Source organism: Lynx rufus, unplaced genomic scaffold (assembly GCF_022079265.1).
Source record: "Lynx rufus isolate CCGP_SWC_20201006 ecotype Redwood Valley unplaced genomic scaffold, mLynRuf1.p SCAF_5, whole genome shotgun sequence".
Lineage (NCBI taxonomy): Eukaryota > Metazoa > Chordata > Mammalia > Carnivora > Felidae > Lynx > Lynx rufus.
The window spans coordinates 155,576,526-155,715,709 of NW_025814867.1; the positions used below are offsets into that span (position 1 = coordinate 155,576,526).

Sequence of the window (139,184 nt, forward strand, 5' to 3'; positions counted from 1 at the left end):
GAAGTTGGATGCTCAACCGTCTGAGCCACCCCGGCGCGCCCAAATTGTCTTTTTAAAATTTCATGTTCGGGGCGCCTGGGTGGCGCAGTCGGTTAAGCGTCCGACTTCAGCCAGGTCACGATCTCGCGGTCCGGGAGTTCGAGCCCCGCGTCGGGCTCTGGGCTGATGGCTCGGAGCCTGGAGCCTGTTTCCGATTCTGTGTCTCCCTCTCTCTCTGCCCCTCCCCCGTTCATGCTCTGTCTCTCTCTGTCCCAAAAATAAATAAAAAACGTTGAAAAAAAAAAAGGGGGCGCCTGGGTGGCGCAGTCGGTTACGCGTCCGACTTCAGCCAGGTCACGATCTCGCGGTCTGGGAGTTCGAGCCCCGCGTCGGGCTCTGGGCTGATGGCTCGGAGCCTGGAGCCTGTTTCCGATTCTGTGTCTCCCTCTCTCTCTGCCCCTCCCCCGTTCATGCTCTGTCTCTCTCTGTCCCAAAAATAAAAAAACGTTGAAAAAAAAAAAAGGGGGCGCCTGGGTGGCGCAGTCGGTTAAGCGTCCGACTTCAGCCACGTCACGATCTCGCGGTCCGTGAGTTCGAGCCCCGCGTCGGGCTCTGGGCTGACGGCTCAGAGCCTGGAGCCTGTTTCCGATTCTGTGTCTCCCTCTCTCTCTGCCCCTCCCCCGTTCATGCTCTGTCTCTCTCTGTCCCAAAAATAAATAAACGTTGAAAAAAAAAATTTAAAAAAAAATAAAAAAAATAAATAAATAAATAAACATTAAAAATTAATTAATTAATTAAATGAAAATTTAAAAAAAGAATTTACTACTGAAAAATAAAAATAAAAATAAAATGCAGTTTCAATCAATAAATTAAATACAAGCACAGTTTCATGTGTAAAATGTACCCGTTTCTCCCTCTGGAATATTCTTTTAAAACTTCATTTATTCTGGGGGCGCCTGGGTGGCGCAGTCGGTTAAGCGTCCGACTTCAGCCAGGTCACGATCTCGCGGTCCGTGAGTTCGAGCCCCGCGTCGGGCTCCGGGCTGATGGCTCGGAGCCTGGAGCCTGTTTCCGATTCTGTGTCTCCCTCTCTCTCTGCCCCTCCCCCGTTCATGCTCTGTCTCTCTCTGTCCCAAAAATAAATAAACGTTGAAAAAAAAAATTTTTTAAATTTCATGTTCATAACCAGAAGTTGTGTAGATAAGAGCAGCCATCCAAACCGACCGAGGACAGGTGTTCCTCCCTCTGGGGGACCGCTCTCCCCATCTCAGGTCCCCGAGTGAGGCCCCCTTGACTTTGTGCTCAAGAGCCACCTGCAGCCTGCGCTCCCCTGGCCCCAGCTGCTCTGGGGTCTTCCGTCCCGGAGCCCTTGCCATCCTGGTGCACAGGGAACTTGTTCTGTCCCCCGGAGACAGAAGGTCTGCAAGGGCAGGGGGCTCTGTGTGCTCCGTGCATTCCGGTGGCCCAACGCTGACCTCCGTCCTTATTCCATAAATATCTGTGGAAGAATGAATGAATTAATTAATGAATAAGCCATAGGAGAAATAGTTTTTCCTCATTGAAAGATGGGGCTCTGAGAACGGCTAGCCTTGGAGAGGTGCTCACTTTCCTTGTGCCTGGTGAGTAAGTCCTTGTGGCCCCTCTGGAGGGGAGCTCCCACCCTGAGCCCAGGCCCCTCTCAGGCCCGCCAACCAGGGTCTCCAGGAGAGGCCCCATGTGCAGGACCCGGGGTGGGGGGACCAGGGTGCAGAGTCCTCTGTGGGGTTCAGTTTGCCATGGATGGGCCTGGGGGGGGGGGCGGGCGCTGCGTCTGCAATGTTGCTCGTGATGAAGGAAAACCACTACTCACTTCTCAGGGTGATGTGGGAACTCTCAGACACAGAAATGCAAATTGCACAACAGTTTGGGAGAGAAGTGTGTGATGTTCAGTGGAGTTGACGCTACATAGGCTCACAATCCAGCAGTTCCACTGGTTCTGGGTCTACTGTGTCCCCCAGATAAACCCCCCACATTTGGGCAGAAGGAAACACGGACAAGGACCATCTTTGCAGCATTGCCTGTAATACCTTTCAAAAAAAGAAAGGAGGAAGAAAGGGAGAAGCTTTTTAAAAAAAGAAGAGAAGAAAGAAAGGAAGAAAGAAAGGGGAAGAAAGAAAGAAAGAAAGAAAGAAAGAAAGAAAGAAAAAAGAAAGAGAAAGAAAGAACAAAAGAAAGAAAAGGGAAAGGAAGAAAGAAAGAAAGAAAGAAAGAAAGAAAGGGAAAGGAAGAAAGAAAGAAAGAAAGAAAGGGAAAGGAAGAAAGAAAGAAAGGGAAAGGAAGAAAGAAAGAAAGAAAGAGGAAGAAAGAAAGAAAAGGGAAAGGAAGAAAGAAAGAAAGAAAGAGGAAGAAAGAAAGAAAGAAAGGGAAAGGAAGAAAGAAAGAAAGAAAGAAAGAGAAAGGGAAAGAAAGAAAGAAAAAGGAAGAAAGAAAGAACAGAAGAAAGAAAGAAAAAAAGAGGAAGAAAGAAAGAAAGAAGAAAGAGAAAGGAAGAAAGAATGGAAGGAGGGAAGGAAGGAGGGAAGGGAGGGAAAGAGGCAGGGAGGAGGAAATCAGGAGGAGGGAGGGAAGATAAAAGAGGAAACAATATAAATGTTCATACATGTTTATTGACAAGGGAAAGGGAGAAAGGATGTAAAATATACGCGCACCAAGTACCTTGCAGACGATGAAAATGAATGAGTAAATGGAAATGAATAAATATTGAAACAAAGCTGAACGAAACTGTAAGAATGACCTTTACAGTGCGAACCCATTGCTGATGCAGATTTCCGAGGTCAGCAAGGAGCACAGAGCGAGGGCCGCCCCAGGGAGGCCGAGGTTGCAGCCCTGCGTGGGGGGCAGGTTGCTGACCTGTGTCCGGGAAGGGGGACAGGAGGACGGGGACATGGGGGTCAGCAGGGTGCCGAGGGCCATCAGAACGCGCATCATGTTCCTTTGACAGCAGGAAATGGGGGGGCGCCGTGGTGGAAAGGTCGGCATCTATTAATTTAAGGAGATGCAGATTCACGGCTGTGCGTCCTGCTCTTCTCCCTGTGTTCCCTGCGGTGATCCCTGCTCCCTGGGAACAGCTGGGTGGGGGGTTCGCGGGTGCACTGGGGGCCCGGGCACTGTGACCGGGTGGTGGGCTGGCAGGTGGGGTGCTGTGATCTGGGGGCTGCGCTGGGGGCCGGGGTACTGCCACATGGGGGCCATGCTGGGGGCCGGAGTGCTGAGACCGGGGCAGGGGGGGCTGGGAGCCAGGGCGCTGTGACTGGGGGCCTCGCTGGGGGCCCGGGTGCAGTGACTGGGGGGCGTCCTGGGGGTCAGGGCACTGCGACTGGGAGCGGGGCCGGGGGCCGTGACCGGGGGGCACTGGGGACCGGGGCTTTATGACTGAGGAGTGCTGGGGGCCCGGGGCGCTGTGACACTTCCGGTGTAAGTCCAGGACTCCTGGCGGGAGTAACACAAGGTCGCACAATTGCCTTACGCACACCTTGTCTTTTGGGTTGCTGTTGTTGGTCTTGTTTGAATGCCCGGCGAGTGGGGCAGCAAACGCACCGAGTGCTGTCCCCGCTAACGCGCCAGGTCACGTGGCGCAAGTGCCTGGACCCCAAGACCCCTTGATCTAACGCGGTGCTCTCGCGCTCGGGCTCCACAGACACGCGCGCTCCCTTGTTGGGGGCCCTTCTCCCCAGTGTCGCGCCCCGTGTTTGGAGCGGCCCGGCCGGTCTCCTGCCCCAGAGCCGTGCTCTTCGGTGCAGGGGTGAGTGTGCCGTGCAGGGCTGGATTCCTCGTCTGCCTTTGCCACCCTCTACGTGTCCCACGAGGGCAGCCGCGTGGGCCCTGTCCGCCACACGTGCTCTCTGGCTTCTGGCCGCTGTGGGCGGCACTCGGGAGCAGGTGGGCTCGTGGACTTAACTCCTGGGTCCCTCCCTGCGGGGTCATCCTGGACGGCCACGTCCCCATGTCCCGCCCTCTGCACAGGGCCCCCAAGCGGTCCCCTCTCCTCGCTTCCCCGGGCCGGGAGGTGCACAGCCCCCAAAGAGAGGCCAACGGTCTCTCCATTTAACCCTCCCCAAGCTACCCAGATTGAGCGTGCCAGCCCCCAGCAGCAGTGACGAAAGAGTGAACCCCTGAGACACGGGGCTGGGACGTTCTGGGCAGAAGCGTGAGGCTGGGAACTTTGGGCCCCAGACGCCCCGGGCCTCGTCCAGCAGCAGAGGTGACCCCCTGGGCCCCTGTGTGAGGGGGACAGCTCTCCTACCCAGCAACCTCCGCAGAGCGTGGGCCACAGCACAGCTCACCCAGGTGTCGGCCCAGGAACAGGGCCCCAGTGTCCTCAGGGCCATTCCACGCCTGACGTGGCCTCCAGGTGCGTCGGGGTTAGACCCCTCACGACCCAAGGTCCCGGGGAAGCTGCACACCTTCCTGGACAGGAGCCTGGGGGTGCGGAGAACAGAGTCGGGTGGCGTGAGAGCCTGGGGAATGAAGGGGCCGTGCTCAGGGCACTGACGTCATCCTACCCGCTCAGGGTAAGAGGCCACCGTCTGGGTGGGCCGGAGCTGTGGGCTTGGTGGTGGCCAACGGCTCATGCAGTGGACACGCTGAGGGTCCCGACACACGTCAGCCTCGCTGCTCAAGGTGGTCCGTCCCCTCGCAGACGTCATGAAGTCAAATCTGCATTCTAGAAAGTTCCCAGGTGCTTCATGTGCACAGTAGGTGCAGGAAACCGGGTGCCGCAGTGGAGGATGGGGTCTCGGGCTCCAGGAGGCTTGGGCGCTGGAGTGCACCTATCACGGGCACCCTTAGCCACACTGGGAACGCCTGGAGTGTGCCTCTGTCACTCAGGTGCTCAGAACTGCCTTGAAGAGGGACCACCAGCATCCTTCACCGTGGGATGGAGGCCAGGTCCCTTTGAGGAAGGGCCTTGCATCGAGGCCACAAGTGCCGTGATGGGCCTTCCCCAAGCCTTCCCCAGAATGATCGGAGCCACCCACCAGTGCTATGGGTTCAACTGTGTCCCCTCAAAAGATGTGGAAGTCCTAGCCTCCAGTACCTGTGAATGGGACCTTATTTGGAAATAAGATCTTTGCAGATGACCAGGTTAAGATGAGGTCATTGGCGTGGACCCTAATCCGATATGCCCGGTGTCCTTACAAAAGGGGACATTCAGACACAGACATACCCAGAGGGCGGATGATGTAAAGACACAAGCCAAGGAATGCCTGAGGCTCCAGAAGCCGGGAGAGGGGCCCGAGATAGATTCACTCTCAGAAGGACCTAACCCTGGAGCCACCTTGATTTTGGAGCTCCAGCCTCCAGACTGTGTGACCATAAGTTTCGGTTGTAAGTTCCGTTTGTGGTACTTGATTACAGCAGTTCTGGAAGACTAATCCAAGCAGGGTGAGTGAGCACCAGAGAAAGGAAAATATTTGGAGTTTCTGATGGTCATTAAATATGAGCTCTGAACACCACTAACCCCGAGACCCAAACCCATGTGAGTCACCAAAGAGGGATCCCGTGGGTTTCAGGCCCGAGATGGACTCTTGGCCCGAGTCTGTCCCATTATGGGTCCCTTGGGGACCCCCCCAGGCCCAGCGAGACCGGCAGCCCTCTTTGCAAAAGACCCAGCAGTAAATACACCAGGCTTTCTGGGCTACTTTGCTCAGTCTTCAATCTTCTTTGCTTTATTTTTGCAACCCTTAAAAAGTACAGAAACCGTTTTTAGTTTGCAGGTTCACAGGCAACGTTTGGCCCCCAGACCGTCCTCTGTTAAGCCCTGTGCCTACAGTATCATAAATGTAATTGCAGCTGAGGCTCCAGAGGGGGTAGCTTTCCTGGAGCACCCCCCCACCCCCACCCCCCGGCCACCCGGCCCCTGATCTGCAGCGACTGACCCGGACAATGTCTGCCCTTCCCCCCTTCCCTTTAGACAAGGTAGTCCACAGGATTTTGCTATCGTATGACCCGGGGCCACAACACACCCCCACAGTGTGGCGGGTTTAGGCTCCTGCCAGCTCTCCTGCTGTGTCAGAACACTCTGGAGAGACCTTGGACACGGTGCTAAACGCCCTGCTGGCCCATTACACTGATGTCATGAGGTTACGTCAGCTGGATTTGGAACATAGGACCGAGGACGCCTTCGGAAAGCCCACGCGCGTCAGAGATCACAACCGCAGAAGTTCAGGGTCCCCGGCCTGTTAGTGGGGTGTTTGGGAGTGTGGGGCAGTGGAAGCCTTCTCTCTAAAGGGGGAGATAAACCTCTGCACCTGCACCACTCACCCCAACAAATACACGTGGGCCTGTTTGGATTTCGGAGGTGACATATGCTAGATGTGAACGTTCTGTTCTGGCTCGTCGGCCAGGCTATCAGTAAAGATTGCGGTTTCGAGAGGACGTCAGAACAGCACACGCCTCACAGGAGCGGGCGGGGCTGTGATGCGAGAGCCGCGACCCTCGGGGCCGGGAGGCCGGACGTCTTGAGAAGTAGGCACGGCCGAGGCGGACGCTGTATGGTCGGGTCTGCACGAGCCTTCCCTCTGAGCCTCCAGCTGCCGGCGGCCCACACTTGTGAATTAACAGAATGCACAGTCCACAGCGTGGGATACAGAACAGTGCAGCGTAGGGCAAGGAAATGTAACGATGGGCAAGTAATTCGCCCGTCTTTCCACGTGGCCCAGCACGCGGGAGCAGTTACCTCGACAGAATGTGGACTCATGTGCTCAGCGGGCAGCTGGTGGCCCATACGTCAGCCGATGCCTTAGACCAGAGCAGTATATGGTTCCTTCTCAACCCAAGTGCCCACGTCTGGGCACCAAGCAACAGATGATTATAGGACGGGACTCCCGGAAGAAATGTTGCTTCTGATGCCCATGACCGCGGCCCTCATGGGCTGGAGTGTTGTGGCCCACGACAGGCTGGCTTCCAATCAGAAACACACTCCTGGGTCCACTGAATTGGCCGTGAGGGCTGCTGTTTCTGCCTCCAAAACCGCAGACAGAGGAGGAGGTGTGACTGGAGGGACCGGTCCCAATCGTCAAGGGACATAGTGCTTCTGCCGCACATCGGGGTCTAGGAGAACGATGCTTGTTCTGTGCCGACAGCTCGGAGCCTGGAGCCTGTTTTGGATTCTGTGTCTCCCTCTCTCTCTCTGACCCTCCCCCGTTCATGCTCTGTCTCTCTCTGTCTCAAAAAAATAAATAAACATTAAAAAAATTTTTAAAAATGGGGCGCCTGGGTGGCGCAGTCGGTTAAGCGTCCGACTTCAGCCAGGTCATGATCTCGCGGTCCAGGAGTTCGAGCCCCGCGTCAGGCTCTGGGCTGATGGCTCAGAGCCTGGAGCCTGTTTCCGATTCTGTGTCTCCCTCTCTCTCTGCCCCTCCCCCGTTCATGCTCTGTCTCTCTCTCTGTCCCAAAAATAAATAAACGTTGGAAAAAAAATTTTTTTTTTAATTTTTAAAAAAATACGTTAAAACTATGAAGTTTATAGTACACTGGATGAACAAAGGTTTAGACACGGTGAGACATAAGCGTCTTACGCACGTCAGAATTTAAAACCCTGGAGTGCCCCTGGGTACAGAAGCAAAGAATAGGAACACAAAACCTTAGAAGACCATATGTAAATGCCTAAAAACTACGGGAGAGGTGAGAACGATAATTTGTAGTCAAAGAAATAATTTAAGATGACTGTAACAGGGGCTCCGGGCGGCTCAGTCGGTTGAGCATCCAACTCTTGGTTTCGGCTCAGGTCACTATCTCACGGTTCATGGGATCGAGCCCCACATCGGGCTCCATGCTGAGTGTGGAGGCTGCTTGGGATTCTCTCTCCCTCTCTCTCTGCCCTTCCCTGCTTACTCTTGTGCTCTCTCTCTCCAAATAAGTAAATAAACTTTAGAAATAAATGAATCAATTAAACAATAAAATAAAATGACTGTAACAGTTTAATTCCGAGGAGGCCACCGTGGGGGCTGAATCTTGGTGTTTGGAGCCTTGATCCACGGAAGGGGGTGTTGAGCCCTGACGTTTCGTCTCCCGGCGAGCAGGGTGGTGGTGGCTGGGGCGGGGCCGTGTCAGGGAGGAGAGAGCGTAGAGGCTCCCCGTGTTCACCATTTCTGTTCCCTTCACGGCCAAGTCTGCATCTCCCTGGCCTGCCCTGCATGGCCTTGGGGTTTCTGGATGAGACAAGGACTTGAGGGACAGGAAAGGGTGGCTTCCCTCGGTGAGGTTGCTGAAATCTCCAAGATAACAGACGATGCAGGCCGGCCCCAGATCTGTGTTTGACTTCAGGGAAGGTGCCAGGAAGCAGGTGTTGGGGCAAACACATCGGGGTGTGGCCCACGGGGAGGCCTGCTTGGTCCAATACCCCTCGCTTGACTGGCTCACCGACTGTGGGGTCAGGGCAACACTCCCCTTCCTTTTGGAGGAGAGTGAAATCTTTACATGCGACTCATACGAACACAGTATTTTCGAGTATAAAGTCGGTTACGCTCATTACAGAAACAGTTCGCTGACAAGGAAAAGCAGAATCCCGATGTGACTCGCCATCTTGCCCCCTGCTGTTTCTCCTTTCTTTTCCCTACTGAGTTGTTCTTCACCCTCTTTGCCATGTTATTTTTGGTGTGACCAGAACATTCTCCATGTTACTGCGAATTCCATACGGTAAGCTGCTGACGGTTCCATGGTGCTTCCTCAGACCCGCCATAGCCACACTTCATTGATGATTTTTACATCATGGGTCAATTCTGGGTTATTTGCGATTCTTCACGATTACTGGGATTTCCTTCACGATCGTCTTCATGCGAGATGATTTTTTCTGTGCTTAGGACGGTTTCCTTGGGGCAGCCCCCAAAGTACATTTACTGGGCCTGGGAGCGTGTTCTTCCTAAGGCTCCGGATACACAGCACCGCACGCCGACTTCCACCCAGGCGATGTTCATTTCCGCTCGCCCTGGACGGAGGCGTCCATTCACCCAACCGCCGTCTTCTGGTTTAAGAAGCAAAATTTGACAATTTTGCACAACTGGCACTCCCTGACGTGGCCCCGCTCCCCGTCACCACCGTGCACGCTCCGAGACGAAACGTCAGGGCTCAGCGCCCCCTTCCGTGGATCAGGTCTCCAAAAGCCAATATTGGGCCCCAACCATGCCCTCCTAGGCATTTAAAACTAGCAGCGAGCGACGAGGGAGCCGATGCCAAGTCTGTTACCAGCAAGCCAGCGCCTCCAGCATCCGGGCTGTGCCAAGCTGAACCTCCCCCGCGCGGCTCAGCACCAGCCGGGGCTGAGCAAAGCCCGGCTCCTCCCAGCAGGTGAGTCTGGAATTCATCCGCTGGTTCCTCTGCCCGGTGCCGGGGAATATGGGCGAAGTGTGGCCTCTGAACATCCCCCCATCCATCGGCAACTCCGTCCCCGTGGTGAGGAACCCGGCCCGCCCCTCATGTGGTGCTGACGGCACCCCTTCCTCCTTCCTGCAGGCTGGAATCTGCCTCTTCGGGCTCAGTGCTCCACCTCTCTGACCAGAGTGCTGGCTGGTCCCCGGGATCCACTATATTCCCCCGACCAGCCCCCAAAGGAGCCCTGTGATACGGCCCTTTGGTCAGCTTCAGCCGTGTCGACCCCAGACACAGGCGTGCGGGTCGGTTTTCTATTTCACACGTGGGGATTTTCCATCTGGCCTGCACTGTTGGTGAACAGTCCCTTCTCCCGCTGAGCAAGGAACAAGAGGCATTGCACGTGAATTACTATTATTGGGAGCTTCCCGGTGACGGCAGTTCAGGTCCCTGTTCTGTTCTGAGGCCCATAGTGCTACGCTATTTAAAAGATAGGGACGCCCGGGGGGCTCAGCCGGTTGAGCGTCCGACTTCGGTCGTGATCTCGCGGTTCGTGAGTTCGAGCCCCGCGTCGGGCTCTGTGCTGACAGCTCGGAGCCTAGAACCTGCTTCGGATTCTCCCTTCCCTGCTCATGCTCTGTCTCTCTCTCTCTCTCTCTCTCTCAAAAACAAATAAACATTTTTTTTTAAAAATTAAAAAAATAGGGGCGCCTGGGTGGCGCAGTCGGTTAAGCGTCCGACTTCAGCCAGGTCACGATCTCGCAGTCCGTGAGTTCGAGCCCCGCGTCAGGCTCTGGGCTGATGGCTCAGAGCCTGGAGCCTGTTTCCGATTCTGTGTCTCCCTCTCTCTCTGCCCCTCCCCTGTTCATGCTCTGTCTCTCTCTGTCCCAAAAATAAATAAAAACGTTGAAAAAAAAAAAATTTTTAAAAATTAAAAAAATAAATAAACATCCCAGAGATGAAGGCAAAACAAAGAAGGGGCCAGAGCGTCCTCTAGTCTCACCTGATGGACAGGGAGACTCTTTTACTGGGCAAAGGCCCTGGGGTTGGTCTGAAGATCCCCAAAAAACTTTACTTCCTGTTTATACCTTTTATTCATCTTCCCTTGGTTATTTGCTTCTTCTAAACGTGGTTACCGAGGGCTGGGTCCTACAGCTCGGGCGGGTCTGGTCACACGGTGATGCTTGGATTATGATGTATAAAGGATTGTGCCTCTTAGACCAAGTCCTAGCTCGTTGGTTGTGTCCTCGCCTGGTCCTCATGTCCCTGCGGGGCACAGCGGCCCTGATGACAGCCTGGCATCCCTCTGAGCTAGTTGTCAGGGTTCCAGCTTCTGTGCAAACCTCACACCTGCTGGAGACAAAACCAAAAACGTTTTATGACTTTTATCATTACAGTTGTTACTGGAAGTTTATGCAAAACCAAACCACAGAAACAATCTCCCCCAGCCGGGATCCTGTTTCCTCTTCCTGACAACCCTAAGATTTAGCCCAGGTGGGTGATCGGGGAGGGCTCTGGGGGGTAGGGGTGAGATGAAGAAACCGCCTGAGCTCCGTGGTTAGGCCAAGGTGGTGAAGGCTGGAGCCCGCCCTCGGGCGATGTTTGTGCTCCACAAGGCGGCCTCACTGCTCCGATGGCAGCCACTGGGACGCCCCCGGAAGCCGGCTGACGTCAGGTGCCAGTCACACTCCCAGACACAACCGCGTAAAGGGTGAGCCAGCGCGGGTTGGTCAGCAGCCCTCTCTACGGTATGACCAGCAACGTTGACAGGAGTGACTTTATTTTTAAAATATAAATGAGAGGCCATCCAAGATTCTCCCCATATTTTCCTCTCTCCCCACATCCTTGGATACTTTCTTCAATAGCAAGAAAGATGGCGGGGAGTTATCGAGCTTGGGGCCAAACTCAGCCCAGAGGTCTCGTGTGCAACTCACCCTGAACACAGGAGGCGGGGAATAGCTTCATATCCACAAGCTCCTCTGTGACATTCTATTTTTTTGTTTCTTTTTTTAGAGAGAGACAGAGACTGCAAGTGGGGGAGAGGGGCAAAGGACAGAGAGAGGGAGAGAGAATCTTAAGCAGACTCCACACTCAGCCCGGAGCGCAAAAGGGGGCTCGATCTAATGACCCCAGGATCACGACCTGAGCTGAAATCGAGAGTTGGATGCTCCGCCCACCGAGCCACCCAGGCACCCCTAGTGACATTCTATTTTTAAATCCCTGCTTCTAAAAGGGGGCATCATGGGGCATCATGGTTCCTAAGTGTGTCAGCGGAAAGATTAGACTTGCCTTGAAAGTCTGCCCTTCCTGTTTTTCGTCTTTCCACATGAGGAGGTAATGAAAACAAATTTCCAAAACATGTCAAAGGGGAAAGTCAGTTTCTGAGACCCACGGTCCTGGCCTCCCCGACCAGAGTCGGTACCCAGGATGGCGAGAAGAGGAAGGTGACGGTGGTTCAAAAAAAAAACATGTGGTATGTGCATTCTTGAAAATTTTATGACACTCATGTCGCTTTAAAACATCATTTTGCGTTTTAGGGGCGCCTGGGTGGCTCCGTCGGTTGAGCGTCCGACTTCGGCTCAGGTCACGATCTTGCGGTCCGTGGGTTCGACCCCCGCGTCCGGCTCTGTGCTGCCAGCTCGGAGCCTGGAGCCTGCTTCGGATCCTGGGTCTCCCTCTCTGTCTCTGCCCTTCCCCCATTCATGCTCTGTCTCTCTCTGCCTCAAAAATAAACATTAAAAAACCCCCATCATTTTGCATTTTAAGACCTCAAAATGTATTAGTTCTTACGATGAAACAGCACCAACAGATGAAGCAAACACTGATAGAGGAGAAAAGGGAACTAGATTACCCACAGTTATCATAGGGGACCCCCAAGATGCCCTCCCAGCCACTCACAGAACTACTGGTCAGGAAATCAGCAGAGACGAGGGGATCGGAGCCACACCCCACTCACAGGACCAGCTGGTATTTACAGGACACACAGCCCCACAATAGCAAGGTGCACACTGTTTTTGTCCACGTACGTTCACCAAGGAGGACCACATACTGGGTCGTGAGACAAATGCCAACAAATCTAAAAGAACTTTTTAAAAAAAATCACACAGGGTACGTTCTCTGACCATAACGGGATCAGATGAGAAATCGACAGCAGACAGGGAAATCTCTAAACATGTGGAAGTTAAATCACACACTACTCAATAATCCTTAGGTCAACAAGGAAGTTTCGAAAGCAATTTAGAAGTGCACAAACCGAATGAAAATGAATACGTGACATATCAAAGTGTGCGGGACTCTGGCTAAGGCAGCGCTGAGAGGGAATTCTGTCGCATCAACTTACACGGGAAACGAGGAGAGTTCTCAGATCAAAGCCTGAGTTTTCATCAGCCCCTGGGGGAGTACAGACTAAAAACCGTAGTGAGATATCACCACTCACCTACCAGAATGGCTGAAATGAGAAGCTGTCGCAGCACCAGATGCCGACAAGGGCTGGGAAAACTGGAGCCCTCCCACGTTCCTGGTGGGGATGTAAAACGTCGGGGCCACGCTGGGAGAGAGCGTGCAGCTTCTTAAAAGCCCGCACTGTGCACGTACGGTCTCACCCAGCAACCTGAGAGACGCAGGCCGTTTGGTTCCACGACGCGAGAGCCGTGAGCCATTCTTCAGGAGGGAGACCAGGGCTTGCCGGGGCTTAGAACAAGGGTAAGTGTGGAGGATTCGTGAGGGGGTTCAGTGCGGTTTAAATGGGGGGAGCTTTGGGGCGCCTGGGTGGCGCAGTCGGTTAGGCGTCCGACTTCAGCCAGGTCACGATCTCGCGGTCCGTGAGTTCGAGCCCCGCGTCGGGCTCTGGGCTGATGGCTCAGAGCCTGGAGCCTGTTTCGATTCTGTGTCTCCCTCTCTCTCTGCCCCTCCCCCGTTCATGCTCTGTCTCTCTCTGTCCCAAAAATAAATAAAAAAAAGTTGAAAAAAATAAAATAAAATAAATGGGGGGAGCTTTGGGGCGCCCGGGTGGCTCAGTCCGTTGAGCGGCCGACTTCGGCTCAGGTCATGATCTCGCGGTCCGTGGGTTCGAGCCCCGCGTCGGGCTCCGTGCTGACGGCTCAGAGCCCAGAACCTGCTTCGGATTCTGTGTCTCCCTCGCTCTCTGCCCCTCCCCCACTCGTGCTCTGTCTCTCTCTGTCTCAGAAATAAATAAACATTAAAACAAAATTTAAAAAGTAAAAGTAAATAAATGGGGGGATCTTTGTGGCCATGGAGCTGCTCAGTATCGTCCCTGCGGTGGGGGACACACGAACCCCCACACGCCCTACACGGTATCCAGAGCTACGTACACACACACACCGCGTACACAAATACGTATACGTTTACACACACACACCCCATAGGCAGATGCACACTCACTGCACACATATGCACAATTACAAACAACACCATGCAGATACATACGGTAACACACACACACCACACACACATATAGACACAGATACACAGAGACACATGGAGACACACACTGAGTATCAATAAGACTGGAGAAGTCTGGGGGTGCCTGGGCGGCTCAATCCGTTGAGCGTCCAACTCTTGATTGCGGCTCGGGTCACGATCTCATGGTTCGTGGGTTCGAGACCCTGCACTGTCAGCACAGAGCCTGCTTGGGATTCTCTCTCTCTCTTCCCCTCTCTCTCTCTCTCCCCTCCTCCTCCTCCCTCCACTGTCTCTCTCCCTCTGTCTCTCAAAATAATTAAATACATTTTTAAAAAAAGAAAAGACAGAAGAAATCTGGATAAGATCAGGGGATCTTAACACTGTCGATAACCTGCTTGTGCTGCTGGACTGTAGTCTTGCAACGTTATCCTTAGGGGAAAACTGGGCAGTTCATAGGAGACCCCTCTCTGCACTCTTCCTATGACGGCATGTGATTCTATCATTATCTCAATAAAATAAAATAAAATAAATAAAAATAAAATAAAATATAAAATAAAAAATAAAAAATAAAATAAAATAAAAACTTCAATTAAAGCAGACCGATAAGAATGATTCTGAAATCATAGCGTTTCTGACCACGTAAACCAAAGAAAACTTTATTTATGTGTTTCTTTTAATGTTTATTGATTACTTTAAGAGAGACAGAGCGTGAGCAGGGGAGAAGCAGAGAGAGAGGGGGACCCAGAATCCGAAGCAGGCTCCAGGCTCCGAGCTGTCAGCACAGAGCCCCATGCAGGGCTCGACCCCACGAAATGTGAGATCCTGACCTGAGGCCAAAGTCGGGCACTTAACCGACTGAGCCACCCAGGTGCCCAAACCAAAGAGAACTTGAAAAAAGTGGTTTTGAATGAAATACAGAGAACAAACTGTGGGTGGCTGGAGGGGAGGTGGGTGGGGGACGGGCTAGATGGGTGACAGGCACGAAGGAGGCGCTTGTCGGGATGAGCACTGGGTGGGGGTGGGGGGTGTCCTATGTAAGAGATGAATCACTGGGCTCTACTCTGAAACCAAGGCTACACTGCATGTGAACTAACTTGAATATAAACAAATTTGTTTTAAAGTCATTCTGAAGGTTATTTTCCTCAACCACCCTCTGGGTGATTGGCGACGGCTCTTGGCAACGGCTCCCGTCTTGGGGGTGTGAGAGCGTGTGGGAGTGGACAACCGAGTCCCCCTGCCAGGAAGATAAGGGGCCTCCCAGCCCCCCCTACAGGGGCCCACGGAGGGCCTCTGCCTGAGGCCGGGGAGCCCTGGGACTGAGTGCAGCCGCAGGCCCGACTCCCTTGGGGGATGGGAAGGACTCGGGCGCTGGGATCTCGCCTACGGGCTCTGAGTCATGGTGGGGGCTGGCAGGTGTGGCCGTGGTGCACAGCTCTGAAGCTGGTCTGGCAGCCAGCAGCCCGGTGACGAAGCCGGGAGGAAGGTGAGATGCGTCACTCGGGTCAGGCCAGGAGGCAGCTGCCGGGGGCTGGAAAAGATTCTGGAATTTTCCAGTGACCAGGAGGCATGAGTGGGCTGCCTTCCCCAGAGCCCCACCTGGCGGCCAGGCCTGGGAAGTTTCTAGGTCTCCTTTGAAGAAGGCTCTCTGGGAGCGCCTGGGGGGCTCCGTCGGTGAAGCGTCTGACTTCGGCTCAGGTCACGATCTCGCGGTTCGTGAGTTCGAGCCCCGCGGCGGGCTCTGGGCTGACCGCTCAGAGCCTGGTTCAGCTTCTGGGTCTCCCTCTCTCTCTGTCCCTCCCCCACTCAAGCTCTCTCTCTCTCTCTCTCTCTCAAAAATAAATAAATCTTAAAAAGATTAAAAGAAAAAAAAAAAAAGAAGGCCCTCTGGGTGTGAGCTCTCTGGACCCTCGGGCAGCGATGGCTTCTGTCCCTTCCCCTTTCTTGCCTTTTCCTCCGGTGCCTCCAGGACTGTGTTGGCAACCACTATCGGCCGCCGTGGGCACCACGGGGAGACCGGGGAGCTCGGCTCGTCTGCAGCCCCCCTCGCTGCCCCCACCCGACCAAGGAAAGCAGGAGGGTGGGAGCTTCCAGGGTGCAAGTAAGAAATTTGGGGGAAACTTCAGAGCACGTAGGCACCCCAGAAGGGACAGGTGACCTGGGACGCTTCTGGAAGTGACACAGGAGCAGTCCAGCCGGCCGCGGCTCTCCGCGCCCTCAGCTCAGCCGGCCACCCGTGCGGATGCAGGGAACGTCGTGCCAGAAACCATCACCATGGCGGCAAGCTTTCCCTCTGGTGGGGAGAAGGGGGTCCAACGGGTAGGTTGTCGAAAGTAATCTATCTGAAGCCCGTGTCTCAGATTAGGCAGCAGACGCCCTGTGCTTGTCGGCCATGGCTCTGTCTCTGTGCCACTGGTGAGACCCCGTGCCTCCCGGCTGCTGGGGACCTGACCAGGAATCCGCATCTGCCCGCCTGGAGGGCGTGGTCCTCACACACACACACGCACCAACCCCCGGTTGCCCTTCGGGGCATCTCGCAGCCAGTCAGACCTTGGGGGCGGAGGCCGGTACCTGGAACTTCCTCCAGGGCCGGTGACGGGGTGAAGGTTTGCACACCCGTCCCTGGCTCGTACTCCCTGTGCCGCCGCGGGCAGATTCTCCAGGTGCGAGGTGGAGAAGTCAGACTTCTGCGAGCATCTGAACCCCACCCCCACCCCCGCAGTTAGAAGAGGGACCCAAGCGTTCACGGTTTTCGTGGCCAACTTGGCATTTAAGTCATCAACTGGTTCATGACACTCCTTGTTCCAAATGTCCCGTAATGTTGGTACATCTTCTATGATACGTTTTAAAATGTTAAAATCCAGCCGCATCAAACACAAAAGAACCTACAAGAGAAGGAGCTGTCCCCGTGGCGCTGTCCGGGACACGTGGGCGCAGGCGCGGGCCCCCTCCTTCACTAGCCCCCGACACGCACACCCCGCACTTGCTTCTTCGGGCCCAAGCCGCCAGGAGGAGCGGCCCGCCTCAGCCGTGGCACGTTCTCCTGCCTGTTTCTGTGGCTGTGGGTCAGCAGGGCTCCGGCCGGAACTTTCTCTGCTGGCTCCCACTCCGGCCTGGCTGTCAGGCATGACGTAGACGCTAAGGCGTATCCCCCGAAAAAAGGGAAAAAACTGGAAAGAGCTCCACCCACGGAGCTCTGGCTGCAGCCAACAGGGGCCTCCACTGAGACCAGACGTTTCTAGAGGAGGAAGCAGTTGACCGTGACGTTGAATGGCTGATACGTCCCGGATGGGTTGAAGCCGGTGGAGCAAAGTCTCTTTAGACCCAGATGCCACCGAGCGTGGCTTTGCGGTGAGTTCGTTGCTTTAATTCGTGCTGGTACCACGTGCCTAGTGGAAACCCCCAAGGCCCCCCTGGCCCCACACGTGGGCTTGGGAAACTCACTCCTCTCGCACCTCAGTTTCCTTATCTACGGAACGGGACCAACGATAATTCCTGTCTCGTAGGGTCGTTGCGACGATAAAAGAGAGCACACAGGAAATGCGGTAGGTAGAGCAGTGCCAGGCACATGGGCCACCCTGATTAATTGCCTGCCGTTGGCATTACTCAAGACCTTCTGAAAGATTGTGAGACAGCAAATATTTCCCAACACAATTCAATAGTAATTAAGGAGGGATGGAGTCACAGTGTCTGGCCATTCAAATGCGCTGGCCCCACGGTCAAGGGCTCCCAGCTGAGGTCACGTACAGCATCCCTCCTGCCTTCACAACGCGGACGCCCCACGCAGGAGCTACTGTACCTCCACCTTCAGAGAGGCCTGGGCAACACCCCTTAAAATAAAAACGCTCTTGTCCCTTTCTGACACGTGGAGATCTGTGTAGTGAGGCAGGGCTGGTGGGGCACAGATGGGATTGCTACGCGGCCAGTCTGCCGGGGCTCTCCCTCTCTCCCTGAGCAGCCCCCCCACCCCCGGGGTCTCGGACGTGCCGGGAGGCTCCCCGCGGCCTCTGCCTCCCCAGGCACCTGCCTGCTCTCTGAAACTCACCATCTTTCCTACCGATGCCTCACGGCAAAGCAATAGATTCACGTCTGACGCCTTCATCGGTGATGAAATACCTCCAGACAGAAATGGCCTACAAGTACCCCTTCCTGTGATGCGTGCGCCTGGGGCTGACAGAAGGTGCGTGGGTAACCAGGCAGAGACGCAGGGAAGCCTTCGGCCTCTTGATGACACCTGACTGCCCGCTGTGCCTTCGGCACCCCCCACGCGGGGTTAGGCGGTCCTGTCTTATTCCAGTGACCTCTCATCACCCTCTGCTTCCGAGTCTCTGGATAGAATTCTCATCTGCCGGGAAACCTGTTCCGCCAGAAGAATGCAAAACCCACGACGTATCTAGAGGAGATCAAAGTGATCAAGGCTCCCCAGTTAAAATTATGATTCAGATTTACACGAGTGGTCGGTATTCATTCAGACGAGCTCTGATTGACGGGTGCGTTAAGAGAGCACACGTCCCTTGGAAGTAAAGGACAAATACTACACCAAGCACCAAATACTACAAAGAGAGACTAGAAAGAAACCTAACAAGGAATCACTTGTGGGTTAAGTTCTCACAGGCAAAAAGGGATCTTGGAAGTAGAAAGACCTGATTTGGTTCCGGCGCCTAGGGATAAAAAACGTGCAGACAGGGACATTTATCACGACACCCCCTTGTGGCTCCCGGCTGGCGTGTCCCCACTGGGCACCGGTGTGGCCTGTGGTGAGATCTGCCTGTCTCGTCAGTCATGGTGAATGCCCCAGGGCAGAGAAAACCAAATGGACGAGGGGGGCAAGGTAGCACCACGAAGGCGTTCCTGCTTCTGAGCTCAGTGAGGGGCACGCCACAAAGGAGCTTCAGGGCCATTTTAGCCCGACACCCCAGTGGCTCGAAGAGGGGCTAGGAGCTGTTCTGGGGGTGCCGGGGCAGAAAGATGCTCCTTCTCGGGGCTCCGCGGCAGCTCCAGAAGGAAGAGTGCCCGAGGCGCTGGCTCAGGCCGCGAGTTTCCACCCGGGGACCCGCGGAAGGACGGGGTGTCTCCATCGAGGCGGGAACTCAAGGTGGCGGCCCGTTGCCCTCTCTTCAGGTTTTCAGGTCCCTCTAGGAATGAAAACATAGCTGTTACCTTCTTTAGCCCGTCAGGCCGGCCTCCAGCGCCGAGATGAAGTGTGGGTGGGTCCCCAGCATCAATGGGGACAAGGTTGGCCCCTGCTAGGCGGTCCCAGGCGCGCATGGGACAGCTCTCCTACCCGCACGCGCCCCCGCGTCGTCCGTCCCTGACTGAGTCCTCTCCTCAGTTTCCCGTGACTCCCCCGGCCCTGGCCGTCCTGCTTTGAGCCAGAACAGTTACGTTTTACGCCCCCAGCACAGAACATAGTGGATAAAAGAGAAGATGAGCCAATGGGCAGTCCTGGGTGGGCTCTCGGAAGGCCTGGGCGCCATGTTCAAAGAAACAGCCAAAGATGCAGACCCTCTGGAAAACTTCCCTTACGTGGCCCGCACCAGCGTTTCCCAAAGTGTCTTCCCCTAAGACCCCATGCATCAAAATTGCCAGATCAGATCCTCTGAAGAAGGGGCCTGGGGATCGTCAACGTGCACAAACAGCTGGGGGGAGTCCCACGTACCCCCACGGTGGAGATCCCAGCAGCATGCACGGGGACTGGAGTCCCACTCTGCTGTCACTAGCTCCGGGGGCCTTACCCAGGTCCCCTCACTGTAATATGGGGATGGTCCTAGGACCTGCCACCCAAAATGGCACTGAGGGAACCGGGGCGAGACATCACCTGGCACCCCGGTGAGAAGGCTCCCAGACTCGGGAATCTTGTTCTCCCAGGAGCCAGCCCTCCTCCCCGGCTTGAAGACGGGGAGTGGACTTCCTGGACCTGCCCCCGTTTCGACCTTGACCTTCCATGATTACTAGCTCCGTCACATGGACCGTCTGTCCCCGAGTGCAGCTGCGTGGTGGGAGCACCTCCGTGGCTCTGTGGGCGACTGCCCCTTCCCCGCCCTCCACCCCTCCACACCCACACGGCCCTCTGCACCCTGGGGTCCCGTCACCGGCCATCGAGGCCACTGCGGCCAGGGGACCGCTCTTGCAAACAGAAATCCGTTTCTCTTGCTTCCAAAGAGGTTGATGGTTGGGGGCTGGATTCTGCACTTAAGAGTGTGACATGTCCCAGCAGTGGGCACCGGGCCGGTCTGCTGGCTGATGGGGGCTCCATCGGGTGAGCATCCGACGCTTGGTTTCGGCTCAGGTCATGATCTCACGATGGATGGAGCCCGGCGCGGGGCTCTGTGCTGACAGCTCGGAGCCTGGAGCTGCTTGGGATTCTGTGTCTCCCTCTCTCTCTGCCCCTCCCCAGCTCACATTCCACCCCCTCCCCGTCAAAAATAAATAAACTTAAAACAAAAATTAAAAGCTCTTTGATCTAGGGAAGGAAGCAGATTAGTGCTTGCTAGAGACTGGGGAAGGGGAGGGGAGGGGAGGGGAGGGGAGGGGAGGGGAGGGGAGGGATGGTGACCACGCATGAGGTTCAGTTCAGGGAGCGAAGGCATTCCCGACCCTGCAATCAAGGTGCAGGCTTTACAACACTGAAGAGCCCAGATACCACTGGACTGTCCACTTGAAAACGGTTAATTTTATGTCATGTAAATTTGGCCTCCGTTTTAAAAGCAAAAGGAAGATCTCAAGTTCTTTGAAGCTATTCTAAGGCGTGAGTGGTGCGGCTCGGAGTTGGAGGTCAAGTCTGCAAATACATGCTGAGCGCTCACAAGGCAGAAGGCTGTGCGGACGCCCCCGTGTGGCCGGGCCCGACGCCTCCCTCCTGCTCCTCCCTCCTGTCCGCCTGCGGTGCTCCCTTCTCCTGCCGAGCCGGCCTCACCGACCTGTTCCCCTCCTCCTCCAGGGAGGCTGCCCCAAAGCGCAAAGCTGTCCGGGGACGCCCCCACCTCCGCCCCGAGGTCAGAGACTCTCCAGCCCACCCACCCCTGGCTCTCCGCAAGGTCCAAACTCTTCAGTGGGGCCCTGGGGCGCTGCAGATTCACACCCTCGCCTCCTGTCTGCACCTGGTCCACACTCCACTCCACGCACACGTGCCCACGGGATTCATCCCCATCCCCAGGGGCTCATCCTCGGCCACCCGTCCCCCTTTCCCCACTTGGTGGAGCAAGTTGTCCGTCTCGTTTCTGCCTCGGCCGCCCTGTGTGTCCCCACCCCTCACGGAGCCTTGCCTATGGGACTAGCCATGCTCCTGTCCACCAGCCAGGGGCCACGGAACACCGCTTGCTGAACAGACCACCCAGTGATCGCTCCCTGGCTCGCACAGCAGCGCTGGGGCCGCAGAAGAGGAGATGCCAGAGGCCAGTGATGGGGCCAGCGTGAGCTGCACCCACCTCCAACTGCTCGTGGATCCAGTCCAGGAAGGAGGTGACGCGCGTGTAGACGCCGGGCTTGTTCACGTCGGCACAGCCGATGCCAAAGCTTGTCGCTCCCACCAACTTCCACACCCTCCTCTCCTGACACACCAGCGGTCCCCCGCTGTCTCCCTACGTGGCGAGGAGAGAGGTACTGCCGTGCGTGTCCCTTGTCTCAGCACCACGATCCCCCCCTTTGTAGCTCAAACTCGGTTCCACGATGGCTCCACGTTACTCCCCCAGCCTCCAAGAGGGGATGGTGGCACTCCCAGCACTGGGGTCCCGGGTCCCCCGAGGACGGTCTCCTCCCGCTGTCTCCCCGCCAGATTCTGGACGTGCCGAACCGTGAAGGTCAAGGCAGCTCAGAGGGAGGGTCTGCCTGGCGGGGGCTGGGCTCAGGCAGTGATGGAGTCTCACCTCACGGGTGAGGCTCAGATCCAGGGTTCCCACCTGCCACCCCCGCCCCCCACCCCCCCAGACCCTGAGAGCCAGGGCTGGGGCGAGGAGCGCCCTGGAGACCCCTCCCACTGCCAGCACCCAGCCAGAGTGGGAGCGGTGGGTACACTGGGCCGGCAGCCAGGAAAGGGAGGGATATCTTGAGCAAACTTCTTCCCCACGCCCTGTATATTTGCTTTTCAGTCACGGGGAAGTGCTGGCGGTGGCCTGTCCCACAGGCCGGGTCACCGTTCCAGAGCCTCACCCGCGGCTGTGGCCCCCGGAGGTGACCAAGGGCCCCCACCTGGCAGCTGTCCACACCGCCCTTCAGGTAGCCGGCGCAGAGCATGGAGGGGGAGATGATGCCTCCGTACACATCTCTGTGGTTGCAGATCTTGTTGGAGAGTAAAGGCACGGCTGCGTGGTTGAGGACCGGGGACGCATCGCCTGTGGCAGAGCAAGAATTCAGAGGGCACGCACCGGGACGGGTGAGGGGCAGGCCACCACGCTCCGGGGGCAGAGGAGGCGGCTCCTGGAGGTGGACGGATGGCTCACGGCTGTGGCAAGCTCCCTGATGCGTGGGCCCTGCGGCCCCGTCGACGCGCATCAGGAGGAGGGGGGACGGCAGTAGCCGGCATGGACCTCCCCAGGGCCCCCTCGGGCCGAGCGCTCGACCCACACCAGCCCGTTCAGTCCTCAGAGCTGTCTGGGCTGCAGAAGGGAAACTGAGGCCCATGAAGGTCACACACACAGTTTGTGGGCAGAACCCGGGTGCGGTCAGCAGAAAAGTGTCCTCCCAAAGACGCCGGCGTCCCCACCCCGGGGGCCTGTGTTCGTGTCACCCTCCATGGCAAAAGGGCCTTGAGGTGGGGGCGTGATCCTGGGTGGCCTGGGGGGACCTCTAAGTGTCACCATGAGCGTCCGTAAAAGGGTCAGAGAGGAAGACACGATGGTGTGGAGCAGAGGTCAGACAGGAGGGACACTGGACGGGGCTCTGCCAGCGGCTGGGAGGGTGGAGGAGGGGCCACGAGCCAGAAAGTGCAGGCGGTCCCGGATCCTGGAAAAGGCCAGAAAACGCACTCTCCTTCAGAGCCTCCAGGAGGGACCAGCCCTTCCGACGCACTGATTCCGGCCCACGGAGACGGATCTGGGACTCCCGACCTCTCGACCTGTCAGATAACACGGGGTCTAAAGCCACTAAGTTTGGGCTTGCTGCTGCAGCAAAGGGAAATGGTGCATCTGGATTAGCCCCACCACGGACCCTGTAACTCAACCCGTTTGTAAAGCAGTTATCCTTACGCTTTACAGGCTTAAAACAAGGGACACACCTCTATTCCCACGTCTCTGGCACGCATCAGCGGGTGGTGTGGGGCGCGTGCTCCTCCAACCCACACGCTGAGTTTCTCTGAGTGTGAATTATACCCTGTTTTCTGCACGGGCTTCCCCGATCCACCCACACAGCCACTCGTGTGGGGACCACTGGCCGCAGGTTGGACTGAGAACGGTTCCTCTCCCCACTCGCCCCATAGGATCCAGCAAAGTCAGAATATAATCTGCCACGTCAAGTCACGAAGGACGACATGAACAGAGCTGCGGGGGGAGCGTGAACGCGGCAGGCCTCCCGCCACCTGGCCGTGGGAGCCCAGGCAAGGTGCTCGGCGCCCCCTCAGCCCCAGTCTCCTGGCCCTCAAGACGACCACAGAAAGAATTCCCCGCCGAGGGGCCGCTGTGAGAAGCAGACGGTGTCTCACGGAGACATCCGGCTCGGCACCTGGTACGTGGTGAAACGGAGCTCAGCGTGCGTGCGGAAGAAGCTTCTAGTATGGGCGAGAGGAAGCAGCCAGCCACACGGGTGGGACCCTGCACGCGGAAGATCTGGGTACGCCCCGGGGTGCCTTGGACATTCGGGAGGGAGCGGACTCAACTAAAAAGCCTCGAGAGGGAAATCCTGACCTTTCTGTGTTGGGGTGAGCTGCACCCACCCCCCAAAAAACACGCTCACCCGCAACCCTAGAAGGTGCCCTTATTTGGAGTAGGGTCTTTGCAGATGTAGTTAAGGTAAGAATCTCAAAATGAGATCGCCCTGGATTTAGGGGGGCGCTTTAAGCCAAAGACTTACAGAGAAAGGGGAGAGATCTGCGACATGGGGTAAGGGAGCACGTGAGGCTGGGACAGAGACTGGAGGGATGTGTCTACAAGTCATGGGAAGCCAAGGATGGCTGGAGTCATCAGAAGCCGGAGGAGGGGCTGGGGACAGGTTCTTCGCCCCCAGAGCCTCCGGAAGGAACCGGCCCCGGGACACTTTGATCTCAGACTTCCAGAGCCGAGAGACAATGAGCCTCTGCTGTTAAAGATCCCCTGTTTATGGACCTTTGCTGCAACAGCCCCAAGAAACCCACGCTCTTCCTACCAGGGAGAAAGCAATTGGCGGAAAAACTCCACGGGTGGCGAGCACACGTGTGCCCCCCGAGGACGGATGGGGCGGGTTCCAACTGCGTGCACGGTTCTTATTAAGATGACTACTTCTGTTAGGATTAGAGTGGTAGGGTTCCGTTTGTCTGCTTTCTCTGCTTGAGAGAAATAACACATCTTCCAAAGTCCTCACCAGTTACGAACGTCTGTCTTCTGAACAGACCTCGGGAGGGGTTCTCTAGGGGGTCCTTGTGTGCTCAGTTAGCAGGATGGGGAGGAGGAGGAAGGAGACCCTCCCTGGTCATTTGGTAAACGTCTCCCTGACAAGGGGCGGCCACGGTTCCCCTTTCCGATTTGTTCCTCTCCTGACAAAGTCTGCAATTTCACATCCCGAGACAAACGGAACCATGACTCTGACCCACAAGCGCTCTGCGGAGATCGTGTGTCCAGTGGTCGACCCGCACCCCTTGCCTGGGATTTGTGAGCCTCTGGGGGGGCTGCGCTGGGGGGGGTACACGGCGGGGGGGACACCGCGCTGGGACACGGGAGGAGCATGTGGCCGTGGGCGTCCACCCCGGCCTCGCGGCTCTGGGCTCCCTGGACTTAGAATCTCGACTTCAGATGACTGACCTCCATCCTCCGTGGCCCCCCATCCTGACGTCCAGCACATTTTGCCATCAGGGAACTGTTCCTCGGAGTTGGGCAGACAGACTGGCTGGATCATCTCTGTTCCAAGGGGAAACAACAACCTTGAACTCGACTGAAGCAGAAACAACAGCCTTGAACTTGACTGAAACACTAGTCCAGGGAAACAGTTCATCTCTCCGGCGTCTGCCTCTCCGAGGGGCTCAAACCGGCTCCCAAAGGAAGGTCAAGCCCTGGGTCGTGTTGAAAGCTACCGGCTCAGAGCAGGGACTTCCCCCGGCCAGAGCCGTAAACCTTTAAACACCCCTAAACCGTGGCACCGTGAGTGAGTCTGGACCAGGGGCTGGCATACTTTCTGTGAAGGGCCACATAGTAAATACCTGAGGCTTTGTGGCCCCGTGGTCTCTGTCATAACTGCTCCTATCTGCCACAGGGGCGTGAAAGCAGCCACAAATGCACCTGGTCGTGTTCCACGGAAACTCCGTTTGCAAAAACAGGCAGAGGGTCAGATTCGGTCCCGGGGCCCCGGCTTGCCCGCTCCTGGTCTGGACCATGGGTACGTCGCCTTAGGAAACATCCCTCCATTAGTATTCCCGCCCTCCCGACACATCTGGAGGCAAAAAGCTTGCCTGTCCCTGCCGGCCGTGTCACATAAGCCCTCCGCCAGAGGCAGGGCCATGGCTGCGTGAGGCTGTCAGGTGAATACATTCTGACACGCTCCAAGTTTTTCTGCACGGGACGGTGATGGGAAGGCAGAGAAATCATAAGGGCGCTCGTTAACTTTTATCAAGGTACAGGTGCGGGGGTGCCGGGGGTGGGGGGGCTCCGTCAGTTGGACGATTCGGGCTCAGGTCGTGATCCCACAGTTCATGAGTTCGAGCCCCGAGTTGGGCTTGTGAACACGCTGCTGATTCTTCCAGGTCAAACCTGCCACTGACCTTGTGCCGGGATCCCGCTGCATAAGGGGCCCCATTGACTGTACCTCCGCCCGCGCCCCAAGCTGCCGGGGAGGGAGAAGGGGGCTTTGATTGACTTAGCAGTGGGCTCCTAATCCTTCCTTTGCCTCTGCAAAGTGTTTGAGAGTTCTATCCTGGGTGGCTTTTCTGGTATTCTGGAAACTGCCGGAGGTCAGGACTTGCTGTCCCCCATGGAGAAACGTGGCCTGCTGAGCTCAGCCTCTGGGTGGGAGAGAATGTTTCTGAGTCCCTCTGGGAGCTGCAGGTGCCAGTATCTTCCGGCTAGTTAAGAAATGGCGGCAGGGACGATCACGCTACAACCGCGGGCTGACCTGGGAGGTTCACGACTGAGACACCGGGCAGAGGAGTGGCCCCGGCAGGGGACCTCACCACAAGCAGCTCCAGGACAGGGAACAGCGCTTTGTCCCCACGGGCCAGAGACCCCCTTCCGCCACCTGGAGGCACCAGGTGGCCTGGCCTGGGGAAGTCCCTTTCATCTCCAGGTACCACCAGCAGGAAGAAAAGTGGCACCAGCGGGAGCCCCAGTGGAACCAGACAAACCGAGCTGACCAAAGTAGAGCCGTATAGTCTCTAAAATCCAACACCATCAGAAGCACAGCCCACAAATAGGAACGTCACGCACAGTGAGCCTGAACAGGGTCACCACCTGCTAAAACCGAAGATGGCTAGGGACCCAGCGTCTCCTAACGCAACAGCCCAGCGTCCGGGATGCTACTGAAGGTGACTCATTGTACCAAGAACCGGGAAAGTCACAACTCCAGTGAGAAAAGATAATAAACTGAGGCCAGCAGCAAAACGAATCAACCAACCAGCGGGATTATCCCGCAAGATTTCAAAGCGGCTGCCATACAAATGCTTCAACGGACGATCACAGACAATCTTGGGACGCACAAGAGGAACCGAAAAACAGACAGACCCGGACGTACCGTTGAAGGTGAGCGGCCCGGCCAGCTTCATGAGGGCAATGTCATTGCCCAGCCTCTTGGGCTTGTACTTGCTATGGTAGATGATCTTTTCCACCAGGTGGGAAGGGGCCGGACTGTCGAGCAGGGAAACCAGGCCCACTTGGATGGTCCACGACTTGGGGATGTACAGGCTGCAATGAGAAGTCAGAGAGGGGGAGCGAGAAACCCCCAAATACTCTAACCCACAGACCTCAAACGTCCGGAGACCCTGTGCCAGGCGGGCGGCAGGGACAGAGGCTCCCCCTGCACCTCCCGAGCTCGCGCTTGGCCTCTGACCACGCCCCCGTGCCCCGCACAAGTGCAAGTGTGCCCCAGGAGTTTCCCAGGCAGGCCTCGGTGCCCGCACCTCTGGGACTTCTGGACCTTTGAGGCTGTGAGGGGTGTGTCAGGGCCCATTCTCTGTCAGAGAGAAACAGAGCGAGGCAGAAAACAAAACAAAACAGGCCATCGGAGAATTAGCCAGTGTTTGGGGACTCTCTGTGTGGCTTTTCCCCCGAGCTAATCCCCCTGCCAGCCCGCCCTGCCTCCCACCCTCTTGGCCGCCACATGTCACTGTAAGTGCCACAGGGAGGCTGGCGGGTTTCTCCCTGCACCAGAGCTTCCTTCTGACGCCTTCTACCTTCTCTGTACGAGCTGCAGGCCTGAAATCCTCAGAATGAGCTCAGAGTCCCCAGTCACAGCCAGCGGCGACAGTGGTGGTGGGTCCACGGTTTTGGGGGGGGGTCCCTCGGCTGGACGTTACTTTGTGACTATCTGGTCTGTTTGCCTGCTTTTTCCGGACCTGCTGCTGAGCCCTGAAATCTACCCAGTCTGGACGGAGATCTGCGGGCAATGAGGCCAGGGGCACGCTCACTCGTGGACGCGCGCGCCCGGGAGGCCAGGGGCACACTCACTCGTGGACACAGTGGGCAGCGGTGACCACCCACACGGGCGTGATGACAGAGCCCCCACACAAGTGGTAGCCCTGGAACTGGAGGCTGGCCTGCCACGGCCACTGCGCGAGCGAGGACACGTTTCCACCCACGATGCGTGAGCTGTAGCCCATTCTCAGACCGCAGGCTGCAGAGACAGAACAGGGTTCGGGGTGGATCCCACAGAACTTTCTGGGGAGACTGTGTCACAGCCACAGAACCCCCCCCTCTCCCCGGCATCCTGTGCCCTCCCAGAGCTCACAGCTGAGAAAGAGAGCCGGGAGGGGAGAGGAGGGAGCAGATCCCGGAGATGTGGGGGTGCAGTGGGAAGAACCCCTCCACGTGGCGCCCGTGACCCCGGTATGACCACGGCTCACCGGGGGGGCACGGGAGCCCGGCTTCTGCAGCGCTCCCCTCAGTAATGCGGGGCAGCGTGCACGGGCTGACTTCTCCAGACCCCACCCCGCAGGGCAAACCCTCCCCGGGGCCAGAAGCAAGGAGCCTGGGGCACTGAATGGCCAGTGCAGGCTTTTCCTCGAGGCGGGAAGGGGGTGGGGAGGAGAAAGCGGCAGTTAGTCAGTCAGGCTCCCGGAGCCACCACGGAGAGACAGGGCTTCGTGGACCACGGTCCGTCGGCTGCTGAGAAGATGCTCTGGGCTGTCTACCACCCCGCTCCCATCGGGTGACAGGGGCCAGCACTGGCCTCCTCCTCCTGTCAGGTGGGGCCCAAGTGTTCCCACCTGGCACCCAGGAGAGGGGACCCCGGGCAGCCGGAGCAGGGCAGGGGTGACAGGAGTCTGTGAGCGACCTCTGTGGTTGGAGAACTCTTACCCATGCACTTCAAGGCAACCACGTGGCCCGAGGCACATTCCTCCCTGAGGAGGAAAAGAGTAGGTTTACGGTGAATACCCAGAGGCCTGTGAAACGGGCGCTTCTGTAGACTTAATCTTGGGGTAAAAGAAAAAGGAATTCTATTCCCCTGCTCTGGAATACAGACTGCGATGTTAGTCTACGACACGAGTGTGAGGTCACACATTCACCCCAAAACACTCGGCTACCGTGAAGGATTGTGCAAGCGACAGGGCACGGGGCATTTCTAAGCTTCGTGTAGCTGGTGACAGGAGATACCGAGGACCCGTATTATACAAACGCGCACTGGGGTCACGTGCAGGTGGATTTTACCCCAGTGTTCTTCGCCGGCCCCGGGAGGACACCAAGGGCCCTTTGGACCGCGTGGCAGCCTCTCCTGGCACAGAGTCCTTGCAGCCCGGATCCCCCCCTCCCCAGAACACAGCCGTGATTGCTGCAGGAATGACACGTGCTCGCCCTGGCATGGGTGGGAGCCGGGACACCTCCAGCCGCGTCCCTTCGTGACCTTCCCTGCCTTTCGAGCCCCAGTTCGCTCATGCAACCATGCAAGAAAAAGGGAGAGTCACCAGACTGAGGTTTTAGGACACAAGGGATGCGCTGTCCCCACGAATCGCACGTGGGCCCCGGGGGGAGGGGACTGTGAATTATGAAATGACAGGCTGACCAGCTGGTGTTTCCCAGAGCACAGAACACGCTCCTGGGATTGGGTCCTACGTGCCCGGAAGAGCGTATAGAGATGCCTGACCGTGGGGGCAGGGGACTAGGCGGGGACTGGGCCGTGGGTACCTGTCATTTAAGGGCATCTCATTTTACCTTCCCCCACAAAGTGCTTGGGGAAACACAGAAGAGAAACGGGGAGCGTTAAGTACTTTACAGACAGATGACACGCGTCTGGGTCTTACTCTCTTTCTTTCTAGTTTCCTTGTCCCTCCGTCCTGTCCCGCACGCACACCCGGCGCCTATGAAGAGAGGGCCCCGTAGCCCTCACCACCCCCTCCCCCTGCCGGGCCATCTTCGCCCGGTTCCGGGTGGGTATTCCAACCCAGCCGGTGCGTCCACCCAGTCTAGCCGCGGTGGCCAAGCCCCCACCTCGCATCCAGAGAAACGCTCGCCCGTCCCTTGGGTCCTCGTGGGGCCGCGCAGCTGGACGAAGCCAGCAGGCGACTCGGCCCCGTGCAGACAGCAGCGCCTCCTGGCCGCCTACCTCATGTACACCGAGTGGTGGAGAGCCGTCACTTTGTCATCCGGCAGCAGGTGATTGATGGAAGCGAAGTCCCCCTGCAGCCGCTCTTCCACTAAGTCGACCCTGAGGGCGTCTGAACTCACGTAGCTGCAAGCACATCGGGAACGCAGACCCCACGCGTGAATTCTCTCGGCTTCAAAGCCAGCGCTCCGGTCAGAATGCCACACGTCTCACGCTGGGCCGTGTCATTTCCCCACCACACTGGGAGCCAGGCTCGCTCCTACGCGCTCCGAGGCCGCTGGAGTCTCACACGACCCTTGAGAGCGGCCACTACTGTTCTCCAGATTTTCGAGGCCCGAGTCAGGGAACTGGGCGGAGGACACGGGGGTTCGAACCCAGGTGATCCGGCTCAACAGCCCCCCCTACTTCTGTCATCACAGACAGTTGACACGGGACACAGCCGAGCAGAGAAGGGCAAAGAAGGGCTTTCGGAGGGAAGTAGGGAGAGAAAACAGAAAGGGAACAGAGGTACATCTTGGAATTGAAGCACCAGATAGGGAGGGAAGGACAGGTTCGTAGTGAAGGGAACGGGCCACGTTGAGGGGTAGCCAGGGAACGTGGCCTTGGCCGCACGTCCCCTGAGGGGCGCATGCTGGGGTGGGCAGGACTCTCTCGCCCTGGCCGGGCGGACAGGGGTTCAAGAGAAGGGGTCTCTGGGTCCTTCTTCACAGCAGAGGGAGGCTGTACGGTTCAGGGCAAGGGGTGGTGCTCCAGGAGGGGGAAGCAGGGGAGCTGGGAAGGGATGCGCACCCGCCCCGCCGTGAGTCCGAGAAAGGGCCTCTGTAGGGAACAGAAATGCCGGTGGAGGCTTTCAGCCCTTTGCGCTGATGGTGGGGGCAGCGGTGTGAGTGTGTGTGTGCGTGTGCGTGTGTGAGTGTATATGTGTGTGTGCATGAGGCTGCGTGTTGTCTGAGTGTATACATGTGTGTGGTGTAGTGTGCTGTGTGAGTATATGTGAGCGTATGTGACTTCGTGTGTGTGTGATGTGCCTGATGTGGTGTATGTGTGATATGATGCGTGTGCATGTTGGTGTGTGGTGTGTGGAATGTGTGGTGTATGTGCATGTGCTGTGAGCGTGCATGTGTGTATGTATGTGTATGTGGGGTGTGTGCTGAGTGTACGTGTATGCTGTGTGTGGTGTGTGTGCATGTGTGTGGGGAGGGGTGTGTGCCTGTGTGAGGTGTGTGTGTATGTGTGTGATGTGTGTGCACATGTGTGTGGAGTGTGCAGTGTATGTATGTGTGTATGTGTGTGCATATGGGTGTGTAGTGTGCGTATGTGTGTGCATGTGTGTGGGGAGGGGTGTGTGCCTGTGTGAGGTATGTGTATGTATGCGTATGTGTGTGTGCGCATGTATGTATGTGTGCGTGTGTGTGCATGTGAATTGTGTGCGTGTGTGTGCCTGTGTGCATGTGTATGTATGTGTATATGTGTGTAGTGTGTGTGCACATGTGTGGTATGTATGTGCATGTGTGTGATGTGTGTGCACGTGGTGTGGAGTGTGTATGCCTGTGTGCAGTGTATGTATGTGTGTATGTGTGTGCATGTGTGTGGTGTGTATGTGTGTGGGGAGGCGTGTGTGCCTGTGTGAGGTGTGTGTGTGTGCGCACATGCATGTGTGTGTGCATGTGTGTGCATGTGTATGTGTGTGATGTGTGTGCACATGTGGGTGGAGTGTGTATGTCTGTGTGCAGTGTATGTATGTGTGCATGTGTGTGCATGTGTGTGGTGTGTGTGCATGTGTGTGGGGAGGGGTGTGTGCGCCTGTGTGAGGTGTGTGTATGTATGCGTGTGTGTGTGCACATGTATGTATGTGCGTGGCATGTGTGTGCATGTGAATGGTGTGCGTGTGTGTGCCTGTGTGCATGTGAATGTGTGTATGTGTGAGCGCATGCGTGTGCATGTACGTGGGTGTGCGTGCATGTGCGCTTGTGTGCGTGCCTGTGTGCGGTGCACGGTGATCACGGCACGGAGTGTGAGGGGCCTCGGTGCGCGCACCTGTGACGTGAGGACGCCGTCCAGCACCGACGGCTGCCGTGGGGACGCAGCCCGACGAGCCACCCGCCCAAAGGGAGCTTCCTCCCTCCCCCGTCCCCGCCATCCAACGCTTTACCCGGCAGCTGGCGATGCTCTTCACGTTACCTTGGAAACCCCAGCTGGGCACAGGCGACGTTAGCGTGGTGACCCCTCCAGTCGTCAGAGCACACGGTCCTCCAGGCGGCAGCCGTGAAGACCTGCAGCACCGCGTTCCGGCCGCTCACGCGGACTGGACGGCGCGGGCAGAGCGGTCCCTTAGCGGCCCGGAGGCCTGAGCCCGCGGGCGGAGGCTCCTCTGCCGCCCACCCAGGTCCCTCCTACGCTGCCTTTGGCCGGCCCCTCCCCGCCGGGGGCACGTCCCCCCTGGTGGGCGGGCCCGGACCCCCAGCTCTCTTCTGACTTCTGTGGCCTCCCCAGGCGAATCTCGGCCCCGGATGACAGCCCCTGCCTTGTCCCAACCCGGCCACCCCTGGGGATGAGTGCCAGCCGGATCCCAGCTAAGGCTGAGACCTGACAGCGGTGTGGACCTGGACCCACTTCAGGGATGGGGAAGGTCAAGGCTGGGTGGTGCTTCCGCGGGGAAGAGCGCGGCCTTACCGCAGCGGTACTCGTCCTCCCCATCCCTGCAGTCCGAGACCCCGTCACATCGAGCTGTCAGTTCAATACACTTGAAAGACGAGCGACACCTGTACTTTCCGGAACAATCGAAGTGGACTGAGGAAAGGAGAAGACAGGTGTGGCAAGGAAGGGCTTCTTGGGTGCTCAACACTAACAACCATCCACTGGCCACGTGGCCTTGAGCCATCAATAATGAAACCATCAATAATGAAACCTGCACTGAAATTGCAGCCTGTTTCCCTCAGCCCGGTTTCTGTGCCAAATTCCAGAGGGTGGGGCCGCTGTCTCACTATGTGGCCTGGAGCCACAATGCGGGGGTTCAAGGTCAAGAGAGAAAGGGCCTGGCTGTGGGCCGACTGGCTGAGCCTGCTGAGCAAGGAGCTCCGAGTGAGGGCCACGCAGCCCCCAATCTGCCACCTGTTGTCTCCGACTCCGGGCAAGAAGAGAAGGGACCATGGACCACCCAGCCGAGCAGGTGGGCCGGTCATTTGAAAGAGGAAATGAGATACTGTTCCCTATCAGAGCCCATCCAAATGACTCACTTTCTCAAAAGCCACATGAACCTTCTTTTAAAAATAGCAGGTATGCCCGGCCCGGCATGAATGGCCTCCTTGTCTTCTCCTCCCGGCCACGCACCCCCTCCTGCCCGCAGGATTCTATTTCATCAGCTGCTTTGGGACACTTCCAACTGGGCAGCTTCCTTGGTGACAAAGCCCCGAGTGTGGCCAGCAGCCCCTCCTGGGCCCCAGGCTGGCTTTACACTCGTGCAGGCAAATAAAACTCAAAGTCAGCAAACCCCAAAGACGTTTGCCTCCAGTAATTAAGGCTGAGTGGCATGAGCTGGGGGCAGGGGGAATGGGGGGGCTCATGAAAGTTTAAATGCCTGAATAGGCATCTGAGAGCCTACTAAATAATGAATCGTACTCACTGCCCAGACCAATGGCCAGTGCTAATATCAGTGCAATGATCCCGATGACGATGATTGGAAAGAACTTCAACGGCAAGAGGGACAGTATCTGTGCCGCGACAGCGTCCGCATCTGAAAATCGAAAGGCGGGGCAAGAACAGGAAGCCACAGAGCGGCGGATATCCATAAAACAAAACTTAAAATTTAGCTATCTATTCCCCCTTCCCCCGGAGCAGAGAATGTTCCGGCCCAAAGCAAGTGGCCACCTACCTGGGGACGCTTTGTCCCGGGGCTCAGCCCCACACTCTCCGCCCTTGGCCCTGTTGTGTCCATCCTGGGTTGGGGGGGCGGTGTTACAGCTGAATTGTGTAACCCCCCCATCCCCGATTATGTTGAAGTTGAACCCCAAATATCGTCTTATTTGGAGATGGAGTTTTTACAGACCATCAAATTAAAAAGAACTTGGGGCACCTGGGTGGCTCAGTCAGTTTAGCATCCAGCTCTCAGTTTCGGCTCAGGTCATGATCCCATGGTTTGATGGGTTCAAGCCCTGCATCGGGCTCTGTGCTGACAGTGCGGAGCCTGCTGGGGTTCTCTCTCTCTCTCTCTCTCTCTCTCTCTCTCTCCCCCCCCTCCCCTGCTCACGCTGTCTCTGTCTCTCTCAAAATAAATAAATAAACTTAAAAAAGTGTTTACAAATTAAAATAAAGTCATTGTGTGGGTCTAATCTAATCTGACTGGTGTCCTTTACAAGGGGGACATGGTGCATGGTGTGAAGACGCACAGGCACGACCCCATGTGAAGACCCAGGCAGAGATTGGGGTGGTGAATCTACAAGCCAAGGAACCCCGAAGGTTACCAGACAAAAATGGGGAGGAAGAGGTGGGAAAGAAAGGAGGAGAGGGAGAGGAGAGTAAGAGAAGGAACGGGAAGAAGAAAGGCCACACACTTCATGGCCCAAAGGATACAGAGCAAGGGGGTGGGGGCAGAGGGCAAGGTCTTTGTTTTGGCCGCAATGAGCAGTCAGGCAGCTGCACTCTCAGAGCCTAGACCGACACTTGGCGGGCAGCGGTCCTTGGTCAATACGGCTGTCCATACAGCTGACCCTTGAACAACGTGGGTTTGAACTGCGCGTGGAGTTTTTATAGGACGGTCCGGTCAATGTATTTTCTCTTCCTTATGATTTTCCTAATCACGCCTTCTCTTCTCGAGCTTACTTTATTGTAAGAACAGTATATAATACGCACAGCAATCAAAACACTTGTTAAGTGAGTGTTGATGTGATTGGCAAGGCTTCTGGTCAACCGTAGGCTATCGGTAGTTAAGTCTTGGGGGAGTCAAAAGTTATATGTGGATTTTTGACTGTGAAGGGGAGTCAGCAACCTAACCCGCCCCTGTGCTGTTCAAGGGTCAACTGTGTCAGGAAACTGAATGGATGAATGACATCATGATAATGGAGGTTGTCTTATCTCCGCAGAGGAGATCAATTCCTTTCAGGGCGACCAATCTGCGGTCTTGAGTTAGTAGAGCAGACTCTTCCCCCCAATCCCTTCGCGCCTTCGGAAGCCTACACCACATCACTGAGTCCCCCTTACTGAGAGCCCACTCTCCATTTACACTTTAAAAACCAGGAGGAACCCCAAGAATGACCTCTTATCATTCCAGTCTCTCTGTGTCTAAGAGTTGGATTTAGGAAACCAGTCCAAATGGTAGATTCAAAGATCGCTGTTCATTTAGAACGTTTGGTATCCATTCACATTTGCCCCTTGGTAGTGCCTCGGCCATGGTGCCCTGTGGGCAGTACTGTGGCCCTGCTCCCTCTCCTCGTTCTGTCTTTGAGGGCATGCTTGGAATAAAAAACAAAAGTGCATAGCACCTCTCCAAAGAAGAAATGCAGATGATCAAAAAGCACGAAAAAAACCTTCCACCTTCTCTGGGAATCTGGGAAACTGCAAATTAAATGTAACGACATATCAACCTCACAACATTTATCATTATTATTATTATTATTATTATTATCATCATGATTACATCCCCACTGTCATCCAAAGTGAAAAGAAATGGACCCCCACTTACAATCGATAGGAGTATACGCTGTGGAAACTAACTTCTGAGAGTTCGAATTGGAAATATGAACCGAAAGGCTTAAGAAATGGATGGAGGTTTTGACATAGTAAAACCACTTCCGGGACTTTATCTTAAGAGGTCATCATTGATGCACACAAATTTCTACTGACTCGGACCCTTAAAGAGGTAGCATGTATAATACCGATGCACGGGAAACAGCCTGAATGTCCGTCAGAAAGAACTGGTGACAGAACAGATGTGTAGAGTTAGTTACATGATAGGGAAAGGGGGTTGGCAAACCTCTTCTGTAAAGGGCCAGACAGTAAATATTTTAAACTTTGGGTGGCATATAGTGTCTGTTGCAACTACTCAACTCTACTATGGTATGAAGGCAGCCATAGACAATAGTGAATAAATGTATGTGTCTGTGTTCTGATAAAACTTTATTTATAAAAACAAGTAGTGGGCCAGATTTGGTCCATGGGCCATAGCTTGCCGACACCTAAAAAAAATTTTTAATTATTTAATGCCATGGAAAGAATAACATAATATTGTTTGGTTTGGGGGGGGGGACCTTCAAAATCGTATATGTCACTTCCAAAGGAAAATGCTGATATGCTGGACAGAAAAAGGCAAGAAATACAATACTAAAGCACAAATAAGGTTATCTCTGAATAATGGTAAAATTGTGGGCAATTAAAAAAATCTTTTTGGGGGCGCCTGTGTGGCTCAGTCCGTTGAGCGTCCGACTTCGGCTCAGGTCATGATCTCACGGTTTGTGGGTTCAAGCCCTGTGTTGGTCCCTGTGCTGACAGCTCGGAGCCTGGAGCCTGCTTCGAATTCTGGGTCTCCCTCTCTCTCTGCCCCTCCCCAACTCATGCTCTCTCTCTCTCTCTCTCTCTCTGTCAAAAATAAATAAACATTAAAAAAATTTTAATAAAAAGTAAAAAAGTATTTTTGATTAACTGTGTTTTCTAAATTTCTATAAAGAACAATACATTGCTCATTTTTTTTAAAAAAAGCACTACTAAATTCCTACCACTAGGAATTAATCATGAAGAAGTCATCAAAAGTTAGCAGAGGTGACTGTGTATGGTGTTATTCCTGCTCATATTATTCGTTCTATAAAAATATTAGAAACAATTGTATGTCAAATTATGATTTTTAAAAACCATGTAAATTACGCATTACTTGATGGGATGTTGTGATGTTATGAACGCAAAGCATTTATAAAAACCAAGGCACACATGGAAAAACACCCATCTGGACCCACACTGTGTGTGAATGTGTACTTATCAGCAAGGACAGGAAGAGAATGAAGACAAACATAATATATCCTGGGGGTCAGGTGATAGGGTATTTTTTAAACGTATATTTTTGCCAACTTTTTGAGCTGTATTTTAAAACCTGTCCTACCTCAAGTCTTCTCCACCACCCCCCACCAACCACAACTGTCCAGAGCGTTTAAAAAGAATCATTAGGGCAGCCCCCACCCCGTGTTTTCTGGAACCTCAGCCAGAGCCCCCAGGTGACCCCCTTTCCGGTCCCAGAGGTCAGCACTCCTGAGAGCACCCAGGACCAGAGAGCTACGGCTCACCGTGACAAGTCCTGTGTTTGTGACCTCTTTACAAAACCAGCTTTCCTTCCTTGTTGCTCAGAGCGGCTCCTGTCTCCTACAGTTGGATTTTAATCTGGGCATCGAATACCTTCAGCAATGCCCAGCTTATTTTAAATTTCTTGGAAGAGCTGGTGAGTCCTAGTTCTTAGGACTTTCGGGGGGGGAGGGGCTCAGAGATTTCCCGGCAGGACTTGACTCCTAACTCCCAGGGGCAACTGGAGTCTCAATTTCTGAAAACCTCCATCCAGAGAATGCAAACTTCTCTCTCTGGGAGTTGGTAAGGGGCTGGACGAGGTGATGCCCTCTCTAATGCCCCCCTCTCCAGGGTTCGGTAAACCCAAGGAAATGCAAGCATCCAGGTTGTGGGTGTGAGAAATCCTGGTGGGGTGTGTGCCCAGAGGGACATTCTGGGGACGCTTCCCCAGAAATCACACCTGGTTCCACCTACCTGGTGCTACAGGACTTATTTTCAAATCGTCAAGTCCAAAAAGCGATCTGAAGGAGAAGGGGGCCTCAGCCGCGGGTGGGTCATTTTCCCCCATGGTGACTATTTCAGGACCTCTGAGACTTGGCTCCACATCGACCTCCACCTCCTTCACCGGGAAGAACAAAAAGCATTTGTTTCCCTGTTTATAGTTTTAGCATCAACGCATCTTTGACAAGTTAAATCTCTGAAATCTAACAATCCACATAAAGCACATTCAATACCGATTAATCAAACCATTTGTCCAGTGAGAATGCATTTTTTTCCAAGCCACAGCAGGTAACAGAGAAACTTCCAGGGTTAGTGAAAAACTATGAACTTACTTCCGCTAAAATAATGACTTTCCCCTTGTGTAGTCTACCAATCTTAAAACCAATTCACTAGCCATCTTTAGAGATATGCCTTTTCACGATTTAGAAATTACTGCACCATTATTTTTCAGAAGATAAATCACTTTCAAAGCACTTTCCTTCTCTTGTCTGCATTCTTTGTCCCATGTAAACTCATCCCTTTGCCAGCACCTGTGGGACACCTATCGTAAACATGACAAGTTTTTTATACTCACATAATGTCCGTGCCCCAAAAATGTAGATGGCACCAGGGAGGGGATGCTCACCCACCGTATTTGTAGTTTCCTGTAAACACAGCCCTTCCCGGGCTCACGCGGACATGACCTAGTTAAGGATGAAAATATCCATGCCTTCTGGATGCCCCGTCTCCCACACAGCAAAGGGAGGAGTGGCTGGGGACCGCTGGCTTGCACCAGAGCCACACTGGGGCTCTGTTTCCTCCAAGAGAATTGCACCTATCACAAAGCCAGAGAGGTCAAAAGCCTCTGGAAGTCATTCCTGCAACTCTAAGAGGGGCGGAGTGAGCAAGAAAATGGCGGAATGTTCCCAAGGAAATCCCAACTCGCCCTCCCAGGCATCAGTCAGGCATGAGTTCTCTGGGAACCTGCTTCCTCCAAAGAGGTTCCTACGGGCATATAAGCATAGACACTTACATCTTTCTGTTCGGTTGGTGGCAATGTTTGAGATTTGAAAAGAAGCTACGAAGCCATTGAACGCACACTTTGTCTTTGTGGTCTTAGGAAAATCTAAGCAGGAGTTATGTGCTAAAAGGATTGGTTTCATTTCCATCTCAAGAGTGGCTTTGAAGGGTACCTTAGAAAACTAATAAATTCACATCCAGCATTTTTGCCTTTGATTCTTGCTGTTACTTGCTTCCTACTATCAGCATGTGGCAAATTACACAGCTTAATTTTATGACCAGAATAAGAACAAATGGTAAAATGGTTTCTGAAACCTTGAACCTGGGCACAGAAGTCCCTTCCCAGACAGGCCATTGGCGGTCGGTTTCAGAACACTGAAAAATGTTGAGAAATCCCCTTTCAGAAGAGACTCACTTCCCCAGCCCCCCCCCACCCACTTTACTCACCATTTCTGGAGCCGCCATCATTCAAAGCAGAAATATTTTCCTTTTTCATTATAAAAGCAAGCGTGATGGTAAGCAGGCTGCCAACAGGGTAGTCCAATCGGGAAATACTTCCTTCCACCAAGTCACCCAGCCTTGTCGACTCAATCGTCACAGCGAATGGCATTATCGCGGGCATCTGTGTAACCCAATATGGCTGTGGCTATCAAATAGCCATTGGTGGTATGACTGCGGAGACCAGGGAGGGGAAAAATGTGACTTGCCTTTAATTAGTAAGTAAGGTAAGCAAACCTTTTCAGAAACTTCACATAAGAGAGTCTTCTGAACACAGACACTCCTTTTATAAAATAACAGATAGGTCCTGCCCCGTGCTAAGCAAGTGCGCCAAGAGGGGCAGGCAAAACGCTTTGGTGGGGGTTTCTATTCCTCCCTGTGACTGAGTCTGAGTTTAGACTCACAGCCGCTCCACAGACAAAAGAGAGGGAACCTGGGGGTGTTCTCACACAGTCAGCACTCTATAGAGACACTTGGCACTCTCTTCTGTGGGGGCCTCTAAGTCCCAAGGGGTTTCTGAACACAATGCAGCTTTAAGATGTTTTATCAGGAGAGAACATAGCCCTGCCGCCGTGGGCAGAAGACTGAGCCCCATTGGAAGTCTAGTGGAGTGGAGCTGGGTGTGAATCGAGCATTCATTTATTCACCTAATATTTAGGGGCCATCTGCCATGAGCCTGGCATCTAAACTCAGAGCAGATGGCAGAGGGGACAAAGCACTCACCTGTGGTCTCAGGTGATGACAAATGCTAGAACAAGATGAGGCTGGGAGAGGCTTAGGGAGTGATCAGGCAGGGTGGTGGAGGAAGGCTTCTAGGAAGAAGTGGTATTTTAGTCAAGACCTCTGTGGTGGGACAAGGTCAGTCTTGTGAGCTAAGATGGTTCCAAGCACGGGACCGTCAACTCCAAAGGCCAGGAGAGATGAGCTGGGGATGTTTGAAGAACCCCAAGAAAACTATGTGCTTGGAGATTGGCAGATCGTGGAAGGCCTGGGACACTGGAAGGACTCTTTGAGATGGAAAACCACCAAAGAGCTGAGCAGGGCAAAGTCGGGTTCTACGCATGTGCAAGAGGTATAGAGTCAGAGGTGGATTCACAGAAAGCCAGGAGGATGCTACTGGAAACCTGGGTCACCATGGCGGTGACTTGGACCAGGATGCTGGTGGTGCAAAGGCTGGATTTGGGATTGGTTTTAAAGGTATCGGTGGCAGGATTTGCCACTGGCAATGAAGCCAAAGAAATATATTCAGCCAATTGTGGTTTCATTCAGTCTCGTTTTCCTGCCCACACCTCTCAATGTTTTTTGATTTAAGGCCAGGAATCCTTCAAGCTCACCCATACGTCCTTTACATCTTTGTAACTACTGTCTCTAGCCCTTAAACCAACATTTGCCCTCAAAGACAGGGACGGAAGACTTAGAACTTAATTCTTTCTTTGTTTTCACCTGGGTTGCTGTAGATGGTGCCTCCATGGAACAAAGCTCTTGGAGGACAGAGTCTAGAATGTACTCTCGTGATGCCCGGCACAACGATGGGTGGGTGATGGGGCTCCACAAACACAGATGAGCTGATCACAAACTAGGTCGTGGAATAATACTGAGTAGACACGTGGAAAACCAAAAGCAATCATGAGCAATCATTCATATATTAACATGTTGACATCTTGGCATGTGTTTCAGATGAAGTCTGTTTGCCGAGGTATAACAGGGAGATGACCCATGATGGTTGCTGAACTTCTATGACCACATAGCAGCCTCTCAGAAAGTTCACCTGTAAATCAATCCCATCAAATTCAAAATCAAATTTAGAGGAAATAGAAATCAGCATCTCCAGGGCTGGCATCTGACATTCACCGAGGCTGTGTTTTGCTGGGTTTGGTGTGGAGGTATGAGAAGGGACACCCTACCCTGAGGGTCCTCTACGAGCTGTGTAGCTTTTGTAACCATCTGCACCCAGCTTGGGGTCCCGGCATGGTCTCACTCTCCACCTTGATGCTGTTAGTGAGAGAAGGGTGGCTTTGAGGGTAAGGCACAGGAAAAATTGTCAATCAAGAAGCTTTTGTCGCTTCACTGTTGGTCTTGGAAGGTAAATTTTCAAGGTAAGAAAAGGGGATTGGGCTTGAGAGGGCATTTCTTGGCTTACACAAATAAGATTTTTTCCAGAGAAATTTATATTTTAATATGTTGTAAGCACAGTTGCTCAAAAAGTGGTTTACTATTAAGAAAAGAAAAATATGTCTGAGTAGAGGCTATATTCCAGACCCAAAATCTGCTTTTTTTTTCTTCTGGATACCAAGTTTTGTCTACTTTGAGACTTTTAAATTTAAGATATTAAATTCATTTAATTGTGAAATTGTTTTATCTTTTGGATTCCTCAAAGCAAAAAGATATTTTAAAACATAATTAAAAACTTACAAGTGCAGTATTGAAAACTTTTCCTCCGAAATGGGGGAATGCAGGGAGATGCACAGTATTGATATATACTGTATCTATTCAACATTTGGAGTTCATTCCAGTTCAATAAAAGAAGAAAAAGAAAAGGAAAAGAAAGAGGAAGAAGAAGAAAGAGAATGAGGAGGAGGAGGAGGAGAAAAGGAGGTAAATGAGGAGAAAAAAAGAAGAAAAGAAAAAAGAGAAGAAAATTTAAAAGTGAAGAATATGTACTGGTAAGAAAGAAATAAAAATATAATTATTCATAGACAACTATTTTTGTACATATAATATTTTTAAAATTCGAAAGAATATGAGAATAAGGAAGTCAAGCCAGACATAAAATTACATATAAGTTCAATGTAAAATAATGTGAAAACAATAATATTTTGATTTACCAGCAAGAAAGAGTATGAACATGAAATTTTGAAAAGATAATTTAGGGGCACCTGGGTGGCTCAGTCGGTTGAGCGTCCAACTTTGGCCCAGGTCATGATCTCACAGCTCGTGGGTTCGAGTCCCGTGTCGGGCTCTGTGCTGACGGCTTGGAGCCTGGAGCCTGCTTCAGATTCTGTGTCTCCCTCTCTCCCCTCCCCCACTCATGCTCTGTCTTTCTCAAAAATAAATAAAAACCATTTAAAAATAAATAAAAAGATAATTTACAGTGGCATCAAAAATGATCCAATACATAAGAATAATCTAATAAATACTGCAAGACCTCTACACAGAAAATTATGCGACAAAATTGAAAGAAATTTTTAAAAACCTGGCCTGCTATGCCAGGAAATTTGACCACTTAGATAACATTTTATCTAAGGAATTAATCTATCAAATTCCTTGAAAAACAACTTAATGAAACCAACACTAGAAGAATACTCCTGTATCCGTTAAATAAATTAAATCCATAATTTAAAACTTTCCAAGGAAATTCTAGGCCGAGATGACTTGGCCAATAAATCTTTTCAAACATTTAAGAAAGAAGTTATCCCCATCTTTAAAAAAAAAAAAACAACTCAGAGAATTGGAAAAGAGGAAATATTTCCCAACTCATTTATGAGGCCAGAATAACACTGACACCTCGAGTGACCAAGTGTCCTTGACTGCCTGGGACTGAGGGGGTTCCTTCAGTATTGTGACCAGGAAGTCTCAAGAGCATCAGAATGAGCTGATCACTCTACTGACACCAACATGGGAGAAGGAAATTATAAGAAAGGAGAACAACAGGCAAAGCTAATTCACAAACACTGATGCAAAAAAATTCTGAACAAAGTATTAACTAATGGAATCCAGCAATATACACAAAGGATAACATATTACGATCAAGGTTATATCTTAGAAACACAAGGTTGACTTAACATTCAGGAGTCAACTGTCGCAAGCTACCTCATTCACTGAATAAAGAAGGAAAACAATATAATCATTTCAATAGAAAAAGCCTTTGATAAAATTCAATATCTGTTAATAAATTTTTAAAAATACCTCAGTGAACTAGGAGTGAAAAATTCATTTAATCTGATATAAGGTACCTATCCTAAAAGCCCCTTTTATTCAACATGGCACTGGAGGTCTTTGTCAGAATGATATATATAGCAAGGAGAGGAAATAAAGTTTACAAATATTGAAATTTTTTAATATATCATAATTTTGAAGTATACCATCATTTGAATATACCATAATTGATTGAATATACCATAATTTATGTATGCATTCACCAGATGATGGACATTTGGGTTCTTTCTAGTTTGAGTCTACTGTGAATACAGCCATCAAGGACATTCACATACAAGTCTTCGTACGGTCACAGATTTTCACTTCTCTTTGGTAGACAGTTAAGAGTAAATTTGTCATATAGCAAGTGTATGTTGAACTGTATAAGAAACTGTCAGAATATTTTTCAAAATGGTTGAACAATAAAGAAAAGTTCCAATTATCCCACAGCATTGTCAAAATTTAGCATTGTCGATCTTGTCAATTTTTGCTCTTCCGGTGAATGTGTTGTGGTATCACAATGTGGTTTTAATTTATATTTCCCTGATGAATAATCAAGTTAAATATCTTTTCACGTCCTTATTAGCCATTTATGTACCTTCTTTTGTTAAGTGTCCCATTTAGATCTTTTTCCCATTTTAAGTTGGATTTTTTGTTTTCTTAGTATTAATTAAAAGAATATGCATATGCACAATTATGTTACGTTCTATAAATTCTGGATACAAGCCCTTTTCAGATATATACAGTGATATTTTCTCCCAAGCTTACATTTTAATTTTCTTTATAGTGTCTTTCAAAGAGCAGATGTTTTCCATTTTTTTAAAGTTCACTTATTTATTTTGAGAGAGAGAGAGAGAGCACGAGCAGGGGAGGGGCAGGGAGAGACGGAGAGAGAATTCCAAGCTGCCTCTACTCTGTCAGTGCAGAGCCCGATGCGGGGCTGGAACCCACAAAATCATGAGATCATGACCTGGGCCAAACCAAGAGTCAGTCGCTCAAACAACTGAGCCACCCAAGCACCCCAGAAGTCTTGAATTTTGATGAAACCCAACTTACCGATTTTCTTCTTTTATGACTCTTTTATGAAGCTTCACAAACCCCAGCATAGCAAAGAGTTCTCTCCTAAGTGTTCTTTTAGAATTTTTGTAGTTTTAGCTTCTACATTTAGGTCCATCATACATTTTGAGCTAAGTTGTGTGCATCATGTGAAGTAGGCATTGACATTCATATTTTTCCCATATCAATAGGCAGCTGTCCAGCCTCATTTGTTCAGAATATTATCCTTTCCTTTATTGAATTACTTTGGTCCTTTTGTTGAAAATTAAATGACCACATATGTGGGTCTTTCTGCAGTCTCCAAAGGCACACTATGCTGATCTAATTTTTAAGTTATTATGAAACAACAACGGGCCTAGAGGAATTAAGGCAATCTTGAAGAAAACAAAATCAGAGGAGTTAACACCATAGTAATTAAAACCAGTATAGTGTAAACACAAAAATGAACAAACCAAACAAGAGAAAGGAATAGAGTAAGAAACAGATTAATATATATTCAGTCACCTGATTTACAAAAAACATCCAGTGATTCACTGGACAATGGATGGTCCCTCAATGAAAACAGGTGTAGGGAAATAAATGAACATTTACCCCTACCTCACACCATACACAGAATGAATTCAAATGGATCAAACAGCTAAATATAAACAGGGAAAATAGTAAACTTCAAGAAAAAAACACAGGGGGAATATCTTCATCAATGTTGGGTTAACAATGATGTCTTCAATAGGATGCAGAAAGTTCTAACTATTAAAAAAAACGCTAAATTACTTTTCATTCAAATTAGGAGATTCTGTTTCACCCAAAGACATTAAGAGATTAGAAAGGCAAACCACAGCCTGGAAGAAGTCGTTACCATTAAGCACATCCAACAAAAGACTTATTATCTCCAGAGTTCCCACAAATTGATAAAAAGAACCCAAGAATCCAATTTTTCAAAGGCAGAAGATTTAAGTAGGCCCTTCCCCAAAGAGGTTATTCAAATGGCCAAGAGCCTGTCTCATGGGGCTCAATGTCATTGCCATTTGGGGAAATGCAAATTAGAACCACAGCGGGACACCACTCCACACCCCCAGATTGGCTACAACTAAGAAGACTGACAGTAGAAAGATGTTGGTGAACCGGCCCCTTAACCCACTGCTAAGAGAGCAAATTGGAACCACCATTTGGTAAAACCTCTTCGTAGTTGCTAATGAAGTACGCACGTATCCTATGACCTAAAAACCCCAATCCTAGATGTGTATCCAGCATGAATAACATAAATCAGGCACTAAAAGGCATATACACAAGAATGTCCACTGCAGCAAAACACCTGACAGCCACCCAAATGATACACCAACAGAGAAGTAGAGAAATAGGTTATGTTTCATTTATCGGACCGAAAAATACACAGCAATGCAGCGAACGAAGTATAGTTACAAGCAATCATGTGGGTACGTTTCACACGCATAGTTTTGGGGCAAAAGAGATCACACACAAAAGGGTATACGCTCTACGGCTCTATTTATGCAAGATTCAAAAGTGGCCAAAGTTAATGTACACGTGAGCACAGTAGTTACCTTCTGGGAGGGAGGGAGGAAATAACTAGGAGTCGGGGGGAGGGGTGCTAGGGGGGAGGGGTGCCTCTGAGGTTCTGGGTGTGTTCCAGAGCAGATGTTGTCAACCTTGATGCTCTTGATATTTTGGGCTGGGTCCCTCTTTGCCGTGGGGTGCGCCCGCTCCGTTGCTGTCCTCGACGTGATAGATGCCAGTAGCAAACGTCCCTGCCTCCAACTGGGACCCTCAGAAGTGCCTGCAGACATTGCCAATGGTCCCCGGGGGTGGAGCCCAAATCCCCCAGGCTGAGGAGCCCCGTTTTATTGCTGGTCCTGGAGGGAGCTAGGTATGTGTGCTCACTTGCCAGGTCACTGACTTCTACATAAGATTTGTCAACTTCTCTGCACCCATATTAAACTTCAGAAGATTCTAAAATCAAAAACAGAGTCAGTGAATAATTAAAAGAACCAAAAATGTCAGAGCCCGCAGGGACAGTAGATGGCGTGTTGTTTAACGTCTCGTTTGCAGGCAAGGGGGCTCGGGGTCGCCCCGGGCCCATGGCTGGTGGCCCCAGTGGGGAACTGAGTCAGGAGCTGATCCCGCGCGGGGGCTTGGCTGGACCTCCGGAACGCGAACCCCATGTGGAAACAGGGCCGGTGGACATGGCGCCCCAGCACCCCACAGAGAGCATTCTGAAAACCAACATCTCATGCAAACAGGATATTAGCTTTTGTCAGAGAGATCAAAACGGGCTTGAGGTTTTTCTTCACACCCTCAGCCTTGCCTGCGTGTGTCTCTCTCTCTGGCTTTATCTATTCATTTCTGTCCACAGGCAGGAAGAGATGGCAGCCGGGGAGACTCAGCTGTACGCCAAGGTCTCCAACAAGCTCAAGGTCCGCGGCCCGTCCTTGCTGCTGGAGCCCCTTCTGGGAATGGGCTTCCCAGTACACACCGCGTGAGTACTGTCCTGCTGGCCGCTGGACGTGTGTTCCCAGCCCACTGACGCTTCTGCCCCCAGCACAGAACTGCAGGCAGCTCAGAGCACTTACTTCCTGCCCGAGGGGTGCGCTTTGCCGAGCGAGATACGCTCTCAAAATACAGCCCTTCTCGGCTTTTTATAAATGACATACTCTTTGCCCTTTGGTCAAACTGTGCTGGCTGGCTGGTGGAGGGACCCTAAAAGTCGTGAAAGTCGGAAGCCGCGTGTTACGGGGACACCCCCATTTCTCAGGGTTTGGAGGGGCTTGGGCAGCCTCTTTGTGGTTCAGGGACCGAGACGACCCTGGGAGGCATTTCAGACTCCAGGCCGAAGGGAGCGGTGGAGGGCACCACCACCTAGGAAATATTTCTAAGTGGTGCGGGGGAACCAGTCACCCGTAGGCAAGATCTCTTCAATGTCTGCTGGTGAAAAGAGGTGGTTAAGAAACTACCGGAACAGTGTTGATCGATCCTGCTTACCCAAGGAGGAGGTCCCCGTACAGAAAATGTTCATCATAGGACCCACCCTGTCAGAGAGAGACAGAGTCCCCAGAAGCCATGAGCTATGGTTGGCACATGGGATACTGATTTTTCAGACTTATTCACTCCTTGGACTGGGGACCAAGGTTTCCTGAAACGTTATAACAAAGCCCTGAGCAAACTAGCTGCCATCACTTTGAAGTTTCACCCTTTTCTTTTTCTTCTTTAAATTTTTTTTTTAAATGTTTACTTATTTTTGAGAGACAGAGCATGAGCGGGGGAGGGGCAGAGAGAGAGAGAGAGAGAGAGAGAGTGAGAGAGACAGAATATGAAGCAGGCTCCAGGCCCCGAGCTGCCAGCATGGAGCCCGACGCAGGGCTTGAACCCACAGACTGCAAGATCATGACCTGAGCCGAAATCGGACGCTTAACCAACGGAGCCAGCCAGGCGCCCCAAACTTCACCCTTTTCGTTTCTAATCCAAACCAGAACTTGGTCGCTTTATGTTGATAATAAACCGGGGGCCTTTGAAATGGGCAGCAGAACCATGTGCCAGGCCCCGTGCCGGGCACCTTCCCCCGGGTGCAGCCAGGGATACCGAAGCCAGAGAACACAGGCGGTGGAGGGGTGGGGCCCTATTCTTGGCACCTCTAAAGCCCACCCTTTACGATGTTCTCGAAGCTGGACTCATGCTCAGAACGCCTTGTGATTTAAACCAATATCATCCTTGTCGGTATTCACCAAAGAGCAGCTGGATTCCTGAGTGAGTTACCTTAGCCTCCTTCCATCCTGTCCAAGTTGGCCCCGTTCAGTTACCCCAGTGTCTGTACGTCCTGGGTTATAATGATGAGTGGGACAGGGCTGGGCCTCAGGGACCCTGCAGGCCGGTAGAGGAGGCAAACAGACACAAGCTCATAGGCGAGGCAGGGTGGCCCTATGTGGGCAGGCTGGGGGTGGGGGGGGGGCTCGGGGAAGGTTTCCTGGAGGTGGGAGCCCCCGAAGGAAAACAAGCAGGGGGGTGTGAGCAGGTCCGCGTTTTCAGAAATCACGGTGAGGCCGCTCGGAGGCCTGGTCAGGGCATCCGGCTTCAAAGTCTAAGCAGTGCAGGCCCTCGTGGGGCCCCCAGCCCGGGCCCCGTGTGCCGCAGTGCTAGCCCTGCCTCTCCCGTGCCCCCCCACCCCAAAGAAGGGAAGGCAAAGTCTGAATGCTCCTCCCGGTCTGCTCTCCTGTAGGCTGAAGGCTCTGGCAGCCACTGGAAGGAAGACAGCGGAAGAGGCGTCAGACTGGTGAGTGCGGCTGCCTCCACGGGTGTGCAGGGTGTTTGGCTTGAGCTGCTCGGGCCTCGAGAGCTCCCCGGGGTGGGCGTGGGAGGGCCCCATACACCCTGGGCGGGCACCCTGCCCACCCAGCACCCGGGGAAAGGAATAAAGAGCCTGCATTTCAAACGGAAAACAGGGGCACCTGCGTGGCTCAGTAGATGAAGCGTCCAACTGCGGCTCAGGTCGTGATCTCACGGTTCGTGAGTCCGAAGCCCTTGTCGAGTTCTGCTCTCAGTGTGGAGCCCGCTTTGGATCCTCTGGCCCCCTCTCTCTGCCCCCCTCTGCCCACTCCCTCGCTCACGTGTGTACTCTCTCTGTCTCTCTCTCAAAAATACACATTAAAAGAAAGAAAAACAAAGTAGAGAGATTGAACTTTGAACAAGCCTTTCTTCACTTAAAAATCTGAGTTTATCCACATGTGACTGTCAAAGAAGGAAGAAACCCACGCGATTTGTTGAGTAAATAGGGAAGAGCTATTTCTTCCGACACAAAATACAGGCCACCACTCTCTCAGGCTCCCTCTGATGGGGAGAGAATTTACTGGTGGCCCCGAATGGCGCCTAAGGCATCGGGCACGTTGCACCTCAAGGGGGCCGGGTGGTGGGGGGCGGGGTGTGGAGCTCAAGGTGCCAGGAGGTTCTGCCACAAACCGGCTACGCGACTGTGCAGGCCGCCCACTGTCGCGGGCCTCCGCTTTCTGCTCTGGGATCACAGGTCCTCTTAACCCCCAGTCCCGCCTGAATGTGCCATGATGCCATCATTCTGTCCTGAGGCGGGAAGTCCCCTCACGCGCTGCTCTGGAAAACCACAGCGAAAATCAAACACTAAAAACCGGGTCTCGCCCAGCTGCGGTGCCCGCCCCGGAGCAGGATGGCAAATACGGACAGTGGGCCTCTGAGGGGCCAGTGTGTCCTCAGCGGGGACCTCCTTCTTCCCCCAGAACCTCTAGGCCAAGGACAAAACATGCAACCCGTCTCCCAGGCAAAGGGAAACACCCAGAAGCCTCTGGGTGAGGCTGCCTCTAAAGTCAGTCGCCAAATTTGAATTTCAGATGAAACCCACGGTTTCAAGGGCCACGGTTCCTTCCCCGTGGTTACAACAGGTCAGCCAGACCACGAGTCCCACCGAGGCCCGGGGAGGCAGTGGGGTCCCCTAGGCTCAACCAGGAGTGGGCCGACCTTACCGAATCGGGGGAGCGCAAATTCAGACGCCGTTAAAAACAGAGAGCAGCTTCAAGCGGTCTCTCACGGTCCCGGTGGCAATCGCAGTTCCACGTCCAAGTACGTGCCGTGGAAACACACAAAGGGCCTAAAAACACACGGGCCAAGATCTTGATTACAGCGCCATGACATTTTTCAAAGAGAAACCAGTTTAAGTGTCCAGCAGCGGAACGGATGAGTGAAATATCACCCGCGAGTGTGACGGGCACCCACAGCCCTTCGAAGGGTCACTCGGACCCACTTAACCAGATGCCTCCGTGCCAGTGTGGATAAAGCACAAAAACGGGGTCGACGGAGAAAATGTAAACTGCAGAATATTTTAAGCAGCAGCTTGTGATTTACGCAAAACACACACGAGTGTTATCTATGGATTTGTTACTTGGGTTTCTAGGAGGAAAAAGCAAAGTGACAATAGAGGACACGTGTGTGCCGGGGGAAGGGGCTCAGGATAAAGGGTCAGAGCGCCCCCTGTTGGTATTTGTTTTTACTCTTAAGGAGACTATATCTGTGCGAAACTAGTGTCTCCTGGAGGGGCGGCACACTGCCCGCTAAACTTACTTTCACATCCCGGGCACGTCTCTGAGTCATTAGAAAGTCGTCAAAACTGTGGATCCTGATGAATACCTGGTAAATACACTCCTCGTCCTTTATCTCATGTTTCCTAACCGGGACCCGTGACCGTACAATAAAATATGCGTGCAGTTTTAGGTATACCGTCTGCTTCCTGCTTTGGAGAAATTTCTGGAAGTAGAAATGTTAATGGAATTGTAGAATCGTCGGATGAAATGGGTATTTTAAGGCTCTTGGTGCGTCCTGGCAATTTGCTCATGTACACTCAAATTTGTGCAAATTCGCTGCCCCTTTGACACCACTGGGCGTAACTTTTATCCTTTCAAAGGCATTCTGTTAGTTTGACAGATGAGCAAAATAGCACCTTGGGGTTGTCCCCATTCTTGTTTTTGTTGTTAGTGAGAATGAACTTGAATTTGGGGTTGTAGGTCATGTCTCCTTGTCCTTAAAGTAAGCTTCTGAATGCAAAGAAAATATGTAATAGCCACCTAAATTTCGTCTATTTTTTTCTATAGTTTTAACTTTTACACTCAATTTGAAGTCTGCTACAATTAAAATGTGAAGTTTTTCTGCAAATTGTTCTCAACACTAAGGGGGTGGCTGGATCCCAAAGATCGCTTGAACAGGTGCTGAGGTCTCCCGTCACCTTCTCTCATTTTCTCGGTCTCTGGCCTGGGAGTCAGACTAACGCGGGTCCGAGACTCGGGCAGCCCCTGAGCTGCTCCGCGGCCTGGGCCCGCTGAGTCCCGCCCGAGAGGGGCTGGGGGTGCAGCGTGGGTGCTGGACGCGCTCGGCACGGCCTGTTCCTCCGAGTTGCTGCCCTCCGTGGGGAAGGGTCCTTTCGTCCTGGCTTCAGGTGACAGCGCTGTTCTCTGTTACAGGCTACGTTGTCATCGCAACGACCCTTCTCTGGACGATCCCATCCCCCAGGAGTATGCCCTGTTCCTCTGCCCCACGGGGTCCCTGTTGGAACAACTTCAAGAGTTCTGGAGAGAGAGCAGGCGTCAGTGCACGAAGAACCGAGCTCATGAGATCTTCCCGCACATAACGCTCTGTGACTTCTTCACGGTGAGTCGGCCCCAACATGACTTTAATGCTCATTACCGGGCCGCTGAAGCCATTTCCCTGAGATAACTAAGCGATGCTGGATACAACTGAGGGCAGCCACGTGATCTACTTCCCACGACTGTAGTATCAGCCGTCCTCTTCGTGTGGGACACCCTTTACTTCCCTCCTCAGCCTCATCCGGTCAACTCCTACGCATTCCGCAAAACCCCACTCACTTATCCCCTCCCTCTGTTAAGTCTTGCCCAGCTCCCCGGGCAGAAGGGGCTGCTGCCCTTTGTGCTCCCGTCATCTCTTGGCGTGAATCTCTCGTGGCACTGTCCATGTGGCGTGACCATGTGTCCGGTGCAGCCCTGCAGCCCCCACGAGGTTGAATCGCCACAAGGTGGACGCCTCACTCACCTTTGTGGCCCGAGACCAGCACGGTGCCTCAGAGCGGGTGTTGCGGAAATGTGTGACGGATGAACTAAAGAACGGTCGCTGCTGGCCCTTGCAAGTGCGGAACCGTTCCCTGCTTCTGTGGCGACCGGCCCTGATTTAGAATATGGCCCAACACGCAGCTTCACAGGGGTCCTGGAAAGGGGAGAAGGACCTGGGCCACTCAGCAGAGAAGCAGGCGGGCATGAGAGAGAGGGAGGGGCCGACAGCCACTTCCTGTGTGGCTCCACACCAGACAAACCTGGAGAGGACACGCCCTGGCCGGCCGCCTCTGCCATCGGCAAGCTCTAAGGGGCCCACTCATTTCAGGGGCCCCGCCAGGGCCCGAGGAGCGCTCCGTGCCAGGCTCCACGGCGTGCACGGGAAGGGGGCTGCGAGCCTCCTCCGGGAATGTTTCCAGCAGATTCCCCGGGAGCCTTTGACGGCCACCCCGATTTACCAGGGGCTGAGGGGAGGGGCTCCCAAGGCACAGAACCTTCAGTGCTAAAACCAGGAAAGCCCCGGGCACACTGGGGCGCGTGGGTCACCCGACTTTGCCGGCAACGGCGTTTGTGACGGTCGAGCTGTTTTCCAGCTTGTCCTTAGGAGCTCGTCAGGGAAAGGAAGTAGCCAGAGCCTATGATGAAAATCACCCTCGAATGGGCCATGCTTCATCACCCCAGCGAGGGGGCCACCTGGGCCTTTAGGTCCTCTTCCCACGTCCGCGTCCAGACACACACACACACACACACACACACACACACGCACACACACCCCTCCCTTCTCCTGCATTAGCCGCCCCACCAACCCCAGCCCCGTCCCACCCTGTCTGGCTGGCTGAGCAGCTGTTCCGGCAAAAGCGACAGGCAAATGCAGCCTCTGCCTTTGACGCTGTGGAAGGAAAACGTCCAGCCTCCACGGGTGGGTGTCCATTGCGGCTCTGTTCATACACGACCCGGTGCCCCCAGACTACTGACCTGGGACCGAGAGACACGCTGTGGACAGACGGTCATTTATTCAGGGTCATACCATCCGTGCGTCAGGCGCTTTCCCAGGACCCGCGAGGGCCACAAAGACGCAACACACAGGGACGGGTTTAGCCAGCCGCTGGTCAGGGGGGACGTGAAAATGCATCTTAAAACTAAAATGCAGCTGATTCGTACAAGAATGAAAGGTGCGGTGGGAAATTCGGGGGGAGCCAGTGCCGGGAAGCACGGGGCTGGGCTGACTTCCTGCTTGGGGGGTGGGGGAGGGTCTGCGTCTCACCGTGGTCTCACTGTGGTCTCACCGCGGTCCCACGTGGCCACGCGAGTCTTCCACATGGAGGAAGGTCTTCAAGCCCAGGAGGTGCTTGGGCAGCGCTGAGCCCAGGAACCAGCAGTGGGGAAGGGCGGTGAGGGTCCGGCCGGTGCCCGCAGCCTGGCACTCGGGCTGAGCAGGGGGCCCGGAGCCATGCATGCACCGTGGCTGCCTCCGAGTCTAGGAGAAGCCTCCAGAAGTCTGAACAGCTGAGCACAGCTGTGGGTTGAGTCAACATGACACAGAGGGACGAGAGGTAAGTCAGGGTGACAGGCGTTTCCAACCTGGACCCTTAGAGGACATTCCATTCCGAAAGGAATCTTACCTGGAATCTCTAAGAAACCGAGGCGGGGTGCAGAACAAATCCATAGTCCCAGACGCAGGGGCGAGAGAATCACGTTCCAGCACTGTGGCCACAAATAGGCTCGCGGGGCTGCCTGATCCGAATCGACTAAGCTACTAGCTGCCCTTCTGAAAAGCACATCCTTGTCTCTTCTCCCCTAGTGCGAGGACCACAAAGTGGAGTGTCTGTACGAGGCTCTAAAGAGAGCTGGGGACAGGATCCGGGGTTCCTTCCCCTTGGTCGTCCCTCTGGCCCTCCATTCTTCCATCAGCTACCTGGGCTTCTTCGTGAGCGACAGCCCTGCGGACGTCATCCGGGAATTCGCCACGACGTTCGCCATGGAAGTGGCCGTCTTGGCAGGTAGGCAGCCCTGGCCAGTTGCACACGAAGGGCGCGGTTGACGGGGACTGACTGCTCTGTGTCCGGGGCCGTGCTCTGCTCCTCAGGCGCCGTGGGCCAGCCGCGGGGGGAGCGGACTGTGGGCTGCGGGCTGCTCCTTGCTGCCGCCGGCTGGGCTGGGCTCAGGGGACGCAGACGCCCCGGCCCAGGACTTTTCCATGGCCACCTCTCCCTTTTCAGCCAGCTCCTCCAACGTGGCCTTGCTCTGGGGCTGAACAGCTCAGCCGGAGCTAAATCTAATGAGCCAGGATGTCCTTCAGAAGGAAAGCAGACTCTGAAAGCAGAGGCCACCTTTTCTCCAAGTGGGAATACCTTTGTCTGCATCGATACGGGTTTTCAGAACACTGGGTGCGCTCCAGCTGCCTGGAAACCTGTCCCAGGAGGAGACCTCGAGTGGTCACGTGATGACGGTGGATTACAGGCTGGTTCCCACACGGGGACGTCCGAGGCTCCCCAGCCCCATGCCCGCCTTGGGCAGATGCCCTCCCGGGGTCAGTGCTGTGTGTAAAACACAAGTCCTAGTTGGTTTTTGTTGTTGTTTTAGGGAAGACCATAGTCTTTTCTCCGTGGCCTCTCGGGGAAGGATCGTCGAGATTCACTTTGAGAATCTTTGAACCTCCCTTTTTCCCCAACCCCTGCGCTGGTCTGGAGACAGGATCCGGCTGGGGTTCACGGGAGGGACTCTGGACTTGACCTCAGAAGACGAGAATCTCTCCCTCGTCTCTGGTTAGCGCTGGGCCTTCATCAAGTCACATCAGCCCCAGAAGTCGCTCTTTCTCTGCAAATCGGTGAGGACTCTGGCCCTTCAAACAACGCAGCCTGTTTCTGTGGAGTTTCCCCCTCGGTCCTGGCACACAGAAGAAGTACAGTGTTGTGGTGACTCCCGGCACCCTGGAGGAGAGACGCCGCCCTACCCCTTCGCAGGTGTCGAGACCCCTTCTGATCTGGCCACGCCAGGAGGTCACTGAATCCCGGATTTCCACTTGGAGGCTGGCCTCTGGACTCCGGGGTCCTATTTGCTGGACGATTAGCAGCTTACCCCGTGGCTTTGTGGATTGGCGTCCTTTATAGAAACAAGAGTCAGGTGACGGCTCTTTAGTCTCCTTGCGGCCAAAAGGACAAGGTGGTCTCGTCCTGCCCTGCCCCGTCAGCCCCTCGCCTCAAGGCACACAGGGCACCTCCCTTACGCACTGCATCCCCCAGTTGGGTCTCACTGGCCCCATTCTAAAAATGAAGAGACCAAAGCCGGCTAAGGGGAACATTCCTGTTCAAGGTCATTGGCGCGGGGGAATCGTGTCCCCTGAAATTCCTGTCCACCCTGAACCTTAGAAACAGGCTTTATTTGGAAACAGGGGCTCTGCAGACACAATTAGTTAAAATGAAGCCAGACTGGAGGGTGGGGTCTAAATTCAGCGACTGGTGGTCCTATGAGAGAGGAGAGAACACAGAGACACAGGGGTGGAGGCCATGGGGAGGACACAGGGACGCAAGGATGCGGCCACACGCCAGGGACCACCCGGAGCCCCAGGAGCTGGGCGCAGCAAGGAGGGGCCTCCCCAGAGCCTTCAGAGGGGGCGCAGCCCTGCGGACGCCTGCAGACTTCTGGCCTCCAGACTGCGAGAGAGCACCTTTGTGTGGTTTTAAGCTCCCCAGTTTGTGGCCATTTGTGACCACAGCCCCCGGAAAGCAACAGGGTCCCCTAAGCGGGGGTCGGAGCAAGAACCTTAGTCCAGCTCGGTCTTGCTCGGCCCCACCCGGGTTCAGGCTGACCGGCCCTGGGCTCTGCCAGGGAGGCTCCGACCCCATGGCTCTCGCCCTGCCCTCCACGCCTGTGCCCTGGCCTGACCCCAAAGGGCTGGGAGGGGCCGGCCAGCTTCAGTGTGTCCCCATCAGGGCACCTGTGTCTGTCCCCAGAGACACGCCCCCAGAGGCAGGGGCTGGGGAGAGCGGACAAGACAAGGGCCCACGCAGAAGCCACATGTGGTTCACGGATGACAACCGGCGTGGATCTTTCCCGGGCCACACTGACTCACGTGGCCAGGTGGTCCTCCGCCCACGGCCGAAACACCCAAGAAAAGAATTTCCCCGCCACCCACACGTGCTCTCAATTTATGCTTCTCGCCTCGGCGGTTTCTTGTTTGCCGCTGAAGTCTCATGTAGCGGATGGGAGACATCACTGGGCCACCAGGTCTGGGCCCAGGAAGCAAGTGCAATATCCGGGCCACGTTCCAGGGGAGAATGGGGCCTGTCTGTTGGTATGTGTTGCCCGGGGGAGAGGTGGCCAGTAACCAGTAGTTATGAAAAGACTCCCGGAGATGTGAATCAAGAGACGGGTTTCAGCGCCGCCCCAGCAGGTGGCCCTCACCGTCCTCAAGCCGCTGCTGTGCAAACGCAAGCTCTTCCCAAGGTCGCCCCACCAGGAGAGGAGGGTGGCTCTAAAGCCAGGCCTACGTGACGCCAAAGTCCGCATTCCCGTCGGTCACCGCCTCCCCCAAACACAAACTACTTTGTGGCCCAGAGGCCGTCGGATCCTGGCTGACCTCAGGGCCCTGGAATGAGGACCAGGAGGGCAGGATCCACCAGGGCAGAGGCCTCCCAAAGACACCAGGGACCGACCACTCCGAGGGCTCCCTGCTTCGCCAAAGTGAGCGAAATGTGAGAGATGCCGTCATGTTTGACACAGTTGGGTTCCCTGTAACATTTTCTTCCCGAGACTCTGCAGCAGAACCAAAACCATTGGTCCAGAGTTCAAGGCTACGAGTCCAGGCAGCTGGGTAGTGTGTGCGCCCCGGAAAATGAACGGAGAAGCTGTGACTACATCCACTTTAATCAGAGTTTCGGCCACTGGCTTGCAAACTGATAGGCTCCAAACACCCGGACCCGTATCTCCACCCCTCCTCCTTCCTCCTCCTTATAGGATTTGCAGTACCCAGCTATGTCCTCTATAAGCTGAACTCTGGGGGGTGCCTGGGGGGCTCAGTCGGTTGAACATCTGACTTTAGCTCAGGTCATGATCTCACGGTTCATGGGTTCAAGCCCCGCGTCGGTCTCTGTGCTCACAGCTCGGAGCCTGGAGCCTGCTTCGGATTCTGTGTCTGCCTCTCTCTCTGCCCCTCCCCCGCTCATGCTCGCTTGCTCTCTCTCTCTCTCTCTCTCTCAAAAATGAATAGACGTTACAAAATTTTTTAAGCTGAACTCTGTGAAATGGCACAATCTGGGGGGAAGGAGGGGGCAGAGGCAGGAGGCACCAGGCAGACAGGCTTCGCATACCAGCCCTGGGCACGTAGCCGTCGTGGATGCATAGCCACCCCACACACGCAGCGCCCACGGTGGGGGTAAAAGCGCCCACCATCCTCGTGTTGACCTGGTTTCGCAGACTGCACCGTGAAGCCCTGCGCCAAGCAGCTGCACCTGACCCTGGCCCACAAGTTCTACCCCCACCACCAGAGGACGCTGGAGCAGCTGGCCAGAGCCATCCACCCAGGCCACAGCTGCCAGTGGACCGCCGTGCTGTACTCCCGAGACATGCGCTTCGTGCACTACCAGGTGAGCGAACCCAGGCCGGGAGCCTCGGCCGGAGTGGCCCTGGCCAGGCGGTTGAACTGGACACTCCCCAGGGGAGCCAATGGCGGCCCACCAGTAGATAGAGCACTTACCCCCAGGAGCCCTCCTCCTCTGGAGGTATTTCAGGGAAAGGAAGTCCTTCTACTATTTTTTTTAATCATTTCTATTTTTGTGCAAATTTAGAACTAGTATTCTTTTATGTATGACTGGCAGACACAAAAAAGTTTGAAAAAAAAACACCAGTACCATTTCTGGCAATAAAAAGTGGACTATTGGAAAAATTTATGAGTACATGGTGTTGCTTATTAATTTGCTTAAATGACGATTTCAGTGAAACCTCATGCAAGACTTCCTCCCCCGAGATGGATGGTTTAAATGGAAAGCATGCAGTGCTCCTTTCAGACCCGTGGAAGTAGCATGGATGAATCCACCGTGTTCCGTGTTGTATGAAAGGCTATAAATAACCTTACACCAAGGGAGGTGGATGTGAATGTCTAATTCTGCTCTAAGATCTTTCATATTAGAAATAAGTAGTAATAAGAGATGATAGATACAGGTAGATAGATAGATGAATAGATAATTGATAGATGTGGATAGATAGATGGTAGGTTAGACAGGTAGATAAGATAAATGATAGATAGATAGATAGATAGATAGATAGATAGATAGACAATAGATACGAATAAATAAGTAGATTAGAGATATAGGTAGATATGGATACATACGTAGAAAGATTAGATAGGTAAGATAAATGGATGGATGGATGGATGGATAGATACATAGATACATAGATAGATACATAGACAGATGATAGATAGATGATAGGTAAATACCAGAATTCATTTCCAAACCTATCCAAAGAATTCTGTGCCATAGTCTGTCATCGGCTACTATCTGTCACCCGACACAAGCCTGGACAGGCCCTGGAGTCGTAGAGCACAACCAGGGAGCCTGGGGGCAAAGGGCAGATGTCATCTCTCTCATGCTGCCATCTCCCAGCCCAAATTTGAGACATGAAAATGCTCGCGTCTTTTCCAGACCCTCAGGGCCCTATTTCAGTACAAACCCCAGAACGAAGACGAGCTGACACTAAGTCCGGGCGACTACATCTTCGTGGACCCCACCCAGCAGGAGGAAACCAGCGAGGGCTGGGTGATTGGGACCTCCCAGCGGACCGGCTGCCGGGGCTTCCTGCCCGAGAACTACACGGAGCAAGCCAATGAGTCTGACACTTGGGTCAAGCACAGGTGAGTACTGCCTCTAGCAGCAGCCCAAACGTCTTCTCTCTGATTAGTATCCAAGAACGTCCCTCGGAAAACAGTGGTTGCCGCGTGCTTGTAGACCATTCCATCACTGGAACGAAAATTGCCTTCTCCATGCTGGTGACATTATCCCTGCAGGTATACGGTAAATATCTTGGCCGATCCATGCTTTTCTGCAAATAATGCTCAGAAAGCATGAATTGCTCTATGTGGCTTTTGAGATCGTAATCCCGAAACGACTGTAAAAACTTCCGTGTTATGGACCTGACAGATTATATCAGAGAGCCTGAGCTTGGCTTTACCTAGCCTTCGGCTCAGCATGTCAATTGTCAAGTCCGAAGGTCCATTACTAGTTTTCTACTGCTCTGTAGCAGATGACCGTGAACTCCCCAGCTAAAGCAACACACATTTATTACCTCATACTTTTCCTGCAGCAGGCATCCGGGCACGGCTTAGCTCGGGGTCTCTCGAGGCCACATTCAGGTTTCGGCCGGAGCTGGGGATTTACCTGAAGCCCAGGGTCCTCCCCCAAGCTCACGTGGTGTTGGCAGAACGCATCTCCCAGAAGCCGTGGGGCTCCTGGTGGCTTCTTCGAGTTCAGCTGGAGAATCTCTTCATTTTAGCACTTTTAGCCTCGTCTGGAGAGGCTGGGGTTGCTCGGAGTCATTAGGTACCTGTTCCTTTTGTCCCATTTACTTCCCTCCATTAATCTCTTTCCTCACATGTGTTACTGTGAGCAACAAAAGGAAACCGGTGCTTAGAAATATTCTTAGCGACGCAACCAACTTCACTCAACGTGCTGCCACTACATGGTAGGGATCCCCCTTCCTCCAGTTTCCTGGAACGTGTGACTCTCACCAGCATCCATAAGACCACGAAGAGTCTGTCCAAAGTAACTTTTTTAGCGTGTGTCTCAAAATTCTCCCCACCTCCATCCACAGCTCAGTCCCAGAGCTGCTCCCGTATTTTAGGTATTTGTCACAGCATCACCCCACGCTTAATACCAAGTTGAGGAGCAGTTAAGTTTTAGCCAGAGAAGCAGTAATTTATATACATATCCACACATATAACAGAAATGCACTTATAAAATACAGAACATTTTGTATTTAACATACAAAAAATTATTTATTAATAATGTAATAATTTCTATTTACATCATATTATTTATGTTATAACGTATGGCCATGTTACACACCACACACATACACACACATTTAAGGAATTGCCACGTGTGACTGTTGGGGCTAGCTAAGCAAGGACAGGCAGGCAAGAAGGGAGGGAGGGGACCACAAACATTGGAAGCCATGACTTATGGAAGCGCTTGTCTGCCTCTGACAATCGGGGAGGAAGCCCCGATTCCATCGGGAATGGTTGCAGGCACAGCTGCTATTTGGAATCACTGAGCTCAAGGAAGCCCTGAGCCTTTTTTAAAGACCTTCCAATGAAAGAAGTCAGGCTCCCCTCCCCCCCACCCAGGATAATCTCCCTTTTCATTAACTTAAAGTCTGCCGACCGGAGACTTTAATAGCATCTGAGAAATCTCTGCATAGCAGCACCCAGCTTAGTGTTTGGTTGGATAGCCAGGAAAAGGTGTGTGTATACTTCCCACCACGACCTAAACTTCCCCTAAAAGAGACCGTTAAATCATGAAACAATGTATTAGTGAAATAAATTAGGATATATCCGTATAACACAATACTTGCAGTCTTTAAAAAGGGTCACAAGAAAGTATTTTATGTGCTGATATGAAAAAATCCAAGATAGGTTGCAGAACGCAGTGTATATTACACAGCCATTTGTGGGGAAGGGTAAAGTAAAAAACCATTGTCTTTACATATATGTGCTTAATATGGATTTATATGCATGCCTGTGCCTAAACACTGCCCGGAAAAGAGAATCTCTAGAAACTTCCCACAGTGGTCCCCTGGGAGTTGGGAAAGGGGCTGGGGAAGAGAAAAGGACTTGGGGAAGGGACTTCACTCTCTACCATCCATGATTTGTAAGTATTTGAACCATATATATATATATATATATATATATGCATTACTTATTCAAAATATAAATTCATCCATTTTAAATTTGAAGAAAAGAATATAAGGACATGGGGTCAAAGAGACAATAAAGGGGGAGAAGCCAGACAAATCCAGGGCTAGGTTGCAGCCAGCATGCATGCTGTGAGATCCCTTCCCACACCTGATGCAAAGGGGTCACAGCTTCCACAGAATGGTCACTGCCAACCAAGATGCGGTAGACCAGTTGTCTGCGAGAAAAACCACCGTGCGAGGGCAGACACGGCCATGGGTCCTGTGGGCTACCACAAAGTCATGGGCCATTGGTGCCACAAGGGACTGCAGAGATAATCCAATAGGGCCTCCTGTCCTGGAGAGTCGAGGACACTCTGGCCCAGGGAGGTGGGGAGGCTGGATGATGTCACACAATTAAGGAAGCAATTGTTTCCCTTGAGAACCAACTCCATCCACCATCCAGTCCAATGAACTGTTTAAGAAATCAGGAGATACTGGTTATACCCTAACTGACCGTTGCAGTTCCAGGAAGGGTGAGGCAGGTCCTTCACTCCCTGCTCAGGATGTGAGAGCTTCACTGCCACCAGGAAGTTGGCAAACCGAGATATTTCTAGAACTACATGGCGAAGACTCTGTAGAAGATGAGTTTTAGGCTCCTACATTTTTTGCTTCACAATTAATCCTCCAGCCACCTGTGGCCAACGTAACCATTCTGGACTTTACCCCTGACACTTCTGGGACTATTCTTCCTAAAGACACGTTTCCCTTATGAATTAATAAATACTAAGAACAATCGAAACAAAAAGAAAAATAAGTCGTAGTAGGCTCGGCGATGGGGTGTCTGACTGGCCATGTTTTGGAAGCACCCCCATCCCCTCTGGGAGCTTTCAGGACTCCCACTTGGCATGTGCAACCACTGGCCTTACAGTGCCCGAGGACAGATGTGCACGTGCACCGGGAGCAGCCCCTACCTGCTAGAGGAGACACCCTTCTCGGTATGAGGTTGCAAAGGTATGTTCTACCTATGCACATCTAGGTGTGTTCATTGCTTGGCGATTGAAACATCAGTCACCCATCATCAATACAATGCCAGCCTTTTCAAAATGGTCCCAGGCATCTTTGGATTCACTGGGCAACAAAATCGCCCCCCAAAAATCTGTCCATGGCCTTGAAGAAGGAGATCAGAGGGGACCAGCATGATACGATGAGGGAATGTCTTCCTGGTTCAGAGTGGTTTTCAATGCTCTACGTAGAAGAATGGATATAGCATAATCTAGAACAAACAGCAGAGAGGTTTTGAAGGTTAGAGCTCAGAGAACAGTTTGTCCTCTGGGCAGGGTGAGATTTTCAAAACTAAAGCCACACCTGTCCAGTAATTTCCAAAGCCACAGAGCGAGTCGGTGGCAAATATCTCAGATGTAATAAAGGCACTGTCATGGGCTGAATCATCTGCCCCAAATTTCTGTGTTGAAGTCCTGGCCCCCAGCACCCCAAAACGTGACTATAGAGACGGAACCTTCACAGAGGTGATTAGGGTAGAATGAGGTCCTTAAGGTTGTCCTGACCCAATCTGACCAGTGTTCCTGTGAGAAGAGGGGATGAAGACACAGACACATGCAGAGGAACGACTGTATGAGGACACGGTGAGGACAGCATCCACACCTCCAAGACAAAGGCCTCAGGAAGAGCCAGCCCTGCCCACACCTGGATCTTGGACCTTGAACTCCAGCCCTGAGACGGTAAATGTCTGTGGTTTCAGCCACCTGGTCTGTGGTGCCTTGTTATAGCTGCCCCAGGAATCTACTAGGAGGATGTGGTCCACACAACCCCACAGACTGCAGTTACGCCCTTTTTAAAAGCCACGGCGAATTTAAACCCATCTATTTTCATGGTGTAAGTTGGCCATTAAGTAGTTCTCTTAAGTTCAAGAGAAAATCCAAACTATTTAAATGTTCAGTTATTTCCTTTCTCCTCTCGTTGTAATCTTGATTATATTTCCTTTGTTGGGGGGCCCGGGTGGCTCAGTCGGTTAAGCGTCTGACTCTTGACCTCAGCTCAAGTCTTGAACTCAGGGTCGTGAGTTCAAGTCCCACGTTGGGCTCTGCCCTGGGTGTGAAGGCTACTCTGAAAAAAAACTTGCATTTGACAGACAGGCAAAAAACAATTTGGTTTTCTCTCCGACTGTAGACTTCACAGATGTTATTTATAGATAAGGAGGCTCCGCTGTCTGTGAGGTAGAACACTAGCAGGATGTGCCATTCCCTCCCCCCTACCCCCGCCCCGGAAGAGGAAACCCACGGCGTTTCCTTTGTCAGTGGGACACTGCGAATGGGGCCTCTGCTACGGGAGGAGGGGAGAATGTCAGCGGTCTGAACGTGGATTCCAGTGTTCTTGGTCCACTTATGGCCAACGAAAGCCCGCACCTCTCAGGAGCTGGCCACCGACACTGTGACAATACATGAGCAGAAGAAATCCATGTGACCTGGAGCCCACCAGTGGGAGTTTCCAGCACAAGGCAGGGCAACAACCCGAAAACAGAAGGTACAACTTGCAGACATTTTGAGAAGTGCACTCGCCAAATCAAAATGCCACGCAGGCACGAATGGTCCAGGGCACGAGGCGGTGTCTGTGGGAGGCCAGTGGCCAGAGCCTGGGGTGCAGGGGGCATGCTCCCGGGGAGCCCCAGAATCTGGCTCTGGTCAGGTCTCAGCATGAACTTGTGGGGGCTAGCAGTGACTGCGGGTGAATCGGGGGCATGACGTCTGTATGGGAGAAATACAGACGTTCACACACGGGCCGAGGAAGTACAAACACACCACGTTCATGACTGAGGAAGAAGAATCGTGAATGTATCGATTCCTCTCGGATTCACTTCCAGGTTTAATGAAATTGCAGGAAAAGATCCCAACGGAATCATTTGCTGGAACTCTACCGAATGGTTGAAAAGTTTATCTGGAAGAATGTACAGGAGAAGAGCTGAGAAAACTTTGAAAAATAAAAATAATGAGAAGAGATAGTTACTCTAGGATATTAAAAACCTATTATAAACTGACGATATAGTCCTGGATTGAGGGAAAGAGAAAAACAGATCAGTGGCACAAAACAGATACCAGAGCGGGGAACCTGGCCCGTCAGGAAGTTTACAACCTGCTTGACACATCAGAAGCAGAGGAAGAAACGGGCATCAAACGAACGGTATTTTATGTGGCCTCACCTCATACACAGAACTCCATTCCCGACAAAGATGAGAATTGAACGGAAGCAGAAAATCATGTCAGGTAGAATGCACTTTAAATGAATGTATTTCTGATTTCTACACTGAGGGGAGCTTTGAAAGCATACAAGTAGTGGAAGGAGTCTTTTTTGTGTGTTTATTTTTGAGAGAGCACGAGCAGGGGAGGGGCAGAGAGAGAGGGAGACCCAGAATCCGAAGCAGGCTCCAGGCTCCGAGCTGGCAGCACAGAGCCCGACGCGGGGCTCGAACTCACGAACGGTGAGATCATGACCTGAGCCGAAGTCTGACGCTTGACTGACGGAGCCACCCAGGCGCCCCCAAAAGGAGTCTTAATCAGAGACCTAGCAGATCGGTCTTTAACACTGACTGTTAAAAGCTTAGAATTTAAGGGTTTGGGGTGTTAAGAACAATGAAGTACACTACAGTCGGAAGGTCAGGAGGAGAGCAATGCTCTTTGGAGCACAGGAATGAGGACGATGAGCCCTGATCGGTCATCCCCATGAGCACATCACCTCCCCTTCTCTCCCTCCGTGACCACACCGGCTGCGACCCGGGTGTCCGCCCTCCGGATGATTCGTTTCTGACGTTTTCGTTTCACCAAGAGGTCACCTACCGTATTCTTCACTCTTGGCCACAGTGACAGGTGAACAGTCAGAAGAGAGGCCACCAGCTCTGGCCACCAGGCCACCCGCCCACCTGCAGCCTGGGCCCACGTGCCCTTCTCCCCCATCAGACCACACCGGGCTTTTGGAACTCCTGCCCAGGGGCCCACGGCGCCCCACACCCCGTGCCCCCAGGCATCCCACGCCCTCCGAGGGCTCCGCTCCAGCATCTGCCTTTCCCAAGACTCTCCCCCCCCCCCCATCATTCCCGCCAGCAAACAAACACGCCGCTATCCTTAAAAACAAACTCAAGCACAAGCCCTTTTTTCTTGTTTCCCTTCTTAGCTACTGCTCCTCTTCTCCACTCAGACTGTAGATTTTTTAAATTAAATTAATTAATTAATTTCATCATAAGTATACTCTTTGATCCCCATCATCTATTAACCCATCCCCCACCCACCTCCCCTCTAGTGACCATCAGTTTGCTCTCTGCAGTTGAGTCTGTTTCTTGATTTGTCTCTCTCTCTCTCTTTTTTCCCCCTGTGCTCATTTGTTTCGTTTCCCAAATTCCACATGAGTGAGGTCATACGATATTTGGCTTTCTCTGACTGATTGATTTCACTTAGCATAATACCCTCCAGCTCCATCCACGCTGTTGCAAATGGCAAGATTTCGTTCTTTTTGATGGCTGAGTAATATTCCATTGTATCTATATACCACATCTTCTTTATCCATTCATCAGCTGGTGGACACTTGGGCTCTCTCCGTAATTTGGCTACTGTAGATAATGCTGCTATAAACATAGAGGTGCACATATCCCTTTGAATTCGTGTTTTGTGTTTGGGGGGTAAATACCCAGTAGCACGATTACTGGATCGATGGGTAATTCTATTTTTAACTTTCCGAAGAACTTCCGTACTGTTTTCCAGAGCGGCTGCACCAGTTTGCATTCCCACCAACGGTGCACGAGGGCTCCCCTTTCTCCACATCCTCGCCAACACCTGCTGTTTCTTGGGTTGTTAATTTTAGCCAGTCTGACAGGTGTGAGGTGATAGCCCACTGTGGTTTTGATTTGCATTTGCCTGATGATGAGTGATGATGAGCATCTTTTCATGTGTCTGTTGGCCGCCTGAACGTCTTCTTTGGAGACATGTCTGTTCGTGTCTTCTGCCCATTTTTAGTTGGATTATTTGGTTGTTGACTATAGATTATTTTTATATTTATTTTTTTAAGTTTGTTACTTTTATTTTGAGAGAGAGAGAGCATGCACACAGGAGGGGCAAAGAGAGAGAGAGAGAGAGAGAGAGAGAGAGAATCCCATGCAGACTCCACACTGTCAGCACAGAGCCCGACACAGGGCTTGAGCTCACAAAACATGAGATCGTGACCCGAGCCGAAATCAAGTCAGAGGCTCAACTGACTAAGCCACCCAGGTGCCCCGACTGTAGATTATTTCAACATAGAATTTATAAACATGATTTCTCCTTTGATAAAATGAATTTCCCGTAGGGAACTTGGCCAGTTTCTTGCTCGTGGAGCAGGTAGATGCCCTTCTCTGTCCTCCTCTGGCCGCTCTCCCTGTTCCTTCCAGACACACTCACTTGGGGCACCTGCATGGCCCCTCTCATGTTGAGGAGCTCACACCACTCTATTTAGCTGTGACTTTTCCCCTCCGTCCTGCCCAGGCCACCTGGAGGCGTGCCCACCTCACAGCATCTCTCTTGGTTGGTCGGACAGGTAGCGATTTCTTCCCTGCGTCCCACCCCTTTCCTCCGTGTTTCCCTAGATCTTAATGTGTCTCTTCACTGCTTATTCATTCTTATATCCCAGCCACACCTATCTTCCCACCGTTGGCTATTTCAGAAGGTGAATCTACGAGGACGTGGTACTGGGTTTCCTGGACCACCCTACCGCACAGCAGACCCGGGGGCGGAAACCACCGCATCTATTCTGTCAGGGTCACATGCTGCAAGTCCAGGATCAGGGTGTCGGCAGGCCTGGTTCCTCCAGAGGCCCCTCTCTTTGGCGTGTAGATGGCCACCTTCCCGGTGCTTCTTCATGGTCTCTCCTCTGTGCCAGCATCCGTGTGTTTCTCTGTACCTCCTGGTCTCTTCTTATAATATAGAATCGGGCCATACTGCTGACCACATGTTACCGTAATTACCTCTTTAAAGACCCCGTTTCCAATAAAGTCACGCTCTGAGGCACTGGGGGTCAGGACTCCAAATGTCAAGGAGACACGGCTCAGCCCATAACCGGTGGCGACAGTGATGACGGACAACCAGGATTTACTCGGGATTTGTTATGCGCTGAGCACTGAGCTCCTTGAACACACCATTGTGTTGTGTCCTCGACAGTGACCTTACCTGCCCATCTTGTCGTGAGCATTCCCACACACACGCGTGACCAGATGCGGGCAGGTCGCTTCCCAATGCCTTCATGACAAGAGCACCCTCGTTTCTTCCTCCACAGGACGTACACCTTCAGCCTGGCCATGGACCTGGTCTCCAGAAAGGACGGGGAAGCCAGCAGCAGGCGAAACGGAGAACCGCACCCTCCACAGACGCCGAGGGACGTTAGCAACATCCAGGCTTTACAGGTGACAGAATTCCCTGCTTTACAAGGTGAACGAAGGGAAACCACACTTCATGTCAACTCCCTGGGAGACTCAGGCCCTCGGGTATGGCTACAGACCCGGGGGGCAGAGGGATGGATGCCCCACAGCTGTGAGCCGGGCTGCGAGCCCCTCACGGCAGCCTGCTGGGCATTGCAAGAACACAAAGCATGTGTCTGTCATTCTGTCAGTAATGATGCCAGGACATAAGGCAGGGAAAACGCAGGGACACAGCCCTACCCAGAATCCCAGACTCTTATACCAATGATCTCAGCATGTTGTGTGGCCCTGAAGAAGCCACCTCCCCCAGAGCCCCAAAAGTTGGAGGTTCTGAGCTTTCAAGCCTGCACTGGGAGAGAGGTTGCTGGTGCTCGGTAATCGCGAGGGCCAGAGGCCGCAGGGCCAGGCATTGGGGCACAGCAAGGGCACGGGGGCCTTGCCACCCGCAAGGCGTACGTGCATGGGTGAAGGCTGCCCGCAGGACCTCCTCGGAGCAGGCAGCCCCTCCTCCAAAGCACACAAGTGACATGGTGTCCCCGACGCCGTCAGGGCGGTGGGCAGGCTGGCCCTCTGGTTCCTTTCCCAGGAAGCCCCAGGGGGCAGGCCAGCATGTGCAACCAGCCCTTGACCACTTCCCGCTTCAGTGGGGGTGACTCTCGGACCCGAGGAGTCTCCAAAGTGGTCCCTCCAGGCCCCGCCTCCTGTGCCCCCACACTGCGCGAGGACTTCATCCCGGCCACCTCCAGCCAGCATGGGATATGTCAGTCCTCATTTTACAGATGGGAAGACTGAGACTTATGGAGGGGAGGAAGCTTGCGGGGGCCACTCAGGCACGTAAGCGGAACTTGGTTGCTTTGGAAGATTACGGAAAACAAGGTGCCCACCGCAGGCCAGGCCCTCAGTGCTGAGAGTCTGTTCCTGTGCAGAGAGCAGGCCTGTGCTGTCTGGCTCGTCCCTGTGTCCTCGGCACCTGGCTCAGGGCCTGGTTTGTAAGTCTCATTGGATGAATCACCGAATGACCAAATGAAGACCCTCATCGGGACTCTTGATCGAATCACCCTAAATCCAAACTCGCCCTCCTTCCCCAAAAAGCCACCAGCCCCTCAGAGGCTGCCTCCAGGCTGAGGTGGGCCTGGTGCAGACGAGAGCTGAGCACAGGACGCCGGGCACTGGGGAGGCCACAGATCGTCCCTTGTAGATGGATCTCCGGTTCCAGAGCGGCCCCGAGCAGAGCGGCCGCTGGCTGGGAGCCAGAGACAGACAAAACCGGGGCTCCTTTACCCAGACTGCCCAGACTCCGGAAGGCACAGCAGAGGCGGGACTTGCCCCCCTTGGTAGGCTGCAGGGGAGAGGGCATGGACTGGGGTGGGGCTCCCTGAGGCCGTGCCCCCCTTTCCAGATGGAGGGCGGGAGAAGCTGGAACGGGAGGGTCGGCCCACAGATTGGCCTGTGTCTGAACTTGCCGCGGCTCTAAATGGGCGAAAGCCCGACAGACGTCTCCCTGCGAGCCGAATGCTCCTCACCTGGTCTGAGGTCCCCCCTCCACATGGTAAGGAGAGAATACAGTGGCATCAGCTTTGGTGAATGGACGTCAGCAGGCTGAAGAATGGCCCCAAAGATATGGGGAGCTAATCCCTGGAACCTGCAAATGGTCTCTTACAAGGAGGAAGCGTCTTTGCGTATGGGGCTGAGCTAAGGGTCTTGATGGGGAGTGTCCCAGGGGGGCCTAAATCTAATCACAGCAGCCACTAGGAGAGGGAGAAATAGGGGATCTGACCCACAGGGAAGAAAAGAGCACGCAGATACACAGAGGAGGAGGCTGTGTTGAGTATCGGGACAGAGACTGAAGTGTCTTAGCCAAATCCAGGGATTGCTGGGGCCCCGGAGCTGAGAAAGCCAGGAAGGATCACCCCCTAGAGCCTCAGAGGGAGCACGGCTCTGCTGATACGGTGACTTCGGAATTCTAGCCTCCAGACTCTGAAGGAACACATGTCTTTTGCTCTCAGCTTCCAGGCGGTGATGCGTTGTTACAGCAGCAACACTTAACCTCCACCCGGGGACCTCGTGTCTAAAGAGGCGACACGGCCCTGGTATCCCCTGGACCCTCAAAGCAAGGTCATTCCACGCCCCGTGGACCCTGCACTTTTTCTTGATACGCCTGTTGCAAAGCTCTGCATTTCAAATTTCAAATGCGCCAAATTTAAAAACCCAGGGAAGAAGATGCTCCAAACTCAAAACCCCAGCCCAAAGCGATCAACAGTACTTGGAGACTCAGTAAGCAGACTAAGGCTGGGAGCCCTGTGTGTCCTGCAATCTGCCTGCAGACAGGGGGCAGGGATGAGACATTTTAATGTTCATCCTCCTGGGGAAAGGCATCCTGGTGGAAATAGGCATCAACCATACTTCACAAGTGGAAGACAAGACCAACTTCCCTTTGGTGCTCTACCCGAGAAGGTGGGTGTTTGCCTCCAGAACCAAACGTCTGCACCCTGTATTAAGAGACCATCATAATATTGGCTTTGCTTTGACCATATGTCCACTTTGGTTTTTTTTTAATTTTTTTTTTAACGTTTATTTATTTTTGAGACAGAGAGAGACAGAGCATGAACGGGGAGGGTCAGAGAGAGGGAGACACAGAATCCGAAACAGACTCCAGGCTCTGAGCTGTCAGCACAGAGCCTGACGCGGGGCTCGAACTCACGAACTGTGAGATCGTGACCTGAGTTGAAGTCAGACGCTTAACCGACTGAGCCACCCAGGCGCCCCAACCATATGTCCACTTTAGAGCATGGGCCCCGAGGCCCTGAGAACCTGTGCATGGAGACTTGGAATGTTCCACGGGCTCACAAGCAACACATTTCATGCACACATCAGAAGGCAGACAGACTGGCCAGGAATGGCCAGCGGGGTTAAGCCGCTGGAGACTGTGCGTGGCTGTGGACTTCACGAGGGACGAGGGTCTGGCAGGAGCTGTCCGTGGTACTGGCCCCAAGAACACCATGAGGCACGTGGTGTTTGCCCACCACCTCCTTCTCAGCACGTCCCAACACATGGTGCCACTTGACCCTGCCGACAAACTCAGAGAAGTGCTGAGAAAGGAGGCAGCTGGTGCAGACTCTCCAGGCTCCACTCTGTTTGAAGAATCAAATCTGAAAGGGAACGGCCAGTAGCATTGCCTGGGGTACAGATGTGTCATTGTCTCACCAGGGTGCTGGGTGTCCAAGGCATCTGCGTTTTCCATTCTAGGATTTGGGAGAAATCAGAGCGGGCCTGGGGATTGGTGATGGGGCTCCATGCTCAGGAGGGCCATGTCTTGCCGCCTCCCTTCCTTACTCCACTCTGCAGCAAAAACACACAATATCAGCTCCTTCCTTCTCACCTCTAAGCCCAGCCTCAAACTGCTATGAGGCCAAAGATGGGAAGCAGGAGGAAAGGGTCCAACTGTGGAAAAGGAACTGGGCAAAGACAAGCTGACCACCAGCTACAGCTGCCTGCCCAGTGCCCTTCTCATTCTGACCATCCCTGGTGAGCTTGGCCAGTCCATCCTGGTGACTTTGGCCCATTCATCCCCAGTGACCTTGGCCCACCATCCCCGGTGACCTTGGCTCCAGGCATGACCAAGTTCCATGTCCTACCTGAAGTCCCCCCAGCCCTCCTGCTGTGGTAGGACTTGCCACCTCTGCCTCTCATCTTCTTCTATGACTCATCTTTCTGTGTTTTTCCCTTGGTCCCAATGAGATCCAAGGTCCCTACGTGGGGAATCTGTGAACTGAAGCTTGTGTCCTAGTCTCTGACATGCATGCTCCCAGTATGCTAGGCCCCAGGGATGCTGACAGCAGTATCTACATGCAGAGAAAATACACAGTATCTATTATATGATAATATATATGTATAGATATAGATAATGTCCTAAGAAGTCACAATGGAGTGATACTCTTGTCTGAATGTTTGCGTCCCCCCAAAATTTGTATGTTGAAATCCTAACTGCCAATGTACTAGCATTAGGAGGTAGGGCCTCTGGGACTCGATTAGGTGAGGGGAGGTAGGGCCTTCATGATGGGATTAGTGCCCTTATACCCTTGCATCCGCACGACTCCTGAAACAGAATGCTACGGGCACCAGTGACAGTCACAACAAAGTTTATTGCAGTGAGAGGCAAGGCAAACCGATCTTGACCAGAGTGCGGTCTCGAACAGCCGGGGTACAGAGTTTTTATAGCCCACCACATCATCTTATTATCACCTGGGAACAGAACAAAAGAATAGTTCCCAGGTGGAAACAGTTCAAACAGGCCCTTGTCCCCATCCAATCAAACACTAATCCTTCCCTTGATTGATAGGATAAGGCTGTTATCTTTTAACCTATAGTGTTAAAACAAAGCTTTTATTTGTTAAGGCTACAGGTTAGCCCTACACTACAATTTAACCCTTACAATACAAGAGACCCCACAGAGATCCCTTGCCCCTTCCCCCATGTGAGGACCCAGCAAGAAGTCAGCCCAGAAGATCACCAGACACCCCGATCTCAGATTTCCAGCCTTCAGAACTATAGGAAATAAGGATCTGTAGCTAATAGCCCCCAGCCTGTGGTGTTCCATGAGAGCAGTCTGGAGGGACATGGGGTAAGGACCTAGAAGAAACAGAAAGGTAGACAAGTTGATGTGCGATGTATGGCATAGGTTATTCCTGTGGGTTTTCTTTCCCTTTATAATGTCATAATGCCCAGGAAACAGAAAGTAGCCAGAAATTAAAGAGATTCCCACCTTCAATTCCCAACCTTCTTTCATTGCAATGACTTTGGTGAAATGGGCTACAGTCCCTGAGCAAGGAAGGATGAGACTCTGTTTCTAGGCTACCTGTGGGATGACGAGGGGAGGTGCCCATTGAGTAAGTCTAAGAATGGGGGTGTTAAATTGCCCATGTCTTTCCTCCACCATCTCAGGCCACAATAGCGAGGAAGAGTGTGTTGGTGGTGCGCCACGGGGAGAGAGTGGATCAAATCTTCGGGAAGTCGTGGCTGCAGCAGTGTTCCACTCCTGATGGTAGGTAACATCCTGGCAGGATCTAGCCCCAGAAAGTATATAGATCTAACAAATGACATCACTTCTCCGTTTCCTGAGCCAGGTCCCCTGTGGCACCGTTCTTCAGGGTGATAGTATATGTGGGAGGGGTACGTGCTATATCTTTCTCCAGAGATATTCTACGCGTGCACACTGTCTGTAAGTATCTTACCTCAAATGCTTTGTGGAAGATGGGGGAATGGCTATCAACAGTAAGCAATCAGCTGGTGTGACCCATGGACAGTCGTCTTTATTCTGGATGCACACACGGCAAGTTGGTTAGCGAGTACAGCATTGAGTTGACACTGTGTCACTGTGACCTGCGGTCTCTGAACCCTCAGCTGCTGGCACAACCCTATCTCAGTCTCATTGCTGTATCTCTCTGAGATAATCTTCGCTGCTGTGGTCGCTTCCCTGCAATGTTTAGCTGTGCAACTCAACCGATGGACATATTTTGAACGTGTGTCTTGCTTATCCCAAGTTCACCCCACTGGATACCAGGAACGAAGGACAGTGCTGATAAATACAGCCCACCCACGACGATATGCATCTATACCAATGCACATCCCTGAACGGAAATCCCAGCATGCCACAACATCTAAGCCACAAATAATTGTACAACTGAAGATACTGAATGAACAGAGTGATAAAATCCATTCACAGTAACTGTGAATCCATTCACAGCAGCTAAGCTCTTTTGGAATTCCTCTGGGAGCCCAGCAGGATAAGAAAAGGGGGAAATGAGTAGGGAAAACCACTGGCAGATGACCAGCATGCACCGGGAAAATTCTGAACGGATTACATCATGGCCAAACATATCTACAAGACCCTACGGAAGTGATGCTATGCTTGTCTCTATAAAACAAGATCAATCACAGATGCAAAGGCTCAGGAAAGAGACAACAGGATGACACGTGGCTGTGAGGACAAATTGACATTCAGACGTGCAATGAGAAGAAACTTCCCTGTAATACAACAATTATTGAAACCACAGATTGAAATGGCACACCACGTCAGTGTGCGTGTGGCCGTGGCGGTGTGAGAACCGACACAAAACAACCAGCGCCAAAGACATTCATTGGACATCATGGAAAGAGGAAGAATATTGACAAAAGACTGAGTCATCTACAGGGGAAAGACACCGGATAGTCCCAGCTGGAAGGAGGCTCCTGGTGGCTCTTTCCACAGGCCAAGCAGGCCTTGATACCGTGAATACTGACAGTCTAATTTGTCCAAACTTTGTGTATTACCTTGTTTAATCAATTACAATGGGGTATTCAGGGGGTGCTGCCAGACTCTCCTCGGACCCCAGATTTCCTCCTCATTTCTGCTCACTTCTGGCCCTCATATGGCCCTTCATTTCTCAGTGGTGCTAGCCAGTTGACCCCCCTCCATCTGTGAGGCTCTACACCATCAGACCCTAACTTTGCTCCAATCCTTATCCTCTTCTGAGCTCCGCTCTCTGCTTCTCACAGATAAAGTGTCAACGAGGACAAAAGACCTACGTGGAACAGGTTAACAATACCATCAAGGGACCTTCTCTGGGAAGAAAACAAATACGACTTTCCCCAGAAAACTCAAGATATGTTTTGGCATTTAATGAAAGCCTTTCTTCAAACAAAGTCTCTGCCAATGGAAATGCCAAGGAGGGAGCTTCCAGGAAAGTCATGCATGAAAGCAAGGCATTCAAAGTAGCAAGCTGCCTCTTTGTGTTTGTGAAGGGCTAGGAGGCCATGTGGAGGGCTGGGCTGGTGTGCTTGGGCAGGGTTAGTGACAGGGTCTACCCCAGGATGTGCAGCAGGTCTCAGGAAAGGAGGCTGGGCTGCTAGAAACTACCAGCAGCTGGAAGGTTTGGGGTTGCTTGGGAGGACGTGAGGGCTTGGTGTGGCATAGTGTCATCTGTAGGGGTAATCAATAATTCAATATGAGGTTGAGCTTACCACTTATCAACCACCTCCCCTGAGCCAGGCGTTGGGATCCGGGCATTACCACACTGATTCGTTGTAACAGCTCTATCATTTCTCCCTTTCACTAATGAGGGAGAGTAAGTCAGTTGACTCTAATCATACAACTAGTAACTGGTGGTCCCAGGATTTGCACGTGGGATTGTCAGATCATAGAGCTCAAGGTCAAAGTCAGGGTAAGCGTTTTGCAGCCTCTGGTTGGAGGGTTGACGGGAGACCCCACGGATCCACCTGATTTCCAGCAATCGACTGAAGGAGCATTCTGGCCATGTGCACTCTGTCCCTGGGGACAATGTAACACACTGTCAGCTGCAGGGATGGGTAGAATTTCCCTTCCGTAATTAATGCCAACTTGAGATGTCTATCAAGTTTAGCTCAGTCAGTAATGGAGACATTCCTTTCTTAATCAAGAAGATTGTATGAATGAATCTTCTTGAGGAGACCTCAGGGGACACAGAGGGTCTCAAGGTTTCTGGGGTTGACACCTGTGTCCTGTGCATTTGAAGAGATGTGTCACGGTTGACTCCACATCACAGAGCACCTTTAAGAAAAAACAGATGAGGGGTGCCTGGGTGGCTCAGTCGGTGAAGCGTCTGAATTCATCTCAGGTCATGATCTCATGGCTCATGAGTTCGAGCCCCGCATCGGGCTCTGTGCTGACAGCTCAGAGCCTGGAGCCTACTTTGGATTCTGTGTCCCTCTCTCTACCTCTCCCCCACTTGTACTCTGTCTCTGTCTCTATCTCTCAAAGATAAATAAACATTAAAAAATTAAAAAAAAAAAAGAAAAAACACAGATGACAACAATTTAAATGATAACCTTGCTTCCGATGTGGGTCGTGATCTTGGGGGTTCCAAACCTGCACTAAGTCGGTGGACCTGAACGCCTGGTGATTATTTATGCTTCAGGGAAATACTACCGGCCAGACCTGAACTTCCCTTGCAGTCTGCCCAGAAGGAGCAGTGGAATCAAAGACTTTGAAAATGATCCTCCACTATCATCGTGTGGAATTTTCCAGTCCCGCATGGCAGGTATGTTTGGGGATCATTCTGGTAGAAATAGTAACATTAATCACAGCAATGATGATCACTAATGCATGCTGAGCCCTTGCTACATGCCCGCGGAGGTCCGTGTTAGCATTAACCCCATTCTGCTGAGGAAGCGGCTCAGGCACAGAGAGGTTAAGGAAGTTGCACGAGGCCACACAGCTAGTAAGTGCAGGTGTAGGGGTTTGACCCAGGATGGACAGTTGGGGGGGTCAGAAGGAATGAAAGATACAAGAGAGGGGAGGAAAAAGCAATGAACACTAAAAATTTTTTTTAAAGAACATATCCTCTCTGATTTTACTTCAGAATCTGTCAGTCTGGGCTTATGCTTTATGTCTGGGGTTCTGGTCCCATACGGTTGACTTTTTGCAGCCAAAAAAGCCAACGGGTTCATCTGGTCTTCATTTTATGAACGAAAAGACCTGAATCAAGAAATGAGGGAGGTGTGTGGGCTTGCACACTGCTGGTTACCGGAAGGAGCTCAGGGTCTCTGAAGGGGTGTCCGTGCGGGCAGTTTTTGACCTCTGCACTCATTTCCGGGGACGCCCTGATGAGGTGCCACAGGTGGAGTGGCTCCATCAGCAGAAATGTGTTTGTTCTCTTGTGGTTCTGGAAGCCAGGCGTCTGAGTTCCTCCCGAGGCCTTGAGGGCGGCTGCTCCAGGCCCCTCCTCCGGGCTTATAGACGCCGCCTTCTCCCTGGGTCTTCACGTCACCTCCGTTGCCTCCTCGCCTCCCTCTGTGCCCATCATGGCTGTGTCCAAACTCCCCCCTTTGAGAAGGACGCCGGTCAGATTGAACCAGAGCCCCCCCCCCCCCCCAGCGACCGCATCGTAACCTGACTGCCATTATAAAGACACCGTGCCCAAAGAAGGTCACACTCTGAGGAACGGAGCGTGAGGACCCCCGCAGATGAATTTGGGGGGTACGATCCAGCCCGTGACAGCCTCCCCTACAGCCTCGCCAGCTTGGCACCGTGCATTTCCTAAGAAGGTCTCCTTCTTTCCCAGGGGCCAGGCCCTCTAATTTTGCGAGAGGAAATGTGAGCTCCGGGCTTGTCCCTCTCTGCTCAGGATCTCACAGCCTGAACTCCAACTGTCAGCGGGGCTGAGCGCCCATCCGGAGCCTCTTGGAAGCTGTTGCAGTTTCCCCCAAAAGACTGTTGGGGGAATTCGGTTCCCTGCGGTCGTAGGACTGAAGTCCTGGTTCCCTTCCTGGCCATCACCAAAGGGCTTTCTTTTCTCAGCTCCCACGCTCCTTGCCATGTGGCCCCCTCCATCTCCGAAGCCTGCAGTAGGGAATATCTTGTGTGCAGAATCCGCATACCTTGGACTCTCTGACTTTTTTTCTGTGACAGCCAGAGATAAATCTCTGCTTTTAACGGGCTCGCCCAGATGGGTCAGGCTTACCCGCAATTATCTCCCTTCTGCCGTAGGACACAACACTCCCACATTCACAGCCTCCAGCCACACTCACGGGGACCTTACGGGTGGGTGCATCAGGGGCTGGAAATCTTGGGGCCATTTAAGATCCTGCCTACCTCAGGTAGCGAGCCCGCCCTCAGAGTCCTCCCCATGGGAGGTTACAATTATGAAGAGGGGTTTTTGCACCTGCTGTTTTCCAGGAGAAGCACTGCTGGACAGCGGCATCAGAATCACCTCCGTCTTCACCTCCCCAGCCCTCCGCTGTGTGCAGACAGCCAAACACATCCTGGAAGGTCGGTAAGAGCTGCAGTGAGCATCGCAGGTGGCCCTGACCTCATGGTTATTCTCCAAAGAGGGGAGGGAAGGGAACGGGGGTAAGAATCAGATGAGTGGCAATGAATGGCCACAGAAGTCGCAAGACAGTTTTGGACCAGTCCTCCGAGAGCTGTTAGCAGACACTGAGCCCCTCAACATTTCTGGAATGCCAGGATTCTAATCGAGTGGCAGGAGCCTGTCATCACACTGTCCACCTGCATCTGCTTGTATCTAACATATGTTTAAAAAGAGAGAGAGAGAGAGCAGAGGAGGGGCAGAGAGAAAAGGAGAGAGAGAGGATCCCAAGCAGGCTCTGCACTGTCACTGCAGAGAGCCCCACATGGGGTTTGATCCCACGAACCGTGGGATCATGACCTGAGCCGAAGTTGGACGCTTAACTGACCGAGCCCCCAGGCGCCCCTGCCATGTGGCTTTCAAAACAGCATCTGAGGAGGGGTTTCAAAAGCCCACAGAGCTGGGAACAGCTGTGGTCCCTTCTGAGGGCCAAGCTCATGACTCTTGCCGGGGCGAGGGGAGAGGCTGCTGGGAGCTGTCCAGCACCACTGAAGGCTGATGTCCCTTAGGAAGCCCCCAGACCACCTTTAGCAGCTTCTGCCTGCAGGAAAAAGAGAGTTCCTGCCAGAGAAGTGCAGCCTGTTCTGGGGGCCTTGGTTCTTTGTCTGCTGCTGGAGCCCTGCCCTGCCCTCTTGGAGGGAGGGGGCGGGGGGCAGTGGACATGATGTAGTCAGCAGTGCAGGAGCACAGGCCAAAGCCCCACAGTGATGGGACAGAGGGGAGAAGACGTGGACACAGACACAGCAGGTGTGCTGATGTGGGGGAGGGGGCTTGCCTCTACTTTCTCAGAGACAGTGGGGGTCAGGCCACCAGCTGGAAGCGAGAAAGGGAAGGACTTCGGGAGGCTTGGGGTGCACGGAAGGCACGACACGTCTATCAGAGAGGTAGAGGGTGGTCACTGAGTACTGACTTTACATGGAGACCCAGCCACCACAGGGCCTGGGGCTTTCCTGCAGGGGCAGATGTGGGGGACCAGGTGGAGAGCTGGAGCTAATGACGGGTGGGCTCGACAAGTGAAGTGCAAAGTTCTCAGAAATATTCTCCGGTGATGATAACGTCAGTGTCTCTAATACGATGTCTCGTGGACTTTTGGTCTATGTGCAGAACATCTTTTTTTATTGTCACGATGCTGTTTAAAGTCCAATTGTATAAATTCTGGGTCGTTCAGGAAAAATGAGGGCGCTCAACCTTCTTCACAGGTCCTGGAACAGGACAGACCTGTTTTCAGACTGACATCTGAGAGGCTTACATGCTACCCTTAGTTTCACTGTCATGTCAGTGACTGTCCAGATGGACCATTTCCCAAAATGTGACCCACAGAACAAAGTGGCCGCAAGATGGCTCCACAGAAGGAGTGGCCAAGACCGTTTGGGAACCTCTCCAACTGTTCCCACTGGACACACGGGCCCTCCACAGGCTGGAGGGAACTCAGGAGCCTGGTTAGACCGTGTAACTCCCTTTCGCAAATGTGCTTTGGCAAAGGAACTTGTTCCGTGGACCCGGAATACATTTGGGGAACTGATTTATTTCCAGCATTGGAGCTTAATGACATTTTCTCCATTTCAAATAAAAGTATTCAGGCCCTCTTTCCCCCACTCAAAGAGATGGCCTTATGCTATAGGTGTTCTCTTGGTCGAGGTACGAAATTCTCGGGAAGGGTAGCGGGGAGAAGTCTGGGTGTTCCAAGAGACAGCTCCCTTCACCCTTCACCTTCTCCTCAATCTGGGTGTCTGTCAAGATGGCGCCTCAGTGGTGACCAGTGTGCTCCTCCATTGGCCGAGTCTTTTCCATGGATCCCTGGGTCGGTCGACATGGTGTGCTCTCACTCTTGATCGATGATGAGGCCCAGTGCTAGTCTGGCTGTAGAGATATATGGGACCATCAGGGTGAGCTCACTGATAGTGGCATCTCGCAGGCCGGGCAGACTCTGTCCCCTTCCTTATGGACAGGCGTCACCGCTCCTCAGATGCCTTTCAACCATCTGGTGGGTTCTGTCTTAGAAATAGCATAGCAGGGGCACCTGGGTGGCTCCATTGGCCAACTGTCCAACTCTTGACTTCAGCTCAGGTCATGATCTCATGGTTTATAAGTTCGAGTCCCAAGTCATGCTCTGTGCTGACAGCTCGGAGCCTGCTTGGGATTCTCTCTCTCCCGCCCTCTGCCTCTCTCTCTCTCTCCCTTTCAAACTAAATAAATAAACTTTTAAAAAAAAGAAATAGCACAGCTGTAAGTAATCACAGAACAATATTTGCCAAGGGAAAAAAAAACCCACATTTTTTTAAAAAAGTATTGTTTAAGAGACTCACATAAAACCAATCTGGACACTGAGGATTACAAACGCTTGTATTCTGTTGGATCCAGAGCTCAAACTGGAGAAAACGATTAAGATGAGAGTGGAACCCGGCATCTTTGAATGGACCAAATGGGAGTCCGGCAAAACCACCCCAACCCTCATGACCCTGGACGAGCTGCGGGAGGCAGGTTTCAACGTCAGCATGGATTACAGGTGGGTCGCTCCCTCCCTTTCTGCCGGGGAGGGGCACCTTCGTAGCTCCCGCTCAAGAAGAAACACTCACGACAGCACTAAAGACTGTATTTGGGGGACCACTGCCCTGGGGGTGTGACAAGGGACCAGGACTGGACCCGGCTCTGAACATAATGGGGACAAGTGAGGGATTTTAGTGAAGGAGCAGGGCAGAGGTGGGACGCTACTGAGGGATGGGGTGGGGGGAGCAATTCTCCGTGCACCACCACAGCAGTAGCCTTGCCGAGGCAGGCCAGAGTGAGCGTGCGCAGGCATCACCTGCGAGTGACGGGGGAGGCGGGGTTTGCTCAGGATTCGAGGAGGAGCAGACACCAAGGGTGGGGGTTCCGGCTCCCTGTGTCAGCAGGAGTCTCGCTAAAACCGACTCTACGCGGTTGGACACGGAAGCCCACGGTCGGCCTCGTGAGACTCGAGCTCCGGGAGCCCGGCCAGGGCGTGGTCCAGGAGACGCGGTTTGTCCTTCTCTGCCACGGCCCACTCTTTGCCGTCACAAACCCTCCTGGGGTTCAGTGAGCGTACTTGCTAGAGAGATCGAACGTCGGCCCCCGGCCTGCTGGGGGCCCACACTGGACTGTCACATGGACCTAGAGCCCCGCCCTCCCGGAAGGGCTTCTCCTTCTCCCGCTGACCACACGGCCAGCAGGCCGGCGTGGCAGCCACCCCCATCTCCTCCTCCAGGCCTGCGTTTCCCCTCGCCTCCCTCATGCCGGCCGAGAGCTATGACGAGTATGTGAACAGGTGTGCGGTGAGCGTCGGATGGATCACCAGCATCTGCCCACGGGACGGTAAGGACCTCCCGCGTCCCCCAGCCCCCGGCCCTGGGGATGGGCAGCCCCCCGGGGAGGTGGGGTCTCACCTCTGGGGTGGAAACTGGCCAATTTTCAGAGTTTAGGAAAGCCCCAACCTCGTCCGCCCCCTCCCCAACCAACAGTGTCACACGGAGGCCTCTGCAGTCACCGGGCACGTGGCCACATACCTGCCACCACCCTGGGGGGGGGGGTCGGGTCCCGATTCTGTCACCGAGAGCCGATGGGATCCAGGGTGGCAGGGTCAACACAAACCGCTCGTGTCCACTTCCTAGGAAACAAGAGACTAGGAATGGAACGCGAACCAGATGTCAGGTCACATTCGAACAAAACATCCGTACATGTAGACGGTTGAGACCGTAAGAGAAACCTGAATACGGAATTTGAGTGTGGAGTCTGAATGTGGACATGCCTGAGAAACCGTGTGAATTCTGTTAGGTGTGACGGTGGCAGGCTGGGCGTGGCAGGGTGGGAAGTGGTCACGTGAAGGGGCAGACTGAGGTATAGTCTGTGGAATGGTGGGACGGTGGGGGTAGCGGGGGAGGGGCGGTGTACTCACGGACGGTGCGCGATGTGCCAACGTCACGCCATTGCGGCTCCGGGATGCGTTAGACCCCCCTGTGGGCCTATTGGGGGATATTTGAAAACATCTGTGGTAAAAGTTGACACATAACCCTTTAGAATTTTAAGTTAGCACGCTGAACATCAGCGACGTGTCAGAGACCAAATAAAACGTCGTGGGGAAAATCCAAGCGAAGAAGGCACGCGCTCTGCCCTCAAAGAGTTTGGAGATTGTTGGGGAAAGGCATGACATCCAGAATATTAGGAGTTTTGAATAACACGAGGAAGAGTCTCCGAGGCAGTGAGAGACCACAAGACCCGCTTCCCCACCTGGTTATCCTTCGTCCCGCATCCCGCAGACTCAGGCAGAGATGTCTGCTGACGAGGGAAGACCGTCTCTGCTCTCAGGGAAGAGCTGAGCACCTGGCCTCCCCGGACAGTCCCAACGCGCCAGGGGGACACGCTCCCTCACATCCTGTAGGAAGAGACCCAAACCTTGCCGCGCCCAGCTCCCCCAAACACAGCCGGCCGCGAGGCTGCTTTACAAATGGCCCATTTTGACCGGTTGGCACCCTGGGGAATGTGCTTCCAGAAGCCACACCTTAGTGGCATTTGGTTGATTCCCAAACTCCTGTTACGCACAGTTACTGCGACAGAGCGCCTCAGGACAGACGGTGACGTGGGAGCCTTTCGCTGTACGACGGGGGCCCGTCCTCAGGCCACCGCTGTCCAGCTGCTCCAGTTCGAGCCTCTGTCCTGAGCTGAATTTCAGTGTCCACAGGATGCTCTGCCCTTCCGAGGACACTCCCCCCGTTACAGGGGTGAGGCCTTCCGGAACAGGGATGGGGATCTGCTCAATCAGCTCCGACCCCTCTGAACACTGTCTTGTGACGCTCACCGCAGGGAACACAGCCCATCCGTCCCCGTGTGGCTGAGGCTGTCAGGATGCAATGCTTGAGGGACAGGACAAGTCGGATTTGGAAGGTGAGCGGTGCCGGAGAGGGGACAGCATGAGGCAGGTGGGAGCGTGACAGGTGTGGCCAGCGGCAGAGGAGGAGTAAAAACTCCAGGCGGGCTGGAGGGTAAGAGCCGACCCCACCGGTCCCCGGGCAGACGTTATCTGTGAACTGGTCACCGTCCTGCACAGCCTGGAGTCACCTCCACGCACACCCCATGACCCTGCAGCCCAGAGGACTGAAGCCTACGTGCCCACGTCACCCGAGCACCGAGAGCACAGGCCCAGAGTCGAAGCCGTGCGTCCGCCTCCCAGGCGGCATCCCGGCTGCCACCGCACCGTGACTTCGGAGGCCAGAGATGTGAGAGCGGAATTAACAGGAAATAGTACATCAGGGCTTCGGTCACGCTGGAGAATTCAGTGTCAGGAAGCAGCAAGAATGAATCGTTCTGTGTCGGCCAGAACCTTCAGGGGAAGCTCTCCACCCGACTGCCTCCTCCAGGTGGACCCTGTGGGGCCGGCCACAGCACCTCGTGGACCCACCAGGACCCGCCAGCTCCCCCCAGCTGTGACTGGTCCCCGCGGCAGTCACGCCCGCCAGCAGAAGACTCGCTCCACCCGTGGACTCGGGGTGTCGTTATTGAAGCAAGAGGCATCAGCAGGCTCGTGGTGGCTGATGCCTCTCAAGCTGAGGGACCCAGCCTGGGAGGCAGCCACCACATCCCGCAAGAGGTGGTCCCTCAGGTCACAGCGCAGTGCCATCCCCGAAACTCCCGACAGGCGCGGCCACCCCCAGAAGGTGCACGAGGACGTGATACAGCAGGGACCGTGCACACGCATGGGGGACCCGCAACTCGGGGTTACCTGCCGCACCGCTTCCGACCCGGGATCTCTCAAGGCTTTGTGTACCCCGGGGGTGATTCCACCCGACGACCTTGGGGACTCTCATTCTACTAGAAGGCGCTCTCCGTGCCTGCTCTGACTCCGAGGTGTCCCTTTCTGTACAGTAGGCGTCATCCTGATCGTGGGCCACGGCTCAGCGCTGGACTCCTGCACCCGCCCACTCCTTGGGCTGCCTCCCCGCGACAGCGGAGACTTCGCCCAGCTCGTGAGAAAGGTATGTGCCCGCCCCTTCCTCCCCTTCGGGCCATGAAGTCAAGCACCCCGAGCACACGGGGTCATCACGCTCCCCTCTCAGAATGAAAGCAGGGGTCCAGACCACCCAGGGCAGCAGGGACGCCCCCCACCCCACCCACCCTGTGTCCTGAGAATGTGTGCACCTGCTCTTACACAAAGGGCGGTCCTGGGTGGGGGGCTGATGGGAGCGGTTTGTCATTTTTATCATCATTATGGCAACTTCGGCCATTTGCTGCCCAGATAATATGAAAAATAAGAAACAGGCAGTCCCTGTAGTGGACCAGATGGTCCAGTGAGTAGTAAGCCATGTGGATACAAGGACAAAGGACAACTGCGGGGCTGGCTTGCTCTGGGGACCCAGGGGCAGGGGGTGGGGGGCTCGAGGACAGAAAGGAACCCCCACCCTTCGCCTTTGGAGTCATCCCACCATGGAACACAAGCACTTGCGGTGACGGCCGGCGTGTCCGGGGCCGGGCTGGGGCTCTGCAAACACTCACAAGAAAAGCTAACAGGTGACGGATGTGTAGAGAAGGGTAGTGAGTGGTCTGCACCAACCTGTTGACCGTCACCCAGTGAAATGACTCGAGGCAGGCAAACTGGGGGCTCAGACACACCCCCTGCTCCCGCACCGAAAATCTACTCAGGGCCAGACTTGCCCACTGTCCTTGGCCTTTTTATCAAACTAATCGGCCAGTGACCTTGAGGCCGGGAGTACAGTGGCATAAACGACACTTGGGATGGGTGATGGGCCCCTGAGCTGGTTCCTTCGTGCAAAATCGTCACAGGACCACGACCAGCCCCAGCTTGTTTGCAGAGGGGCAGCCCCGTGCCCTGCCCGGCCCACACGGGCTCTGTGCCTACGCAAAGTTCCCGGCTTTCGGAGCCCCGCCCTGCCTGCCAGAGAAAGTCGGGTCCTCCCTCACGGGGGGCGAGTCAGAGAGCGATACCTGCGTGCACCCTCTCTCTTCCCATTCACTTTCCTCTGGCCCTGAGTGGAAGCCCCTCAGAGTGCCCCTGAGGTGGGCTTTCCCAACTGTGACCCAGATGTTCCCGAGCCCTTAGGGGTCCTGGGCCACCGACTACCACTCTCCGAGTACAGGGCTCGAGACCACACTGGGTGAAGATGCACTTTTCTGGGGTTTTCCTGGTCGGCCCCCGCGCACCTGCTCCCCGTCTGTTGCTCTAGCCCCTGTCCACCCCCCCTGTGCTCCCGTGCTGCCCGCTCCTGCTCCCGCGCCCCTCCCCCCTCTCCTGGGGCTCCAGGTCACCCCCACGATGGCCACCGCACATGCCAGCTGCTGACCGTTGCATGTGGAGGCTGTTCCAAAGCCCTATTAGTCTTTGCAGCCCCATTCCCACCCCCTGCCCCGACCCTTGGCCAGCCTTGAACTTCCAAATTCCTCTGACATTTTTATCCTGACACTTTGGTGCCCACCCCACCCCCTCCCCAAATAAGCTGCACTCGCCTGCACACAGCAGAAATTTACCAAGGGGCTCTGTGGAGCCACGGGCCTTCAAATCGAGGGCAGACGGAAACAGATCGTTCACGACCTTCCCCTTGCCCACCCCATCACGCTGCCTCCCCGTGTACACACACACGCACACGCACACACATACACTCACACACATACACACACAACCACACTGGTGTACGTGTGCACGCACATAGATGCATACACATGTGTGTGCACATACATACATGCGTGCACATGCATACACACATGTGTGCACTTGTACTTGCACACGTGCATACACATGCACGCACACGTACATGCATGCACACAGATGCACACACATACACATGCACACACATGTGCGCATGCACACACATACATACACACACATACACACACGCACACTGGTGTACACGTGCACACACATACACAGGCACATGCACACAGGGGTACACATGTACATGTATGCGTGCACATGCACACATATATACACATGCATGCACACACATGCACACACATACACTCACAGACACAGATGCACACAGGTGTACACACACAGGTACATGCACACAGGTACACACGTACACATGTGCACGCATATATGTGTATGCAATACATGTGCACGTGCACACATGCACACATGCATGCATGCGTGCACACGTGTGTACATTGCACACATAAATACATGCATGCATACATGTGCACGCATGCGCACACACGCACATGCACACAGGGGTACACATGTACATGTATGCATGCACACGCGCACACATATATACACATGCATGCGCACATGTGCACATGCACACACATACACTCACAGACACACATGCACACAGGTGTACACACAGGTACACGCACACGTGTGTACATACACATGCATGCACACACGTGTACACATGTGCGTGCATATGTGTGTGCACATACATGTGCACGTGCACACACATGCCCCCACACAGGTACACACATGCATATGCGCATGCACACAGGGGTACACATGTACATGTATGCATGCACACACATACACATGCATACGCACATGTGCACATGCACACACATACACTCACAGACACAAATGCACACAGGTGTACACACAGGTACACGCACCCATATGCATGCACACACGTGTACACGTGTGCGTACATGTACGTGCATGCACACACACGCACACACACATGCACAGTCTCTCTAAGTAGGAGAGAGTCATCCTGAGTCAGCGCCATCATCCACGTGGACCCCCACCGCATGTTGGAATTTCTGCAAATTTTGTCTCACCAAGAAATTTCCAGACATCAAAAGAGAGAAGAAAAACAGGAAAGCAAAACATGCAAACGACAACAGCAACAACAGAGCCTTAAAAACAAAGATGTCCACAAACACGTTCATTTTACAGATGAAGGGATTAAGGTCTAAAGTCTCACCTTGCGGTTTTTTCCTGGGCTCTGAAAACGCCTATATCTTTGCGATGCCAACTTTGAGAATGTAAGTCACTCTTCAAGCTGTGGCCTGGGCACCGTTGAGCCTCGGGCAGGGTACTTCTGGGCCGCGGGGCGTCCTGGGCACCGTGGACATCAGCAGCATCCTTGGCCTCTGCCCGTTAGATGCCAACAGCACCCCCAGTGCCACCAGCTTATTGCTGGTCCGCAGACATCGCCCTGGTCCGTGGGAGCGAGGGGCGCGGCCCCGCTGGGGACGGCTGTGTGAGGCGCCAGCATCATGTTTCAGGCAGCGGTGCCAGCGAGGGCCCATCGTGCCCACCTCCCCGGCCCGGCAGGGCCTGTCTGTTGGGTCTAGAGCGACGACAAAATCGATCGACCTCCTACAAGATATTAACAAGTGATTGAAAACTCTGTCCTAGATTCCTTCTCTGGGTATGTGCTTCTGCGAAGAAAATAAAGAGGAAGGGAAATGGGAGTTGGTGAACCCTCCCGTGAAGACGCTGACCCACGGCTCGAACTCCGCGTTCAACTGGAGGAACTGGGTCCCGGGCAGCTAAGAGACTCGCTCGTGCTCTGCGCGGCTCGTGCCGAGGAGGCCCAGCTCTCGGCGCGGCTGGGCGATGCCGGCGTTTGAGGGGGTCCGACGCCCCCTCGGTGTGATTTGTAGACGCACAAGACGCACTTTCACGTCCCAGGACGTTCAGCCACCTGCCGCCACCCTCGTAGCCGCCGCAGGTGGACCTCTGTCCTGCGAGCTCAGACCCTGTAAGGTGTGGACGTGCCGCGTGGCCCGGAGGGAAGCGGGTCACCGTGACCCACCGCAAAGGACGGAAGGACCTGCCCACTGTGGCTCGTGGGTTCCCCGTCATTCTCCCAGTTCTGTTTCAACCCCCTTTGGGCTATGTCTACACAGACCCAAAGGGGGCGTAATATGCAATGAAATCTCACCAGAAACCACCCACCGGCTGGAAATCAGGGCCCCGCAGCTCGCGATGCCCGCTCCCCTGGTACCGGTTCTATCGCCGCACAGTAAGTCACCACGGAGCGGCGGCCAGGGGCAACACGCATTTTCGAACACACACACGCAAATCAGTTCCGTTCCGGCTCTGCAGGTCAGGATTCCTCAGACAGGTCAGCGGACTCCGAGGCCCCCAGAGGCTGTGGGGGGGGGTCCGTCTCCTGGCCGTTCCCGGCTGCAGAGACCCCTGCCCTCTCCGCCTCCAGCCGCACACGGAGCGTCTTCAGGTCTGTCCCTGCCCTCCGCTTGCACCGCCTCACACCCTCACACCCCCAGCCCCCTGCGGTAAGGTCTCTTGCAGTTATGGAGGGTCCTCCCGACAGTCCGGGACGACCTTCTGCCTCAAGACCTGCAGCTTAATCCCATCTGCATGGCCCCTTTTGCCCTGTGAGGGACACAGCCGCAGGTCTGGGATTGGGATGTGGATGTCTTTGCGGACAGTCGTCACCCCCCACACCCCACGCATGGGGCTGCTTGTACGGGGGCCCCGGTAGGAGGAGGAGACGCGCTTCCCTCGTGCAGGCCTGCCCCAGCTTCTCCTTTTCTCCCTTTTGGCCAAGTTGGGGGGGGGGGGCGTGGCCTGCCCTGACTCACAGGAACACCCACCGGCACGGGGACGCCTGCCAGGATGCTGCAAATCCAGGGGTGCCTCTGACTCCGGAGCAGCTGGTCCAGGTGGCCGACGGGAGTCTCTCCCCCCACCCCCCCACTGGTCACAGCGGACCCCACCGCCAGCGCACTCAGTGCCCCAGACAAAATCCCACCACGGTGCGGTGAGCCCGACTGGACTCCCTGCTCTCCCACCGCGCTCCAGTTCTGACATTTCATTGTCGCGACGGGGGACCGTGGCTGACCCGTGCCTGGCCTTTCTCAGGGAAGTGCCCGCCCCGTCCCCAGCTCTCCCCTGCTGTCTCCCGGGCAAGGCTGGGGCCACGCAGTTCGTGGAGCTCTTGAGGAGCAGAGACGGTGAACCCAGAGTGGACCCCACAACCCTCACAGGAAGCGCCACGTCCCAAGGGACACACACAGGCTTTGGAGTCTAACTGTGGAGAGGAAGACAAAAGTGTCTGTCCCTTGTTTTACTTACTCGTGACATCATTTTTCTGTCTCCAAACATAAAGCAGTTTAAGGGTGACACAGAAGAGAGAGCAGAGGGCAGCTGGCTCACAGGCGGCTCCCGTATCTGGTCGACAGCACAGTCTCGGGGAAACCACCTTGCACACGTCCCAACAGGAACTGACCAGAAAGCCAATGGGTGCCCTGGGGCACCTCCTACGGGTCCGTCCTGCCTCGGAGCACCCGGACGGCCGCCCCTTTCTCTGCAGCAAGTATGTGACTGGGAAGAAGTATTTCCTTGTTTTCTCTCCCGGATACCCCCTGGTGCCACCCGGACACTACTAATCATGATATGATGATTAAAAACCTTACAAATCAAGCAAATGGCATTTAAATAGTGGCCCCTTCTTTGGGGCGGTCCCAAGGTGTCTGGATTTACCCTTTCAGGAGGGAGGCTTCTGGGTCACAAGCCCCTGACCCTCCTCCTTGCTGGGCTGCTGGTGGGGGTGGGCGAGGGACGGAGAGATGGGTTTGAATCTCAGATTCCAAGGCCAAAGTGCAAGAAACGTGGGGCGCCTGGGTGGCTCAGTTGGCTAAAGCATCTGACTTCAGCCCAGGTCACGATCTCACAGTTTGTGGGTTCGAGCCCCGTGTTGGGGTCTGTGCTGACAGCTCAGAGCCTGGAGCCTGCTTCAGATTCTGTGTCTCCCTCTCTCTCTCTCTCTGCCCCTCCTCTGCTCACGCATTCATTGTCTCTCTCTTTCAAAAATAAACATTAAACAAAAAACCTATAACAAAAATAGCAAGAAATGCCATTTTCTTTCTATTCTAGAATTCTGGTCCCCGCTAGCCCCTCATTCTGACACAATCACAGGAAAGCCCAGTTCTGTCACTTTTGGCTTCCAGAACGAGCCTCATCATAAGCACGGAACCCTGAGAACAGAGCCGCCCGGCGGAAGGGCGGGAATGGAAGTTTATCGTCAGTTGGTGCCAGTTTTCAGTTCTACGAGCAAGGAGCCCGCAAACCCAGAACGATCCCCTAAGCTCTCGGAGGGTCTGTCCAGCACCCCTGCGTTTGTGAGCCTAGACTGACCCCTGCTGACGTCCTCTGGAAATGCTTGCCCTATTACCGCGGCGCCCCCCACCGCCTGGGCCACCCAAGTCATCTCTGGTTTTCTCAGCTGTGAGCTGGAAAAAACACACCTGGAAAGAGCTCCCCGCGCGTCTGCTGCCTGCCCTGATGTGGCGAATAATTTGTGCACAGTCACCAAAGCCCCCCTCCGCCCCACCACGGGCTGTTTCGAAGATGAAAGCAGGGGGGAGGGGAGGGGGGGAGAAACAGCAGCAAAGGATAGGAGCCTGAGCCTGGTCTGATGGGGCACCTGGCGCCTCGGAGACACACGTGTGTGGTGACAGGCCCGGGGCCACCGTCCCCTGGCAAACACCCTCCCCCGTGTTACCCGAGAAGAAACAGCCATCGTGATTTCTCCCTGGAACGAGTCTTATCTTAGAAGCGAATGCGAGATTGCTTTTTTTAGACGTGAGTCATGTTGGCGAAGTTTGCAGGCTGAACGGTATGCCCCAAAATTCATAAGTGGACGGCCGGGCCCCAGCACCTCAGGAGGTCAAGGCCGGGTCTTTAAAGAGGCGACTGAGGTAAAGTGAGGTCGCTAGGGTGGCCCTGATGCAACCTGGCCGGTGTCCGCGGGAGGCAGACCTAGACTGTGGTACTTTGTCACCGCAGCCCCAGGACGATGCGGTGCGTGAAAGTACCAGTATAAACACCAAAAAAAGGTACAGCTCTGGACAGCTGGGCACGGGCCACATCGCACAGCTCAGCACAGGTCTCACTCCGCACCCACCCAGAGCCCCCTCCCCCCAGCCCACACACTCTTTGCAGACGCCAAGACCACGGCCCTGGAACCCCAAGAAAACCAACCGAAATCCTAGAGCCCCAGGAAGCGCGTTCAGGAAGTGCCTGAGCTCAAACATAAAGCCCAGACGTTGGTGGATGTCGTGCACGCCGACATCGCCAGGACACATGGTGACGGGAACGGCCCGTTTGCCCAGCACTGACAGCGGAACGTAAAATGCCCAGGAACATGCTTGCAGGAACACCTGAGCACATAAACGTGCCACCGAGGGGCACGGAAGAAGGCCCACTGGCTGGGCAGGTGCACCGTGTTCCTTTGCAGCAAGATTCGACACCCGGAAGGTGATGTCTCCCTGCGCCAATCCGCAAAGTGACCACGGAGCCCCTGTGATCACGACTCACCTGCAAAGCTGTGTGTCCAGGGTTTCGAAATCTCGGCACCGCTGACATCTGGGGACGACAACTCTTCGTTGTGGGGGGCTGTCCTGGGCATCGTGGGGGGTTTAGCAGCACCCCTGGACCTGACCCAGTGAGATGCCAGTGGCACCCCCCCCTTGACAGTTACAGTAACCAAAAATGCCTCCAAATCTTGCTAGCAAAACCGTCCCCCGCTGAAAACCCCTGACGTGTCCCCTTCGTACAGGTGCCGAGAGCCCTGGTCCCCGGTGGTGTGTCAAGGCCCTCGGGCACACACATGATGGCACAAGTGCGCGGGGGAGCCTGGAATAACTATTTCACACCCTGGCTGAATCTACACACTATTATGGAGACAAAAGCCAGGAAAAAAATAATAAGTCTGTATCTTTTTTTTTTTAATGTTTATTTACTTTTCAGAGAGAAAGAGAGAGAGAGAGAGACAGAGTATGAGTGGAGGAGGGGCAGAGAGAGAGGAAGACACAGAATCCAAAGAAGGTTCCGGGCTCCGAGCTGTCGGCACAGGGCCCGACGCGGGGTTTGAACTCACGAACCGTGAGGTCGTGACGTGAGCCAAAGTCAGAAGCTCGGCCGACTGAGCCACCCAGGTGCCCCTCTTTTTTTTTTTTAATGTTTATTTATTTATTTTTTTTGTTTTGTTTTTTTGTTTGTTTTTTTTTTTTCAACGTTTATTTATTTTTGGGACAGAGAGAGACAGAGCATGAACGGGGGAGGGGCAGAGAGAGAGGGAGACACAGAATCGGAAACAGGCTCCAGGCTCCGAGCCATCAGCCCAGAGCCCGACGCGGGGCTCGAACTCACGGACCGCGAGATCGTGACCTGGCTGAAGTCGGACGCTTAACCGACTGCGCCACCCAGGCGCCCCTAATGTTTATTTTTGAGAGAGCGGGTGCACGAGCAGGGGAGGGGCAGAGAGACAGGAGACAGAGGATCTGAAGCCGGCTCTGCGCTGACAGCAGGGAGCCCGATGTGGGGCTCGGACTTACGAACCGCGAGATCATGACCCGAGCCGAAGTCAGACGCTCAACCGACTGAGCCACCCAGGCGCCCCAGAATATGCCTGTATCTTGAGTCGAGCGGCTCGTGATGTTCCGAAGGGCAGGGTTCCATGAAATCAAGACGGAGGACGTCCAGGCACGAACCAGGCTTTCGGAAGCATGCGGGTGAAGACGTGAGCCCGGGTGGGGACACCTTGCCAGGGCCACCAAGAACAGCGCCGGCCAGCCTGAGGAGGGGGCCGCTCTGCCGCGGCGCCTGCATCCGGAGGACAGCAGAGCCTGATTTGACGAAGCCCCCGCCCAGACTCTAGATCTCGAAAGTGTGCCAGGGTCACCCAGAGCCTGCAGAGTCCTCGGGCGGGGGGCACGATCCCAGCACCGCAGATGCTCTGAGAGAGGAGTCTTGTCAGCCCCGTCCGGTGCAGGCATGAGGATTTGTGGAATTGCAGCAAACAGGTTCCGCTAATGAGGGAGACGGTGATCGGTCAACATAAATGAACATCAGCCACAGTCTTGGGCAAAGGAATCACACTGGGACTCAGGACACCTGGGCTTGGGCCCCCATTCCGTCTCTCGCCCATTGTGACTTTAGCTGCAGGCCAGCCGGGTCACAGCCTCCCATCCTCTGTCCCGGAAGAATCTTCCGAGTGGTGAGCCGTGGCGGCCTGATCTGGAGTGTGTGCGGTGTCGGCCGGTCCCCATGGTGTACCTGCTCCCCCCGCCCCCACCGTGGCGGATCGTGAGCCACCAGTGTTTTAACAGCTCGTTTAGAAAATGCCTGAAAATGTAGGAATCCTCTCTCATGAGCGGGTGTGAGCCGACTTCAGCCCCCCGCTGACAGTAAGCATGAACCTGGCTCTGTGGGGAGAGGTCACCTTTAGGGAGAAGGTGCCTGGACAGGCCTGCCGGGGACCTGGGACAACACAGCATGCGCCTCAGGCTCCGCCCCCTTCCCCCGCCAAGGAAGTGAACAGTCTCCCCAGTGGGGATCGGGGCGGGGGAAGAGGGGCCGCGATCTGGGCTCGGGCAGGGCCAGGAGAGGGAAACAGGGACACTGGATCTGGGAGGGTAGCAGTGCTGGGGAGGAGAGTGGGCGAAAGGCCACGTGGGATCCCTCCAAGGCTATGCCTCCTCCAAGCTCCCCCCAGCAGCCAGCGACTCTGGCGCCCGGACCAAGCCTGCAGGGAGCCCGACTCCTTGCCTCCCCACCCCCCCTGTTCAACTGGATGTCTCTGCCTCTCCTGGCGGCATTGGCTCAGCCACACCGGGAAGTCACACACTTCTGCCAAGGCGAGACGAAGCCAGCACGTCAGGTTTACCGACAGTGAATTTGCAGGCGGGCATCGGACTATTAAGTCGGACGGAATCTTTAGAGACGTGAGGGATTTTACAAATGCTCCATCACAAAGTGTAACCAGAAGCCGGCTGTGTCAAAAGGTGTTTGTAAGCTGCCGCGGAACATTTCCGGAATCGCTAACTTTTCATCCCCGTTTGGTTCCAAGCAGATGCTACTTGCAGCTGTTGAGGACCATATGCTCCTAAAACTCGAGCCCACAGAATAAGCCAAGAATCACACACACACACACACACACACACACACACACACCCCTCTTCTTGCTGAAACCTGCAAGTTCTCTGAGAAGTCATTCGGCAAATAAACGATCTGGAAACGTCAGATGTCTCCTTCTCTCTCCAAAAGCATATTTCTTTTAACTATCAACTCATCTTTCATTGTGTGCCACCCTTAGTGAGGTAAAGATTCGTCAGTGCAATAAATAAAGTATTTTCCAAAGAAGCTACAGCACAAAATGAACCTAAATCCCAAAGGAGAAGTCTGTGAACCAGCCACCCACAGGCAGACCTCCCCACCGACGCCTCCCAGAAAGGCAACACAGCTTATTTTAGTGATTGATTTGGGGAAACGCACATTTGATTTGCCCTCAGTGAGCCCTGGACCGCTTTGCTCTCCCTGGTCTGGGTGCCGCTAGAGAGGGCGAACCCTGTGCCCTGGTTCACTTTGACATGATTAAAAAAACGGGGCTCCCAGAGCACAGTATCCGGAGAAATAGAACCAGCCTTGAGGAAAGGTGAGGAAGGCCCCGTAAGTCATTGGCTACCTTGCTTCTCAAGCGTGTGGTCCCCTGGGCGTCACCTGGGAGCTTGCTGGAAATGCCGTTTCTGGGGCGCCCGGGGGGCTCAGTCGGTTAAGCCTCCAACTCTTGGTTTCCGTTCAGGTCATGAGCTCAGTTTAGTGAGTTCGAGCCCGTGTCGGGCTCTGTGCTGATGGTTCAGATCCTGCTTGGGATTCTCTCTCTCTCTCTCTCTCTCTCTCTCTCTGCCCCTCCCCCACTTGCACTGTCTCTCCCTCTCTCAAAATAAACACACTTAGAAAAAGAAACCAGAGACCCAGGCCCCCTGCCAGGCTGCTGGACCGGAAGCTGCCGTTAGCACCGTCCCCAGGGGGTCTGTGTGCCACCAACGAGGAGCTGGGCCGTTTGCCCCAAAGTGTACACAATGCGATATACTGTGAGGAGATGAGGAAGAATAAAGCAGAGAGGGACACGGTGACAGGGAGGGACACTGTCTAGTTAGAGAAGCCCGCTACTGTCCCCCAGGTCACAGCTGGTCACCTGAACATCTCCCTAAGTCTTCCTCTTGCTTTGTTTATTGCGTGAGATAAGTGAACTCATATTCTTACTGCTGGAGGGAAAGCCGTCCTCACCCTTCAAGGCCTCATAGGAAGCCACGTGGCTTGTGTGAGGCGATCACGGGGTGTCTTTGTGGGCAGCGCACCACGAGGTCCTGGCAACAGAAATGCAGGCTCGGACCCTGTCCTGCAGGAGCTCCGGGCAGGTGGGTCCCCTGGCAGGTGGGTCTCCAAGCAGGTGGGTGGGACCATGATAGGGAAGATGGAGGGGGCGTGCCCACCTTGCCCAGCACAGCCCCTGTCACTGGGTCGTGAATGTCACCCCAAGCGTGTGCTCTGATGCCACAGCCCAGCGCACAAGGCAGGAGCCTGGGCAGGACAAACCAATGAGGACTCTCGAGCAAAAACACTCACCATTTCGTATGAGCCAGAGATCCAACGAGCCTCAGACAGGCGCCCCCAGACTGAACCCCGGTGCGCTGAGTATGGCAGGTACAGCCCGGGGTTATTCACAGGGAAAACTACCCACTGTTGCCCGTTCAGACCAGACTGGGCCCCTCCTTGTAAATCCGACCTGGTCCTTGGCCCTGCTGGGTCCTAGGGACAGCAACGAAGGAAACCCCCAGAGTATAATGGCTTATCGTCCATTTCCGTAGTTGTTTTTATTGTGGTGATAAACCTACGGGAGCCCCGTTATAATCCTCTGTGATCTTAACATACCCTGCGACTTGCCAACGTTCCGAACTTCGTGGCATCATGAAACGCATTTGTATTGCATCTGCAAAAGGCAATGGAATCCAATAGTGTCGTGTAATCTGTTTTACGCACTCTTAACAATCCAGATTCCAGGCAACCGTTTTCAGGTCTGTTTCGTTCAGCAGATGTGTTCTGGGCCACTGCTGTATAAAACGAACTTGAGCGGACTGAGTCTTACGACGGCAGCGACTGCCAGGCAAAGGTTCAGTCCTTGGAGCTGCTGTGATAAGCAGGTTCCTGCGTTATCTCACCGGATCCTCAAGGCAACTCCGATCTAGGATGGAGAAATCACATCACATGCAGAGGCAGTCGTGAAGCTGGCTGGTTGTGAGGCTGGTGCCCGAATCCCGGCACCCGGACGCGTCCCCTCGTGGGTCCTGACCACCGTGACCCCGAGGCACGTCAGAAAGGCCCTAAGCAGGTGGTTCTCGAAGTGGGGTCCCGAGACCGGCAGCACCTGCATCCCCTGGGAGCCTGTTACAAACGTACCCTCTGAGGTCCCGCCAACTCAGGCTCACTGAGTCAGAAAGTCTGGGGTCGAGCCCAGTAACCTGTGTTTTAACAAGCCCGCCGGGTGATTCTGGTGCTCGCCCGCTGGAGTTTGAGTGCCACCGCTGTAGGGGGACTTGCTTTGTAAAGGAATCCTATCGCAAATCCCTTACGAAGATCAGCCCCTTGAACTTGGCCACCAGGTGTTCATGTCAGCTTTGCTCAAAGGCAAGACCCCCGTATGAGGGGAAGACGGTCCCATGACTTTATAACTATCTAGACACACACATAATTTGCCCGTCGGTAAAATCGGAACCACAGGGAAGCTGGAGGCATGGACAGTGTTTCACTTGATGGCCATTTTCTCCTCCTCCTCCAGAAGTGTTCCTGCAGCATGCATCATTGGGGGTCCACACTGTGCCAGGCTGGGTACCAGGCCAAGGGCTGGGTAGGCAGTGAGCTCGAGGACTTCCAGTTGCGTCTCTGTCTCCAGGCTGACCTGCGTGGACACATCACCCAGGCTCCTGTGTCCTCGGGGCCATGGGGAGCCTGGGGGGGGTGGTGCCCGGAAGGAGGGCGGGGTTGGGGTATCTATTTCCACAGCTCACTCCCTTACGAGGTTTCTGTCAAGCTACCCTCACCTTCGTGCATTTACTCCTGCCGCGGCCTTGACTAATAAAGTCATTGGTACCAAAGTGGCTCAAGAAAGAGCTTCTCCCATTATCAGGTTCCACACCAACCAGCTGTGGTCACCCCATCGCTGGCTGGGACAAGGAGTAGGTCACCCACGGCGAGCAGTAGCATCCCTACTGCTCACTGTAGCTGTGGCTGTCACCATAGCAACTAATAACACAGACTGCACCGTCAGTCACCTGGCGTCTCATGGCCCTGTAGGCACACGTCCAGGGAGAGAGAGACGAAAAACCGTGGGCATACAAACAAGACCAAGCACGGGGACTCAGGGGTCCTCCTCCGCTGGTCACCGGGCAGATGTGCCAAGGACATGGGTCTGATTATGGGGCTGGAGGGCGGCAAAGAGCCGAGAGCCCATCAAATGCTCAACCCTGTCAGATCGCTTCCAGGAGAAGGTGCTAGAAGGGAGTGAGAGGTGGAGACACGTCGTGGACACATTTGGCCAGAAGCGGATGAGAGGCTGAAGATTTGAAAGCGCAAATTCCCCTGTCGGTAGAGAAACATCCCCCTCTCTTCCCCTCCCCTCCTCTCCCTCCTCCCTTTCCCCTCTACGCCTCCACTCTGCTCTCCCCCAGGGAAGGAAGCCACCCTTTCTTTGCTACACAAGCCTTTCCACACCTGCTTCTGGGGAAGTTTCCTCTGATCTGCTGTCGGTTCTCAGGGCCCCCTCCTCCTCTCATCGCTCCGGCCCCAGAGAAGAGTTGAGGTCAACGGAGCCCGGGTCGGGGGACACAGACCTTTCCAGGAGGGGGCTGCCCACACAGGGGAAGACGTCGGGTACCCCCAGCACGCCAGCAGGAACCCGGGAGCAAGCGGCAGACCAAATAGGGTGGAATTAGTCGAGATTTGCTGAAATGTTCGACATAAGCGCCCTCGCCTGGGATCTGCGTACGCGTTGCCTCAAGCCCCGAAGGCGTAGTCAATGAGTCACCAGCTTGACTACCTGAAGCCTGAACAAGGGTGGTGTGGAATTAATGAGGGCAGACTATTTGAGGTCCTGGGCTGCTGTCCAGGACAGAGGTCGAAGGCTCAGGGACGCAGAAGTGGGGAAACGGATTTGTTCTCTGCAACTGACTCAGCCACTGCCTCGTCATAGCCTCCCGCCTTTGGGGGCCCCGAGGACAAGAAGATTGCATGGGAGTCCTTGCCGAGCCCCGGGCTGTCCTCTGCAGCCTGGAGGGGGTGCTGGGGGCACAGCCCCTGCACTGAACTCCGATGTCAGCAGGGATAATGGGATCCCAGAGTGGGAGTAGCATCTGGCCACCAGGGGTCAGGCGGGCCTGGACGCCTCCAGAGGGCACGGTGTCTTGATCCACTGGCCTGTGTGGCTGGCTCCTTTCCACGGGGTCCCTGGACACGAAGGAGATACCTTCAAAGTGCTGCGTGACCTGTTTGGGTACCAGAAGCCGTGGTCTGCTAAGAAGGGACCTGACTGATGGCTTTTTCCCAGCCAGTTTTCTACACCCAGTTCACACCTCTCTAGGGAGGCCCTCCCTTTACCAAGTGCTCCCTTGAATCACCCTGTTTGGAGAGGGTCATCCGTTTCCTGCTGGGATCCCCCTCTCAGAGGACAGTATCCGGGGGGGGCGGTGGTCACTACCGGGGCCGTTGTAAAAATAAGCACATCAGGAAGCTCTCCTTACCAGAAGATGAGGGCGCTGAGAAAAAGTCACCCGAGGACAGTCTAGGTGAAACAGCGAAATCCACGTTTCACTATTTGTGAAAGCTCGGGCTCGATCGGACTTCAGTTTGATAAACTAAAAATGATGAACACAGGTCACCTTTACCTCGTATTCGCCAAGAGGGAAATCGTGCAAAGTCGTAGCTGGGCGCCACCAAGGCTTAATACCGACCTGACAGGAGTTGCAGCCTTCCCCCGCGGCGGGACTGGGAACCGTGGGCCTGAGCTTTTCTGATCAGCACGAGCGGGTGGCCTGCCTGATGAGACCCCCTGCCTTCCCAGGGGAAAGTGACCTTGCCTCAGACAACGGTTTGCCTTCTGCTAATAACTTCCTGGTCCCGCCCATTTCTGCCCCCGAAAGCCTTCCGTTCCGTACAACTGCTCAGAGCTCCCGTCCATTTGGCAGGTGGGATGCTGCCCCATTCACGAACCCGCCAGTAAAGCCAATTAGATCTTTACATTTTCGGTTAAGCGTCCGACTCTTGATTTTGGCTCAGGTCATGATCTCACGGCTCATGAGATCGTTCCCCGCAGCAGGCTCTGCAGTGAGTGTGGAGTGTGCTTAAGATTCTCTCTCTCTCCCCCTCCCTCTGCCCCTCTCCCCTGCTTGCACATTCTCTCTCTTTCTAAAATAAAATAAATTTTAAATAAATAAAGTTACTTGGTTGAGTTTTTGTTCTTTAAAATCCCAAAACCCTTATAATTTCTTAGGTGATGAGAGATACTCGGTGTTTGACCCTGGGTCCTGAAACTGAGCTCCTAAGTCCCTTGGAATTTCCGGGGTGTCAGGAGCATCTCTTATTCGAACGAGGTGGCTCAGGATGGCTCCCAGGTGGGGGTTGGTCACCAGGAAGACCTTACCTGCTGCCCAAACTGAGACCAGACCAAGTCAGCAGGGAAGAACAGGGGTGCATCTGACAGGAGGGCCCTGGGAGGCTGGGTCCCCAGTGAGAGAGAAGAGGTGGCCTGGCCAGGGCCCAGGCCATCCCTCTGGACTGTCAGGGAGAAGAACGGGCAGGTGCAGGAACTTCTCTGAGATGGGGCCCCAAGAGCATCACCCAGGAGGGCAAACATGCGGGGAGCAGCCCCCAGGACGGCTCCAGCGGAGACAAAGCCGTAAGGCTGGCGGAGGCCAGGGGACAAGAACCGTTTCCATCTTGAGGTCAAGAAGAATGTCTCCATTGTTCCACTTGTGATAAAGACATGTGGTGAACAGTTCTGTGCTCGGCCCAGCGTCACACGCGGCAGGCTCCATACCTGGCGAGCCCCTTCGGGACCCAGCCTTCCCAAGGACGATAGCCACGCGCTCTGCGGAGGTTACAAAACAAGGCCCCGGTGCCAGTGGACAGTGAACGAAAAGCAGCCAGCTTCTAGGAGAGCCAACAGCGGCAGGCAAAGCTGGTAAGGGTGACTTCCGTTCGTGTGGCTTCAGCCCGTACCCGCTGCAACCACGCAGAGCGACCTCGGTCCCTGTCCAGTCTGAAGAGCCAGAGGGCTGGGCTCAGGCAGCCACAGCCTTGGAAAGTGAGCGGAGAATCCAGGAGCCGGGGGTACATCTGCCCGGTTAGACTCGCCTGGCTTCAAAGTCCTGCACATCAAGGACTCTGACAAGAAGACAAGGAGGCAGGGGCCCCTGGTGGCTCAGTCGGCTAAGCGTCTGACTCTTGATCTCGGCTCAGGTTATGATCCCACAGTTTGCGAGTTCAAGCCCTGAGCCCTGAATCGGGCTCTGTGTTGGTGACACAGAACCCGCTTGGGATTCTGTCTCCCCTTCTCTCTGCCCCCTCACCCACTTGTGCACTCTCTCTCTCTCTCAAAATTGATAAACTTTAAAACAATTACAAGTTTTGTTCATTTTGTGTCGAAAGTCCATCACCATCTGGAAGCAGATGATGTGTCATCGGAAGGTCAACAGTAGCCTAACGCTAGGTCACAACGTCTCCGACACTCACCTCACCTCATCACGCGGCATTTTATTATCTCCCATCATCACAGGTGGGGGAGTGCAGAGAGAGAGAGAGAGAGAGAGAGAGAGAGAGACCACGTTCATATAACGTTCATTAGAGAATATTATCATTGTTCTATGTTGTTATTATTGTTGCTAATCTCTTACAGTGCTGATTTATAAGTTAAACTCTATTATATGTATGCGTGTATGTATAGGGAGGACATAGTCTATGTGGAGTTAGGTACTACCCATGTTTCAGGCATGTGCGGGGGTCTGGGAACACATCGTCCTCGGATAAGCGTGACCACGGAACCACATGTATACAGTTATACACACACACACTATTCTTTCTCTTTTGCTCTCTCTAAAGCAAACGGGGCAAGATGGAAACAATTCCGGAGTCTGGGCGAAGAAAATACAAGTTCCTTTTACTATTCTTGCAAATTTTCTGTAAGTTTGGAATTATATAAAAATAAATTACAGAACATCAAAAGCACTGGGAAAATGTAATAAAATTTTCAAGGACTGATGGGGTTGTGTCAGAAGGACCAGAAGTAAGCACAAGGAGCTACCAGTGGCCAAAGCTGTCCGTTTCAGCACAGTAAAGAATGAGGATTGCACTGGGTTGAAACACACTGACTCAGTGAAAATCCATGAGGCCACAAGGATCGCTCAAAAAAAAAAAAAAAAAAAAAAAGAGAGAGAGAAAAAGAGAGAGAGAGATCCGGGGGCACCTAGGTGGCTCAGTCAGTTAAGCATCTGACTTTGGCTCAGGTCATGATCTCACAGTCTGTGAGTTTGAGCCCCACATCAGGCTCTGTGCTGACAGCTCGGAGCCTGGAGCCAGCTTCAGATTCTGTGTCTCCCTCTCTCTCTGCCCCTCCCCCGCTCATGCTCTGTCTCTCTCACTCTCCAAAATGAATAAATGCTAAAAAAAAAATTTTTTTAATAACAACAAAAAAAAGGAAAACCACTGTTTAAACCATGGTTGTAATGGTCTGAGGGGTGGCCCAAAAGATTTCAGGTCCTAATCCCTGGAATCTGTAAATGTCACTTCTTTGAAAACAGGGTCTTTGCAGGTGTGATTAAATCAAGCGACCTGAGATGGGGACGTGGTCCCGGATCATCCAATCACAAGGGTCCTTGCAAGAGAGAAGCAGAGGGACACGTGAGATGGAAGAGGGGGCATCAGGGTAGTCACTGAGCACCGGACCCACCAGGAGCTGCAAGGACAGGTCCTCCCCTAGAGCTCCTCAAGGAGCACAGCCCCGCACAGACCTCAGGTTTGGACTTCCCAGCCTCCAGCACGGTGACGGAATAGACGTCTGTTGATTGAACCACCCTGTTTGTGGTGATCTGAGACAGCAGCCACGAGAAAGTAAGGTAACAATAAAACAGATTCGGACAATGATCAGGAGCTGGTGTTGAAACTGGGCGGTGAGGATGGAGAGCAGAAGGTCGTACGATGTCAGCGTTCACAGCATACACGCCGCTTTTGGCTGCGTGGGACAAGAGGGGTCAGGCTGCTCAGTGCAGGGTGGCAGAGCTAATACAGGGGCCAGCCAGCCACACTGTGTCTTCTGATCAGATGACACAGGAAGTATACAACAGCAAAAAACGGTGCATTTAGCTAACTGTTCGTGAACGGTGAATCCACCAAGCCTTTGGCCATAACTTCTAGAAATTAGAAATACAGGGGATAGCAGAACAAGCTAAGAGAGCCCAGACACAACCAGGGGCTGCAATAGTCTGCAGACAGCAGCTCCGTCCTGAAAACCAGCGACGTGGGAGGGACTGCACCCAATAAAGGGTGTGAAGGCTCACGAGCCCGAGGTCCCTCCACACCCTGACGGTGTGCTCTCACAGGTACAGGCTCTTGTGCATTTGGCACAAGTATCTTCCCCATGACCATCTAAGTCCTCTGTCTCTTTTCCCTCTGAGGCATTCTGACACCTGTCCCCTGGTGATGGGTGGCAATACAGCCATCACAGCACTTTTAGAACATGATAAGGGATGGGGCGCCCGGGTGACCCAGTCGGCTAAGCGTCCGACTCTTGATCTCAGCTCAGGTCATGATCTCAGGATTCACAGGACTGAGCCCCCTGTCGGGCTTTGTGCTGACAGCACAGAGCCTGCTTGGGATTCTCGCTCTCTCCCTCTCTCTGCCCCTCTCCTGTTTGTGCTCTCCCTTTCTCTGTCTCAAAATAAATAAACTTAAAAAAAAAAAGAACACGCTAAGGGAGGGCCCAATCGGGGATGGATTTGGCAGGTGTGGGTTTCTGGAATACATGCGTGTTACTGGTTTGTAGTAACTCCCACGTGTGGTTCCATTCTTGCATGCTGCTCCGGAATAGCTTCCGGAAATACTCCTGCCACCCGTTTGGGTGACTTACCCTGCACTCTGACACACAGGTATGGGGTCAAAGGTCAGGTCTCCATCTGCCCTTGTCCCGCGGACCCAGCACCACGTCTGTGGGAGTGGAGGAACGAGCTTTGAGGGACACCAGGCTCTAGAGTGCGGACGTCACTTCATCTACAGGACGCTCTCCCGTCGGGAACTTGATGCCGCGCCGTGCACAATTTTCGGTGCCCAGTAGGATCTATCAGACCGCCTGTACATAGCGCACAGTCGAAGGCAGTTTTGTGAGCCAAGAGATGTGGGGTGTGAGGGGCAATGCTCTAGCCCATCAACTGCCAGGAATTACAAACCACACACAAGGGAAAACGGTGATGACCTTGCTGATCTCCCTGCAGGAAATCTTGCAAAATTATCGTCGTAGGAAGAGACAGGCTCAGGGCGTGTGGCGAATTCACACCGTATTCCGATAGTTTTCTAGATGTGCTATTTGTGGACTCGCTGGCCTCTGAGTGGGTAATTGTTTTTTGAAATTTCTTATCCTAGAACAGTATCTGCCTTGGTGTAATTTTAGATTCGTAATGCTGTGTGTGTTTCTGTGGAGAGGCTCGGAGGCCATGTTAATAATGCATTGTTCTTAAAGAGGCCCCCCGCTCTGGGGACCGGATGGCCAGATGCAGGGCACGGCGCCGGGCGCACCAGCTACGAACGCCATTCTGGGGTGATGAAGACCCCCCCTGCGAGCCACTCTGGGGGTGGAGGAAGACAGATGCTCTTCGTGGAGTTGGGGTAGACAGGGGACAGGGGCTCCTCCGGGAGCTCAGGACTTCACAGCCGTGCTGGGCAGTCAGGAGGGGCTGGGACAGAGAGCTCGTGATCTACGTTAGCCCCCGGCCCACTGGAGGACCCGAAGAGTTGGCACCACAGGCCAGAGCCACGCCTGTGGGCAGCCCTGCCCTTCAACTATCCGCAGGGACCCCCGAAACCCACACTGGGATGCTGCAGCCCTAGGATGGCCAGGAGCGCCCCCTCCGATGGCAGCCGATGGTTTCTCGCTCAAGCCCATAGCCTATTCATCACTCTGTGCTTCGTGCGCATTGCACACGGGGTTATTTTCCAGGCGTCTTCCTGGCTCTGTCGAGGAAGGCCTGAGAGAGAAGCTTTGGTAAGTAGTTACTCCACGAGCTCGGCCAGGAGGCCGCTGCCATGAACCATCTTCTGCGGAGTCTGGGTCGTGGGACCTCTTTCTTTGTCCCAAGAGAAAAGACCACTGGGCAAACACAGCAGAATAACCTGGCGACTTCTGGCTTAAAGAACTGTAAGCAGAAGCTCCTCCACAAGCAAAGGATGAGGAAGAAATTTATTCGTATTGTCACTATAGTGAACCATATAAACAACTAGTAAGATAGTTGGATGGACTCGCGTCAGCGGGCCAAGTAACAGCGCGTTTGTGACGCATTCTCCTACTCTTCCCGTTTGCTTCCCCTCACGCGGGCTGCTCTCCCTGCTTACTTTCCTCTTCTTCAAAATTAACATTTCCTGGAGGGTGGGGGGACAAAGAAACATGAGTATATCCCACGTCCCTCTTGCTATCTTGAAATTCTGTGAGCTAACAGGTCTTTTGCAGTGAATAGTATCATAAATATTAAGCATTTCTCGGGCAAAAAAAAAAAAAAGGAATGTTCAATTCTATCTCACACAGACACTGGTGGGTTTTTTCTTTGGCACCGGTTAATACATTAAGCAAAGTTGTATTCCAGGTCCAGGCTGAGAATGTTCACGTCGGCGAGTGTGAGCTCGGGAACGTCTCTGCCCACACGCCGTCCAAACACGGGCAGCTTTACAAGCGCGAGGGGTCACTATTTGGCCTTTGCATCAATCGAAAGAAAAGCGGGGACTTGCTACATTCTGGAAAGATGTTATCTTGAATGCTTCATGAAATCAAGTTACCTTGTTTTGGGAAGTGGGCTCTGTAACATGTCAGAAGTGATGAGCAGGGTGAACCTCAGACACACTGTCAGAATCACGTTAAGTCTCGAGTTCGGGTAATTGTGCACGCAGGCACACGGCAGGAAGACACGGGCACACGCAAGCACACACGGGCACACACAGGCGTGCACAGGCACACGCGGGCACATGGCACATGCTTCTCCGCTCACTTCCTGTCGGGCCCTCAGTGCCTCTCGGCTCCCCTGGGAAGCACCCAGTCATCCCATCGGGGATACTCCGTATCAGCCTCTCCGTGCTGTTTCCATGCTCTACGGACGCAGCCTACTCCCCCCTCGCAAACCCTGGGGCGTCCGGTCCACATGCAGGAGGCAGGGGGACAAGTGAGACGTCACCGGGCCGCCCCTTAGCCACGGGCCACCCGGCGCCAGCGCGGGCTTCTCGGGTGTGGCCCTGCAGCGCTTACAATCACTTGCCAACAAAAGCCTAACGCTCCATGCGCCTCAAGCATTTAGATTGAAACCTGATTTACGGGAGTTCATCTTTTCAGGTATCTCCAAAAAACCGGGAAAGACATTTGCTCTTACTCTGCAACAGAGACAAACTAAATTGCGCGGGGCCCCTGGCCCTCCAACCACCGTCTAGAGCCGGCCGTTCCCAGACCACCCGCCCCCTCAGCGCCAACACACCCGCCTTAAATCAGATAAAAGAAATCCGGTTTGAAGAGAGCCCTCCCTGGACTGCTGGTGCCCACAGCTCTCGGAAGACCTTCAAAGGCTCCAGGAACCTGCAGCCCCAAGCAGACCTACAGAGCTCACCCTGGTCGATGGCGCCGTATCGAAGCTCCTCTCGGCCCTCCTCGCGCCCCTCCTCCCTGGTGGCGTCTTCGTTGTCCTCCCCAGGCCTTGTGAGGTCAGCCTCCCCCTCGGAAAGGTCCGCCAGAGCCTGGTCGTCCTCCGCGGGCTCCCCGCCACCTGAGACGGAGCCATGAGAACCGCTGTCGTGTGGGCTGCGGCCTGTCTCAGGCGGCCTCCTGCTGATAGGGCGCCCGCCACCCCTCCGGGGACCCCCCCCCTTCCCGAAGTCACCCAGTCCAGCCTGCACCAGGAGCGCCTGTCCCGCTCCCCGGTGAGGGGCGCAGAGGGGGAACTCTACTCCCCACTGACAAGACACGCTCTGTCCCCAGGGTTCCAGCGCTGATGGGGCCACAATCTGATGAAGTCGGTGAGCACCGCTCTCCAAAGGGGACGGAGTGCACACAGCAGAGACCAGAGAGCCGAGGCCTGACCCCACCAGGCCCGGGGAGGCACCTCCACCCCCGACCCCACAGCGGTAGGGACCCCAGCGCGTTAGTATAATTTCACTTGGGCCAGTTCGGGTTTGGGTTTCAATCACTTGCGACGCAAGGACCCCCGCACAGTGTCACCTTCTTCATCGTCCTACGGCACGGTGGCTGCTTCTCGGGAAGACCCCGGGCCGGGCACAGAGGCCGCACCCTCCTCGGGAAGGACTTGCTGCCCAGCTGCTGTCGGCCCTGCCCGAGCTCTCGCCCACAGACAGTCGCTGACCGAGGCGGGAGGGGGGGGCTCTTAACCACAGGGCCTTCCCGTGGAACCAGCCAGGCTGTCCCTCCAGCCAGTCTCTGCCACTGCTCCTTCCTGCCCCGCCGGGAGGGTCCGACCCCCAAGGCTCCCGGCCCCCTGACTACATCCTGCACACGAAACAGGCTGAGTCTGACTCCCAGAGCTCAACCGGCCACCGGCCCACGGAGAGGAGGCGCCCACCCCCACACCCCGCACCCTCGGGTCCCGGAGCCTCTTCCTGGATGGTCCCGTCCGCAGGTGGCTGCTCCTCGGGGAGGGTCGGTGTCCACAGAGCCAGTTCTGTGATGCTGGTGGCCTTCCATTTGGGAACGACGGTCATCAGGGTCACCTCCTCCTCCTCTTCCTCTTCTCCTCTTTCCTATTTTAAGTTTGAAAATGTAAAATTACTGATGTCTCTGTGAACTCGCCATGGGATGCTCACAGTGAGGGGCCACTCGGGCGTTGTCACCGCACGGCTCAGGGGTCGGCCCGATTGCCAGCTGGCCCTGGTGGTGATCTGGGCTGGAGGGTGGGTCTGGGAAGCGCTAGGACGAGGTGCGGACGGGCATCGCCACGCGGCACCTGCCCGCTCCCCCATGCATGCCGTGAACGGCTCTCAGACCCGACACTCCCAAGCCTTCCCTCTGGAACAGCTGGGAACTGACCCAGGCTCAGTGCGCCTTCCCGCGCTTGGCCACACTTTCCAGCTCCCAGATTCTTTATATGTAATGAGACCAGCATCACCGTAAGGACGGGACAGAGAGGGTCCTGAGACAACCATATAATATGAAAGGGCCTAAACACTAAAAGCTCTAGAATCGAGGATTCTGCAGGGAAAATGGAATTCTGTGAAAGCAGACCGAGCGTTGATCACCTCTAAGCGTGGGGTCTTCTGTAAGAGTGTATAATCCCGACAATGGTCAGCGGCCGGCACACGCCCACCGGGCCAAGCAGACCAGCTCCTCCCCAGCTTTATAGCTATTCCGAAATTCCAAAGGTCTGAATATCAGCCCACAAGTGTGGAAAGCGTCACTGTCACATACAGGATGATACCTATGGCAAAGAGTGACAGCCACCTCCCTATTCCTCTGAGTCACTTGGAAATAGAGGAGGCAGTTTCAAAATATCTGAGCCCCGTCCCCCGTGTCGTGTGGCACCCATGCCCCAGGACGGCCATGCTGCAAAGGGAACCGTCCCAGAATCAGCAGAGGACCCGTGAAGACACGGCTCAGAGCGGCCGCGTCCGGACATCGGGGTGGGTCCCAGTCACCTGCGCTTCTAGCGGAGGCCCCGGTGATGCCCACGAAGCAGGCCCAGGACCAGGCCCGGGGGACCGCCCCTGGAGCCCCCGTCGGCTCGCGTCCTGCGTGCACCATGACACTGGGTTCCTCTGTTTCATCACAGACCAGTCGCCGTCCCAGAAGGCACAAGGGTGGCCTGGGACGCGGGCTTATTCCCGAACAGGAGCAGTCTAGGGGCTTACGGCACTATTTCTCCCCCTTAGAGCTGTTAGAATGTTCTTCCTACTTTCCCCTACTTAGAGGCCCTGACCTCTGAGAACTTCTCCCGGGACACATTTCAACCGCCCACGACGCCGCTGTTTTAGTGTTTATCACTTCACAAAGCAAAATAACTGTGCGACCACTAGTGAGACCACAAAGGCCAGATTCGGGGGGGCAGTGGAATGAGTTCAGCCCACGGGTTCCTCCGGGGGGCGGGTAAGAGGCTTCCGCCCCAGGCGGAGCCCAGCGAGCACGCGCCACGTCGCTGTCACGATCCAACAGCACAGCAATTAACTGCGTTTGCACTTGACGCGCGCGCACGGGGCTCCGCGCTGACGTAGATGCGGGGGGCCGTACCCCGTGGGGCTGACGCGTCAAACCCCTCTCCTTGCTGGTAGGCGCGTCGGCTCCTGGGAGCCCCTCGCTCAGACGACGCGTCCTCTACTGGCCATGGGGGCGGGGCCTATGTTTTAGCAACAGAATCGAGCATTTGGGCCGTTTCATATTGGGTGGTGAGCTAGGATGCTGGCCCCACCTCGGTCCGTGTCAGCTGGTCCAAAGGGGCCGTGAAGGCAAGCAGGGGCCATAAGGCCAGGGGACGGGTCACTGTGGGCTCATACGGCGTCCCGGCCACTGCAGAGAAGGTGGACGTTCACTCTGCAGACCTCTGGGAACCACAGGCTGTCTGGGGGACCCAGGGGCTCCGGGAGACTGACACACAGGAAGTGGAGCCCAGCAGGAAAAGAGGGGCTGAGCAGCGGCTGGGTGCGGGGGTGCCCAGGGGACGTGGGGGGTGCTGTAGATAAAGTGCCTGTTACCTACAGGCCCCATCAGGTGACAAGGACAGGAAATCCAGCACAGACGGCGCTCCCCCAGCACGCGCGCGCGCGCACACACACACACACACACACGGATGCCTGCTAATGACCTCATTCGGGGCTAATCTCCGCTTCGACCAGGGAGAACCGAGGTCGCATTAGCATTACTGCTGAGTACCGGAGAGGGACAAAAAGACAAAACTAGGAGAGCTACCCGCCGCACGCGGGGAGCAGTGTCGCTGGACGGACTTGGGGGGACCACAGCCCCCCGACTCGGGGCCAGAGCTACGCACAGGCTCCGGCGAGAACCGTGACGCGATACCACTCAGCCCTGGCACTTGAGGGCCAAACCAACGCCCGCACGCCCAGAAGGAGGAGGAGAGCGTGGACGATGCCGAGGGCTGGCACCACTCCCGTCCGACCTCGTCGGGGCCGTAGGGTCCACGTCACGGGGCAGCTCGGTCGCCCACGAAAAGAGAAGCAGTATGCGGTCTGCCACGTACCACATCTGTCAGACGGTACTCCCCATGCTGCTCACATCCAATGTCGAACACGTACTTTCCAGGGCCGACGGGCTGCGAGCAAAGGGAAACCGAGAAGCACCTCATTCCCAAGTTCACCGCCCAACGTCCAGTGCACCTGCTGCAGAAATCCCGCCCAAAGTCACGTCGCGGGAAGGCCGGTGCGGGTTAAAGAAAGCCTTTTTGTACTCGTGGCGCCCGGAATTGCCGAGGGCCTCTCTCTCTGCCTGTCCCTCTCTCTCTGCCCCTCCCCCCTCTCAAAAATAAATAAACATTGGGGCGCCTGGGTGGCGCAGTCGGTTAAGCGTCCGACTTCAGCCAGGTCACGATCTCGCGGTCCGGGAGTTCGAGCCCCGCGTCGGGCTCTGGGCGGATGGCTCAGAGCCTGGAGCCTGTTTCCGATTCTGTGTCTCCCTCTCTCCCTGCCCCTCCCCCGTTCATGCTCTGTCTCTCTCTGTCCCAAAAATAAATAAACGTTGAAAAAAATAAAATAAAATAAAATAAACATTAAAAAAACTATTAAAAACAAGAGTTAATATAGTCTGTTTCACCCATTTACTCCGCTAATATTTGGTATGCCGATACTAGTCTTGGACAAAGGCCACCGCAGGAAACACAAAGAGAGTCACATCTTATGTCCCCTCTTGACATTTTCCGCGGGGAAGTTTCCAGAAGTGGAATTTCTGGGCAACAGCACACGCACGCACATACACTGTGCACATATTTACACACAAAAGATATAGACATACGTATTTTTTTTAAATCTATTGACCAGAATGAGCCTCCAATAATGTCCCTTCCCACAACAGCACTCAAGAACACCTTGTCCTCAAACTCTTGTTTTTTCCTGGGCATTAACATTTTGTTCTACTTTTAGATTTTTTTTTAACATACTTTTACATTTTTTTTTAACATATAGAAAACAGGATCTCACCATGAAGTCACATTTTTAAGCTATTAGTAGGGTTGAATTTTTTTTAAACATTTTTTGGCCACTTAAATCACACTGATTGATATAAGTGCTTTATATTTATATTAATGTTAGAAATACCCTAACCCCATTGGTCGTGTATCTCTTAAATTTTTTAAAATTTTTGTAATGTTTATTTTTGAGAGAGAGAGAGAGAGAGAGAGAGCACAAGCAGGGGAGGAGCAGAGAGAAAGGGAGACACAGAATCTGAAGCAGGCTCCAGGCTCTGAGCTGTTAGCACAGAGCCCGATGCAGGGCTGGAACCCACAAACCACGAGAGCATGACCTGAGCCAAAGTCGGACACTCAACCGACTGAGCCACCCAGGCACCCCTCTTAAATTTTCTTTATAGTGCATTCTAATCTATAAGGGGTTATTTTTATCAACAAGCTCTACTGGGTTTTCCTTTTCTATTTCTGTTTAGAGAGTCCTCTCTCCTCATTTCAAAGTTAATAAACATTCACCTATTTTTTTTCTGTGACTTTGTTCACGCTTAAACCTTTCTTCCTGTCCTCGCATGTCTCCATCCAATGCTAGAGGGGGAACCCTGACATTGCTTCCCTGCCCCACCCCCAGTGGTTATCAAGGGTCCTGGGACCACTCTTTGACTTGTCCCTGTCGGGTCCTCACTGACTTAAAACGACGCCCTTTTCCGGAGCTAGATTACTGTAGGCACTTGAATCTGTCCCCGGACTCTCTAATCCATGTCACTGATCTGTATTTCTCCACTCGCGTATCTCGGTTTCATTTATCACAGCTTTAAATTTGTTTTAACAATTTGTTGGCAAGGGTTGGAACAGATGATTCTCTGAGGAAAAGTCAAGCCAGTAGCAAAAGGGTGTAAGGTTGCTGGACTTCACTAGGAATCGGGGAAAAGCGCATTAAAACAACATGAAAATATTTTTTTATCCATCGGATTTGCAAAAAAGTTAAAGACTGCCGTTGGCGGGAGTGCAAACTGGCACAGCTTTGGAGGGAGGTTGGCAGCATCGATCACAACTTAAAATGTCAATATTTGTGGACTCCACGATTGCAGGGTCTAACCTACACGGATATCCCCAAATGCGCAAATGTGTATGTTTCCATGTCCTGATGTAATGTTTTCCCACGTATGTAAGTGTGTGCATGTGGGTTGCACAGAAAGACGTGGGGGGGGTGGGGGGGGGTCACACGGCCCTGGGAGAAGAAGCAGGGGAAGAAGGGAGGGCTGGAGGCTGGAGCTCAGGTGGGCAGCAGAGGGGGCCACGTGTCTGGGTGCCCTACAACTGGAATGGGCAGCTGACCCTTGAATAATGTGGGTTTGGGCTGCACGAGTCCACTGACACGAGGATATTTTTCAATAAATACAGGAAAGCGCTGTAAATGTATCTTCTCTTCCTTGTGGTTTTCTTTTTTTTAATTTTTTTTTTAAGTTTATTTACTTACTTTGAGAGAGACGGAGACAGCACAAGTGGGGGAGGGGCAGAGAGAGAGGGAGAGAGAGACCCGAGCAGGCTCTGCGCTGTCAGCTTAGAGCCCAACGTGGGGCTCGAACCCACGAAACGCGAGACCATGAAACCGAGCTGAAACCGAGAGTCGGACGTGCCACCGACTGAGCCACCCAGGCGCCCCTCTTCCTTATGATTTTCTTAATAACGTGTCCTTTCCTCTAGCTACTTTATTGTAAGAATACAGTGTATAATACCTACGACGTACAAAGTGTGTGTTAATCGACTGTTTGTGTCACTGGTAAGGCATCCAGCCGACACCAGGCTGTTAGCAGTCACGTTTTGGGAGAGTCAAGAGCTATCTGTGGATCTTCGGCTGTGTGGGGGTCAGCGCCCCTGACCCCGCACTGTTCAAGGGTCAGCTGAACTCCTGTGTTTCTAGCACACTTTCACTACCCGGCAGAACAAAGCCCTTGTCCTCCAGGCTCATCTAGGCTCGTTGATTCTTCCCGATTAACTCCTGCCGACTTCTCTTTCCCTCCACATACCTCCCCATGCCAAAAAACGTCCCAAGAGAATTTTGCCGGGAATTCCGTATAATTGCATATATGCAGCATATAGATTTGGGGGAAATGTGCTGTTTTACAAACACTGGAAAGGAGAATCTGGAAAGTTAGGGCATGAACGACACGAAAATGAAAACTGAGTTTTAAGAGAGTCTGAGGCGGCTCACTGAAATCAGTTAAATATTCCCCATGTCAACTTCCAACACCTTGAATTTGCTCGGGAAACTCTTCAGGGAGAGTTTCTGCCCAACGCCTGCTTGAGGCCACGGGGGATGGCAGCGTGGTGGGTGCTGAATTAGCCGGAGTTTCTCCGTATCCCCACCAGGGCTCGGCAAAGCCGCGGAGCCCTCCAGACAGAAATGAGCAGTCGCGAGCACTGCAGACTGAACGCGGGCACGCCTGAGTCCAGGCCCAGGGTGGGTGGCCTAGCCTGCAGGAAGCAAGCTCACGCACGGCTCGGCCTCCCCGGGGCTCCGGCCCCGGGCCTCCCGGGGCAAAGAAAGTCCAGACACCCGCACGCACAACCGCAGGAGATGCTTCACGTCCGATCTAGCCATGACGGGGAGCACGTAGGAGAGGAAGGATGCCCCCCGTGTTACAAGGATTGGCTGGATCGCTGCTGGGGGGGCAGGGAGGATTTCGCTCTCTACTCTGCCCCCCTCCACGCTGCCCTCTGTAGGCACCAGAGACCCGGGGAGAGGCACGGCCACCTGCTCCCTGTACTTGGAGGGGGCGGGAGGACTTCCTGAGATTTTAGGGTTCTTCCTTCACATATGTACACAGACGGGGGGAGGGGGCACACGTTGCTGCCAGTGACTTACGTTTTTGTTCAAGAACTTGCCCTGGTACCTGTGGTTCAGGTGAATGAGCTCGGCCATGCCCTCCTGCTGTCCGTTCACCCAGGTGCCTACGTACTTACTGCCCGTCTCGGCGTAGAAGTAGGTGCCTTGCCCGTGCCTGGGGAAGACAGAGAACGCAGTGCGCTTTGTTCCGACATGGGGAAAACCGCCCGCGTTTCTGAGACAGACGTTAAAATTGGGCGTGGCCTCTATGTGGCTTGTCTGCGCCCCGTCCAAGCGCGCTCCTGCCCCGTGTGCCCGCTCGCGGGAGGGGCATCGCCGGCTGCACGAGGACGACCTTCCCGCAGCTCGGCCGGTCCACGCGGGGAAGAGGCAGCGCTCCCGGGAGCTGTGGCCGTGTCCCCAGGAGGGTTCTTCTGTGCCCTCCTTGTCCCCCGGGGCTCTCGGACGAAAGACCACATACGCTCCCCACAACGTGCACCTGCCCCGTGACGTGCCACCCGGCGTGCTCACCTTAAAGCCGTGAGGGGTTTGAACTGCCTGGCAAGGGCAGGCTAGTGGGCTTTTATCATGATTCTGCTTCTTAATAAGACAGCATCCTGTTCTCGTTACGTAAGTAGGTCTACCGAGCTGAGGGGAAAACGCGCACCTTTGGTGAGCAAACCACTCTCCGGTGTAGGTGTCGTTATTGACGTAGCAGTAGACGCCGTAACCGTGTCTTCGGTCATCCGCCCACTCCCCTGGAAGGGACGACACAAAAGCGGGCCCGGGTGAGAAGGGAAGGACAGCCGCCACCTGCTGCGACCCTCACCTCCCACCGTGACTCCCCGCTGTCCCCCTGCCCCTCTGGCTGGATGGCGTGGCGTCGGGCGCTGGTTAGGGGAAGCTGGGTCAGGGGCTCACCGCATGCAGGTCTGGGCACGTGGGCCGCGGTCACCCGCGTGTGCCGACAGCAGGTATCACGGCCGGTCAGTGGCGTGGCCAGGACTCAAACCAGGGTTTTGTCCGCCCGGCCGCCACCAGTCCCCACACCACCCTCCCTCTGCTTGCGTGGGTTTACCGATCCAGCAGCAACCATCTCGTGCCGTTTCCCACCTCCTTCTTCACCACACTCCCGCACACTCTCCCAGCCCGGGCGCCCAGGGCGCCCCACCTGTGCACCTGCTCCGCGTGACTGGACGCCACACCTTTGCCAACCAGCGTCCGGGCGTGGACTCTTCCCTCACTGATTGTCCCCGCCGACTTACCTCCGAGCAGGTTCCTGCTGATTTCTGAAATACTGGAACCGGCAAAGCTACCATAAAATTCGTAACACCTCTACCAGAATGACCGCAGCAAAGTAGCTAGTGATTGCTGCCCATTCGTGAAGATTGATTCCTGCCCTGGGAGACTCGCAGCATCCTCAAACAATGTCCTCAAACCTTCCAGCCCCGAGATGAAAGAAACTGAATACAGATTTCCGAAGACGACAGCTATCCTGAAGACTCACACGGCGTTGCTAATAACACGCTGTTAAGCTGAACGACTCTTCTCTAGACAGGGAACAATTTTTTTCAAAAGCTAATTTCTATCGATTTTTGATCAAAGACCAGAGACAGAGTTCTCTTATTTTCTCTCTAGAAAGTGTTATCGCAAAATTGTTGTCAGACAGACACTCCATTCTTCGCTAGAAAGGCAAGGAAAAGGCAAGCTACAGGCACATCGGACATGAATTTGAGAGACAGGAAGCCTCTTGCACTGTCGGTGGGAATGCAAACTGGGGCAGCCGCTCTGGAAAACAGTGTGGAGGTTCCTCCAGAAATTGAAAATAGATCTACCCTATGACCCAGCAATAGCACTGCTAGGAACATACCCGAGGGATACAGGAGTGCTGATGCATAGCGGACTCGTCGTACCCCAATGTTTATAGCAGCATTTTTTTTTTTAATTTTATTTTTTTCAACGTTTATTTATTTTCGGGACAGAGAGAGACAGAGCATGAACGGGGGAGGGGCAGAGAGAGAGGGAGACACAGAATCGGAAACAGGCTCCAGGCTCCGAGCCATCAGCCCAGAGCCCGACGCGGGGCTCGAACTCACGGACCGCGAGATCGTGACCTGGCTGAAGTCGGACGCTTAACCGACTGCGCCACCCAGGCGCCCCTATAGCAGCATTTTCAACAATAGCCACATGATGGAAAGAGCCTAAATGCCCATCAATGGACGAATGGATAAAGAAGATGAGGTTTACATACACAATGGAATACTATGTGGCAATGAGAAAGAATGCAATCTGGCCTTTTGTAGCAACGTGGATGGAACTGGAGAGTGTTATGCTAAGTGAAATAAGTCAGGCAGAGAAAGACAGATACCATATGTTTTCACTCCTATGTGGATCCTGAGAAACTTAACAGAAGACCATGGGGGGAGCGAAGGGGGGGAAGATAGTTACAAACAGGGAGGGAGGGAGGGAAACCATAAGAGACTCTGAAATACAGAGAACAAACTAAGGGTGGATGGGGGGTGAGGGAGAGGGAATAGTGGGCGATGGGCATTGAGGAGGGCACTTGCTGGGATGAGCACTGGGTGTTGTATGTAAGCCAATTTGACAATAAATTCTATTAAAAATAGCGATAAATAATAAATAGCAATAAAATAAAAATTTATATATTATTTCCTCAGATTTTGTAATGGTCACAGTATTTAAAATCTTTACATTTATTTTGATTTCTTGTTACAAATCAAAATTTACTTTGATGCCAATTTTATATTCTTTTTCTTTCTTTTTTTAAAAAATTTTTTTTAATGTTTATCTATTTTTGAGACAGAGAGAGACAGAGCATGAGCAGGGGAGGAGCAGAGAGAGGGAGACACAGAATCTGAAACAGGCTCCAGGCTCTGAGCTGTCAGCACAGAGCCCGACGCGGGGCTCGAACTCACAGACCGCGAGATCGTGACCTGAGCCGAAGTCGGATGCTTCACCGACCGAGCCACCCAGGCGCCCCTATATTCTTTTTCTTAAACAGAGCCCCCAAAACTTGTATAAGCTTCCGGCTTACGGGAAACCTGGACCCGCTTCCACACAAAGAAGAAGAATTCACATGCCTAGAATACGTTGATCGTCCAAGAAATACATGTTTGCGTGAATAAACTCCACGTTCACCACCACCACCAACCCATCTACAAAAGGAACTTGTACGCGTTCTCTCTGTCAGTCCCACAGGGTTCTCGGCACTCTGTGGGACAGACCAGCAGCTGGACTGGTGACAGAGCCCACGGGGAGGGCCTGCCCTCGTCTGGGCAGGAGGCAGACAGCACAAAGAAGAAAGAACTGTGCTTTCGGGAAGCAGCTCCCAGGTTTGGGACAGGGTGGGCGAACCGAGCCTGCCCGGAGAGCAGGACTCGGCAACTGGTAACAGTTAAGGAAGAGGCCTGGGTTCCGTGGTATGACGTGTGTCAGGAGCCCCATGAGCAGAAAGAACGGAGAATCCCCAAACTGAAATAATTCAGTAAACACAGTTTGCACCTAACGTAGCCACGAGGATAGGCAGAGTGTGCAGAAGTCCCCAGAGGACTTGTCTGGAGTTTTTAAAAAAATTTTTAAGTTTATTTTTTGAGAGACAGAGAGGCAGAGACAGAGAGAGAGAGAGCAGGGGAGGAGCAGGCAGAGAAGGAGAGAGAGAATCCCAGGCAGGCTCTTCTCTGCCGGACGCAGGGCTCAAACTCACAAACCGTGAGATCATGACCTGAGCAGAAATCGAAGAGTCGGGCGCTTAACCGACTGAGTCACGCGGGTACCTGGACTTGTCCGGATTTTTAAGGGGCAGTTGTGTCCTTGTAAATTACCAGTTTAAAAGAAGGAAGGGGGTGCCTGGGGAGCTCAGTCGGATGAGCATCCGACTTCGGCTCAGGTCACGATCTCGCGGCTCGTGGGTTCAAGCCCCGCATCGGGCTCTGTGCTGACGGCTCGGAACCTGGAGCCTGCTTCGGATTCTGTGTCTCCCTCTCTCTCTGTTCCTCCCCTGCTCATGCTCTGTTTCTCTCTCAAAAACAAACATAGAAAAAAAATGTTTAATAAAATAATAAAAGAAAATAAATAAAAGAAGAAGGAACAGGAGAAAGAGGAGGGGGAGGAGGGGGAAGAGGAGGGGGAGGAGAGGACAGGGAGGAGGAGGAGGAGGGGACAGGAAGGAGGGGGAGGAGGGGGAAGAGGAGGGGGAGGAGGGGAGAGGGATGAGGGGGAGGAGGGGGAAGAGGAGGGGGAGGAGGGGGAAGAGGAGGGGGAGGAGGGGAGAGGGAGGAGGGAGAGGAGGGGGAAGAGGAGGGGGAGGAGGGGTGAGGGAGGAGGGGGAGGAGGGGGAAGAGGAGGGGGAGGAGGGGTGAGGGAGGAGGGGGAGGAGGGGGAAGAGGAGGGGAGGAGGGGACAGGGAAGAGGGGGAGGAGGGGGAAGAGGAAGGGGAGGAGGGGATAGGGAGGAGGAGGAAGAGGAGGAGGAGGATGGGACAGGGAGGAGGTGGAAGAGGAGGGGGAGGAAGAGAAAGGGAGGAGGAGGAGGAGGAGGAGGAGGAGGGCAGACGTGTAGCATACACCGATTTCTGTGGTGTAAGTATTCGCACTGTGGCCAAGGTTGGGCTGCACGTGGTTCTGGGGACAAGCGGGCAGAGCTGGCTCGTGTGAACGTTCAGGAACTGACCAAGCAGGCCCCTGGGGCCAAGACCTCCCTTGGTCTCTTCCCAACAAAACACCACGACTGACGAAGCAATTCCGTCCTCTTCTCTTGGCCGAGGGAGCTGGTCTCCAGGGCAGCATGGCAAGAAAAGTGTGTGAATTATTTTACAGGAAATGTTCAAAAAAAGAATTCACTTGCAAACCAAATTTCAAGCCAGCGAGATATGGTGAGGAAGCTTTTTTTTATAAAGTCCCAGTCTAGGGGCACCTGGGTGTTCGACTCCCGATTTCGGCCCAGGTTATGATCTCACGGTTCGTGGGTTCGAGTCCCACGTTGGGCTCTGCGCTGACAGTGTGGAGCCTGCTTGGGATTCTGTCTCCCTCTCTCTCTCTCTCTCTCTCTGCCCCTCCCTGCCTCGTGCTTTCTCTGTCTCCCCAAAAATAAATAAATAAACTTAAAAAAATATTTTTTTCTTTTTAAAGTCCCAGTTTACCTGTTAGAGACCCGGCCCAGCCACCGGTACCCCGGCCGCAGTAAACGGTGCAGAGGTGGGAAAGGTGGCCTCCTGGAACAGGGGTGATAACCGAAACATGCGTTTACAGGGACGGCACCCAGAAACCAGAGACATCATGCACTTTGCCCAAGGCCACACAGCGGGGCTGAGACGAAAATCCGGGTTTCTCTGGCTCTCTTCCACAGGCACCCCAACGGCCAAGCATTTGTGTCTCCCTCCGGCTCCTGCCACCTGAGAGCTTCCAGAAGGGCCGACCCCAAGTCATCATGGCGCTTTGTTTCTCTGCAACTTTGTTGCTAAACATCATCGTCTTTATTCGCTCCTTGCGGCCGGGAGCAGGACCAGCACTGGAGACGGGGGCCCCCTCTCCTTCCCCAGCCCTCATCGGCCCTCCCTCTCCTCAGCTCACAATCTGTGCGGGTGGTCCAGAAGCCCCTCCAAAGTCTGGCACCCACTCACCCCTCCAACCCCATCCCCTGCTTCGCCAAGCACCCCCGTCTCCCTGCCTCTGCTCAAGTGGCCCCGCAAACCGGGAGTGTCCGCTCCGTCCCCGGGCTCCCCATCAGGCTCAGCTCGGTGTCTCGGAGACCAGGAATGCGCCCCATACCTCGGGCCGAGGCTGAGCGCACTCGCTAGCCTGCGGGAAACCACTCTGTGTCCCTCAGGGTGGCAGTCAGCCAACGCTCAGTCGTGACGAATTCGGCCATGGGTTCACATGGACTTTGTGGCCGGAAGGTTGTTTGCTCCCTGAGTTAAGATTGATGTGGCAGCTTCTGACCTCGGAGAAGAACTCCCCGAGTAGTGACTACACCCTGCACCCTCTAAAGACAAAGCCACAGGGAGACACAAAAACGCGCAGCTGTTTCCAAAGACGGTCACGTTAGAAACTCCTTCCATCTCTTATTCTGAGTATCTTTTCTATATTTGTGTGTGGCTCCAGCTGTATTAACGTCTACATGAAAATAGAACATGACGGCAATGAGGTCAGGCTCGTGACGGTTTGGAAAGAATTCGATCGAACTCTATAAATTAAATTGTTGAAAGTCGATTCCAAAAGCAGATGGTGCTCCTTCTGGAATAAGCCCTCCGAGAAATAGGGAACGAGCAGAAATGCCCCCTCTGACGGGGAGGCATTAACCACCTGCACCTCGGACGCGGGCAGGATGGTTGCTGTAGAATTCCTGGGCCCTGCCTTCATTCAGCAACGGGGCAGGCGGCTGTGGCTCGCACCCGGAGGACGTGGCGTCGCCCGTCGGGAGGTGATGCCACCTCCCAGGCCGCCGCACACTGAGCGCTCGCCACCTGTCAGGTGCCCTGTCCTGCTTGCGTTCATCCATTCAGTCCTGGTGCTGCAGACGAGGAGTGAGCCTCCCCGCACAAGGTCACACCTGTCACCATAGCTCCGGGGTTGGGGGTCACGGGTCTCCTTGGAAAACTAGATAAGTTCTTCCCAGAAAAAGTCCGGAACACAGGACCCTGCATGGTTCCTGAAGACTCACGTGCACGCTCCACTTGTGTCTCTCCCCCCAGGCTCGCCCCCCTCCCATTGCGATCAGATCCACACCGTAGTCACCGTGGAGGATGACGGTGCGTGAGGGCTGCAGTGGGAGTCTCAGAAATAAGGGGATTAGCATCTTCCTGAGACGTAACATTGGTGGCTAAGAAATCGCCAGACATAGGAATGCCAGCTTGATGAGGCAGAGGGTCTCCCGGACCAGAAGCCTTCATCAAAGGAACCACCAGGTCTAAAGAACCCGTGTGTTCAGCAGAAGAGGGGATGGTCAGAGAGAAAAACAGCAGAAGCAGCTTCAAGGAGAAGAAAGCTACAGGGCATCTAACATCATGGGTCCGGACCCCATGGGGGTCTGTGCGGCCCCCCGTGCCTCAGCACAGGGGCTCACAAGAGAGTGTGCTGGCCGCAGCGACGGCCACATTTCCCACCTGGCTAATTAAGCCTTTCTGGCTTCTGTGTCGACCCTGTGAACACAGGGGCACAGCTTGTGTTTGTTGAGTGACTGACTGATCTGGAGAACTCTAAGCCCTTTCCTACAGTTGAGCATCGACAGCCAAGTCCAGTCCCCAGGGGACACCACTAGAGCACAAATGTTTTTATTTATGTTTGAGAAAAAGAGAGACAGAGTGGGAGCAGGGGAGGAAAGCAGAGAGAGAAAGCGAGACACAGAATCCGAAGCAGGCTCCAGGCTCCGAGCTATCAGCACAGAGCCAGATGCGGGGCTCGAACCCCTGAACCACGAGATCCTGACCTGAGCTGAAGCCAGAGGCTTAACCAGCTGAGCCACCCAGGCGCCCCTTACCTTCATATCTTGATCCATCTGGGTATATGAAAGTGCCATGGCCATGTTTTTTGTTTTTAACGTATTCTCCTATGTATCGAGCGCCGCTTTTAAATTTGTAGATCCCCTGAAACACGTTGGTTACATAATTCATATCATTCCTGAATTCAATACTCACCCATAGAGTATTCACTAGAGAAAACGACCCACTCACGTCACCAGTTCTGACCTGGCCGTGCCTTTTACCGTGTTGGTAGCTCCCTTCATACGTGTCCCCGTTGGGCAGCCTTGCTTTCCCGTGTCCGTGCCGTTCACCTGCCTCATTCCGTTCCCCGTCGTACTCCTGGGCAGAAGAAAGCGGGATCATCACAGCTACCGTGTGTTCAGCGCTAACGATATGTTAAAGCATTTTGTAAATAGTGGTTCGTTGAAGCCCTCCCAATCCTCAGCCCCATCTTACAGGTGAGGTAGGTAACTGCACCTGGGCGACATGGGGCATTTGTCCAAGGTAACACACTTAGTACCTGTCGCTGATGGGAGCCTCACTCTCTCTCTGCCACGTCTGAGCTTGTAATTTATCATGATAACCCTTCACGCTGTAAACAAAATTCAAGGCATTCCAAATTGCGTTCTTTATAGCAACGTGTTTGAACTAACATATGTGGGTGGAATCGGTCCTCGGTCACACAAGTACCTCCCTGGTGCTTCCTTCAACAACCCAGGACTTAAAATGCAAAGACAAGTCTTCCTTCAAACGATTCCCTGGGCGCACGTGGTCTCAGGAGGCGCCAGTGGGAGAGGAAGCAGCAAGGGGGAGTTGAGGCGTAAACAGGGCTCAACTGTCACAAGAGTCCCTAAGTCCACTTAGTTGAACTTCCTTATCAAGAGACTTGAGTTTCAAACACTCATAGACTCATATGGAAATAATGACGTATCTGAAAAGTAAATCTCTCTCTCTGTCTACACACACACACACACACACGTATGTATATATAACACAAGCTTGCAATTCACCTGTTTCCTCTGAGCCTTCATAAAATAAACCTTCCTCCAGCACCTGATCACGAGTGCAGAGTGCACATAACAGACAATAAAAGGGCCAAGGCACAGAGTAACAATTTGACATAGACCCACATCTGCATGGACTTATTACAACACAAGTTCAAGTTCCTGCCGGGGCTTCAGACCCCCTTTCCCAGCACGATCCAGCTCAGAAATCCGTGCTCAGGACAGAAGGTAAAAATGGCATGATCTTACACACTTGTTGCGGGGTCAGTCTAAATCAAAATGTATAAAAGCTTTTGAGGTCTGCTCAAAAGACCTCCCAGTGCACCCCTACTGAGCCAGTGGGGTGACCGAACAGGAAGGGAACCCTTTAAAACGACCCCAGCTGTGATTGAAGCTACAAATTGCGGGCACTAAAACGTGACAAACCAGCAGGGCTATTTGAGGAGACAAGCTTGAAGTCTTCCTGGGCTGATGTTGTAGGTCGGGCTCCCCCGGAAGCAGACCCCGAGCAAGTGGTTTTTATAAGCCCTCCCCGAGGAACCGGTAAAGGGGACGGGGAAACAGATATGAAGGAGGAGGCCGCCCAGCATGGGGATGTCAGGAGGTGTCCCAGACTCGGCCTCATTGCACGAGGGACCCTGCAGCGCAAATCCTGTGGTTTGCGGTGCTGTTAGCGCTAGCCGCTGGCTGTGGGGACAGCGTGCAGATTCCAGGCACTTCTGGCTCTCCGACCTGGCCAGGCGGCTCCCCGCGATGGAGGTGCTAGTCTTGAGCAGAAAATGGGGCAGAGGCTGAGAGACGGGCGCACAGAATTGCCAAAAGGTCGGAGCAGGCACCAAGACATCCGGCCCCGGAGAGGGGCTAGGTTTTCAGTTAATTCTGAAACTATCTCGACTCTGTGCCCTGAACGCACGCACCGTGGCTGGGGTTCCCAGCCTGTCAGCCAAGAAATGATCACCCCTGGGTTAGACGGTTAATCTGTGGATATGGAGATGGATAGATAGATAGATAGATACACACACGCACGCACACCTATGCCCACCCTGCACCCAGCTCACATCGCGGGATGTGCACCCCATACCGCCTCTCTGCTGCCCAAACCAGGGCATAATGCCAGAGACTCGGGTCACCTCCCACCACACCGAAGAAAGCACACGGCATTCCGGGCCTGCAGGAAGCCTTCGCTGAGCCTGAGACCCTCTGAACGTTTCTTGAAGGTTTCCAGAAAGAACTTTCCTCCATCCTCCTTGATCCCGAGCAGCCGAGCTCCATTACAGAGCAGCATGGCAGGTCGGGGTGACGCCGCCAACCAAGGAGACTGCCTGGGCGGACTGCGGCAGCGGGGTCGAGGCCGCTTCCCAAGTCTTTGACTTGGAAATCTTTGCCTTTAATGGGAGGCGGGCTGGGGAGGGGAGGAGGCGGCGAGAAGGGATGTGGCCAGAGACGTCACAGCGTTTCACCTTTCACCGCCAACTTCCAGGCCGCGGTGGCCGGCGCGTCCCCGTCCCTGGCTGAGCCGCCCGGGGGACTGGGGTCGGCCTCCGGGGGTGCGCCTGGGAAGCACCCCCCCCCGTACACCCGGAGCTCTCACCCCAAGATCGTTCTCTCCCTCCTCCTCCAACTCCTCCGAGCCCAGGTCCGACATGGCCTCGCCCCCGTCTCGGTCCTCGCCGCCACCAGCGCGTCTCTGGTAGGTAGGTACACGCTGCTCGCACAGCCGCGTCCGCCGTCGCCATGGAGACGCGGCCCGTCCTGCCTCCCCCCCCCCCACTAGCGCGGGCGGAGGGATGGGGAAGCGTGGGGCGGAGCCACTGGCCGCGTTCGGGTGCTGTCATAGCAACGGGAAGGGGCACCTCGACCAATCGCGGCCCGGGAAGATAGGGGGCGTGGCCTGGGGCGGGAAGGGGCGGGGTGGGAAGGCGCGGGGCGGAGCCACTGGAAGCTCTCGGCGCTGTCATAGCAACGAGAGGGCCACCTCGACCAATCGCCGCCCGGGAAGAGGGAGGGGGCGGGACTTGGGATGGGCTTGGTACCCACCAGCTCTCCTACCTGGACCCCATGTGACAGGTCCCGGGACCCTTTAGTTGGAGGCTGGGTGATGCTGTAACGTGGAGCCACCTTTGGACCAGGGCCCTAAGGAGTTGGTGCACAGAAGATACACCGGGCCAGCTCTCGAGAGGGCCTCATTTCTGCCCCGCGCTGAGCACGGCCCCTTCCCACCCCTCCCCTTGGCTTCTTGAGTCCCTCCGTGGGCCCTGCCCGCTCTTCCTCACCTGTCTGGGCCCTTCTGGCCCTTCAGCGTTAGCAGTCCAGAGACATGTGTCCGCTGAGATCTTTTCTCGTGTTTATAAACGTCTCCTGAAGCGCAAGGAGTCGGCTCCTCGCAGAGGCGCTTCCACACTGATGCCCTGCAGGGTTTGACGTCCCATCTCCACCCTGAACATGGGTGCAGTCCCCTTTATACCCGAAGGAGGAAAGGACTTCGGCTCCATGTATGATCTACCCACCTGTCATCCATCCATCCATCCATCTACCTAGCTACCACCGATCCATCTAGCGATCGGCCCCCACAGCACCTAGAAAGGTGTTTTTCCCACAGCCGGTGCTCAGCCAAGCCAGTGAAATCAGTCCACCTGAGCCTTTAGATGCCTGGTGAGATGGAACTATGGTCGAGGTCTTTCTTCATCAGTTGCACTTAAAAGAATCTCTATCTTGTGGTGTGAATAGAGAAAAGCCACCCAAATGAGAACAAGCAACGACTACTTATTCAGAGCTTGCTACAGCAAGGGACTCAGCCACCATCATTTGCATTTTGGCAGAGATTCACATGCAGGCAGGGGATTTGGCAAAGTTGACAGTGGAGAACAGGGAGGCTCCAGGTGCGCCCCGTCAGAGGCTGTTGGCCCGGGAAGCTGTAGGCAGCTAACTAGAAGTGGTGATGAGCGAGCACAAGGCAAGCTGACACCTCGCAAACACCCCCCACCCCCAGGTGGGATTGTGCAACATTCCTCGGGCACTCCTGGCTGCCCAAGAACAAAGGAAAGCGGAAAACAAATGGCTAACTGGTAGAGATCATCGACCCGCACGACCTGAGTCTCCATCTATTTACAAATATCTTAGTAAATTACAAGAAAAAGGCAATCTTATCAATAGCTAATCTCCAGAAACCTAAAGACTCCGTTTCCTGGAGCCCCAACATCACCCCCTCCATTAGTGACGTAGGGAACAAAGGCAAGAATGAAATGGCAGGTAAGATTAAATTTCCTTCTAACCTGCAGCCCATTGACAACCACTTGAGGCCGGCAGAGTCCAGCGTCTCTCCAGGAACTCCCTGCTGTCTTAATGCTAATGCTTTGCTAGAGGGAAAAACAACCTTAACTTGACAATAGCTAGGCCTCCATATCCTAGGAGTCTTCTTTAGCATATGAAAATCCTTCTGGGAACTTCCCCTTGACTTTACCTCCCTCAACTCCCAAGTATATAACCGGTCTCTTCTCAGGGTCTGGGGCAGCTCATCCTTTCTTGGGTCCTGTCTTAACAAAATCACCTTTTTGCACCAAAGACGTCTTCAAGAATTCTTTCTTGGCCATCAGCTCTGGACCCCACCATCACCCCCAAACCTCATCAGTGGGACATCCCTAAATGATTGGTTATCAGTGCAAATTGGACTCCCTCTGGTTGGTCCTAAGCTGGAAGCAGGGAAAATGGTCAGGAACTGCTCAGTTATTAATCAAGTCCTGGCCAATTGTTACAGAAGTTATGGTTTGCTCCTAGACCAATTGGTAGAGACGGAGGACTGACTGCCGACAAGCCTGACTTACAGCACACTGGCTTTTTGGGCTGGTTCCTATAAATAATGGGTTGGTTTCCTGGGCTGTAGCTTGTGCATCAGAGTTCTATTTTTCTATACGACTTGGCCATCAGACATTTGTATATCTGATTTCTAATGTGTTTTTGCAAATTATACAAACAACTGTGTCATCTTAAATCTAAATACCGTTGCTTTTTGAGATTTAGTACCTTCAGCAATAACAATAGCCCAATAGTTTTATTTCTTTAAACCCATTTAAGTACTCAAAACAAATTGACCTAAATGGGGAGAGGGGGGAGACCGGTCCTAAAGTCATCATTGTCCAGTGGAAACATTACTCATCTAGAGCCAGAATGCCCAAGTTCCAATTCTGGGTCCCCATGGCTTTGGTGACCTCAGGCAGTTCAGCTGCCCTCTGAGGCTCGGATTCCTATTTTGTAAACTGAGGAGAATATGCCCTTCTAATCTCAAAGAGCCGCCACGGGGACCAAAGATAATATCTTATGAATGTATTGTCATTTATTGTGATAGCTACATCATGTTAACAACAAAAATATTACCAAGAAATCACACCTCCTTCATAGAAAGTTCCCCACACACCCACCCCAAGGTGTGTCGTTTGTTGTTGCTGTCAGAGTAGGGGAGGAGTGGCTGAGGAAACAGAGTTTGATCTTGCCCGACAGCCTTGTGGATGCCACGTCCAAGAAGGGAAACATCCACAGATCTCCCAGGTCACACACACTTTGCCGGCCTTTCCCTCAGAAACAGTGACAGAATGGAAGATGGCGATCTTAACCAAATCTCAGGCCCAAACACATCATTTACTGAACAAAGAAACAATTTACAAGCAGATTAACACACAAGACCCTACAATTAACATTATTTGTTAGTTGCAAAGAAAAAAAGGTGTAAAGAAAAGTCAGGTGTTTGGGATAAAGATGATTAAGATCTACTTTATGCTTGACAGTTTCCACACTGACTACAATTGTGTCTTTTTATAATTAAATGTCAAAAATATTTTAATGTTAGAAATCTGTGATGATAATAGTAACGGAAACAAATTTTGCTTTTATGCATGTGAAACTGTCGGAAACTCAACTTTCAGATTTGCTCTAACGATGACAGTAACTACGGTTTGCTAAGTTGCAACTTGTGCTGGCAGTGTTCTGTTGTTGTTTTTAATTTTGTTTAATGTTTATTTATTTTTGAGGGGGGGAAGGGCAGAGAGGGGGAGACACAATGCGAAGCAGGCTGCAGGTTCCGAGCTGTCGGCAGAGCCGGATGTGGGCCTCAGACTCACGAACCAGGAGATCATGACACCAGCTGAAGTCAGACACTTAACCCGCTGAGCCACCCAGGCGCCCCTGGGCTGGTGGTGTTTTAAGAGTTTTATATGAATTATCTTATTAAACCCTTGCTGCCATTCCCCCACCATACAGTTAAGGAAAGGAAGCCACAGAGAGGTAAAGTCGTTGCCTGTGATCATAGAGCCAGCGGGATTCAAAGCTCATACCCCTACTGCCTCCCAGATCTCTGATTTAAAGGAGTAACTATGGTTTTTGAGGAGTGGCCTTAACCATCTACCAAGCAGAGAACCACTGGCTCAATACGCTTTAGATTGGAAAAAATACAGCAAGTGGCATAAACAAACCCTGTTCTGGATCACATCGTTAGTAAGCAGCTGGGTATCTGGCCATAGCACTGGTGAACCCTAAAATTTACAACTTTTGTCCCACGCACAGTAGTCAGAGTTCCCCCTCCCCCCATCTTTCAATCTACAGTAATTTCACTACACGGCAGGTTTAGCAAGTGTCCAAATAAAGCAATACCGGGTGACAGCGGGGCCGCCTCCCCAGCCTCCCACAGCAACACGGGACCTGATCCAAACTCCTCCTTCCAGAAGCGTTCCCTGGCTCAGATCAGGCTCTCTCCCTCGCAGGAGACCTGGGGAGTCCCGGGAAGACTTCATCGGGCCAAGCCGGTTCCTGGCAGCTTGACCCCTAACTCCCAGGTGACCCCGAAGTGCCCGGTGATCACAAGAGCAGCGCCCTCAAACTCCGAAGGCCTTCAAAATGCTCGCTTAACTCATCCTTTGCCTTTCTTTGGGGGAACGAGGGTCAAAAAGGTGAGGCCATCACCAGGAGGGGAAAAAAGGAAGAAATCCTCCTCTACTCCTTCAAAACCTTTTCAGGGAGGCCCTTCCCGTAATTCCCCCGCAAGGGTCTCCCATCGCGCCCCAGCCGGCCCTCCCCGCCACCCGCCACCAGGCGTTTCCCATCATCCCCCAGGGAGCTCTTCCCAGCATCCCCCACGAGGGATTTCCCATCCACCCCCGCGGCGAGCTTGCGCAGAGGCGGCGCTTCGTGAAGACGGGCGGGCGCGGCCGGCGGGGCCTCGGGTGAGTACGGACGGGGCGCGCCCACAGGTCCGCCCAGCTCCCTTTCTCGGGTAGGAAATCCTCTTCTGCCCCTTCCCCCCGTGTGGGTGACGGAGGCCACCTCTCTACCCACCTGCCCTCCTCCAAAACAAAGAACGAGAGCACAGGGGCCCGACTGGAGCGGGTGCCCCGCGCCCCTCTCGTGGGGGTGCTCCCGAGCGGGGGGGAGAGGGCTCTTGGAAGCCCTCCTGGGGGTCTGTTACCCAACCGTGCACACCTTTCCGACCCACTTCCGAGCGGAGGGCTGGAGGCCTGGCGGTTGTCATGGCAACTGGGGGAGTCCCCGAGCCGTCCCTTCTGAGCTCTTCAGGACCCTGCATGGGAAGCCCTAAGAACTGAGGACGGTGGGAGGCATGCCGGCAGGCCTATTTTGTTGTGTTGCCTTTGCGGCAGCCGCTCAGAGAATAAGCAACAAAATGAACTCAGACCCATCTCAATTATGGAAACGTCAGGCTGTGTATTAAAATTGCTTATATTCTTGGAAACGTATGCGTGTGTTACAGGTATACCCACATATGACCATACATGTACAGATATAGGTACATAGATACAGATATGTGGGTATACAGATGTAGATGTATAGCTATTTTAAAAACGGGAGTTGCGGGGGCGCCTGGGTGGCTCAGTCGGTTAAGCCTCTGACTTGCTCAGGTCATGACCTTGTGGTTTGTGCGTTCAAGTCCCGCATCCCACCCAGAGCCTGGATCCCACTTTGGATCCTGTGTCTCCCTCTCTGTCTGTTCCTCCCCCACTCGCATTCTGTCTCGTTGTCTCTCAAAAATAAAGAATAAAAAAACATTTTAAAATAGGAATTGCAACTTTTTTTTTTTTAGAAGGAGGGGGAAGGGCAGAGAGAGAGAGGAAGAGACAGAATCCCAAGCAGGTTCCACGCTGTCAGTGTGGAGCCTGACACAGGGGACGATCTCATAAGCTGTGAGATCATGACCTGAGCCAAAGTCAAGAGTCAGTTGCTCAACCAACTGAGCCACCCTGGCGCCCTTAGATAGATACTTCATATGGATTTTTTTTAAGTTTATTTATTTTGAAAGAGAGAGAGAGAGAGAGAGTGTGGAGGAGGGGCAGAAGGAGAGAGGGAATCCCAAGCAGGCTCTGCACTGTCAGTGTGGAGCCTGACACAGGGGTCGATCTCACAAACTGTGAAATCATGACCTCAGCCAGAGTCAAGAGTCATTTAACCAATTAAGCTATCCAGCCCCCCTCCAACAGATATTTTAAAAACAGGAATTGCAACTTCTTATTTTTAAAAATAAAAGATTTTAGGGGCGCCTGGGTAGCTCAGTTGGTTAAGCCTCGGATTTTGGCTCAGGTCATGATCTCACAGTTTGTAGGTTCAAGCCCCGCGTCAGGCTCTGCTGACGGCTCAGAGCCTGGAGCTTGTTTAGGATTCTGTATCTCCCTCTCTCTCTGCCCCTCGCCTGCTGGCGCGCTCTCTCTCTCTTTCTCTCTGTCTCAAAAATAAATAAACATTAAAAAAAATAAAAATAAAAGACTTTTAATGACATTTAGTGGATAGGAGTCAGATGCAGGGTTGGAACCCTAGCTCTGTTTACTTCTTTCTGGTCAGTTTGTCCATGTTTAAAATGGAGATCTAGCTAACTGCCCTCATAGGGCCGTTGCCATGTCTGAATAAAATGTTTCTAATGAGCTCAGCCCAGTGGGGAGTGCTTAGTAAATGCAAGCTATTATTAATAAGTATTCTGTGTTAACTGTGTAGTAAGCTAAGCACCTTCTATCGGTAGGTCTTTGGTGAACTTTGGACTCCAATTTATCTTAATTATCTTCAATTGTCGTTTCTTCCTAAAGAGGGATCAAACTGCCAAGGTGTCAGCCAGGTAATTGTGAGGATCAGAGTTAGGCTGTGATGAAGAGATTTCACTAAATGCTCGTATTCATTAGTGCTAATACACCTGAGGGCAGGAAGAGACTGCAGTTTCTGGAAATATATAGACATGTAGGTTCTCTTTTTAACATTTATTTCTTTGTTTTGAGAGAGAGAGAGAGAGAGCGTGAGCAGGAGAGGGGCAGAGAGAGGGGGGGAGACAGAATCCCAAGCAGGCTCTGTGCTACCAGCGCAGAGCCCAAGGTGGGGCTCCACTTCACGAGCCAAGAGATCATGACCTGAGCCGGAAACTGAGAATCAGACACCTAACTGTGAGCCGCCCAGGCTGCCCTTGATTTGTAGATTCTTAAGCGCAAGTGGCTCTTGGAACAGTTTGAAGTCACGCCTCTCTCATGCAGATGGCAGTCAGCAAAGAAGAAACAAACAGACACACCTGCCTGAGTTATGTGCTTTAATGAGGGATGTTGAGAATGGTGTCATCAAGAGACAAAAACGAATTCCTGACCACCCAGGAAGCGAAACCATTCAGTAATGTGCATGGGGGGGGGGGGGGCGGGGAGGTTAGTGGAGTCAGCCGGGGTGGAGGCGAGATGTCTGGAAATTGTGCAGACTGGCCTTGTCTGCTGGACAGCAACTCAGGGGAAGAGCTGCGGCTCCTTTGTGCTCTGCTCTCACCACCCAGCGCACAGTAAGGGTTCAGTCAACACAAGCTGATCAAACTGAATGTTAGGTATCATTTTGCAACAGCACTGGAAGTTATGCAACACTTGGAAAAGAGAAAGAAAAGGAAAGTACATCCAGTTTTTATTCTTTTTTTCTTCTGCTTTATGAGCTGGGTTTTTTACCCCTCTGAAATCAGGTTTGATTTCCCAGGGGCCCTCTCAATACATTAGTTAAGTAATTGTAGCAGTGTGTGTGTGTGCGGGGCCCCTGGGTTGGGTATTAGGGGGCTCTGAGGAAAGGAGGAAAATGTGCAGACCATTTAGGACAAATTCAACATTAATCCATGCTATGAAAAAAAAATTGCCAAAACTCTGATGCTTCGTGGCTTCATCTTGGACCCCTATTCTAAAAAAGATGTCACTCCTCTGTCCTAGTGGATATGTAAGATTGGTCCTACTCTGCCGTCACAGATGACGTTGGTGTGGCCAGTGATGGTGGAGGGAGATCTCAAGGGACAAGGGGCTGCACCCTGCAGGACTTAAGGATGCATCAGGCTCTCTGAGCAAGGTGCAGGGAGGAGCCTGCGAGCTGAGTGACTTCTGCCGCAACGAGGCTTGTCCTGCCCAACTTGCAGAAAGGTCATGAGAACCAAAGATAATGAGGATGAGATGCTCTGGAAACGCCCCGTGCTGTAGAAATGGAATGTGTATATTTCGCTCGGGCTTTTAAATCACTGACCACATACTCTTCGCTCCGTCTGGAAGAATCCGGAAGAATAACGTGTTCCCACATGCCAGCGATGTAGCAAAGTGATGCAGTGGTCACCCTGAACCCACTCCCCCAAATGAAGAAATGTATCCGTGTGAATATCTGCGTGCATAGATCTCTGTCCACACCTCAAATCCACCTGTGTGGGATTTGGTTGTGTGCGGGTTGAGGGTTCACCGACCAGAGGGAGGAACGTGGAGACTAAATGCGCACTACCGTGTTGCCTCCTAGAATGGCCGGCCCCGCCCCGCTCTCCAGCCCGGCGACTGCTGCCCGCGGAACCCGTGCCTACTGTAAGTCATTTCTCTCCTTTGCTAATTTGATGGGCAAAAGGGCATCTCATGGTGCTTTTACTTTGTATTTCCCGGAGTGTTCGTGAGGACAAGCACTTTTCCGCCAAAGGCTTATTCACCTACATGAGCTACTGTTAATTTTTTAGATCATTTTTCTCCAGGACGCCCTCCTAGATCAGTGTATGCTGTTCTCTCTTTCTGAAACGCGATTCCCGGTTCTCATGTCTCTCTTCACCTTGAATACCCTACCCAGACGCAACCTCCTGGGGGGCTGCTTTCCTACCTGCTTCGAGCCCCTGGGTCCCCTCCCTTCTGTTGCGTTCCTGCCACAATCGTGACTGGTGCCTTCAGGTCTGCCTCCCTAAGGGCTCCCAGGGCCTTGACCCCCATAGTCTAGCACAGAGCCTGACACAAGGTCAAGGCTCAAATTATTAAAAATTACTAAGTGTTTTTTGCAAAGTGGGTAAAATGCAGTGAAGTATAAAGAAGAAAGGAAAGACTACCAGGAACCCTGCCTCCCAGGTCCGGCCGTTCCTGGCATTTTGGCGTGAATCCTTCCAGGCTTTTTAAATGCACAGATATTTGTACTTGATGGGAATGCTTTCATTTCTCACTTGCCATTACCATGTACTTTCTATGGCACACGCGTCAGAGCTTCTACAGAAGTGTTTTAAATTTTTTTTTAATGTTTATTTTTATTTTTGAGAGAGACAGAGACAGAATGCAAGTGGGTTGGGGCAGAGAGAGAGAGGGAGACACAGAATCCGAAGCAGGCTCCAGGCTCTGAGCTGTCAGCACAGAGCCTGACGTGGGACTCAAACTCATGAGCTGTGAGATCATGACCTGAGCCGAAGTCGGACACTCAACCGACTGAGCCACCCAGGCGCCCCACTTCAGAAGTGTTTTAAATGACCAAACAATGTTTTGCCTTGAGGATATGTCAAAATTATCTTCATTCAATCAAGGTTTGATAAAGAATGAGTGGAAATGTTTAATACAAGTTTGAAGGAGGTATGGAGCGTTCCTTAAGGAGATTATACTCCTTTACGTTTTTAAGGAAATACCTTTTCAGCTGTCTTTTCTGGGCACCCCCTTCAATCCCTACTCTGGAGCGACCATCAAAAGTGCTTCCTCGGCTCTGGGTGCGAGCCTCGCCTCTGCTTCGGGCCCCGGTATACCTGCGTGTAACTATGTCTGTCTCTCCCTCCCGGGCCTGGTCTTTAATGATCCAGCTGCTAGGAGAAGCCTCTAAAAGGCTGGGGGCCAAGCACAGTAAGTAGTCAGGAGAGCTGCGGGATCGTTTCCCTCCCCCTCCACAAAGAGGAGAGCCACAGAGGGTTGAAACACCACGTGAGCACTACAACTTGGCACTGAAATCCTGGCTTGGACCCCCTGTGGGCCACCCCGGGGGTCCTGGTCGCCACCCGTGCCACTGCTGCCGTTTCTGGCACAAGGGGCAGGTTCTCGGTGTGGGGACCCTAGAAGTTTCCCCACCAAAACGGGATGGAAATGTAAAATGCCACGTCTATTAAGCAAGGTCAGTTGGGCGAAGATGACTTCATCTCACCAGTGCGCTCCTTTGATTGGCTCCGTAGAATGTTCAGAATCCTGTTTGATACACAAAAGTTGGGATATCAACAAAATGCATGATTGTTTTTTCTAAAACACTTTTTAAATTTTTTTAAGTTAAAACTAGAAAATGTGTAACCTGTTTAAGGATCTTTGGGGGGTTTTGGGGGTTTCGCGGCTTGAGGTTCTCTGTTGTTTCATGCCAGCTAGATGGTGAGCGCCCTGTCCTTTCCCTCTGTGTAACAGGGACAGTGTCTTACACAGAGAAGTGCTCAGTGACCCTGCCTTAGAGGAGGAAACACTGAGGTATAAACACGTTCAGGAACACTCCACAGTGGCACATCCAGTAAGTGCTGATCGGTCCAGCGGCGATCGCGAGGAGTATGCTTGCGGGAGGAAGGTGGGCGCGGGCAGCCAGGCCACTCTTTGGTACCCGGCCACTGACGTGTCACACTGCACGTCCCCTCACAGATGCGCCCGCGTCTGCCAGCAGGGGGATGGCTGTGAAGGAACACATAGGCGCCCTGTAGCACATTTGGCTTTGAAACCTCTATTAGCTCTATGCCCCCGAGCCGAACCTTAACACGACTTACGTTAAAGATCGGGGGCAGGAAATCAAATTCCATTTTTATTTTATTTTAATTTAAACATTTTTTAGGATTCTTTATGTATTTCAAGATAGAGACGGTGTGATTAGGGAGGGGCAGAGGCTCCGTACCGTCAGCGCAGAGCCCAACGTGGGGCTCAGACTTACGAAACTGTGAGATCTTGACCTGAGCTGAAACCAAGAGTCGGACGCTTAACCGACCGAGCCACCCAGGTGCCCCGAACTCCATTTTTAGAAGAAACTGGCAAACCCACAAAATAAGCTGCAGAGAGAGACTTTGTAGTTCCCTCTTACCCAGCGCCCAGTGTGTGTCCGGGAACCGTTACGCATTCATGCCGATGTGCTGTGTTTGCCAGTATTTACGGTGGAGCCACTGCACGCTTGTGACCAGTCAGCGTCAAGGGTTCAGCCAGGGTCCCCTGTGTGCCAGGCTTGATTCTAGGTGCTAAGGATTCACGGTGGACAAACAGGTAAAAAAAAAATCTCTACCCAGGTGCCATCCCAACACGTGACCTCCTTCGCCCTCACGTCAGCCCCAGGGAACCATGGGAGGGTAAGGTGATGTTCGCAGGGTGCCCCTCCAGTAAGGACGGGCCACCGCCGTCCATTCTGTTCGTTAGCAACAACGCGGATAATTGAGCAGAGATCACCTCGCTCACCGCTGAGGGCCCCAGAGCTGCCAGAATTCTGAGTTTTTAATGAGTGGAGATAAAATGAAGCTTCTCTTCTCCGAGTTAAGTGAGCCCCGCTGATTTTACCTCTCTAATAATGCTTAATGCTTGGATGCTTTCTAAGCCTGAGGCATTTCCTCAAGCTCTGAAGCCCAGAATCGCCAGAGCTGTCTCCAGGGAGCCTTCTCTGGGAATGTCTGCCTCTGCTCCTTCCCTGGAGCGTCCTGGCCTCGCCTCCCGGTTCCAGTTCCGCAGACACCGAGCTCTCTCGGACTGGAGGTCCTTGTTTTAAGCCTTACTTCTCATCGCAACCCCAGCCCCCGAGCACAGGGCTTATTTTACACACAGTAGGGTCTCATTCTCCCGTTCTTGGTCATGAAGGACAGAACCTCCCAGTAGGTGGAGTGACTCCTCCCTGCAAATTGAGGGGGGTGACCCTCAGGTCACCAAAAGCTGACCCCTCAGGTTGGATCTGCCCACCCTCGTCCTCTCTCGGGGTCACTCGGGTCACAGACAGGCTCCCTCCATCACGCGCACAGATTGGCACCAATAGAGATTCGTGATCGTGTTATTTTCTGTCTCTCGACACCTGCTGCCCTCCCCCAGCGTTTGCTGCCCTTCCGCTAAATCCTCTAGATTGTCCCCAAACACCAGAGGCCACCTCCTCCCTCTTCACTTTCAGCCCCCGACTTCACCTTCTGCAAGAAGGGAGAGCAGATAACTCTCACCTCCCGCCTTCCCGCCCACAAAATGATCTCTGTCTCCATCTGTCCCGTCCCCATCCCGAGGCTCATTCCTCCGCGCGTGTTTTGGATTCCTGTCTTTCTGCCTCTGGAGGGCCCTGTGTCCTTTAAGCTGACAGCCCCCTGTCCTGTGCGCATCGACTCCCACTCCCTCTGGTGGCTTCTGTAGGACGGGCGTCTCCTGAGAGAAGCGGCTGGTTCCGGGTCTGGGGCAGACGTGTGAGGTGAGCCCAGAACGTGTTGTCACACTAGAAAGCAAGGATGCTATCGGAGGACCATGTTGTGGTGGAAGGAGTCGGGAGCCAAGGAGAAGAGGCCGGAATGGGTGAATGAGGGGGGCGAGGGCAGCGGGTCAGAGCACAGCCAGGCGCCGGCCACCGGTGCGTGTAACAAAAGGGCAAAACAAAGTGGGAAGAAACTGGTGACGTGGGGAAGAATGCTAGAAGACCTACACCTTATTTTGCAAACTGGCCACTAAGGAGTTCCGCATTTATTCCTCCTTGCCTGTATGCACCGCGCCTCAGAGCTAAATAATTGGTGAGGGGAGGCCCGTCCTTGTGGACGCGTGCTGCCCACAGGAAGACGTCACGGGATGAGGACCTCACAGTTTCACTGCTCCTGTGATTCTCACCCCCGGTGAGTAACCGGCTCGGGCCGGGGACGTCTGCTGTCGCGCTTGCTGTGCTCCTCACTGCCCGAATCTGCCCCCACCTCGAGGCCTCGCCACCCAGCTCAGGAAGGGCAGGGAGCAAAAACGACATGTTGGACCACATCGCGAAGACGGAATCTGCACCATACGGTGTGGGAGGCTGCGGGACAGACGGCCCGGACTCTGCGACCAGAGCGCGGGGGCAGAGACAGAGGTGCAGGGCAAACCTCCAGATGGGGAGACCTGGGGGACACATCAGGACAAGGCACGTGTGGACTGTTTGGAACCCCATTTAAAAACAGACACGATAGCGGGGTGCCTGCCGGGGTGGCTCAGTCAGTTAAGCGTTGACTCTGGATTTAGGCTCGGGTCATGATATCACTGTTCCTGGGTTCAAGCCCCACGTTGGACTGCACTGGCGGCATGGAGCCTGCTTGGGATTCTCCCTCTCCCTCTCTCTGCTCCTCCCTTGCTCTCTCTCTCCCTGTCTCTCTCTCCCTCTCTCTCTCTCCCTCAAATGGACACACTTTAAAAACAAATACAATAGTGAGAACGTAGGGAGTCAGGGAGGAGAGAGCACAGGCTGGGTATTTGATGCTGTTATGGGGATTATTCTTGTTTGGGGAGCCACAACGATGGGGTTGTGGTGGTGTTTAAAACCCTATCTTTTAGAGATACATCCTGAAAATTTGCCGATGAAATACGGCCGTGTCTGGGATTTGCGGCAGAACGGTCCTGGGACCGGAAGGGGGTCGACAGAAGGAGGAGGCGCAGTCGGCCGCGTGTTAGCAGTGGATGAAGTGCGTGATGGGCCCATGGGCTTCACTCTCGTGTCCTGTCCCCTTCCACCTGTGCTTGGAAACGTCCAGACGCCTCAAACGTGCCCTTCCTCCTCCCCGGGTCCTCCTCCAGCTTTGGGTCCTTCTCTCTCCTCCCAGGCTCAGCGAACCCTCCTGAAATGGTCTGTCTGCTTTATGTGGCCTCTGCTTCCTGCTCCCACTCAGTCCCCTACGAAGGTCTGCCCGCCCCCCTGGAAGCTTCAGTCCCCGCCTTCTGGGCCAAGCCTGTAAACCCTGACTCCTGTGCTGCATCTGGCCCTCTCCTTCCCCTTCTGGAAACTGCCTTCCTCGGGCCCTTGGACGTCACCGCCTGCCGGCCTCTCCCACCACTGTGTCCGCGGCTTCCAGCTTCTCCTCTCTGTCCGGCCCCTAAATGTTGGCCTCCCTGGGTTCTGTCTTAGCCTCCTGCCTGGGCGAGCTTCTCCCCTGCTGTGCATTGCTGTCCACACCCAGCCGCCCCCACCAGCCTAGGATTCTTGCAGAGACTCTAAAACCACACATCCAGCCCCGGTCAGCATCTGCACTGACGGGTCCCCTGGGCCAAATGCTCAACAAGTACAAACATGTTCCTCTCCCGCCTGCCCCCCAAGTCTGTGTCCCGCATCCATGTCTCCCTAGTGACTCCGCCACTCACTTAGCTGCCCGAGTCAGGCATGTGGGGGCCAGCCCTGGCTCCTGTCTCTCCGTTGCCTCCTTCCTCTGGTCTCGTAGATCTTTCTCCAACCCGTGCTCCCCAGCAGCTGTATCTCGAGCCCGGACAGCCACAGGAGCGGCTCTCTCGCACCCTGTATGCCCCCTGTTATCACGTGTAACAGTGCTGTGATCGCTGGTTATCTGTGTGACATGTTCCCTAGCCGGGTGCTCTCTGAGCATCACGTCTGTCTCTGCCTCCCAGAGCCGTGCTGTGGCAGTGGGGCCCCGTCGCCTCTGCCTGCCTCTTGGCTTGGGTCAGTGGGAGAGGAGGACTTGAGAGAGAGGACTGTTCGCTCCCTGCTCGGTCCCTGCCAGGCCACCGCCAGACGGCAGTCACCCCCGCTCCCGAGCCCCAGCCCCCTCCTGCCGAGCACCTCTGGCCACAGCCTCAGCTCCGCCTGCCGTGCTAGCAGCTTCCTGATGTTGCTAGCCTAAGGATGCATTCCCCCGTTAGTTGCCCTACACCCTGTGCCCTGCTCGAACTTAGGGCTCTGCCCCTGCCGCACACATCCTTGTCCTTCCTGGAGCCTCAGAACGTGACCTGACTTGGAAATGAGGCTGCAGATGTAAATAGTTAAGATGAGGTCATGTTGGAGCGGGGTGCACCCGAAATCCAACGACTGGTGTCCTCATAAGAGGGGAGACGTGGAGACGCAGCGCGACGACCGGTAGCTTGGAGCCTGGCGTCCGCAAGCTGAAAAACCCCGAGGATTGCCGGCAACCCCGGAAGCTAAGACAAAGGCCCGAAGCAGATTCTTCCCTGGAGGCTCCAGAGGGAGCACAGCCTTGATCTTAGACTTTCGGCCTCCAGAGCTGGGAGACCATAAACTTCGGCCGTTCGAAGCTACCCAGTTTGAGGTACTTGGTCACGGTGGCCCTAAGAAATGCCCCTTCCTCACGCTCACGTTGATTTGCTTTGGAGTGCACCCGGCCTCTTGCTCTATGAACTTTTCAGAGTCAACGCCCCTTGCTGACTTGGAGGCCTCAGTGCCTGGCACAGGGCTGGCCGCTCTAGGCAAGCAGTAAGCGTCTGTTGGATAAGAAAGAGCTTGCCCCTCGTTTGGTCTGTGGCTCTTTCACCGAAATAGCATCAAAACATTGACAGCAAGCATGGAAGTTTGGGGTTAAAGCAGAGGCCACCCCCCCCCCACCAGGCGAGGTGTGTTCAGCTGACCAGCCCCAAGTCTGGCCGCCCTGGGTTCGTCCGTGTGGAGCCCTGGCCCTCGGCTGTGTCAGTGGCCCCCCTGAGGGCACACCGCCTGTGGCCTGGCGCGCCTGGTCACGATTTGGAAATGCTGGATATGAGAAGTTCATCGGGATTGGAATTCGTTCTGTTCTCCTAAGAAATTTCCACATGACGTGTCAATGAAAGAGAAGGAAGAGCTGTTAGATTCTTTACAGTTTCAACTGTTGTAAGATCTGTGATGGCAACAAATGGCTTTAAAATTATCTGGTCGCATAAAGAAAGCGTCTCAGTGGTGACGTGCGAGCTGCGCCCTCCGTCCAGAACCTGCGTGCGGCGTCTTCACCGTCAAGCCTGGTGCGTTCTCATCGTGAAGCAATCACAGGTTTTCACTTCAAAGTGTGACCTGTCTTCTTTGGGGAGTTTGACACAAATTTATTATCTCCCCTAAGACATTTTCAGGTGTTTCTTATGATCGCATAGCCGATTAATATTTTATAAAAGATAAATATTGTCATCATTTCTAAAATTAAAAGACTAACATTCTCAGCAAACACCATGAAGACCGTCCGGCTCCCTCCGGTTTTTCCGTGTGCCATACAAATACCACTTTCTCTGAGAGGAGATGTTGTGAACACCGTCAGGAGACGCCATCCCTGTGGCACCGCACTCCTTCACGCGGCTGGCAAACAGAGACTGGTGTCTTCTGAGTCAGGGCTGGGCCCTGAGAATCTCTCCAACCCCAGGCCGGGGGCCAGGAGGTAGATTTAGAAATAACTGGGACCAGTTCCTGGTGATAAGTCAGGATGAACTGGTTTCTACTGCCCCCAGGAAACGCAGCGCAGACTAGGAAGACGGAGAGAGTGGATCCAGCACGCAGAGTTTGAGCCCACCGGGACCGGCTGAGGTTGGAGGGCAAGGCAGAAACGGCCTTGTGTGGGAGAAAGCACGCCTCTTGGAAGCGACAGAGCTTGGGCAGGAAGCTGTAAGCGCGGGTCAGGCCTGTTGTCCCGCTGCTAAAGGACCAGGTCGTGTTCCTGCGGGCCAAGGGGCGTCGTGAAGGGTTTTCGTTGGGAATGACAGGATCCCAGCTGCTTCAGGAGGGCGATTTGGTGCAGCTGGGAGAGTGGGTGCCTGAGGGAGAGCCTAGAAGTGGGGGGAGGGGACGGCTGATGCACACGTTCAGTGACAGACAAGGAGCCCTGAGCAGACCCTGCAGGAGTACCAGAGGAGGGGTGACCTAGGACGAGCTGGGAGCCACACTGGGCGGGTTTGGGGATCACTCAGAATGGAGAGTCAGGAAAGGGAGACGGGACTGGCAGAGACCCTGCCAAAGGGAGAGAGACGTTGAGGGGCCTGCGGCCATCCCCAGCAGGTGTCCTGTGGCCGAACCCCGGGGCCACCTGCAGCCGGCAGGTTTCCTTTCTGCATGGAGAACCTTTGCAAGAGCCAAGTGGGCCGTGCATTGGACACAAGTCAACTCAGCCAACAGAAAAGGATAACCGTGTTCTAGAAACAGAACGGGGCCCCAGGGGAAACCGCGAGCCTGGCAGGGGAGGAGGGAGCTGGCCCGAGGGAGATGTTGGGCGGGGCAGGGCAGGTCGGTGAGGGCCGCTGTCCCTACAGACCTCAAGGTTTTCACAGGGAGGCCCTGGATTGTTTTAGCCCTAAGCATTGTTCTTAGTTTTAGCTGGGGGCAGCCACTTCCTGGAATTTCATCTGCAAGATGTGTTTTCTGCTGCGCTTTGCTCTTCCTGGGAGGTGCTCCTCTGGGAGCTGGGCTTGGGTGCTCTGTGCCTACAGAGGGTGCTCTGTGGGTGCTGTAGGAACATCATGGGGCCCTCTGGCGGCTGCCCAAGGTCAGTTGTGGGCCAAAAGTGAGAGCGGGGATGCAGAGAACAATTGGTGGGGGGGGGGGGGGGACGGGGATCATGTGTGAAGACACCAGCAAGTGCAACGGATGCAGGTGACTGGAGGAGCCAGGCTGGGCTTGTCCGTCTAACCCTGTGAGCTGCCGTGGGTCATGCGCGTCCAGACGTGATAAAAGAAGGCTAAGCAGAGCCTCTCCGTGGACCCCACTTTCACTTAATACAATGCTACTTTCCTGATTCTGACCCTTGAGAAGGGACTATAGGAATAAAGGCCAGTAGCCCAAGGCACGCCCTTTTTAGCGCTGGGCCTTCCCGCGGGACGCGTGGCTTTGTCTCTTTGCTGCTGGTCGGCAAGACCTGCCTTGAGGACTAAGGGCCCAGGGGGGGGCTCCCCGTTGGCCAGTGGAGAACAAGCCAATGAATGCCCGGGAGCCCG

The 139,184-nt window shown here is 53.7% G+C and overlaps 3 protein-coding genes across 7 annotated transcripts; 1 reads left to right on the plus strand and 2 right to left on the minus strand.

Annotated features, from left to right (window-relative positions):
* Positions 1-18,825: 18,825 nt before the first annotated feature.
* On the minus strand, positions 18,826-37,453 carry TMPRSS3 (transmembrane serine protease 3). The gene is made up of 12 exons (XM_047100155.1): positions 37,345-37,453; positions 33,233-33,343; positions 32,284-32,400; positions 31,792-31,915; positions 29,611-29,736; positions 28,368-28,411; positions 27,519-27,684; positions 26,587-26,756; positions 24,669-24,764; positions 21,931-22,073; positions 21,171-21,323; positions 18,826-18,878 (listed from the first exon to the last, which is right to left on the minus strand). The coding sequence occupies exons 1-12, from the start codon at positions 37,436-37,438 to the stop codon at positions 18,861-18,863; spliced, it is 1,362 nt and encodes a 453-aa protein (XP_046956111.1). The 5' UTR covers positions 37,439-37,453; the 3' UTR covers positions 18,826-18,860.
* Positions 37,454-45,615: 8,162 nt separating this feature from the next.
* UBASH3A (ubiquitin associated and SH3 domain containing A) lies at positions 45,616-90,363 on the plus strand. 5 transcript variants are annotated; one of them, XM_047098890.1, is made up of 15 exons: positions 45,616-45,721; positions 46,208-46,330; positions 48,065-48,118; positions 50,823-51,009; positions 53,227-53,425; positions 56,841-57,010; positions 58,067-58,275; positions 66,624-66,750; positions 71,707-71,806; positions 74,697-74,819; positions 76,457-76,549; positions 79,008-79,152; positions 79,870-79,976; positions 82,521-82,630; positions 85,963-87,996. In XM_047098890.1, the coding sequence occupies exons 2-15, from the start codon at positions 46,218-46,220 to the stop codon at positions 86,098-86,100; spliced, it is 1,875 nt and encodes a 624-aa protein (XP_046954846.1). In that variant the 5' UTR covers positions 45,616-45,721; positions 46,208-46,217; the 3' UTR covers positions 86,101-87,996. The 5 variants fall into 5 exon arrangements, with proteins under 5 accessions (XP_046954846.1, XP_046954848.1, XP_046954849.1 ...); XM_047098892.1 differs by lacking the exons at positions 45,616-45,721; positions 85,963-87,996 and adding an exon at positions 90,325-90,363 and having other exon boundaries at positions 46,183-46,330; XM_047098893.1 differs by lacking the exons at positions 45,616-45,721; positions 85,963-87,996 and adding an exon at positions 88,450-90,283 and having other exon boundaries at positions 46,183-46,330.
* Positions 90,364-102,979: 12,616 nt separating this feature from the next.
* On the minus strand, positions 102,980-121,735 carry RSPH1 (radial spoke head component 1). The gene is made up of 9 exons (XM_047100495.1): positions 121,682-121,735; positions 119,312-119,425; positions 119,104-119,209; positions 112,277-112,367; positions 111,649-111,784; positions 107,847-107,918; positions 105,240-105,402; positions 104,259-104,414; positions 102,980-103,032 (listed from the first exon to the last, which is right to left on the minus strand). Exons 1-9 carry the CDS (start codon positions 121,733-121,735, stop codon positions 102,980-102,982), a joined length of 945 nt encoding a protein of 314 aa, XP_046956451.1.
* Positions 121,736-139,184: the final 17,449 nt, after the last annotated feature.

Excerpts from the sequence above, each read along its gene's own strand:
- TMPRSS3 (XM_047100155.1), bottom strand. The coding sequence starts at position 37,438 with ATGGGGGAAAATGACCCACCCGCGGCTGAGGCCCCCTTCTCCTTCAGA. Across the intron at positions 31,916-32,283 it reads GGAGGACGAGTACCGCTGCG|TCCGCGTGAGCGGCCGGAAC; the intron begins GTAAGGCCGCGC and ends CGCGCCGTCCAG. Across the intron at positions 26,757-27,518 it reads GCTGCCCACTGTGTCCACGA|CCTGTACATCCCCAAGTCGT; the intron begins GTGAGTGTGCCC and ends TTCTCATTGCAG.
- UBASH3A (XM_047098890.1), top strand. The coding sequence starts at position 46,218 with ATGGCAGCCGGGGAGACTCAGCTGTACGCCAAGGTCTCCAACAAGCTC. Across the intron at positions 53,426-56,840 it reads GGAAGTGGCCGTCTTGGCAG|ACTGCACCGTGAAGCCCTGC; the intron begins GTAGGCAGCCCT and ends CTGGTTTCGCAG. Across the intron at positions 57,011-58,066 it reads TGCGCTTCGTGCACTACCAG|ACCCTCAGGGCCCTATTTCA; the intron begins GTGAGCGAACCC and ends CGTCTTTTCCAG.
- RSPH1 (XM_047100495.1), bottom strand. The coding sequence starts at position 121,735 with ATGTCGGACCTGGGCTCGGAGGAGTTGGAGGAGGAGGGAGAGAACGAT. Across the intron at positions 111,785-112,276 it reads GAGTGGTTTGCTCACCAAAG|GCACGGGCAAGGCACCTACT; the intron begins GTGCGCGTTTTC and ends TGTCTTCCCCAG. Across the intron at positions 105,403-107,846 it reads AGTACCGTCTGACAGATGTG|GAAAGAGGAGAAGAGGAAGA; the intron begins GTACGTGGCAGA and ends AACTTAAAATAG.